Genomic DNA, 144,179 nt, shown 5'->3' with positions numbered 1-144,179 from the left:
ACTAGCCATTGCAATAAAACTAAAAGAAGAAATAAAAGGGATCCAAATTGGAAAAGAAGTAAAACTGTCCTTATTTGCAGACAACATGATATTGTACATAGAAAACCCTAAAAATTTCATCAAAAAATTATTAGACTTAATAAATGAATATGGCAATGTAGCAGGATACAAATTTAATGCCAAGAAATCTATGGCATTTCTTTACACCAATAGTAAACTTACAGAAAGAGAGACTTAAAAAAGCAATCCCATTTACCATCACACCAAAAAAATTAAGTTTCTTAGGAATAAACTTAACTGAGGAGGTAAAAGACCTAAATGTGGAAAACTACAGGACACTGAAAAAACAGATAGAGGAAGACATAAACATATGGAAGAACATAGCGTGTTCATGTATTGGTAGAATCAACATCATTAAAATGTCCATACTACCCAAAGCAATCTACAGATTCAATGCAATCCCCATTAAAATACCAATGGCATATTTCACAGACCTAGAACGAACCTTCAAAAAAATTCATCTGGAATTTAAAAAAGACCCTAAATAGCTGCAGGAATCCTGAGAAAGAAGAACAAAGTAGGTGGGAATCTCAATACCAGATTTCAAGCTGTATTACAAAGCCACTGTTCTCAAAACAGCCTGGTACTGGCACAAGAACAGACATATAGATCGGTGGAATAGAATAGAGAACCCAGAAATTGATCCAAACCACTATGCCCAACTAATATTTGACAAAGGAGGCATGAACATAAAATGAAGTTAAGACAGTCTCTTCAACAAATGGTGTTGGGAAAATTGGACAGATACATGCAAAAAAAAAACCAAAAAACAAAAAACAACTAAACCACCAACTTACACCATACACAAAAATAAACTCAAAATGGATACAGGACTTAAACATAAAACGATAAACCATAAAAGTATTAGAGAAATCCACAGGCAGCAAAATCTCAGACATATGCTGAAGGAACTTCTTCACCTATATTGCTCCTAGGGCAATGAAAACTAAAAAGAAAATTAACAGATGGGACTACATCAAAATAAAAAGCTTTTGCACAGCAAAAGAAACCACCAACAAAACAACATATTTGCCAATGTCATCACCGATAAGGGTTTAATCTCCAACATTATAGGGAAGTCATACAACTTAACAAAAGGAAGATAAACAATCAAATCAAAAAATGGGCAAAGGACCTAAATACACTTTTCGAAGGAGGGCAGAAGGAAGGCCAAGAGACATATGAAAACATGCTCAAAGTCACTAATTATCAGAGAGATGTAAATCAAAACGACAATGTGGTACCATCTCACACCTGTCAGAATGGCTATCATCAACAAATCAATAAGCAACAAGTGTTAAGGAGGATGCGGAGAAAAAGGAACCCTCGTGCACTGCTGGTGGGAATGCAGACTGGAGCAGCCACTGTGGAGAACAGCATGGAGTTTCCTCAAAAAACTAAAAATGGCACTGCCATTTGGCCCAGTGATCGCACTTCTAGGAATATATCCCAAGAAACTAGAAACACCAATCAGAAAGGATATATGCCCCCCTATGTTCACAGAAGCACAATTTACTATAGCTAAGATTTGGAAACAGCCTAAGTGCCCATAAGCAGATGAGTGGATTAAAAAATTATGGTATATCTACACAATGGAATACTACACTGCAGTAAAAAAAGGAGTTCTTACCATTTGCAACAGCCTAGATTAGGGGTGTCGAACTCAATCAGAGAAGGGGCCAAAATCTAAAATCCAGCCTAAATCGCGGGCCGAATGGTTTACTGAACAGTCATAAACTGTCATTGTGATGGAAACGCAGCGGAGTGCAGTGATGACAGCGCGGTGCGGGCCACATTGCAAGGCCTGGCGGGACGGATTTGGCCCGCGGGCCTTGTGTTTGACACATGTGGCCTAGATGGAACTGGAGAGCATTTTGCTAAGTGACATAAGCCAGTCAGAGAAAGATAAATAGAAGATGATCTCACTCATTTGTGGAATATAATGAACAACATAAAGTGACAAACAGGGATCAGACTGCCAAACCTCAGAGGGAAGACAGGGGAGGGAGGGGGAAAGTAGGACAGATCAACCAAAGGACTTGTATGCTTGCATATAAGCCTAACCAATGGACACGAATGCCAGGGGGTAAGGGCATGAGTGGGTGGGAGGGTTTGGGGGGTTAATGGATGGATGAGGACACATATGTAATACCTTAATCAATAAAGAAATTTTAAAAAATAGCAAAGAAATAAGTATAAGAAGAAGCATATTTTCTACGGTTTGTGAAAATGAGATTTTCCTTAAGCACTGAGAATATGCTTGTTGGACTGTCTGTTTTTACACTACCATCTAAAATAAAATTGGATTTTTCTTTTAAAAAATAAAAATAAAAATGTTTGTACACACACATGCGCTATCTATCGAAGAATGGGGTTTTTTAATGTCAGGAGAAAGATCTTAAGGAACTGGGGGCCTGGGAGATTACTTTTCATTTTATGTTCCTTTGCATTATTGTTTTTTACCATGAGAATATATTAGCAGATGAGGAAACTGAGACTCCAACAGGGTTTAGTCACTTGCCAGATATTACACTGGTAGTAAAGGAACAAATCACATAAAAGTATGAATGATTATTCAGCCACTCAGTAATAAATTGCTTTCCTAAGTATAGACTTTCCAATATATCCTTATTACATTCCATCATTTTAACCCATAGGGCTAGTTGGCCAGGCTCTTTTTGTATCTTGATTCTGAATCCATTGCCTTCCATCTTTATGACCCACTTAAATCTGGCAAGCAGGCTTTCATGTTTCCATCCAACCTACTAATAAAAATATGCTACCAATCTAACTGATTGTGCCATCTATTATTTCACTTGCACCCCCCAATTTACCCTTGCATATAGGATATCTGAAGATCCAAATGTCACAGAATTTTGTAATGCAGTGTCCACAGCATTCCCTTGCTCACTCACTAAGCTGCTCTGAAACCACCTTTATAATATATATTTAAAATTAACATACACTTGGTTTCTGTGCTATGTTCCACAGGCTTCTGAAGTTTACAACCTGGCCAATTCCACAGAACTCAAACATAAACTGTGTCAGAAAGACTATGACTTCCACTCTCCAATTTTTCATAACACATTTGAACAGGACATTTTAAAAAGCAGATATATACAGCTGTTTCCCCACAGGAATGAACTCACTGCCACCCAAAATAACCCAGCCAACTGAACACAACAGCTGGCCAAGGATAGCTGTCCCTAGCTTTTTGGGGAAGGGAGCCAAATGCATGCCACAGGGCATTGTGGAAGAAGCATCAATCTTTGTCAATCTCTGCTCTATTTCTAGCTACATCACACACACTACAGTCAAAGTGTTGGGGAAAAAACATATTTCCTGGTTTCCCTGTAATTACACACTATGTTATTGAATGTTTACATATGTAACCCTAACAACACAATTGCTAAGTTTCTGAAAAGTTTACTGTAGGGCAGAATTTAGTGAATAATTCTTTTTTTTTTTCATTGACTTTTCCTACCAAATTGGAGCCACATTACCCTGCAAAGAATTTTGTCTCTGGGTTATTAAAAAAATATACTTACAAATGCAGAAAAAAATTTAATTCCATATTTTAGAGGGGGAAATGTGATTAACAATAAAATAATAATAAATAACATGTTTTACTCAAAATGTCACAGAATAGAATGACTAAAAGCAAAAACAGCAGAAGTTACAGACTCAGGTAATTATAAGATTACTTAGGTCACATTGCCTCATATTATTCTACTATGAAAGCTCAGATTTATATCATTTCTAATATTTTTCCATTTTAGATTTATCATCCTCTTTTCAAACCTCTTCATCAGATGGAGTCTGTATGGTCTGTTAAAGGATTTGTTTTGATAGAAGATCATATAGGGGCCCAGGATGAGTCTCCCCAGCATGTGCCACCCTGGCATGCAGATTATTTTGAGCTGAAAACAAAATCCAACCAACTCAGTAAGAGTTTGCAGCTGTTTTTACCTGCCACCTACCTGCTTAAAGGAATTCAGATGGAAAAACCTGCTCCAAGAAGGTAACCTTTGCAAATTCACCTTAGCATATATGAACTAAGTGTGGCAGACAGAGAGAAGTCAAGCAATGTCCGTTAGACTCTCCTCTGTATTGCACTGTTCCATAATGGTCCAGCAAGAATTTGTTTAACACATCTTTGTTCTTTCTCATCTACCTGTGAATTGCCTACTTTTCCTTTGAAGTCCATCTGCCTCCATCTGCTTAAGTCCAGAATTATAGGAATCTCTTTCACGGCCCGCGTGGAAAGAGTTCCAATTCAGGGTTCGGGTTCTGGAGAAGGGCCGCACACAAACGAAAGGACTTGAGACTTGGAGAAATTCAATTTGGTGATATGGGGGGTCAGACGGTAGCCCAACTCCAGTGGGTGAACTTCTCCTGCTCTGGCCCTGCCATCCCCTTTTATTAAGGCTTTGAGGAAAACATCTTAGGCAACATAAACATAAATTTACATGTAGCCTGTAGGCAGGAAACTTACACTGGACAAATAAGGTGGAGGCTGCTTCAGCTAACAATGTCTCAACTAAAGGGTGAGTGGTTAGAGCAATTAAGGTTGTTGACCAGCCTTCCTGACTTCCTGTCAACATCTCTTTTTAGTGAAACTTTTTTTTTCCAGCACAGAATGGCATATAAGCCTCGACAGCCAAATGTATCCCCAGGTCTTATATTCTTATGGCACCCCAGTGTGTAGGCATATAATAAATCCCATAATTTTTCCTGCTAATCTGTCTCATGCAAATTTGATTATTAGTCCAACCAGAAGAATTTAGTAAGGTATGAGGCAAATAATTTTTCCACCCGACAATAACAATGCATAAAGTAAGTCTGTTTAGATATGCAGTTGGGACTGGCAGCTAATTAACATCCAAAAAATTATTAGTAAATTGTGACTATAATGGTTAAAATGATGGTGTTCCTCTAATTAAGGTATATTATTATATTAAGAGTGTCTCATGAAATTGAAAAAATGATTATCATAGTTAGATATTTAAGCCTTTGTTGTCATTTATAATTCAAGGACAGAGTAATAATAGCTAACTTTTACTGAGCATCCACTATATACCAGCTACTATAGGAAGTGTTTTATAGGTATTACCACACTTAAGGCTCACAACAACTCTATGAGGAATAAAGCCTTATTATTCCCATTTTATAGAAGAAACTGAGGCATAGAGGAGCTAATTAATTTAACAAAGATCACATAGCCAATAGTGGTAGAATCTAATATGAAGCTGGACTAATCCCAGAGCCTGAACTCGATCACTAGATTGGGAAAAGAATTTGGCATTTCTGTTGATGACAGACAGAGGAAGTAGATATAACAGTGGCAACTTCACTTTTTTTAAGTGGGGTTTCTGTTTGTCTCTTACCAAATGAATTTCTTGTTTAGGGAGTTTCTCTAAATCAATCAGTAATGAATGAGAGACACCTAATGTTACCTAATGTAATAATCTGGTTATTATTTAGCAGAAAAGGAATAAAGGGAAGACTAGATAATGCAGGCATGCCATTTATACAGCTTTGCAAAGTTAACACTCTCCAAGCTGATCAGTGGGGGTGGGGTGGGGACTGGACAAAAACAGTTTCCATGCATGCCCAGTAAAGTCTGATGCTTACCTGTCACTCAGACCTGGAAGCACGTCAGGGCCAGAATAGGCATGGCCACTGCAAGGGTGTGAAACCTGAATATTTAAACTCCTAGACCAGTGGTTGACAAACTGCTGCTCTCCAGCCACATGCGGCTCTTTGCCCCCTTGAGTGTGGCTCTTCCACAAAATACCACATGCGGGCATGCGTGTACAGTGCAATTGAAATTTCGTGGCCCATGCACAGAAGTTGGTTTTCGGCTCTCAAAAGAAATTTCGATTGTTGTACTGTTGATATTCAGCTCTATTGACTAATGAGTTTTCCAACCACTGTCCTAGACAAAGGAAGCTCCCTCTCTTGGCTCTTGGTTCCCTGGCTCACTTGTTTGTGCCTAAGTGCCATTGCAGGGGCTGCATTCCCCTATATTCATCCACTAGGCCCATGGCCATGTGGGTTCCACACAATGGACTACATATGCAGTTGCCAACCTTTCGGACCTCATGGAGCACACCAGTGGTCCAGGGACCACCAATTGCAAATGTTGGACTAATGGGCTTTAGCCTGATGCTAAACTGGGTCAGCTGCAACATGGAACAGAAGCTCTGGACAATAGCTCTCCTTTTGGCTCTGCTGGACCTCCAGCTGCACCTTCTTTAGGAATGGTTTAAGGGACATGGGACTCTACAACCTAAGGAATGTAACTCCAGGCAAATAAAGCCTTTTACCACATATCATACTCATATGCAAATATTAGAAAATTCATTTTCTAAAAATATCATTAAGAGCCCCAATCCCACGAGCAACAGAGAAGACTGTTTCTCCAGTAACACTACTACCCACTTAGGCTAGACTCTTGTCAGTATTCTATGTAACTGTAAATGGCTTTTAATTAGATTACAATTGAACTCCATTACCATCACCTCAGTACAGTAGCTTTAATGATTTCTTTAAAATAAGTGATGAGTACGTTCTTATAGACAAGGAGTAGGAAGAAAAATTGGGAATATTGTTTTCCTTAAACTGAAATGAGAGTTTTGCCAGGAAAGGCCTGGAGGTGCACTTACTTGGAGCACATTAGTCTGGTACAACTCTTTTTTTTGCATAAAAATTATTAAAAATTCTCACAGAGCTAAGAATAACAATCTTCATTCTATACTATATTCAATAAACACAGTTCTAACTAAATGTTAATACACCTAATACTGATATTTAAGATTATTGCTTTTTAGTTAAGTGATATTGGAAAATAGGGATTCTTTGTGTATATTATATATGTTTTTATTGATTTCAGAGAGGAAAGGGGAGGGAGAGAGATAGAAACATCAGTGATGACAGAGAATCATCTGTCAGCTGCCTCTAGCATACCCCCACTGGGGATCAAGCCTGCAACCTGGGAATGTGCCCTGACTTGGAATTGAACCCTGAATTCTTGGTTCATGAATCAATGCTCAACCACCAGCTGGGCAAAATAGGGATTTTAAAACAATTATCCTGACTCTTTTTTGAGTGACATGCTTCCCACCTCTGAATTACACACAGGTTCTTCCCTACTCCTTCCCTTTTTCAAAATCATCTCTAGAAGGTTCTCAAAATTCCTTTTGAATGACAATTGACTGATTATCACAAAGTCAATCCTACATATTTTCCCTTAAACTATATGCAAATTACCTACTTTTCACTCTCACTTCAAAAGAAATAAATTCCCACCCCACTTCACATCCCAAGTCAGTTACTGCTTTTACAATCTTTCTCTTGATTTAGGAGTGGTAAAAATTATTATTTCTAGTGTTGGTCATGGTCTTCCAGAGAATAGCAAGGCTATAATTCATGCTTTACTAAAATTGGTAAATCAGGCAAGTGAAAAACAGCAGAAGCCCATAATTTAAATTCTTTTTGGGTTCTTAATCTGAGTCTCTGACATTTAAATTTGGATCAGTAATATATGGTTACAATGAAACCAGGAAGCAAGTCTATATAAATTACTATAAAATCTAATGCCCAGAAACTCATAAATTAAGAAATGAAATGAAAACTCTACTCTTAACCCTTAAGTGTTTTACCCGAATACTACAGTACATACCATGCTAAATAACTGTGTATTTTGTTTTCATTTACATTGCTTGTTACATAAAGAAAGGCCTTTTGATAAAGTAAAAGGCAATATATGCAGATGATAAGTTATTCCTCTGAAAACACATTCAATTAATAAAATGCCAGGAAGTATTTTATGTTATCAAATATATATTCCATTTATTCTAAGTATAGTAGTAATAGGAATTTTATCCTATTTTCTCTTTGTTGTGATTGAAGTCTAGATTTTTTGGTTTCCCTTCCTCTCCTTTCCCCCTTTGATGCTTGTTTTCTAAAAAACATGGGTAAATTAAAATTGCATGATACTAAAATATTGCTTATAAACAAAAGAATTACCAGACTATTTCAGATGTTGCTGAGGTAAGTAGTCTTTGATTACATGTCTCCAAATTACATATGAAGGCTGTCCCGTTAGAGTTAAAATTAACATTTCTAAATCCTTTCATTCTAAATCCTTTCACTGGGGTCCTCCTCTTCTAGTTCCTACCTAGTATCTCTTTCACCCAGTTCAGTTCCATCTTCCTTAAATGCTGACTGGCAAATGGGGACAGGAAAAGGAAAGGGATGCTACTTAAGAGATATGGGAGGACTGACATTCCTTGAACACTTTTTTTATGCCAGGAACGGGGCCAAGTATTTTACATGTCATCTCACTTAATTCTATAATAGCCTTACAAAATTGAAGCTATTATCCCTCATTAGACAAATAATGAAATTAAAGCTAACATACCTTTTTAAAATGTGCCAAACACTTGGACAGCTAGCAAAGGTCAGAAAGGAAACAAGGGAATTTTTTTAAAAAACTGCTCAACCTACTCCCTACCACTTTTTTCCAACCCTCAACCCTAGGGCTCATCTTTATGGGACCAGTAGCGTTCAGCCTAATATTTTCAAAGTCATCAACTGTAACTCTTAATGTTACCTTAGATTTAACTATTCAATACTACCTACAATAAAATCATACATACAGTCTGAAACACAAATAAAGGGATGGAAATTTTTTTTGGACTTCCATTTTTTACAAATATGGAAGACTAGATCTCCTAAAAAAATCTCTTGCTACAAAATAAATAGAAGTCCTGTGAATTTGTTTTTACTTTTGTTGATGTATTAGATAACTCACCCAGCAAGAGAGAAGAGGAAATCTTCAGAGGAGAAAGAAAGAAAGAAGAAAGAAAGAAAGAAAGAAAGAAAGAAAGAAAGGAAGGAAGGAAGGAAGGAAGGAAGGAAGGAAGGAAGGAAGGAAGGAAGGAAGGAGGAAGGAAGGAAGGAAGGAAGGAAGGAAGGAATGAAGGAAAGAAAGAAAGAAAGAAAGAAAGAAAGAAAGAAAGAAAGAAAGAAAGAAAGAAAGAAAGAAACTAACAGAACAGTAAGCAGATGTTAATACTTCAATAGCCCTGGGAGGTTTTGCACTTGTAAGTAATCAATATTCAAAGAGAATATAGCAGAGAAATTTTCAGAATTTATCAAACTTATAAATCCTCAAATTCAGATAGTACAAAGCATAAATAGGACTAAAAAGAGAAATTCCAAATTAAAAAGAAAACACTCAGATTTTTCCTTCCTATGTAGGAAAAAACCTCAATTCAGTCTACTTTCTATGTTGGGAAAAATCCAGTTCTTCCCTTCTGTATTTCTACTTTACTTTTACATAAACACCATATTCATAAAACCCTTCACATCTGACACCTTTGTTCACCAAATATGTAGAGGTTTTGCATCATACTCATCAACTCTAGACATAAGCTAGGTATCCTATATTTTAATTCACTTCCAATGCTATCTACCAGGCAATAGTGTCAGATTCCACAGGTTAAGGCTCAGTCCCACAAGACTACAACCCCTACACTTCAGATGCCAATCATAAGTAGTAAATCCCTAAGTTACCCAAAACTTCTGTCTGATTAGTATAAAAATCAGAAGTTCCCATGACCCTCTCCTCAAATTAGATTAATTTGTAAGAGTGGCTCACACAACTAAGGAAGCACGTTTACCAGTTTTTTAAAGGATATGATAAAAAATACTGATGAGCCCTAGCTTATTCGGCTCAGTGGATAGAATGTCAGCCCATGGACTGAAGGGTCCTGGGTTTGATTCCAGTCAAGGGCACATGCCTTGGTTGCAGGTTCCTGGCCCTGGTCGGGGTGCATGAAGGAAGCAACCAATCAACGTGTCTCTCTCACATCAATGTTTTTCTCTGTCTTTACCTCTCACTTTCACTCTCTCTAAAAATCAATGATCAATGGAAAAATATCCTTGGGTGAGGATTAACCACACACACACACACACACACACACACACACACACACACAAAAAAAAAAAAAAAAAAAAAAAAAAAAAAAAAGACTGATGAACAGAAAAAACAATGGCTGAAAATTTCTCAAAGTTGGCACAAGACATATAATTTAAGAAGTGAGGGAACCAAAAAGAAGAAAAATTCAAAATTTTACACCAAGATACATCATAGCCAAATTTCTGAAAATAAAAGACAAAAAAATCTTGAAAGCAGCAAGAGAGAAATGACACCTTGCCAATAGGGGCAACACAATTTGACATTGGATTTCTCATCTGCAACTATGCAGGCCAGAGGGAAGTGGCATGATGTATTTCACATGCTGAAAGTAAAGAACTGTCAACCTGAATCCTATATGCAGTGAAAATATCCTTTGGGAATAATGGAGGAATCCAGACATTTTCAGATAAAAGCAAACTAAGAGAACTTGTCACCAGCTGCATTAAAATAATGGCTTTTAATAAAAACCTTCCCTAAAAGAATGGGTTAAAGAAGCTCTCTAAATAAAAAAAGGAATCATTTTGAAAAGGAATCTTGGAACATCAGAAAGGAAGAAAGAATATGGTAATCAGAAATACTGATAAATAGAATGTCTACTCTTTAATCTTCCAAATTATGTTGGACAACGGAAGCAAAAATAATAAGGCTATCTAATGTAGTTCTAAATGTATGTAGAGGAAATGTATAGGACAAATATAAATGGAGAAGTATAAAAGAATGTAAAGTTTCTATACTTCATGTAAACTGAGAAGACACTGATAGTCCGTGATAAGTTATGTATCCTATATAATAAAGAGATAATATGCAAATTGACCCTCACACCTTCGTATCACAAGATGGCCACCTCCACATTGTCACAAGATGGCTGCCCTATTTCATCACAAGATGGCCGCCATAAGATGGCCACCCCATGTCATCACAAGATGGCCACCCCCATGTCATCATAAGATGGCTACCACAAAATGGCTGACCCCACGTTGTCACAAGATAGCCACCCCCATGTCATTACGAGATGGCCAGCAGGGGAGGGCAGTTGGTGGCAATCAGGCCTGCAGGAAAGGGAAGTTAGGCATGATCAGGCCAGCAGGGGAGCAGTTGGATGTCAATTATGCCAGCAGGGGAGCAGTTAGATGTAAATCATGCCAGTAGGGAAACTGGCCCCCCCACCAGCGATCACCCCTCACTGCCTCTGCCTGCTAGCCTGATCACCCCTAATCACACCCCCCCCTTGCCAGCCTGGTTGCCCCTCACAGCCTGATTGCCCTTAACTGCCCCCCCAGCTGGCCAGGTTGTCCCCAACTGCCCACTCCCTGCCAGCCTGGTCACTATGTTTGTATCATATAACATTATCCATCTTCTACTTTCCACCTAACTATCCTATCTAATAAAGAGGGAATATGCTAATTAACTGTCATGCCCTCACAAATATGGTGGCACCCTCAGCCACATGCTGGCAGTACCCAGTTCCTTCAGCCCCGCCAGGTGGCAGCCACGCAGCATGGCCAGGCCCATTCCCAGCCAGGTCCGGCTGCTCCATGCACCTGCCTCCGGAGTACCCCAGTCCCCTCAGCTCCCCAGCCACCCACCAGGCCAAGATTCAGGGAATCCTTGGATGTCAGCTGCCCAGCAGCTCAGGGCTGGCCCAAGGGACAACCAAACGACTGAACAAGCAGGCTGCATGGGGTAACCAGGCTGGCAGGGGGGTTAGTGAAGGAGGACCAAATGACTGAATAAGCAGGCTGTGTGAGGTGACCAGGCTGGTATGGGGGTTAGTGAGGGATGACCAAATGACTGAACAAGCAGGCTATGTGGGGCAACTAGGCTGGTTGGGGGGGGGGGCACAAGGTGTGACCAGACTCCAGGGGGGGGGCAGTTAGAAGTGACCAGGCTGCTCTAAGAATCTCTCAAACTTATTTGGGACTACCCACTTCTTCTAGAAAGATAAAAAATTTTGAAAAACTTTCCCTGACCAGTGTGGGGCGGTTGCTTGGGCACCATCTTGTACACTGATACTGAAAGCTTACTGGTTTGATTCCTAGTCAGGGTACATGCTTGATCTCCTTAGGTAGCCCTTCTAGAAATGGACATCACCCAGAACCACAGGACACATGTCTGGGTTGAAGGCTTGATCCCCAGTGTGGGGTGTGCAGGAGGCAGATGATCAACGATTATCTTTCAACATTGATGTTTCTAACACCCTCCCATTCTTCCTTCCCCTCTGAAATCAATACAAATATATTTTTTAAAAAGAATAAAAATAGGCTAAGGAAGAATCGTTGATCAGCTGCCTCCTGCATGCCCCACACTGGGGATCAAGCCCTCAACCCAGACATGTGTCCTGATTGGGAATAAAACCCTGACCTTCTGGTTCATAGATCGACGCTCAACCACTTCGCCATGCCAGCTGGGCTATTTTTATTCTTTACAAAGAGCAACAGGACATTAATAAACTTGTTAATCATTTGGTAAATAAAGAACCTTACCTTACATGTTGTACCCAAATAAATTTCAAATATATTATACTTAAATTAAAACATAAAAACATGAAGTACAAAATAAAATGTAGATACAGATTCATGTAATCAGTGTGTAGAGGGTTCTTATAAGCATGAAGACAAAAACAAAACATAAAAGGAAAAAATAAGAGATTTTATTTTGTAAGAATTTTTTAAAAATTCTGAAATGCAAAAGTGAATAAATGAAATTAAAAGGCAATGGCAAACTTGGGTTAACCTTATTATGTAACAAACATGTAAATCAAAAAAAAGATGAGCAGAATAATGGATCATGAACAGAAAATTCACCAAAGAACATGTAAACATATATTTAAAAAAAACTGTCAACCTAATTAGTACTCAAAGAAATGCATGCCAAACAATTGAGATAACAAGATTTTGCACAACAGGTTGGCCAATTTTAGTGGCCATCGTTGAAAGACTATGGGAAAGAATATCTCATAAACTGCAACTTGGAGTTTAAATTGAAACTGTATATATTTTGTAGGGTAATTCCATAATAGTATTAAAGCTTTAAAATGTATGTGACATAGATATTTTTTGAAATACCTCTCAATGTGTTTCCTTTTTGGTAATCTGATAGCTTCTCATTATTAAGTCCTCGGGGAATAGAGAGAGAGAGAGTGAAGGCCACCTTAAGAAGGAATATTTTATCTTGTCCAGAAAGGAAGAAGAGATAAAATATAGCCATTTCTAGTTCTTAGAAGGGCTACCTAAGGAGACCAAGCATATACCCTGAGTGGGAATCGAACCAGTAAGCTTTCAGTATCAGTGTACAGGATGGTGCCCAAGCAACCAACCTACGTTGGCCAGGGCAATGTTTGCCAAATTTTGTATCTTTCTAGAAGTGGGTAGTCCCAAATAAGTTTGGGAGATTCTTAGAGCAGCCTAGTCACTCCTAACTGCACCCCTTCTCCCCCCGAGCCTGGTCACACCTCGTGACCCCTCTTCCTTCTTCTCTGAAATCAATACAAATATATTTTTTTAAAAAGAATAAAATAGGCTAAGGTGGTGTTGCTCAGTGACTAGAGTGCCAAACTATACACCGAAGAGTTTAGGATTCGATTCCTTGTCAATGACATGACCCTGGGTTGCAGGTTGATCCCCAGCTCTGGTCAAGGCACATGGGAGAGGCAACCAATTGATATCTCTCTCTCTCTCTCTCTCTCTCTCTTACTCTCTCTCTCCCCCTCTCTACTCCTCAGGTGGGGATTTTTAAAAAAAGAATAAAAATATAGTGCTCTTGATTTTCCAGAATATTGTAGCTTCAATGAAGTAATTATTATAAGTATCCACCATAATATTCCTTTTTTTTTTTACATACCACCTCTGAGGAACCTAGATCTAATCAAAGTTCAGTCTCCTAAACACACATTCATCTGGACTTGGGTGAGTGGTAAATAGAAAGACACCTTCCAAATGTTATCTTGGAGAGATATAATATCTCTGCCCTGTATCACACACACTGACCATTTTCCAAAGAACAATCACTGGGATTTCTCATTCTTTCCTGACCAGACTTTCACTAGTCTTGAAGAAATCCCTGCATTTCAGCTGTCACAGTATCATTCTTGAGCCAATCCAGAAATGTTTAATTAGAAAGCTTAGAAGTACAAAGGACAAGTTCTCTTGGCTAAGATATCTTCAGGATGCTGGACGAAGTATGAATTATCTTGGAGTGAAAAACCCCCTAAACTGTTAGGGACATCAAGCAATTACTGGATTTCCCCCAGTTTTCCACCTCCACCCTAGTAACCTTACTAACAGAGCTTCTCAAGAAGCTGGAATGTTTTTACTTAGTCCCTGGTTGGAGCTACAACATGTCAGTAACTAAAATACATGTTTACCTCTCTCTTTATCTTTGTCTACATTACCCCAACAAATTCAAAAGTTATTAAAAATAAACTCCAGTTCTATGGAGAGAGCCAATTTTTATTTTTAGATCACCAATTATTCCTCTATGCCCTCAACCACCCCCAAAATCAGGACTTTTTAACATGGCATGCAAGGCCATCCATGATCCAATCATCTCTATAATCAAATTCCTCCCCACTCTCTGGCTAAGTATGTCTCAGCCACCCCCACTACCTTCATCTACCTAAATCCCATGTAATTCTTATTTTTTGTTTTCTCTAATTTTTTTCCTTTTTGTTCGATTTCTCCATACCCCCCATCCAGCACCACCACCCTCCCAGACAGCTGTCAGCCTACTCTCTATGACTCTGTCTCTATTTGCATGTTAGTTTCTTTTGTCCATTATATTCCACATATGAGTGAAATCAAATGGTATTGTCTTTCTCTGATACCATCTCCCCAAAGACTGGGTTAAGAATCTTTATAGCCGAAACCGGTTTGGCTCAGTGGTAGAGCGTCAGTCTGCGGACTGAAGGGTCCCAGGTTCGATTCCGGTCAAGGGCACATACCTTGGTTGCGGGCACATCCTCGGTAGGGAGTGCGCAAGAGGCAGCTGGTCGATGTTTCTCTCTCATCGATCTTTCTAGCTCTCTATCTCTCTTCCTTCCTCTCTGTAAAAAATCAATTAAAAAAAAAAGAATATTTTATAGGGGAGAAACCAAGATGGTGACATAGATAAACACCTAAACTGCTGCATCTCACAATTTCAAACTGCAACTAAAAGGCAGAATGGACATCACCCAGAACCACAGGAAAGCTGCCTGAGTGGAAATTCTAAAACTAGAAGGAAAGGGGAAAGCACACAGAGAATCAGAACTGCAAAAGACTGAGGATCAGGCCACCCTTCCTCTCCACGTGTGCATCAGCACACGAAAGGTGGCTGAGTGGAAATTCTACAACTATAATAGAAGGAAAGAGGAAAGCACGTGGAAAATCAGAGGAGTTGCAAAGTACTGAGGTATGGAGATACGCGCACAGAGAGGAAGGGCAGCTGAATGCCTGGCTGGTGTTCTCTGGCGGGAGAGGGAAGGAAGCACTGAACTGAACCCCAGTTCCAACTGCACTGAACCCCAGTTCCAGGCGAAGCCCAGTGGACCCAGGCTCATATGGGCAGACTTGTCAGGTAGAGAGAAAGGCATACGGAGACTTGGAGAGGAAGCTGCAATGGGAAGGGACCTGGAGGCGGGCACACAAGTGTGCACATGACTGACTGCTGAGGTTGCTGCTCTCTCTCCCTAGTGGAAAGGAGTCAGAAGCTGCTGACTTCACTGAACCCCAGCTCCAACTGCACTGAACCCAAGTTCTGGGTGAGCCTGGAGGAATTAGGACTGTCAGGTGGAAACTTAGGGGAGTGCAGAAGGCAGGGGTCTGGAAGTGCACGCGCACAAGTACACGCATGACTGACTGCTGAGGTTGCTGCTAGCTCTCCCTAGAGCACATGTGTCAAACACAAGGCCCTCGGGCCAAATCCGTCCCTCCAGGCCTTGCAATGTGGCCCGCACCGCGCTGTCATCACTGCACTCCGCTGCGTTTCCATCACAATGACAGTTTATGACTGTTCAGTAAACCATTCGGCCCGCGATTTAGGCTGGATTTTAGATTTTGGCCCCTTCTCTGATTGAGTTCGACACCCCTACCCTAGAGGAAGGGAGTTGTAAGCTTCTGACTGCACTGAACTCCAGTTCCGACTGCACTGAAACCCAGTTCCAGGCGAGCCTGGAAAAATCTGGATCGTCAGGCAGAATCTCAGGGTAACGCAGAAGGCAGAGGTGTGGAGGAACGCGTGCAAGGGCTGGGCTAAAGGGAAGCCAAGACTGTCTGCTCAGCTCTGAGACTCTCACCATCCAAGCTGAGCACAGAGGCTTTTGCAATTTTGCAAGTCTGATCCTATAAGGCTATATCCAGTACAGGTCTCCCAGTGTAGACACAGCTGATACACATAGCCAATTGGTCTGGAGGTCAATTCCCCCCAGGGATACCAACAACAATTGAGACTTAACTACAACAAGGCTGTACACACAGACCACAAAGGGGTGTACCAAGAGTGTCCACCTCAGGTGACTGGGGAGGCTGACCCACTGCACCATATAGGAAACCTATCAATTCAGGAAAGCAGCAAAATGCGGAGACAAAGTAACATCACAAATGAAAAAAATGGAGGAAAATAAAGGACTGGATATATAATTCAAAACCACATTTATAAGGTTTTTCAAGAATTTCCTAGAAAAGGCTGATAAATTTAGCCATACCCTCGAGGATATGAAAAAGGACCAACTAGAAATTAAACATACACTGACTGAAATGAAAAATATTATACAGAGACCCAATAGCAAACTAGAGGAATGCAAGAATCAAGTCAAAGATTTGAAGTACAAAGAAGCAAAAAAAAAACACTCAACCAGAAAAGAAAAAAATAATCCAAAAAGTTTAAGATAGTGTAAGAAGCCTCTGGGACAACTTCAAGAGTACCAACATCAGAATTATTGGGGTTCCAGAAGAATAGACAGAACAAGATACTGAAAACCTATTTGAAGAAATAATGACTGAAAACTTTCCCCACCTGATGAAAGAAATAGACTTACAAGTCCAGCAAGCACACAGAACCCCAAATAAAAGGAATACAAAGAGGACCACACCAAGACACATCATAATTAAAATGCCAAGAGCAAAAGACAAAGAGAGAATATTAAAAGCAGCAAGAGAAAAACAGTTAATTACCTACAAGGGAGCACCCATACGATTGTCAGCTGATTTCTCAACAGAAAATATGCAGGCCAGAAGGGAATGGCAAGAAACATTCAAAGTGATGAATAGCAAGAACCTACAACCAAGATTACCCTACCCAGCAAAGTTATTCAGAATGGAAGGTCAGATAAAAAGCTTCACAGATAAGAAAAAGCTAAAGGAATTCATCACCACCAAACCAGTATTATATGAAATGCTGAAAGGTATTCTTTAAGAAAAGGAAGAAGAAGAAAAAAGATTAAAAATTATGAACAACAAATACATATCTATCAACAAGTGAACCCAAAAATCAAGTGAATTAAAAATCTGAGGAACAGAATAAACTGGTAACTATAATAGAATCAGGGACATAGAAAGGGAGTGAACTGATAATTTTCAGGGGGAAAGTGGTATGGGGAGTGCAGGAAGAGAATGAGCAAAAATTGTACACCTATGGATGAGGACAGTGCGGGGGAGGGTGAGCTGGGAACCTGATGAAGGGGAGCTATGGAGGGGGGTGGGGTCAGGAGGAACTATTCTAATAATCTGAACAATAAAGATTTATAAATTTTAAAAAAGACTTTTTTATACATCCTCCTACACTATATAATGCAAAGTTCTACCAGTTTTTAATTCACTGCATTTTAATTGTACTAGAGGCCCGGTGCACAAAATTATGCATGGCGGTGGGGGTGTCCCTCAGCCCAGCCTGCACACTCTCCAATTTGGGACCCCTTGAGGGATGTCCGTCTGCCTGGATGGGCCTAAATGGGCAGTTGGACATCCCTCTCACAATCCAGAACTGTTGGCTCCCAACTGCTCACCTGCCTGCCTTCCTAATTGCATCTAAACAGTTCTGCCTGCCAGCCTGATCACCCCCTAACCATTCCCCTGCCAGCCTGATAGATGCCTAACTGCTCCCTGCCAGCCTAATTGCCCTTAACTGCCCTCCCCTGCAGGCCTGGTCACCCCTAACTGCCCTTCCTTGCAGGCCTGGTCCCCCCAACTGCTCTCCTCTGCCATCCTGGATCCCCAACTTTCCTTTTCTGCAGGCCTGGTCCATCCCAACTACCCTCCCCTGTTGGCCATCTTGTGGTGGCCATCTTGTGTCCACATGGGGGCAGGATCTTTGACCACATGGGGGCAGCCAGCTTGTGTGTTAGAGTAATGCTCAATCTGCATATTACTCTTTTATTAGATAGGATAGAGGCCTGGTGTATGGGTGGGGGCCAGCTGGTTTGCCCTGAAGGGTGTCCCAGATCAGGGTGGGGGTTTCCTTGGGGTGTGGGGTGGCCTGGGTGGGGGGCCTGTAGTGGTTTGCAGGCCGGCCATGCCCCCGGACAACCCAAGCAGAGGACTTAGTATCTGGGATTTATGTATCTTCTACAATTGAAGCTTTATAGCCTGAAGTGGAGCAAAGCCTTCTGCTCGCTCTATGGCCACAGCCATTTCTGTTGGGATTTATTTACCTTCTATAATTGAAACTTTGTAGCCTTAAGTGGAAGCCTGGGCCGGCAAAGGCAGGTGGAAAGCTTGGCTTCTTTCATCGCCAGGGGAATCCAAGCCTCTCTTCTGGTCTCCGTGGCCTCAGCCCTCTTGGTTGCATTTATTTGCATATTTGCTCATGATTGGCTGCTGGGTGTGGTGGAGGTGAGGTCAATTTGCATATTACTCTTTTATTATTGTAGATAGGATTTTTGTGTGCTGGTGAACTCACTTGATCACAACTCCCTCTAAAAGGGGGAGGTTCTGTCTTATCTCACTCCATATCAGCAAAGTCTAACCATATGTGGCACACAATAATAAATACTTGCTGAATAAATTAGCAAATAAATAAACTCTGTCTTATCATTTGATTGCTAAATCAATCCCCCCACCCCAGTCCAATAATGAAGATGCACCTTGGAATACAAAGAAAATCTGCTACAAACCAAGTCATAAGCACATTTTGAAAATTTTCTTAAATTTGACTAAGACTGTTTAGCATTGTGCATTTATGTATGACTTCTATACAAAAATATTTGCCAAATAGACATCATCATTGAGTGAACTGACTGTTCTAATAAATAATAACTTGCCACTGATGTGGCTCAGTGGTTCAGTGTCAACCTATCATCCAAGAGGTCATAGTTCGATTCCTGGTTGCACAAGCCTGACTTGTGGGCTGGTTCCCCAGTAAGGTGTGTGCAGGAAGCAACCAATCAATGATTCTCATCAATGATGTCTCTATGTATCTCTCCCTTTCTCTCTCTGAAATAAATTTAAAACTTTTTTTAAAGAACAACTTATATTTTGTATAATTTCTTGGGATTATCTGCTTATGTATCTGTGTATCCCATGAGACTAAGAGCTTCATAAAGCTCCACACCCATTACAATGCCTGACACATAGTAAGCACTCAACAAAAGCTTCTTGAATGAATATACAGGGTGGGGCAAAAGTAGGTTTACAATTGTTCACATGGAAAATAATACAATAATTAATAAATAATAGAAGAATAAACTGTTTCACATACTCATGACTAAAAAACCTACTTTTGCCCTGTGTAAGACAAACATTCATGCTGTTTCCTCTATCAGAAAGTCCTCTTCTCCCTCTCCTTTTCCATCTAAAAAAATTATACTTGTCCTTCAGAGTTCAGCTCAAATGTCAGCCCTTTCTGACTCAGCATAAAGCAGAAATAGTCACTTCCTCCTTTGAACTACAGTAGTTCATTATACGTATTATCCTTGTAGTCTCTATTATGTATAGTGTTACTGAATGTAGTTAGTTAAATTTAAACACCATCACCCACTACTTGTGAAATCCTCAAGAGCAGGAATTTTATCTTATTTTCATTTATATCTTCATGTACTCTACCTAAAAATTTCAGGCCCTAAACAATCATTTGTTAAATTAGATAGAAGGAGGGGTATAATTACTAATAGAAATGAGACAGATATGTATTATGACAAGTATTTTTCTAAAAACTAATAAATACAACTGCGGTAAGATATATCAATAAATTAAAGGATTCATATACTTAAAGAATAGAGTTCCTTCAAATTAATAAGAAAAGAGAATCCAAAGAGAAAATGGGCAAACAGGCAATTCAAAGATAAGGACACATTTCCAATAAGACATTTTAAATGTTCAGCCTACTAATAATCAAAACATGCAAATATAAACAATGAAATCTTTTCTTTTTACTATCAGGTTGGCAAAAATGAAAAAGATCAAGTACTTGTTAATACCCAACTCTACTGATGAGGGTATGGAAAAATAAACTCTCTTAAATGCTCTTGGTAAGAATGTTTGTAGCTGAAACCGGTTTGGCTCAGTGGATAGAGCATCAGCCTGCGGACTAAAAGGTCCCAGGTTCAATTCCGGTCAAGGGCATGTACCTTGGTTGCTGGCACATCCCCAGTAGGGGGTGTGTAAGAGGCAGCTGATCGATGATTCTCTCTCATTGATGTTTCTAACTCTCTATCCCTCTCTCTTCCTCTCTGTAAAAAAAAAAAAAAATTTTTTTAAAGAAGTTTGTAAATTGCTTCAAATTTTTCAGAAGGCAAATTACTATTAAATTTCTATAATAAATTTTATAAAAATATTAATTATATATTATGTTACAACTAGAGGTCGCTTAGGCTTTTATATATCTAGACTACAGGCCTGGTGCATGAAATTCATGCAAGGGGTTGGAGGGTGTCCCTCAGCCCAGCCTGCATCCTCTCCAATCTGAGACATCTCTCTCACAATCCAGGACTGCTGGCTCCCAACCACTTGCCTACCTGCCTGCCTGATCGCCCCTAACCGCTTCTACCTGTTAGCCTGATCATCCCCTAACCACTCCCCTGCCAGCCTGAACAATGCCTGACTGCTCCCCTGCCAGCCCAATTGTCCCCAACTGCCCTAACCTGCTGGCCCTGTCACCCCTAACTGCCCTCCTTTGCCAGCCTGGTTGCCCCTAACTGCCCTCCCCTGCCAGCCTGGTCACCCCCAACTTCCCTCCCCTGCTGACCTGGTCACCCCTAATTTCCCTCCTCTGCCAGCCTGGTTGCCCTCCCCTACTGGCCTGACTGCCCTCCCCTACTGGCCTGACTGCCCACAACTGGCCTCCCCTGTTGGCCAATTTTGTGGCAGCCATTTTGTGTCCAAATGGGGGCAGCTATCTTGTGTGTTGGAGTGATGATCAATTTGCATATTACCTCTGTATTAGATAGGATTTTACAAGTGTATACCCAATCATCTAGCAACTGCATAGTGTACCTTACATATCATACTTATTTCATTCACACCAACCATACAAACCTCTCATTTATTATATCTCTTACTCTTCTAAAATAATCAAATCTCTCTCTCACATTGCCCTCCTAAAGTCTTCTACTGTGTCCTCTGGAACTCCATTTTTATCAGTATTAAACTTTGCTATATCCTTAGCCTCTTCCCTAAATGTTCCTTCACCTTCTTGTTCTCATCAAAACCTCACACTTCCCTAATTACACTGTTTTCCCTGAAGCCCTCACAAATGAAGGCTGTGTCTCTTCCACATAAGGTACACCATTAGACTTGGAAGTAAAAGGCCGTCCTTATTGCCCACTGTCCTATCAGCCAATTTCTAACTCATTCCTCCTAATAACTCACCAGCTCCATACCTTGCAGCTGTCATCTAGCCTTCAGTAAGTTAACACTTTGTCATCAGTCTTACATTCCGCTCTCCAAATTATTGCTGTCATTCTTGATGACTTTGATATTCACATGGATGATCATTGAACTCCTCTAGTCAATCATCCAAGGATGTTTTTCTCCAGGCTACTTTACAACATAACTTAAACTTTTTAGTTAGCATACGTGAGCCACATATCAATGTCACACTGAAAACTCAACAATATTATAGCAATGCCTTTACAATTCTGAAGAAAAATTATTTCCAAACTAAATTCTATATTCCAGCAAACTATTATTCAAGTGAACGAATAGATTAAAGACATTTTAAACAGGCAAGATTTCAAATAACCCCTGAAGCCTGGATCAGCTGAGGATTTTTATCCCCCTCTCCCTCCAACACAAAGACACACAAGTGTTGTGACCATTCATGAGAGCTGAAGATTGACCATGGTGAGCTTAAAAAAATAGAGGGCAACCCATTTCCTCTGATCATATTTCTACAGAATGTTCAAAATCAAGTCCACACTTCTACAAATACCCTGACAATTGTGAGCACTGTTTCTCAGGACAAGTGACTTGCTGGTTAGCTTGCTCTCCAAAATATTTTTTATCAAAAGAAAAAGCCCTGATTTTAGAGTTTGCCAATTTTCATGATGTAAATATTCCTATTATGATGAATTTCAAGCTGGCAGGAAAGCATCAATTTCCTAAAAATGTAATCATTAGCCAATACAAGCCTGGTCCAGCACACAGCTGTGTGACACAAAAACACTCACTTTTGACTTTATACATACACTTTCTCAGAAGGCATTCTTATAAACTTAAGGCACAGGCTCTACCCCTGAGACTCTTCCTCTGAGAGCCTTTATTTAATAATGGTAATATTATTCTTTCCTAATACAGCAAGAATAGTGCTTGCTACTCAATTTTCCTTAAACAAATATATTATACATAGGTGCTTAATATATAAAGAAAGAAAACAAAGGGAAAAAGCATGATAGTGATTACCCCTGGTGGTGAGGGAAAGAGACACAAATAAAAAGAAACACAGAGAAGCTTTCTACAGTATTGATAATATTATGTTTCTTAAGCTGGATAGTGGGTAGACATGTGTTTATTTTATTATTATTGCTATGCTATTTTAATGTAATATATTAAATAGTTAAAATTCTGTAAGTAATAATAAAATACAAAAATGAAACATTTAAAAGAAAAATTATGTATTAAAGTAAAAAAAAATAGAATATTTTATGTGAGCTTCAATTTAGCAAGACTACCAAATCCAGAAAATTGACAGATTTTATTACATCAAAATGTAAAACTTCTGTATAAGAAAGGATAACATAAACAAAGTCAAAAGACAAGTAGCATACAGGTGATGTATTATAGAAGTATGCCCTTGAAACATATATAATTTTATTAACAATGTCACTCCCATAAATTTAGTGAAAATTTTTAAAAAGATAAGTAATATGGTAGGAAGAAATTTTTTATTATGTGAGAAAAGAATTAATACTTAAAATACATGAAGACTACCTACAATTCAACGAGAAAAAGACAGCTCATCAGAAAAATGAGTAAAGAATACCAACATACAACTCATACAAAATGCAAATAGGAAACATATGAAAAATAATCAATCCCACTAACATTTTTGAAAAACCAAATTAAACAATAATAAAATGACAACTTTAACCCATCTTGTTAGTAAAGATAAAAATTGTTGGTGAGGGTGTACAGAAACGAAGTCTCTCAGACACTACTGGTGAGAATGTAATTGAACACATTTTTCTTAGAGGAAAATCTGGTTGTATTTCTAACAAAATATTAAATAAATTTTTCAACCCTGCAATTCCTCTTCTGGAGTGCTAGCCTTCAGACACATTTGCAGAAGTGTTCAAATTATAGCTATAAGAATTTTTAAAATGCCCATCAACAGTGTACTGATTAAATATATTACAAGATATTCATAAAATGGAATGTATGCATCTGCTAAAAAGAAACACTAAGCCGAAACCGGTTTGGCTCAGTGGATAGAGCATTGGTCTGCGGACTGAAGGGTCTCGGGTTCAATTCCAGTCAAGGGCATGTACATTGGTTGCGGGCACATCCCCAGTGGGGGATGTGCAGGAGGCAGCTGGTGGATGTTTCTCTCTCATCGACGTTTCTAACTCTCTATCCCTCTCAATTCCTCTCTGTGTAAAATCAATAAAATATATTTTTTTTAAAAAGTAGTAATATAGTTTTTTTTTATGGAAAATGAGGGATATATATACTTTCCCCCCTATATATACTTACATACATATGTATATACATACACATAGTTTTTCACAAATAAAATTATGCCATAAATATTGATGTACATACTGCTTTTAAAAATATTGTTTTTATTGGTTTTAGAGAGTGAGAGCAAGGGAGAGGGAGAGAGAAATATTGATGTGAGACACATCAATAGGTTGCCTCCCTTATAGACCCTATCAAGGGACTGAACCCACAGCCTGGGCATGTGCCCTGATTAATAATCAAACCAGTGATCTTTTGGTGCATGGGATGATGCTCAACCAACTGAGCCACACTGGCCAGAGTCATATTACTTTTTCAATGTTACAAGTCAGAAGCATTTCCCATGTTAGTGTTTCTTTTTCTTTCTTTCTTTTTAGGTTCGTTCTAGGTCTGTGAAATATGCCATTGGTATTTTAATGGGGATTGCATTGAATCTGTAGATTGCTTTGGGTAGTATGGACATTTTAATGATGTTGATTCTACCAATACATGAACACGCTATGTTCTTCCATATGTTTATGTCTTCCTCTATCTGTTTTTTCAGTGTCCTGTAGTTTTCCACATTTAGGTCTTTTACCTCCTTCAGTCCCCAGGCCGACGCTCTTACACTGAGCCAAATTGGCTTCGGCTACTACTTGTTTTTACTAACCAAAAGAAATCCAAATAGGATTTTCACTTTTATGAAAAAAGCTATTACCAGCCCTCGCCAGTGTGATTCAGTTGGTTGGAGCTTTATTCTGTACACCAAAATGTCTCGGGTTCGATTCAGGGTCAGGGCATATACCCAGGTTTCAGGGTCAATCCCTGGTCAGGGCTCGTACAGGAGGCAACTAATGGATGGTTCTCTCTCTCTCTCTCTCTCTCTCTCTCTTTTTCTCTCTCTCTCTAATTAAAAAAAAAAATTTTAAGCTATCACCATACTAATGTAGTAGGTAGTCACTTTATACCATTTTGGCTTAGAAAAGATTTCACAAGAACACTCTACTTTCAGATAGCAAGGAAAGTCTGTATATATAAAAGCATTCAAAAGTACTTTGGCCCTAGCCAGTTTGGCTCAGTGGACAGTACATTACCCTGAGGAATGAAGGATCCCAGGTTTGATTCCAGTCAAGGGCACATGCTCGGGTTGCAGGCTCGATCCCCAGAAGGGAGTGTGCAGGAGGGAGCCAATCAATGATTGGCCTCTCCCTTCCTCTCTGATATCAATAAAAACATATTTTTAGAAATGATATTTTGATGGAAACTCACTGGACTGTTCATTATATTTACCTCTTGTGGGAGAATAAGAGCTGAAGGAAGACTAACAATTATAAAATTTAACTTCTATATTGTTTGAATGCTTATAAGCATGTTTTCTTATATATTTCTAATATAAAAATATTAATGTTTGCATAGCTATTAAGGAAATTTTTAAAAATATATATTTGATAATATTTAATTTAACATAGCTTTAATTGGGACCTCTTTTAAGAGTAATTCACATTACTTTTGTCAAAGCAGCTTATGGATAATATGGGATCACAAGCACAATCACAAAATGGTATAGCTCTGACTCCACTCCCATCTGTTCTGCAGGAGTTATAAATAATCCTTCCTAAGTTTTTCCCAAATATTTCTGGCAATAAATCTCCAGAGCTTTCTCACATATGCTCTGTAAATGATTCTGCTTTAATGCCATGTGGTGCCTGCCAATTTTCCTCCAGTAATAAAGTCTCCCCTTCCTGTTATCACCAAGAGTGGCTAGCATGCCAACAATGCCCATTAAGGCAACATGAGCTGATATCTGAGCTAAAGGCACCAATGCTGGTTGTCAAAGATACTGAAGGTGCCATTGCCAACAGAGCTACTGCTCTCAACAATGCCACTGCCAATGTTGCTGCCACTATCACCATCATCTTGGTACCACTCATCATCTGCCCAATTTATCTATAAGTCTTATGGATTCAACCTCCAAAATATATCTCAAATATGCCAACTTCTTTGCAAGCCCATTATTATCACCACTAGAGGCCCTGTGCATGAATTTCATGCACCGGGAAGCATGGGTGTCCCTCAGCCCAGCCTGCACACTCTCAAATCTAGGACACCTGAAGTATGTCCAACTGCCCATTAGGATTGGCCTAAATGGGCAGTCGAACAGCCTTCTCACAATCCAGGACTGCTGGCTCACAACTGCTTGCCTGCCTGCCTGATTACCCTTAACCACTCCCCTACCAGTCTGATTGATGCCGAACTTCTCCCCTGCCAGCCTGTTTGGCCCTAACTGCCCTCCCCTAAAGGCATGGTCCACCCCAACTGCTCTCCCCTGCAGGCCTGGCTCCCCCCAAACTGCCCTTACCTGCAGGCTTGATAGCCCCCAACTGCCCTCCCTTGCAGGCCTGGTCCATCCAACAGCCCTCCCCTGCTGGCCTGATTGCCCCCAACTGCCCTCTTTTACAGGCCTGGTCCCTCCCAACTTCCCTCTGCTGCTAGCCAACTTGTGGCGGCCATTTTGTGTCCACATGGGGTCATTCATCATTGTCCACATGGGGCAGCCATCTTGTGTGTTGGAGTGATGGTCAATTTGCATATTGTTCTTTTATTAGTGGCCCAGTGCACAAAATTCGTGCATAGGGGGAGGGTGTCCCTCAGCCCAGCCTGCACCCTCTCCAGACTGGGACCCCTCGCGGGATGTCCGACTGCCCATTTAGACCCAATCCTGGTGGGATCAGGCCTAAACAGGCAGTCGGACATCCCTCTCACAATCCAGGACTGCTGGCTCCCAACTGCTCACCTGCCTGCCTTCCTGATTGTCTCTAACCACTTCTGCCTGCCAGCCTGATCACCCCCTAACCACTCCCATGCCAGCCTGATTAATGTTTAACTGCTCCCCTGCTAGCCTGTTTGCCTCCAACTTCCCTCTTCTGCTTGCCTGGTCACCCCTAACTGTCCTCCCCTGCAGGGCTGATTGCCTCCAACTGCCCTCCCTTGCAGGCTTAGGGCTTCCCAACTGCCCTCCCCTGCTGGCCATCTTATGGTGGCCATTTTGTGTCCACATGGGGGCAGGATCTTTGACCACATGGAGGCAGCTATTGTGTGTTGGAGTGATGGTCAATCTGCATATTACTCTTTTATTAGATAGGCTAGAGGTCTGATGCACAGGTGGGGGCCAGCTGGTTTGCCCTGAAGGGTATCCTGGATCAGGGTGGGGGTTCCCTTGGGGTATGGGGCGACCTGCGCGAGGGGCTTGTGGTGGTTTGCAGGCCAGCCAGGCCCCCAGAGGACCCAAGCAGAGGCCCTGGTATCTGGAATTTATTTACCTTCTATAATTGAAACTTTGTAGCCTGGAGTGGAGGCCTAGACCATCCAGAGCAGGTGGAAAGCTTTGCTTCCTCCATTGCTGGGAGCGACCCTAGCCTGTTCTCTCCAGCTCAGTGGCTGTGTCATTTTTCTTGGGATTTATCTTCCATAATTGAAACTTCGTATCCTTGAGTGGAGGCCTAGGCAGGCCAGGGTGTGTGGAAAGCTTGGCTACTGTTGCCGGGGAAACCCGAGCCTTTCAACTGCTATCTGTGGCTGCAGCCATCTTGGTTGGGGTTAATTTGCATACTTGCTTTGATTGGCTGGTGGGTGCAGCTGGTGGGTGTGGCTTGGGAGGAGTGATAGTTAATTTGCATATTATTTTTATTAGATAGGACCTATATATAAAAGCCTAAGCAATCATTACAACCAAAACAACCAAACAGACCACCGAAAAGGCTGTGTGGGGTGACCAAGCCAGCAGGGGACTTAGTGAGGGATGACCAAACAACTGAGCAACGGGCTGCATGAGGTGACCAGGCTGGCAAAGGGGTTAGTGAGAGGTGACCAAATGACTGAACAGCAGGCTGCATGGGGTGACCATACCAGCAGGGGGGGCAGTGAGTGGTAACCAGGCTGACGGGAGGGAAGTTGGGGGCAACCAGGCTGGCATGGGGGGCAATAAGGGGCGACCAGGCCGGCAGGGGTGTGGGGCAGTTGGGAGCAACCTGGCTGGCAGGAGGAGAAGTTCAGGGTGACCAGGCAGACAGGCAGGTGAGCAGTTAGGAACCAAAGGTCCCAGATTGTGAGAGGAATGTCTGAATGCCACAGGGACTGGACCTAAACTGGCAGTCAAGGGATCCCAGTTTGGAGACGGTACAGATTGGGATGAGAAGAGCCCCCCCCCCCATGCACTAATTTCGTGCACCAGGCCTCTAGTAATGAATATAAATTTCTTTATTCAACTCAGTAGCTATCTTACTGAGTTTTAGAAAACAGCATTATTTTAATTTTTACTATCTTGTAACACCTTAAGCTTAAGTATCAGGTAGGGCAATTCAGGTTTGGCCTCAAGTATGATTCCCTGGGGGCTAAACCCAAGGAGTGATTTGATTGATAGATACATAATGCACCCAAAATCACTTGTCCCCTGACACATAGGTCATGACTCAACCCTGTGTATCTCTAGGCTCTCATCTACTATATAAAACTTTAATATGCAAATCAACTGAATAACAGAACGACCAGTGGAACGACCAGTTGCTATGATGCACACTAACCACCAAGGGGCAGACACTCAATGCAAGAGCTTCCCTGGTCGGGGGTGGGGTGGATGAGTGGGTGGCGCCAGGCCAGCCAAGGCAGTGTGAGAGGGGGCCTCACAGATCAGCCCTGATCACTAGCTAGGCTTAGGGACTCTATCCATGCATGAATTTCGTGCACCAGGCCTTTAGTTCTTTATAGTAGCAGTTCTCAAACTCAGCTGTACAAAGATATACCTGAAGAAACTTAATAAATATTAATGTCTGGCCAGGTTCCACCCTCAGAGGTTCTGATTACTTGGTCTGGGATACATTGTGGGTATGGGATTTTAAAAAAACCTCTCTAATTCTGATGTGTAGCCAAGGTTGACAACCACTGTTTTTAGAATAAAATAGGTCAATTTCAAGTCCTCTTGAGTCTTCCTGAATACAATGAATAAAAAATTTAGGCTCAAGTTGGGACCCCTGCTGCATAGCTGTGCTATTACACAGTAATGCTGAAATATTAATATAATAATATTTTGACCAAACCAGGATTCTGAAGATACATTTCATGATCCTATGAACTGTGTTGAGGTACTTTTAAGAATTGTAGTATGTGCTTCTTGTCACTAGAGGGCTGTCAGGTAAGTAAAAAGGAAAGAAACAAAATTTCAAACTTCAGAAATTCCACTTACTCCCATACTCCCTATCATTGTGATGAGTACAAATCTAAACTTTTGATCACTTCCAAATGTCTACTTCTGTATATTAAAGTGCATTGTAGTGATTTCTTCCTGATTTTCCCCCCCCTCACATTTAACCATACACTAAAATCAAACACATGCCTCCCAAAACTGACTTCCCTTTCTGACTTCTGTTTCTGTCAATGATTTTATGCTCCTCGTCACTCAAACAAAAAACTCCACAGTCCTTTTCCCATGTGTCCCCTCCCTCCATGCTCCAAGCTAATTTTACCTCCTGAATATTTCTTACATCCATTTCTATTCCTTTATCCCCATTGCCATGGCCTTGGTTTAGACAAAGGACGACTCACCTTGATTTCTGTAATAACCTCCTAAAGGATCTCTCTAACTCAGCTTGGAGTCTTCTACTCTTTCCTTAACACTGCCACAAGAATGACCTTTTAAAACCAAAAAGCTGATCATGATCATTCCAATTCCCTGCTTAAAAACCTTCTGTGGCTCCATACACAATAAAGTACAAATATCTCTTTAGGACCTTTAAGTTTTGGCTCTTGCCTACTTCCCCAAACACATCTTTCACAGCCCCCTTCTTTTGCATGCTAAGATATAATGTCTCCAAACTTTCAGTTCCCCCATCTGTGCCTTTCTAAATGCTATTTCTTCTGTCTATAATTCCCTTCCTCCTCTTTTTATCCTGTTGAGCAGCTCATTCTTCAAAATTCAATTATTGGGTTTTCCTTCTCTTTCCAAGCCAAAGTAGTCACTCAGGTGCCACGTGAGCATCCGGAGTTTTTCAAAGCTCTCCAGGTAATTCTGATGTATAGCCAAGGTTGAGAACCACTGCTACCATATACCTCTAACACTATACTGTATTTCTACCAGTTTGTAGCATATTTGTCCTCCTTTGTAAACTGTAATGTCATTGAGGAAGTAAGCCACGTTTTATTCAATTTTGTAATCCTAGTATCTGTGGAGAAAACATGAATGAATGAGTCAATAAACCCTATCTGTAATATAAAAATACAAGTTTCCATTAACATTTTCATCATAGCACAATCATATATAGTTCTCTTTTATAAAAATATGATGTAGCATTACCTTTTAAGATATAAGACTTGTCTTACTGATTTAGACTGATATTGTCACCAATCATATAAAAAATTATGTACTCATTGAAAATTACCTCACTCTGCTCAAAGATATACTTCCTGTAGTAATTTTTATAAAACCATTATAGGTGAATCAATAAGTCTCTTCAGAAGTTATTTAAAATTTCAACTAGTCCTATTTTGTGGGGATAAATTTACTATTGTCATGCATCAACATTTCAGAGCCTGGTAGTAGACACAAAGTTCGATGAACCATGTAAAATTTTCTTTTTTAGATAGAATTTTATCCTGGGACCAAGGACAATTTATCCCCAGAGTAGCTTTCCTAGATGCCTCCATTACACCATCACATTCTTATCAACAGCTGCTTAGCTAAAACATTCTGAAGACAGCTCAGCCAGCCCAGACCAAAAAAAAAAAAACTTGAAGATATTCCTAGGATTAGAAAAGAGATAGTTGAGTGAGCTGAAAATAGAGGACATATGTTGTTGTCATTCTACAACAAAGAAGATATTTGTTGGCCTGAAAACTTGGGCCTTTTAGGAATGCCTAACCACAGTTTGGAAGCCTCTGGCCATAGAGAAATGTGAAGGCCTAACTGGGTGGAGTCTGGGACATGCATTCTTCTAACTTGAACCCTGCTTTGTCAAGAGAGTGCTAAAAAAAATTTATATATATATATATATATATATATATATATATATATATATATATATTATATAATTTTTTTTTTTCCTACTGGGGATCGAGCCTGCAAATCGACAAATCGAGCATATGCACTGTCTGGGAATCAAACCATGACCTCCAGGTACATTTGTCAGTGCTTAACCACTGAGCAATGCTGGCCAGGCAAGTGTGTGCTACTAAAAAACCCTCTCAACTCCTTTCACCTCATTTACCTAGATGCATGTAGGGTATTTATGGGCCAGAACCATTACTCCCTTCTAAAGGAGCAGGGACCTGAATATTTGATAAACCATGGACTGGCAGTTAGAAAGTGCCTTGGTGCAAATGTAATCAGATCAAGAAAGTCAGAGTTCAAAAGAAGTTCAAATACATATCAACAAATTCTTACCTAGGAGCATAGTCTAAAGCTATGACAGCCAGGAGGCTAGTTGTTGCCTCAGCCCTAGTCTAAGGAGGGCTGTTGGAGTTAAGAGTTCTCACTGACAACTAGAACTGGAAGGAAGTTCTTTCTAACATTCTTTCTATTTTCAAGACTTAAAGGGTGAGCATCTTGTTCTTTAATTTAAAGCTCTATTGGGATTATAGAGGGGATGAACAGGCCCTTAATACCCCATAGCTGGGCTTCTCATTTTTTCTCTACTGACCAGCTTCTCTAGTCTATTCCAGACACAAGTAAACTTACAACACTGAGAGGAAAATGTGGGAAACAACTATTTATATTTGTAATGATGGCAAAGTATTGTTCAATTTTGTACAGATTAAACTACTAACTAGATTCTTCCGGTATTCACTGCTAACACTCCGCATAATACTAAGAAGCAACAATAGTCACTAGGCCCTGACCTTGCAGTCTAGTTTTTCTAATTAATTTCCCTACTTCCAACTTTTAGCCCGAGATTACAATATAAGCTTTAACTTCTTTTTGGTCTTTCAAGGGGCAAAGTCCTTTGTTTATCTGGCCTTCAACAAACATGGTGTTTGGCTGAAGATTGAAACAGCACTAACTTCCTGAACACCTCTCATCACCCATTTGGCTGGCTTCCTCTGGCTGCTCCCAGGATGTCCTGTTTCTATCTCCCCCTGGCTTGTGACAAAGGCCCTGCTTTTACATTGTTCCTGGTCCTTGCCTCCAGGATTATAGCATCCTGAATGGTCTGCAGTTTGTCTCTATTGCCTCTTTCCAGACTTTCCCTGGCTGTAGTACTTTCCAGCTTTTATCATCTGCAGGAGGTTATCAAATAATGCCATGTAGTTCAAACTAATTTTGTTATAACACCGATGAGATTCCTTAACAACTTATATCAATTAGCCTATGGGAAAACTGTTTTCATTAAAAGCTATTTTGCTTAATCAACAAATGACAAGTGATGACGACGATGTGGAGAAAAGGGAACCCTAGTACACTGCTGGTAGGAATGCAGACTGGTGCAACCATTAAGAAAACAGTGTGGCCCTAATTGGTTTGGCTCAGTGGATAGTGTTGGCCTGTGGACTGAAGGGTCCCAGGTTTGATTCCGGTCAAGGGCACGTACCTTGGTTGTGGGCACATCCCCAGTAGGGAGTGTGCAGGTGGCTGATTGATGTTTCTATCTCATTGATGTTTCTAACTCTCTATCCCTCTCCCATCCTCTCTGTAAAAAATCAATAAAATATATTTTTTTAAAAAGAAAACAGTATGGAGTTTCCTCAAAAAATTAAATATGCAAGTGCCATTTGACCCAGTGATCCCACTTCTAGGAATATATCCTAAGAAATTAGAAGTACCAATCAAAAAGAATGTATGCACCACTATGTTCATAGCAGCACAATTTAGTAATAGCTAAGATCTGGAAACAGCCCAAGTGCCCATTGGTAGATGAGTGGATAAAAAAGCTGTGGTACTTGCCGAAACTGATTTGGCTCAATGGATAGAGCGTCAGCCTGAAGACTGAAAGGTCCCAGGTTTGATTCCAGTCAAGGGCATGTATCATGGTTACAGGCACATCCCCAGTATGGGGTGTGCAGAAGGCAGCTGATTGATGTTTCTCTCTCATCGATGTTTCTAGCTCTCTATCCCTCTCCCTTCCTCTCTGTAAAAAAATCAATAAAATATATATTTTTAAAAAGCTGTGGTACATATATACCATGGAATACAATGCAGCATTAAAAAGGAATATCTTACTCTTTGAGACAGCATGGAGGGACCTGGAGAGTATCATGCTAAGTGAAATAAGTCAGTCAGAGAAAGACAAGGAATTATATTTTGTTACTTATATATAGAATATAAGTAACAAAATAAACTGATGAACCGAGTAAATCCAGAGACATGGAAGCATGGAACACAGTGCAGAATCTCAGAGGGAAGAGTGGGTAGGTGGGATGTAATCAACCAAAGACCTTATATGCATACTAATGGCCAGGTGTATGAAATTTGTGCTTGAGGGGGTATCCCTCAGCCTGGCCTGCACCCTCTCAAAACTGTAACTCCTCAGACATCCCTCTCACAATCCGGGACCGCTGGCTCCTAACTGCCCACCTGCCTGCCTGCCTGCCTGTCTGCCTGATTGCCCTTAACCACTCTGCCTGCCAGTCTGCTTGCCCCCAACTGCCCCATCCCTTGCCAGCTTGATCACCCCAATCGCCCCCCACTGCTGGCCTGCTCACACCCAACTGCCCCCCCCCCCTGCTAGTCTGATCATCCCCAATTGCCATCCCCTCCTGACCTGATAGCCCCTAACTGCCTCTGCCTAAGCCCCGCCACTATGGCTTTGTCTGAAAGAAGGTCTGGAAGGCCTCCCAGAAGGTCTCTAGTCTAATTAGCATATTACCCTTTTATTAGTATAGACTAGAGTCCCGGTGCATGAAATTTGTGCACTGGGGGGGGGGGGGGGAATGTGTCACTCAGCCCAGCCTGAACCCTCTCCAATCTGGGATGTCTTGAGGGATGTCCAACTGCCCATTTAGGCCCAATCCTGATGTGATCAGGCCTAAATGGGCAGTCGGACATCCCTCTCACAATCCAGGACTGCTGGCTCCCAATTGCTTGCCTGCCTGCTTACTTGCCTAATTGCCCCTAACTGCTTCTGCCTGCCACCCTGATCACCCCCTAACCACCCCCCTGCCAGCCTGATTGATGCCTAATTGCTCCCCTGCCAGCCTGATTGCCCCTAACTGCCCTTCCCTGCAGGCCTGGTGCACCCCAACTGCCCTCCCATGCAGGCCAGGTTGCCCCTAACTGCCTTCCCCTACAGGCCTGGTCCCCACAACTGCCATACCCTGAAGGCCTGGATCCCCCCCAACTGTCCTCCCCTCCAGGCCCCATCATCCCAACTGCCCTCCTCTGCCAGTGCAGTCACCCCTAACTGCCCTCCCCTGCAGGCCTGATCACTCACAACTGACCTCCCCCACAGGTCATCTTGTGGTGGCCATGTTGTGTCCACATGGGGACGGCCATTTTGACCACATGGGGGCAGCCATCTTAAGTGTTGGAGTAATGGTCAATTTACATATTACCTTTTTATTAGATAGGATTTGCATAACCCATGGACACAAACAATAGGATGCTGAAGGCCTGGGGGGAAGGAGGGGGGCTGGAGGAAGTCAATGGGAGTAAAAAGGGGACATATATAATACCTTTAACAAAAAAATATTTTTAAGGTTGTTTTGTATAAAGTCACAGAAGTTATTAATGACCTTAAATAAGGTATTCCTGCACCAGCTCTATTAAGCTTCTTTCTATCCCTGACTCTGGTCATCTCATATGCTTTCTGTCTCTTCTCTCTTTTTTTAAAAAATACTCTGAGTGGCCAAATTATTATGATCTCTGAATGCATAATAATCTGGCCACTCAGTGTATATCCTATATAATAAAAGGCTAATATGCAAATTGTCCCCTTGACCAGGAGTTCGACCAGCAGGCAGGCCAGCCAACTGCCCATGTCCCCTCCCCCTAGCCAGGCTGGCTGGATCCCACCCATGCATGAATTCATATACCAGGCCTCTAATATATCTATCTATCTATCTATCTATCTATCTAGAGATAGAGATAGATAGAGATAGAGATAGAAATAGAGATATATACACAACACACACACATATACACATACACATACATACATACATACCAAGTGGCCAGATCATTATGCGTTCAGAGATCGTAATAATCTGGCAGCTCAGTGTATATTTTATTGATTTTAGAGAGAGAGGAAGGGAAAGGGAGAGAGAGAAGGAGAGAGAACCATCAATGTGAGAGAGAAATATCTATAGGTTGCCTCCCATATGCACCCCACACCCAGACCAGGGACCAAAGCCAGCAACTTTTCAGTGCAAGAGATGATGCTTAACCAACTGAACCACACTGGCCAGGGCGCTTGCACACGAGCTCGCGCTCTCGCGCGCGCTCTCTCTCTCTCTCTCTCTCTCTCTCTCTCTCTCTCTCTCTCTCTCCTGCATTTCTTACCTCCTTCTAGTTTAATACACATCTTCAAAAGTGCCCAGCACATACTACCGGTAATTTCCATCAGGCACTTACAAATACTTATGATTATATTTATATTTAAATAGTCCTGCTTTTAGATCTCCCCTCCCTAATTTCACAGTCACTTTGACAGAGGAAGGCATTTTTCTATGGATGTCTCTGAGTATTTATGGCTGAAATCCTCAGTCTAATAGACAAATGGCAATTCTTATGGTATGAAACTAGAATCTAAAGCTCCCTCAAATAAACCTTGTTTGAAGTGTTATCTAAGGATCACTTGCACCAGATACTTGAGGAAGCTTGTTAAAATGTGGATTTCAGAGCCTCTCCAGAGATCAAAATTCAATAGGTCTAGGGTGAAGTCTCAGAATCTATATTTTAGCAGGCTCCCTAGGTAAGTATATAGTTTGAAAAACCATTGTAGTAAGACATGCTGTTTACATAGCTTTTTTTTACTTTAGATGTGAGTGTCAGGATCTGGACTATGCTCAGCAGGTAATGTACCCATAGCACTATGTGAAGTTCTTTAACTTGGGACTTTATGAAGACAGCAACAATATCTGTTGTGAATAACTGAATCTGAACTCTAATAACAAGAATTATATTTCTATACACACACCCTGTTTATTTACTTACTGCATATATTTAAATTATAAGCATCTACAGTGAATTTTAATGTCAATATTCATATCCTCCTTTCTACGGAACTAGCCCTGCGTACATTTTCCTTCCAGGTTCTGGGTATCATTCTCGGTCTCCCAAATTGTTATTACCTTAAGCTGGGAGATCCAATTCTTGTTTCAGAGTGCTTATTAGGAACCCGATACACTTGCTCTAAATGTCAAGAGTTAATTGATTTCTATGGTAAGCTGTATTTCCCTCCAATATGTTCTGCAAAGAGTTGACTGCCTACTGTACTGGTTAATTGGAATTGGCAATACTGTCAGTAAATGTCTAATCTGGTGGTTTCAAAGGGGAGCCAGTAGGGAGGGAAGCAGATATATGAAGATTAACTGGGGAGTTTTTTTCAACTGATATGGGCCCAGAATACTTGAGATTTTGGCAAGACCCAAGTTTGTGGATAGGATGGAGAATTTAAGATGAGAAATACTGGCCTAACCAGCATGCTGCACCTGTGTTCTCTGGAACAGTTGGATTCTCTTATTTTTTAAATCAGCATTCTTTAAGGTGAGAATATGGGATGTGCATTTTAAAATACATTTTGTTGGGAAAAGCCACTCATGGTTTTGAGGTTTTAAGTCTAAGCTGAAAACAAATTATCCTGTTTCTCTCAGTACACAGGTCCATAACGCAGCTCTTCCTCTCTAGCATCATAAACATCCTCCACTACCATCCCATTCCTCACCACTGGGGAAGCATCAACTCAGAGTGTTACTACTTAATCACTTCTTGTCTTATAACCTTTGATCTACAGAATGACTTTGGGATTTACAATGGGCATTCTCAGAGATTGATAGTGTTCAGAGTCTTTCCTATGGCTGGTATGAAATGTGGCTTGAATTTTGAATTTCCTACATATTGTATATGACCAGGAAAAATGGGTTTCTGTCACTAGCCTCATTGATTTTCATTACTCAACCAAAATGATGGATGTTGAATAGCTGTCTACTACACCCAAAGGAGGAAGACTCAGGTTCTACTCAAAGAAATCAATGGCTCCTCCTTAGACAAAGGTTATGGCTCCTCAGTAATCAAGTATTTCTGTTCCAAACAGATTGAATCTCCATACTTCTTAGGTGTACTAGGCACCCTTGTACACTTCTGTTAACGTAAAAAGAAACACTAAAACCTGAAAAGAATTTTTGTGAGTTTATTTGAGCCAAACTGTCGACATATGCTGGGAAGAAGAACCTCAATGAACTGAGATAAAGCTCCAGAGAATGTTGGGTTACATTTGTATTTATATAATACATTGCAATCATAAGAGGGACATAAGTGGATTACATGAAATTCATTGGTGATAAATCAAGGAGGTGGGATAAAGCAAAGCAGTGGGAAATCCCTGGGATTGGATAAAAAGTAAAATGATTGACACATACTTAGGTGGGTGCAGGAACAATTAACATGCTAATGAAGGATTTTGTGGTATCTGTCCTGGTGCCAACTACATTTGGTTGTGCCCCAGGGGCTCTAGAAAGAAAGGAAATTACAAGTTACCCAGACATTTCGTAGGGTATGTTATCATAGAGGCAAAAAGACAGATAGGTTCAGTTAAGGTAAAGGCTGACCTTGTCACCAGCCTGGGATGTAACTGCCCACCATAACTGCGTTTATTAAAGTTTAATTTTGGACCATCCTTTGGTTACTTTAGGTCTCTGCATTTGCAAGTCTACTATGCAGTCCTCCTCAAGCTTGTCAGGTCAGCATGTGGCCCCTATTGTCTACACTTCTGAAAAGAAAAGATTCTTACCTTCCACTCAAACAATGCTTGATCCACTTTCTTCAAATCTCTAGTCCAGAAAATATACTCTTCAGGACATAGATATAGCACACTACCTAATCCAGGACCCCAAACATCCTTATTTTTTCAAAGATAGTATAAATCTGGTAACAACATATCTACCGCTACAACTATGTAATGTTTTAATCAATATAATCCTAAAGGCAGAGCTTCTGTACAGTTTTACATTTTGCCTGAAAGACTGCTTGCTTCTGTAACAATTCTATCATAACTTAATCCACCTACGTATTTTCCGGCGTATAAGACGACCCCCTAATTTTACAGTTAAAACATAGGTTTAGGCCTATATTCGCTGTATAAGACTACTCCCCACTTCAAAGAAAAGACTTACTTTGCCGTCAAGATCTGCAGGTAATTTTTGTGCAATTTTGGTCTTTTGCCCCCAATTTTCGGTTGACTTTTTTTTGTTTCAAAAGTCGTCTTATACGCCGGAAAATACGGTATCCAAATCCCTATATTTCTGTAGAATAGAATTTAATTGAGGTAATATGGCAGAAGAGATAGCTAAAGAAGTAACTTCAGTATAGCACATCTTAAAATGATAGTTAAATATGATGGATAGAATATATCATTTTAAATGTAAGGCTGATGATGAGATTATGGCAAAATATCAGCACTAATCCAGAAAAAAAGGAAGCTATGAAAATGGTATTTATCATGGGATAGCTGCTGTTTTATGGTAAGCGTATAAAGTAGTTTTAATTAGCCGAAACCAGTTTGGCTCAGCGGTAGAGCATCAGCCTGTGGACTGAAAGGTTCCAGGTTCGATTCCGGCCAAGGGCATGTACATTGGTTGCGGGCACATCCCCGGTAGGGGGTGTGCAAGAGGCAGCTGGTAGATGTTTCTCTCTCATTGACGTTTCTAGCTCTCTATCTCTTTCCCTTCCTCTCTGTAAGAAATCAAAATAAATAAATAAATAAATAAATAAAGTAGTTTTAATTAATCAATCAAATAAAAGGGACAAAAGAGACAAATTCTGGGGCAAGGTGAGAAGTTGTATCACATACACACCATCCCTCTCCTCAGCTGACAGTCCCTCAAAGGCTGATGCTCTTAATGGATAAACAAGGGGGGAGGGAGGGAAATCCACCATCCAGAGGCAGATGGGCTTGCTGTGTTTGCCTCTGGGTAGAATAGGGAAAAAAAAGATGGGGGGAATTTCCTTTTAAATGTCATAATGCTAAATCTCTACTCAATCAGGTCTGGGATCACAATTCATGTTATCTGTATAAGTAAAACAACTCACACCATAAATGTAGCTTAAAATAGTTTTGGCTTGACAATAGCCCTGATGATTAGTAGAAGTAAGTGCAACTTCCTCTGGAAGAATTCACTTTAAAGCCAGGTCTCAAAGAATCTCCAGAAAGTTCCTATGAATGTGTGCTCACAAATAAATCTCCTAACACACACAAGAGAAAATATGAAAGACAGGTTAAGACATTTGGAGGATATAATGAGAAGAACCAATGTATATCTAATGGGAATAAGAGAAAAATAATATCTAATAGATAATTTGGTGAATCTTCCAAAATTAGTGATATACATATATCCTCAGATTCAGGCCACATTTAGTTAGCATCTACTAAACTTAGTAGGCTAATGCAACCCTTCATTTCCCCTCATCATAATCCTGGATTGACCACAATTGGGGTACTAAATCATGTAATCCTCAAGAGGAACAAAAAAAATGATAGGTGCAGTTGCTTTTATACACCTCAGGGTTTGTTTTCAGAATACCGGATCTGAAATTATGTAGAGTCAACCTAGACCGTTCCTTCACTCTGGTAGGTGAGTTTTGTTAATTCTGACTCTTGGCTTGGACATTCTGCAAATTCCAAAAGCAAAACCAGAGATAAAAATATGCATTTTGGTGCAGTATACTGGTAAAAGCATGCATTTAAGGGCCAGGTTCACCTAAGTTCAAATTCTGACCCTGCTACTCTGTTTCATTCAGCACATACCTATAAAATAGTGGGGGGAGGTCTGAGAAGTGAATTATTGAGATAACATAAAATGCCAGCCAGATTATCGTACAGAATAAAATAATTATTCCCGTTTCATTCCCCATCCCTTTTTTTAAGTCATGACTTTAGACTTTTGCCCAAGGCTGAGGCCAGATACAACTTGTTTTTATTTTTATTTATTTATTTATTTATTTATTTATTTATTTTTGGTGTGGTGTGGTGGTGGTGGTGGTGGTGGTGGTGGTGACAACTTGTTTTTAAATAAGTTGTCTACTCTTGACAAAATGGTCATTTTAGCTGTCAAACTTCATTAGAAATTTTGAAAAATTAAAATTATGTCTACTATGACTCAACTTCAGGATGTATATGATCAAACCAGATTTAAGATTTGGATATTGACAAACCAGAACAGCCAGCCAAGGTGGATAGAGCAACTGAAGTAGGTAAGAAGATCTAAGATGGCTACCTAGATTTCAAGTCTGTAATTCAGCACTAGCCAGGGAATATAGAAAGACTGTGGTTAAGGCAGGCTGAAGAAAGCTAGTGTTTAGAAGTTTAGGTTTCAAAGATGAGATACATAGGCAAAAGTCATAAACAAGAAACGAGTGATTTTGTTATTGAGAAGCTGAGCAATGACTATTGGGGGCCCGATCCCCAACTGATCTGGTCACTCATGTCAAGTGTAGAATACTAGAGTTACAAGTCAGAGCTCAAATCAAGAGTCTTAGATGACAGGGATGAAAAGCTCAACCTAGAAGGAATAAGCCATATCACTGTTAACCCATTACATAGCACAATGCCTGGAACATAGTAAGTCCTTAATAAACATCTATTGAATGAATGAATGAATGATTGATAGATAGATAGATAGATAAATAGATAGATAGATAGATAGAGCAAACACAGTGAAGCCAGATAACAATACTGGAAGGTCAATAGCAAGATTAACATTGAAACTAATTCCTAATTCTAAAAGCAAGCAGGTTCACTCAAAGGTAAAAGACCACAGAAGCAGAGGATCATTAACTCCCTAACATCACATGATTCTGGAGGATTATTTTTCCAATGGGGTTGAATTTTGAGTGTAGTGTATGTATAGAGTATGTGAAGCGAGATACTTCTTTCATATTTTAAATGCATGTTAGGTTATTTTTTCTGACTTCACTGTTGTTTTTTGTTGTTTTTTTTGTTTTTGTTTTTGTGTGTGTTTTGTTTTGTTTTTTACATTATACCTTAATGTTCACTCAAGTGCTACATTTATTCCCAAGTGTATTCAAGGACTTCAGAAAACATCAGCTGTTTATATATGTACATTTGTTTGACCATGACCTACCTAGATCCATGGTTCTTAACTGGCAGAGGGAGGATAGGGATATTTACCCCTTAGTAGTTTTTATTGCTTTATAACATAGTGCCACAAAGTTAGTGACTTTAAAAAATACTGATTTCTTAGCTGACAGTTCTGTACATTAGAAGTCTGAATACAGAGCTGAGCTCTGCTCAGGGTTTCAAAAGGCTGAAATAAAGGTGCCGGACAGGCTGCATTCTTATGTGGAGCTAAGGGTCCTTTTTCCAATTCATTCGTGTTTTTTGGCAGAATTCAGTTCCCTGCAGGGATAAGACAGAGGCTTCTATTTCCTTATTATCAGCAAGGAGCCATTCTCAGTTCCTAGAGGCTACATTCCATACCTCATAGATGTTAGTTTTCTTTTAGGCAAGTCAGAGTGCATTCCTCTTCCCCAGCACCCACAGAAAACCTTGCTTTTAAAGGGCCCAGATGATTAGGTCAGATCCACCTGATAATCTCCCTATCTTAAAGTCATCTGAGTTGGGACTTCAATTACAACTGCAAAATCCCTTCACAGCAGCACCTAGATTAACTGTTGAATAAGTAGGAGAAAGTGAGCTACAATATATTGGGGTCTATCTGAAAATTCTGCCTCTTACAACCCCCAATGTTGAGATATACCCATTTAAAAAATACTATAAAACGTGAAGAAGAAAAAAGAGAAATAACAAACTGCCTTAGCTTTTTTGCTGCAATATTCAGACGCCTCACCCATTCACATGGCTCGTTTGCTGCAAGCTAGTAAAACTAGAGCAAACGCTAGGGAGATAACAGAAAAATAAAATAAAATCAACTGTGACCTTAGGCTTGAAGGGAACCAAAGTTTGCTACCCTGAAGCTGCCTTTGGGATATTGATTTTAAGCCTGTTACTGAGAAACGAAAGACTCAAAATGAAACTTTGGCCCTCCCTCCTTCCCTGCCCAAGAGGTTCAGATAGCAAAATCTGCTTCAGGAAGGGAATTTTAGGATGCTGCCTTAGCCTAATTTGAATTAAGTATGGTATCATAGGAAGGCTCCAGGCAGGCCCCTGTTAGCTAGATACCCCCTGTGTCCCTTTGTTTCAGAGTTGCCAAGCAAGAATTTGCCTGCTTTGTTTGTTTAGTTCTTCCTCAACTACCTGTAAATCACCCATTCTCACTTTTGAAATCTCAAAACACATCCTCTCCCCTTCTCTTCTTTGTCCAAAATGTCATATATACCCAGTGTTACCTCACTGCCTTTGGAATTTTCATGCATATATGAATTCCCATGCTCATGTATTAAAGTTTTATATTCTCCTGTTAATCTGTCTCTGTTAATTTGATTTTTAGCCCAGATAGAAGAATTTAAAAGATGAGAGGAAGAGTATTCTTGTTTGTTTGTTTTTTGCCCCCACAGGCTCAAATACTGACTAATAAATGCCACCTGTGAAACTTTGGGCAAGTAACCTAACTCTTCTAAACCTCAGTTTTTCTACCTATAAAATGGAGATAATAGTATTATTTTCCTCATATAGTGTATGGAGTAAGTGAAATAATAAATGAAAAGTACTTAATACAGTGCCTAGCTCTAATTTAATGATAGCACTCATTTCATTATCATTAAGTAACATAAGAAATGTGAAACTATCTCAGAAAGTATAGTTATTGTAATGTAACATGTCACTAAGTACATATAGAGAACATACCATTAGACAGATTCCCTATACATAGGTGCACATTTAGTATGTACACATGTCATATACATACTGACAATTCTCGGGGGAAAGGGGTGCTGGGGGTGCGGGAAGAGACTGGACAAAAATCGTACACCTAAGGATGAGGACAGTGGAGGGGTAAGGGCAGAGGGTGGGTGGGAACTGGGTGGAGAGGAGCTATGGGGGGAAAAATAGGAACAACTGTAATAATCTGAACAATAAAGATTAAAAAAATTAAAAAATTACTGTAAAAAATACTGTATCACCTAACCCCATACATTAAAAGCCCACATGCCTTACAGTGTTGTCAGAGATGTTCTGAGTGATTACCCATGCGCTGGAGCAAAACTGGCCGCAAGGATACTGCCAGTTTGTATTCTTTCCAATAGGAGAAAGCAAACACACCACAAAGTTGTTTCATGCTCCAACTTTTGGAATTCTTAAGGAGAGTTTATGCTATGCAGATAAGGAAATATAAAAAGTTTCCTTAAACCCACCTTAGTCTTAGACCTCTGTAGTTTTTAAAATCATTGTTAACAAGCCAGGTAGAAAAAGGCTTTACTCTCATTTTTATCTGTAAGTATGATTCTGTTTCAAAATTGATTCAAATAATGAGTACCTTTAGTTCTGGGGTACCCTAGAAAATACTATCCTATGGATCAAGGGTTGTCAAATTTTTTCTGTAAAGAGCTAGAGAGAAATTATAAACATATAGGCCCTGCTGTGTTCCAATAAAACTTTATTTACAAAAACAGACAGCATGGAAGATTTGTCAAGTGTACCATAATTTGCCAATCTCTGCTTTGGACCAATAGTTTTCACTTTCGTTTTTATTAATGAAGCCTTGAGAGTAGTCTATGGAGGCTTAGAGATGGCCAAGCAGGCAGTGATCTGAACTGTTGCTGCTTTGAAGTTTTTATTCTTATGACATATGGACTTTTGCATGAAATAAGTTTGATTAAAGGTTTTCATTTCTAAAACGGAGAAAAGCTTCAAAATCACTGCCTTGGACTAAACCTAAAACCTGCTGCTTTAAAACTCAAGAACAGATTTCACAGGCAAAACACATCTTTTCACATCTTTAAAAAAAATGATTATCATATGTTATTAACCACTGTTACCCTAATAAATTTAATTTTTTTTAAAAAAAGGATGACATGTGGTACGTATAGGTTTTAACGTTCCCAGAAAAATTCACTGTCTCATACCACTGGGGGAAAAAAACATTTAATAAACAATTTAATAGATCTAAAAATATTATAGGTTATTATTTCTAATCTATTTTGACTTTTTTCTAAGTATAATGCTTAAGGTACCTTAAGAGGTCCAAGAGAGGTGTTATGGTAGAATGAAAAAGCACTAAATTAGGACTTCATATTTGTCTTCTTTCCTAGATTGTGAGCTCCTGGAGACAAGAATTAAGTTGTCTTCTTCATTGTTGAATTGTCCTCAGCACCTAGAACAGTACATGATAACAAACTTTAATTTTAAAGCAAATATAAATTTACTTAATTAGATAGCTAGGAAGATAATAAATTCAGGTAGGTTATTTACTTATATCTCTCCATAATGCATAAGAAAAAAATTATCTTTTTTAGTGAGCAACAAATAAGTTAGTACTTTGAGATACATTCTTTTACCTGGGAAATTAACATATTTAAAACGCATAAAAACTAACAATTACTGGATTGTGACCAAAGTCGTATCCTTACAATGGTTTACAACTCCTTTTCCTACAATTCTAAAATACAAAAAGCTCTGGAAACCAAAAATTTTTTATTTTGTAATTTTTAATAATATGATAGTCAAATTCATCTAACCTACACTTATTTGGCAGTATCTGACCTAAACTGAATGAGGCTATTTACTGGTATTTATTTATCCAGTATGAATAGTTGTATGGTTTGATGGAAGAAATATTATCATATTTAAATATGCAGTATTTTCCCTGAACTCCCTGGGGTGCTACAGTATACAGTACCTGGCATTTGGTTTTACACAAGTCTGCCAGACAATGCCAGATCTTTTCCTGGTTGCTTTATAAGGAGGAATCCACAGTCCTATTTCAGCCTTTCTGTGGCCATGCCCCCATCCCAAGCCAATCTTTTCTGCAGCCATCTTTAGCAATACTTGAGGCTGCCCAAACAGCTCAGAGAGCTCTCCTGCAGTGTCAGTGGGGAAAAAATAAATAAATGTACTTCACAATCATATAGAAAGTTAATGTAATCACTTTGATCGTCAATGACCTGATGTTTAAGAAAGAACACATTAATCTTTTATAAAGTACTTATTTTCATCACTGGACATTGGGCAGTCGAGAATCAGAATGTAGTTACTTGATCTTAGCCTTGCAAGGGTATCTGCTCAGTATATAGCATTTACCATTTGACTGATGCACATTTTGGAGAGTACATAAGAATTTCCATTACATTAGGTGTGGGCAGCAACGGATATTTATAGAGAAAAATAACTGGCTCAGTTCCAACAACAATCCATGGAACAGGTACACTCCCCACATTTCTCATGTACCCCACCCTGTGGCCCACAGGACCATATCTAGGGATCTCAATTAGAGATCTTGAAGTAAATAGGGCACGCTATTCTAGTACCGCTAGAGGTGGTGGATCTGCCTATGCCTTAGGGTGGGCTATTCGGGGTTTGGACAAATTAAGACGATGTAAATGCAAACCACAATGCCAACGTTTCCTAGACCATTTCCTCGTAAGAAAAAAAAAAAGCGGACTCGAAATCACCTCTCTAAAAATGCCTCATTCAGGAACTGTACAGTCAGTGGTTAAAAGGTTCGCCAAACCACCACCTACGTCGGGGTGCGCTCCCTCAGAGCCGGGGTACCACGCCGCTCCTGCGCAGGTTCTAGGCTCCTCCCTTTGGAGCTCTGCCCCACCCTTCTAGGCTACTTCCGGCCCTCACCGAACGCCCTCAACGCGCTTGCGCCGTTTTGATAGGCTTCTGGAGCTGGAGAAATCCGAGCGCTGCCCCTCTGGAACCGCCCCCGCCCCCTCGTCGCCCCGCCCACGCTTTACCGGCCTCCGCCCGAAATCTCGCGAGGGTAGGTGCCCGTCCGTATTTTGCGGACAACTAGCTCTCACAGCTGCTGTAATTGCTGCTTCGGGAGAAACCGGAGCCGCTGTAGTCCGCGCGCCCGCCCTCCCCCTTTGACGAGAGCCACCGCCTCTTCTCTCGCTCTAGACATATACCCATTGCGGGGAGCGGCGGCTGCCACAGTCCCTGGACCCTACGCCGTCTCATCTCTTAAGACGGCCGCTTTGCTGGTCATTCCCGCAGCCCCGCAGCTGACGGCGCCCCCCTGCTCCGAACCGGCTCTTCACTTCAGAACGTCCGTTCACCCCTCATCGCGCGGGACCCACCTCCCACGGTCTTGCCGGGTGGAGGACGACCGGGAGGAGACGAGAGTCACCCTCCTAGGCGGCGTCGGCCCCCTCACCCGCGGGTGTGTCCTATAAATGGCGTCGGAAAGCGACACCGAAGAATTCTTTGATGCCCCAGAAGATGTGCACCAAGGGGGTGGCTACCCTGTAGGGTAAGTAGCTATGGCCCCGAAGCCGGGCGTCACGGTCACCCGGCTTCCCCTGTGCCGTTCCCCTTCACCCCTCGCTGGTCCCGCTGTGTCCAGCGCTGCTCCTGTCTCCGGCACTTCAGTGAGTCTGGGATGGGGGATCGCCCACCTCGGGCAAACCCCTTCCTTGCCCTGGTGAGAGACCTCTGGAGCTCCAAGGGAACCCCTTTCTCGTCTCGCCCGGCTTTCTGCGAGGTGGGACAGCTGACGTGCCTGAAAGCCGGAGAGCCGGCGATTTGTGTTTGTGGGGTTCAGAGCTTACCTTTGAAACATCCGTTTGGCCTTGGATTTCCATAGATTAAAGGAGCGGTAACGGGAGAAATTACATTTCCCTTTTCCCTTTTTTTTTTTTTTTTTTTTTTTTTTTTTTTTTTTTTTGCCGCTAACACCTATTTCAGAGGTAGCTGTAAACCTCCTGATTTACCATGCTCTTTTCCTTGCACAGAAAAAAAAGGAGTGGCGAAAAGGGTTGGGTGTTTACTTAGGAAAGTCCTCTAGCTGATGTACTCTAGATCAACAGTGTTTTATTAGAATGCCACCTTACGGTGAGGCGAAAGAAATTGAATGCCCTTTACCATTAGGGAGAATGCAGTCTTAAAAGGTAGCTGCACATAAATGTATACAACAGACTACAGAGATACAAACAAGTGCTGAGTAATCTGGTGGTTGGAAGGAGAGCCACAGCTTTGTGCTTTTTATCTAATTCTGCAAGATGTTTTAGTGGTGATTAATATGGGAGATTCTGAGTAGGAAGTACAGTAGTTGGAATGCTTCCCTTGACTAGGACTCTTATTTACCCACCCCTCCGCTATTCAGAGTTGGAATAATATTTATAGAGATTTTGTCAAACTCTTCTACGGACTTGTGTGGGACTAGAGGCAGTAAAATATATATGTTCATGGTGTAATAACTTGAGAATTGGTAAAATTTGTATATAATTGTAAGACACTAATATGGCCAACTGCCATCCATTTTCAAGCTTACTCCTTGGAAAAAAGACCTTGTTTGATGCAAGCAGAGTTATCCTTACATTCTAGAAGTCATTTTAAAACCTAATATATAATGTATTACCAAGAAAATTACAGCAATAAAGTCAAAGAATGTACATAGGTAAATCTTGATGTGTGTTTCACCAACCTTCTTCATACCCTCTTCATATCACTATGAGGGGATTTGGGGGTGGGAATGGCCAATCTTGAGGTTTCACTGAATCTCCTTCAAATTCAGTATCTGAAACAAGTTAATAGCTAAATGGTAGAGGATAGAAAATACATTTGGATTTCCAAATACATTGGATCCCCTTGAAATTAAATTTTATTTTTGTGGTTTCCTTCTCAAAGTAATGAACTTTCAGTTCAGTTTAAATTCTTTAGTACTTATGTGTGTGTGTGGAATGGGGAGGAAAATAACAATTGATGTGTAGGATTGTAATCAATTTAGAACTGTGTGAATAGTGGTTCTTTTCTAATGAACAAAACATTTAATTTCGAAGGACAGTCATATCGGCACCTGTGTAAACTGCCAAGTGCAGCACCTGGCACAGAAAGAACTCAAATGTTTATTCCCTTCTCCTTCCTTCCTTGGAAATAGCAAAATTAACTTCATACAGTGCTTACTTTGGGAGGAAGTATGCAGAACTTGGAGCTATTTAACTTGTCTAAACCGATGAGTCATTTTGATAGAATTGATAGAGTCATTTCTTCCCTCATGGGACAATATAGCTTCTCAAGCTCTCTGATCCTTTGATACTAGGTGAAAAGTAAAAATCTCTCTCTTGGGACCCAATGTTCTAATTTTAACTCTAACCTGCCCAAATGTTTAGCCTGTTGAGCCCTATGGATAAAACTATTTCAGTCTCAATTTCATGACTTCATCCTGTAATAGTCGGGGGATTTGGAAGAGAATTAGTGAACTCACCTGGAGAACTGCATCTGAAAAGAACTAGCAGTACTGCCAGAATAGGAAAAGGTTGGCATAATTAACATATCCTTTATCCTTTGTGACAAGTTTTGTCATTTGCATAAGGTACTGTGAGGAGACCTAGAAATGCAGTGAGAAATCTTATCTGTGAAAACAGATGGGGTCACTAGATACCTGGTCATCAGAATATCTTCTGTCCTTTAATGTGAACCAAAGTAGCGCACCATACATACTGTAAGAGGTTAACAGACTGAGTTTGGGCACTTAAAAGATGTTTCTTGCACTATGGCCAGCGTGGCTTGTTGTTTGAGCATTGCCCTGTACACCGAAAGGTCAGGGGTTTGATTCCTGGTCAGGGCACATACGCAGGTTGGGGGTTCAATCCTCTGACCTGGTGCATATGTGAGGCAACCGATCAATATTTCTCTCTCACGTTGGTGTTTGTTCCTCTCCTTCCTCTCTCTCTAAATAAGAAAAACATATCCTCAGGTGAGGATTTTTAAAAAGTAAATGCTTCTTGCTATTGTATGTTCTAGAGCAGTGGTCGGCAAACTCATCAGTCAACAGAGCCAAATAACAGTACAGCCATTGAAATTTCTTTTGAGAGCCAAATTTTTAAAAAAATATATATTTTATTGATTTTTCACAGAGAGGAAGGGAGAGAGCTAGAGAGTTAGAAACGTCGATGAGAAACAACGACCAGCTGCCTCTTGCACACCTCCTACTGGGGATGTGCCCGCAACCCAGGTACATGCCCTTGACCGGAATCGAACCTGGGACCTTTCAGTCCGCAGACCGATGCTCTACCACTGAGCCAAACCGGTTTCGGCTCTGAGAGCCCAATTTTTTAAACTTAAATTTCTTCTAATGCCATTTCTTCAAAATAGACTCACCCAGGCGTGGTATTTTGTGGAAGAGCCACTCTCAAGGGGCCAAAGCAGACCACAGTTCTAGAGGACACAGACCATTTCACCAAATTTGTAGTAAACTGAGTGGGCAGTTCAAAGTTGTTTCATTTTTGTTAATTAGTGGAATCCAAATACATAATCCATTTCCTAATATTGTTTTTTTTTTCTATTCCCCTCCAATGGTATTTTCTGCTTTATTCTACTCTTGAAAGCAAATTTAATAAGTTAAAAATAGGCCCCCCCCTTTTTTAATAGGGAGACTTTATTCCAATGCAGCCTACTTTTCCACAGTGGCAGATCATCTCCACTTGATCAGCTTTGCAATATATACCACATTTATAATGCTTTATTTTGGTTGATACTTTAGGTCATGTTTTCTTACTCTTATTTCCATTTTTATATATGAGGAACCTTAGGCGCAAAGAGGCTAATGAATTGGCCTAAGAGGAACACTTGTGACAGAGCTGGAATTTGAAACCAATTCTCTAGACTCCTACTTTAGTATTTTTTTTCTAATGCATCGTAGCAGCCTCACACTGTGTGTGTGTGTTCTGAAGTAAAACACTTTAGGACTAACTTGATGAATTGAACTGATGCATCTATTTAAAACCAGCAACCCAACTTTTCTGTTCTCTTGGCTAGAAGTTTCCACTTTCTCTTTCAGGAATGTGTATTTTGTTTTGTCAGATAGGAATTTTATAAAATCATGGTATGCTACAGCTAGAAGGGACATCTAGTTAAACCCCATATAAAATGTTATGAGAACCAAAGCCCACTGCGGTTTAATGGTCTGATGATGTTTCTCTGTCTCTGGATCTGTTTTTGTTAAGGGAAAGTGACTTGTCCAAGGTGCCATGGCAAATCAGTAACAGAGTTAGGACTATAATCAGATTAGTTTCAGTCTAGTGTTGTTTTTTTCTGCTACCATGCTGTCTTTTGATAAAGCAGGAAGGAGAGGAGGAAGTGTGGTATAGTAGAAGAAAGCCCTGGACTGTGAGTCATTTCATTTCCTCATCTTTAAATTGAGGAGATTCTGAGCACCCTTCCAACTGTAAAAGTCTGTCATATTGAGGTTTAATAATGTGCTTTTATTGATAAACTTTGGTTCTTAGGAAATCTTTCTATGATTTTATTTTAGTTTTTAATTGAACAAAGTTGATGGTATTGGGACATGATGCAAAACCAGTAGATTTCAAATTAAAGATTTACTGGGTAAATTCTATAGGAGATGAATGTTCCTGCTAATTTGTGGATTATATAGTATATGCATACTAAAGGTTAGCACTGAGAACATCATGTTATAAAAATAAATGGGACATTTGAGCATTCTTTTTCCAATTTTATTTTATTGTTTTAAGTATTACCTATAGTAGTACATATATCTCCTTTTTTCCCCCATCGACCTTCCCCCTGCCTCCCTTACCCCCGTCACATGCCCTCATCCCCCCTTCCCCCGCCCCAGTGTCTTGTGTCCATTGGTTGTGCTTATATGCATGCATACAAGTCCTTTGGTTGATCTCTTTCTCCCTCTCCCCAACACTCCCCAGCTTTCTCACTGTAATTTGACAGTCTCTTCGTTGCTTTACTGCCTCTGTGTCTATCTTTTTGTTCATCAGGTTCTAATGTTCTTTATTTTCCATAAATGAGTGAGATCATTTATTTAAAATTAATTTTTCATGGCAACCAAAATATTTTGAGGTGTTGGGAAGAAGGATAGAATGATAACAATTTTAGAGTAATGAGACTGATAGATCATTTAATTCAGGCCTCCCATCTAACTGGAAGAAATCTAGGCTCAGAGAAGGGAAGTGACATATTGCTGTAGTGGCAGACTGGGAACTAGAACTCCAGTCACCTGTTTGCTCATTTATTCCATGTTGCCTTGTCTGTGGAAGGAGGTAAAGTATTGCTTGCTGGATATTCCTGCTGTAGGTTTTTGGCATTTACCCTATTAGTTGGGCTCTTTTTTTTTTTCTTTCTTTTTTCTTTTTTTAAATATATTTTATTGATTTTTTACAGAAAGGAAGGGAGAGAGATAGAGAGCTAGAAACGTCGATGAGAGAGAAACACCGACCAGCCGCCTCTTGCACACCCCCTACCGGGGATGTGCCCGCAACCAACATACATGCCCCTGACCGGAATCGAACCTGTGACCTTTCAGTCCGCAGACCAACGCTCTACCACTGAGCCAAACCGGTTTCGGCTAGTTGGGCTCTTAAGATGGTTTTTTCTCATCTACTGAGATTCTGTTTTTTCATACCTTTTGTCAGAAGACATTGTTCTAGGATCTTGAATTTTGCCCACTAATTTTCTCCAGGTCAGGATGAACAAAGATTACACAGTAGCTGATCTAGGAACAGTGGTGGTTACTTATTTCATTTTATTTTTAGCAATCTAGTCAGTGTCAACTGACTTATCTTTGTAGATTAGAGTAATAGTGAAATCTTGATTTTCAAACTGTAAGAACTGAGATCAAACTGTCCTGAAGAATTTATCCTAAAAAAAAAAACCACACCAAAAAGTTGCAGAGCTTCCTTTGCAGCTTCTCACTTTACTTGGGCATCATAAACATTTTTCTCTCTGAATTGAAAATTGATACAAGTTTTAATAAAAATTATTTGTGGATAAGGGTTATTTATGGAAAGATTCCTTAAAAAAAAAAATAAAAAATGGCTGTTCAGCCCTAGCCTGCTTGGCTCAGTGTCTGCCTGCAGACTGAAGGGGTCGCAGGTTCCATTCCAGTCAAGGACATATGTCTGGTTTGTGGGCTCGATCCCCAGTAGGGGGCATGCAGGAGGCAGCCCATCAATGATTCTCATCACTGGTGTTTCTCTCTCTCCCTCTCTGCAATCAATAAAAAAATTATTTTTAAATGGCTGTTCATGAGTTGATATTTAATCATAGATTAAATATTTTATTGCTGTTGGCTATGTGGATTGATAGGAATATATTTGTAAATGCTGTTTTATTACACCCAGGTAACATACTGAAATGAGAGAAACTTATATATTAATTAGTAAATTCAAGTTATAAATTTAGTGGCCTCCAGTTGTCAAATGATCACTGATAGAGATAGGACAATGGTAGTATCTCTGTAGTTTGGGGGCTCACTTTGAATCTGTACAAACTTCTATAAACTAAAAACTTTATTCTGTTGTGATAATCTACTGCATAAAGTAGGGTAGATAAAATTTGATTTTTTAAAATGTTAAGAACCTAGCTAGATTTAGGATATCAACAGTACACTGGTGATTCTACAGAACAGAAAATAATTTCCAGTTGTTGGTATTTAAGACTTATTTTGTAACAAATACATTACACAGAACTCTTTTTCTTTTCAGTTCATTGTTTTAACTTGGACAAAGTCAGGTGAATTCGTCCCGGAAGCCCCTTGATGAGGCTTTTTTTCTTCTTCTTATTCTCCGCCTGCAATTCTAGTAATTACTTCCTGGGGTAATATGGGTGGAGGAAGTATGTGATCATGAGGGTGGTGGTGATGGATGGAAGTGAAAGTGGTGAAGGTAGCCCTACAAACTTTAGAGAGCATGTTATAAGGCTGCTCCCTGGGGCATGGGTAACTGAGAATGGCAAATCACACCATTTAGTGCTATTTTAGATATGTAGCTACACAGTGAATTAAATACCTTTCTGTAAGAGATTAATAATTAATAGCCCAAAGAAATACTTCAAACAAGATTTAAAGTAATAAAAACTGCAGGTGCTTTATGATGTCTTTCTGATGTTTAACTGGAATTGATAATTAACTTGCATTTCTATTTTCTACCCAGAGTTAAGCTAATTTCTACCAACTTTCATAAGGTCTGTTCCCTTCTAGATGTTGGATATTATTCTGCTAACCAGCTAAACCTTTAATTGAATGCTTTCCTTACTCTTCAGAGCAGAGCCCTATTCATTTTCTCAAATTGAACAGTCTTTGTGTTAGTCTGTCATTTCATGATTCAAAATTGAGGAAAAAGCACGTAAGACACAATGTGGGCCTCATACCTGATGGCAACCCTAATGTTTTTCCCCAGTCAGTATACAAATTTATCTTGGTTACTATAGCTACCAGCCTATCAGTTATTCTTCTAGCTCTTTTGCCTTCTCTCAGATTACCATATAATCAGGTCCTGCTACCGCTCTTCAGATCTTAGAATTTTATTACCAGCTGCAGCTGTCTGGCAATTTATAGTTTGGCATTCCATCAGGGTCAGTTGGTTTTAGGTCCACAAACTCTTTTTGTCTACAAACATTTTAAGTATACAGAATTTAACAAGGACACATGTAGGCAACAATTTCCTCATACTAATTTGCTCAGTTCCATTCTTTTTTTTTTTTAATTTATTGATTTTTTTACAGAGAGGAAGAGAGAGGGATAGAGAGCTAGAAACATCGATCAGCTGCCTCCTGCACACCCCCCACTGGGGATGTGCCCGCAACCAATGTACATGCCTTTGACCTGAATCGAACCCAGGACCCTTCGGGGGGCAGGCAGATGCTCTATCCACTGAGCCAAACCGGTTTCGGCTGCTCAGTTCCATTCTTAGTCATTGTCTCAGATTCAGTGGCTGCCCCTTTGTAATATCAAGGATAATAAATTTAAAGATTTATTGGAGAGACCATTTAAGAAATATATGTGCAGATGTGATTTAGACTCCAGATCATCACTAACTACCTGAAGTGACTTAAAGCACCTTGATTCATCAGCAACCACCTAATAAATAATATGGCTTCTAACAAAAATTATTTCTGTAGGTTATAGAAAGAATGTTTGGCCTTCAGATTTATTCATTTGAATTTGGGAAAACTATTTAGAAATTTAATAGAAATTTAATTTTATCTTTCTTTTGCAACCTTTGAATAAGCAGGAAAAGAAAAATAAAGACTGAATAGATATGTAGGTCTTTATTATAAGTCTTTCTATTTAATTAACAAATACATATTTTTATCAAAACTTCAGAATTCATATAATTAAATTAGTTTTAAATTACGTGTTTAGTTGTCTAAGGCTATTGAAGAAATAAGATATATTAGTTTATATATCAGTGTTTGTGTTAGTGTTTGTTTTGGGTGCTCATGCTTGTTAATATTATATACTGTAGTAATAACTTGTAAATATGCCCGATTAATCTCTTGTTTTAACTGAATTGGAGGTGGTTAATCTGTTAATGGTTTAGTAGATGTCATTACCCATATTCTTACATAACAATAAGTAATGTTTTTTTAATCAGAAATTTAGTCTTAGGACATTGTGTGTACTTTTCAAAAAGTGTTTATATTTCTGAATTAGAAGATTATGTGGTAAGCTTGTAACTTCATAAATGATTAAATTAAATTCTTGCCTTGAATTTGTATTGAAATTGTGATTTGAATGGTTTCATTGTAAGACTAGTGTATCCTATTCAAGACAGTGGTTAAATTCTGATAATGCCCCAATGAGAACTTTATTTTAATTGTGCAAATAGTCTTAAAAGCAAAAAACCAAAAAAACCCAAAAAAATTATTTTTTCCACAGGGCCCTAATCCTTAAAATTTTTAAGAGAAGGCGAGGGTTTGGGGTGGGAGCAATAAAATGTTTTAAGAAAGGCCAAGAGTGAAGCATAAAATTTTTGGTAACTTAACAAAAATCTTTAACAATATTTTCAAGTAGACAGCCTGTAAACAGTGCAAGCCATACCTGTATAAGACCTACTTGACCACTACTAATCATAATAGATTATTCTAGTACCAACACATGGAACCAGGGACATTCTTATAAACCACAGGTCAAGCTTTCTAGAGAACCAATAAATAGAATGTAGAGCTTTATTCAAACTCACTTTCTTAGAAGCAGACATCCTGGTTACTAAGTAGGCAAAGAGAAGGGGTGAGAGTGCTCTTTCTGTCTTTGCTTTTGAATTGGAAACACTAGGGATGGATGACTTAATATCCATAGACCTCTTTTAAATTTGTTCCTGAAAGTTTTTATTTAAATTGAAAGACTGAGGAAATTATCTTTCTGGTTATTAGCAGTAGAATTAACAATTTGGATGTGTTTTTATTTTTTAAAATATAGTTTTATTGATTTTTTTTTTTTTTACAGAGAGGAAGGTAGAGGGATAGAGAGTTAGAAATATCGATGAGAGAGAGGGATAGAGAGTTAGTAACATCGATGAGAGAGAGACATTGATCAGCTGCTTCCTGCACATCCTCGCTGGGGATGTGCCCACAACCAATGTACATGCCCTTGACCAGAATCGAACCTGGAACCTTTCAGTTTGCAGACCGACATTCTATCCACTGAGCCAAACCAGTTTCGGCTGGATGTGCTTTTAAAAGCTCTATTTTAAAATATGCTTATCTACCTACGTTAAATTGATATAGCAGATGGTTTGAACGTTTTCCCCAGCCCCATTTCCACCCCATTCACCTCCAGCTTTCTCCTTTCTATCTAATCAATGTCATTAGTACAGAAAGTTTCTAACATAACTTATTGTCCCTTACATCCGAGAAGTAACAGCGATGGTTTAAATCAGGAGCAGGGAGCCTTTTTTCTGCCAAGGGCCATTTGGATATTAATAACATCGTTCATAGGCCATACAAAATTATCAACTTAAAAATTATTGATCAAATATTTAATTAACTCCTAATGCCTTGGGAGGGCGAGACTAAATGATTATACAGGCCTTATTCTGCCTGTGGTCTGGATATTCCCCACCCCTAGATTGAATATAATGGATAGGCCCGGCCAGTGTTGCCCAATAGTTGAGCATCAACCTATGAACCCAGAGGTCATGGTTTGATTCCTGGTCAGGACACATGCCAGGTTGCAAGCTCTATCTCCAGTAGGGGGCATGTAGTTGGCAATTGATTGATGATTCTCTCTCATCATTAATGTTTCTATCTCTCGCCCTTCCTCTCTGAAATCAATAAAAACACATTTTCTTAAATCAACCAATCTATCAATAAATAAATATAATGTGTGGGTCTTTGGGAGAGCAAGGAAAAGATCCATTAAATTGGATATAGTGCATGCATTAGTAAGTGAGATTGGTTAGCATCACAGGTAAGGGTAGGTTATTGGGTTAGAGGAAGATAGATAAGCAGAATGAATAGGTAGCTTGATAAAACTATTAGGTCTAGTAATAATTAATGTCGTTTTCTAATACCTTTTTTAAATCGAATTTATTTAAACAATACAACAAAATTTAATCAACAATATAGTTGCCTTTGTTTTCTACTACTTGTGCCCAACGCTCAGGAAGCATTTTAATCCCTCTGTTGTAAAATTCTTGTGATTTTGATGCAAAAAATTCGGTCAATGCATTTTTGAGGCATTCTTCATTATTAATTTTTTTTCCAAGAAGAAAGTTTTGCAAAGAACGAAACAAATGGTAATCGGAAGGGGCAATATCAGGAGAATATGCAGGTTGAGGGAGAACTTCCCATTCCAACTGGCGCAGTTTTTCAGCGGTGATTCTTGCAGTATGCGGTCGTGCGTTATCGTGGTGAAGAATTACGCCCTTCCGATTAATCAGCGCGGGTTCTTTTTCTCTTAAAGCTTGGGCTAACCTTTCCAATTGGGCACTATACACTGCACTTGTAATGGTTTGGTTAGATGGTAAAAGTTCATAATGAAGAATTCCTTTAAAATTCCACCAAACACACATCACTTTTTTCGCATGCAAGTCAGGTTTTGGCATGGGCTGCGGAGCCTCATTTTTGTCCAACCATTGAGGCCGCCTTTTCAAATTAACATACAGCACCCATTCTTCATCTCCGGTAACAATTTGCTCTAAAAACGGCAAACGGTTTTGAGGAGAGAGGAGCAAACTGCAAATTGTGACTCTTTGATTATGGTTGTTGTCGGTCAACTCATGAGGAACCCATTTTCCAAACTTTTGGACTTTGCCAAGTGCACGCAATTGATTGGAAATTGTTTTTTGTGAACAATTTAAAGTTGTCGCAAGCTCTTGTTGGGTAATTTGAGGAGGATTTTGCACCAAAAGAGCTTGAAGAGCTTCTTGATCAAAATTGGACACACGGCCTCGACCACTCTTGTCATCTAACGAAAAATTTCCCTCGCGAAATTTCTCAAACCAACGCTGGCATTTTCTGGTGCTAACTGCATCTTGACCAAGAGCACTACAGATGTTTTTTGCAGCCTCACTTGCTTTTCTTCCTAATTGGAACTCGTAAAGCATGCAGTGCCGAATATGCTCTTCATCCGCCATCTTCTTAGCCCTAGTTTTGCAACAAAAACCAAACCAAACACAAACTTTTTCAAGCAAAACTTGTTAATTGCACTTCACACGTTCTGTAGATACCACGTGTTTGAAGGTTATGTCAATACAAGTCAACGCCAAGCAAGATTTTAAACGAATGTTTAAAAACGACATTAATTATTACTAGACCCAATAGAACCTTTGTGAGTGAAAGTAGGTTTGTCAATATTTGGATTTGGTGTTTTATTTTTATTGGATTGGCTTTAGAGATTAAGGCTAATGACTGAGATCAGTCTTTTTTCCTATAAGTGAACTTTACTATCCCTGTTTGTCCTAGGACATAGCTCTTGACTGTTGACTTTTAACCTTTGCCTTATTTCCCAGCATAGAGATGTCCACAGTTGATGTATAATAGTGACAAAGGGTTTCAGTGGCAGAAAAAAGGTTTAATTTGGCGATAGAAATGGTGCATAGGCAAGCAGGCTCTATGGTAGGAGTGGGGAACCCTTGTTCTGACAAGAGCCATTTGAATATTTATAACATCATTCTCAGGCCATACAAAATTATCAACTTAAACTTAGCCTATTATATTTGGTCAAACATTTAATTAACTCTCCCCTAATAGCTTGGCAGGGGCAAATGATTTCATGGACCTTATACAGCCCACAGGCCAAACATTCCCCTTCCCTGTCATATGGCACCATCAGTTCCTATTGAAGTGAAGAGGAAGGAAATAGGGACTGAGGCAAGGACAGTAGTTTGGATTTATATTTATGGGACCTTTGTAACTTTGGGATATCCTGTACTTCCAGGATAATACTAAATGTTAACAGTTAAGCCTGGTATTAATCAATTTCACCCCAATAAATTTAATTTTAAAAAACAACAACAGTGAAACCTGTTGCCAGTTATCCTGCTGTCATATCAATTTCTTGTTACCAACTTTTCCCCCCAGTGATAAATGTGTTTGCAGTAAGATATTATAGTCCTACATGTTGTTACATGTAAAGAATGATAATGCCATAAAATAAAGTTGGGCTTTAGTTTCCAAAGTACTTTTACTCACATTACCTCTTCTGGTCATCCTGTAGTTCTGTTCTGAAGGACAATTTTTGTGACATAGGTAGAACAATTTTATAAATTTTATAAATAAGAAAAGTTAGCTCAAGATGGATAAGGAACAGCCAGCAAAAGTAGGACTTAACTAATTATGGTTTTAAATGGACATGTAAATTATTGGAATGATGAGGCTAACTCTTCCACCATTTAGGAATATATAATTTACTGTTTAAAATAATGAAGCAAGATTTTTATGTTCTTTCTAAGCTTTGACAGAATTCATTATGTTATGGTAGCTAGGTCAGAAAATAACCTTGCTACTGAAATCCCAGACACTGCTAACTGATTTTCCCCAAGGGAAAATCCCTCAAGAGGTAAGCCACTGCTGATTTGGGCTTCTGTGCCTCATCAAAAAGTCTTGATCACAGATATTTTTCTGTACTTGTTTTATAGATTGTTGTCAGTTGTTTACTTAGGCCACAGTATTTGGTGTTTCAGTTTTTTGGGATTTTTGGTATAACTCTGAATCATATTCTGGCTACAAGCCACTAATTGGAAACACAATGTTTCTCTTTTTTCTTCCCCTCAATAGTATTTTCTAGCAGCCACAGTGAATGCATGTGGTAGTTATTAATATTTTCCATCTAATCAAACCTCTATTGGCTGTCCGATTAATAGGGAAAATGCATTTTTACTAGCTAGGCAATAGAAAAATTACATCAGTAATTACTCTTTAATATGTAAATAAGATTGAATAATTTTTTTATAATAAACAATAAATTTGGCCTACAGAATGTTTTTTTTTTTTAAATATATTTATTGACTTTTTTACAGAGAGGAGGGGAGAGGGATAGAAACATCGGTGAGGGAGAACCATCAGTCAGCTGCCTCCTGCACACCTCCCATTGGGGATGTGCCTGCAACCAAGGTACATGCCCTTGACCGGAATCGAACCCGGGACCTTTCAGTCCGCAGGCTGACGCTCTATCCACTGAGCCAAACCGGTCTTGGCAAGAATGTTTTATGTATGTAGGCATTCTAGGTAATTTGAGATTTTTCTAAACTATTTATCAAATATGCCTGGCCAGTGTGGCTCAGTTGAGTGTCTTTCCATATACCAGGAGGTCTGTGGTTCGATTCCCCATTAAGTTCCATGCCCAAGTTGCAGCCTCAATCCTTTGGGCGGGGCATGGGAAGAAGAGGGAAGGAAGGGATAGGGGCGTGTAGGACGATTGATACTTCTCTCTCATCAATGTTTCTCTCTTTGAAATAAAAACATTTAAAAATATATCATCAAATCTTTAATACATATTTTATTAAAGAATGCAGTAAAAATTCAAATACATAAATAGAATTTATACAGTAAAGTGATTAATTTTGAATCTTATGAAATATTCCAATTTTCTATTCAATTCAGTCATTAGTTTAAAGCTATCTTTCCCATCAAACCTTACACCAGATAACAGTAAAAAAATTTTAATTTAAAAAACAAAATAAATGATTTGGTTTGATTTTTATTTCTCTGTCCATCTTTCTGCTGAGCAGTAAACTCAGAAAAAGAAAATAATAGAATTGGTTTATTTAAATGTTTTAAGAAATGGGTGTGACAGGTTCTTTAGAGCTCTAATTGTTACATAGGGTGGCCTATATAATATTATTAGCATTTACTTTTAAAAATAAGTATAGCATTGGATGTTTTATATGACTTAAAAAGTCATAGTAGCACATTAGCTTTTGTAATATTGGTTTTTAACTCAACTTGATTGTTTACTTTTGAAAGTAAATTACAATGTGATTTAGTATGATTGCACTAATACTAACTTCTAAAGACAGTCATATATTGAGTTGTCTGTTTCTGTTGCAATTTTTATAAGAATTGTTTTATTTATTGTTGTTTTTTTAAAACTAGTGGCCCAGTGCACGAAATTTGTGCACATTAAAAAGGTATTAATTAGAGGAAATATTTTAATATTGCTATTTGCCCTTTCTCTAAAATAGAAGGGTCAGCAATGAAAGAAAATAAGTAAAATGTATATGAAAATCTTCTTTCAGTCAGAGTCTGGGGCACACTACGGGATCCAGAGTCAAGTCCCCGCCCACCCATGTGTGCCTCAAAATTGCATGAGATTCAGATCTGGCCACGCCCCTCACCCCATTTGGCTAGATCCAGACCCGGCCAGTCATACTACCTTTGTCAAGCCCCGCCAGGCGGGAGGCACAGCCTAAGGCCCCCTGGCCTGGTGCTGGGGTGGTGGGCATGGCCTTTAGGTCCCCCAGCCTGGGCCAGGGCAGGGGGCATGCCTTCAGGTCCCCCAGCCTGGCACCAGGAGGGTGAAGCAGGCTCAGGTATCCCATCAAGCCCCGCCCAGAAGGGGGCATGGCCTGAGGTCCCCCAGCCTGGCACTGCAGCAAGGGGATAGCCTAAGGTCCCTCGGCCCAGCACTGGGGCAAGGGTGCACCTTGAGGTCCCCCATCAAGCCCTACAGAGCGGAGGGCACGGTTTCAGGTCCCCTGGCCTAGTGCTGGGGCAAGGATGCAGCCTGAGGTCCCCCAGCCTGGTGCCAGGGTGGGGGGCATGGCCTGAGGTCCCCTGTCAAGCCCCACAGGGTGGGGGAGAGGGAGCACACAGCCACAGGTCCTTGCTGATTGCTTGTTAAGGCTCTTTAGGGGAATTTGACCTCCCCTGTGGGTGCAGCCATCTCGTGTAACAGAAATCCCGCCTCCGCTGTGGGCATAACCATTTTGTGTTACAGACACTTCCCCCTCGCCTCTGCTGTGGGCGCCACCATCTTTGTGGAGTGATGGTCAATTTGCATATGCCCTCTTTATTATATAGGACTAGAGGCCCGTTGCACAAAATTCGTGCCCAGGGAAAGGGGGTTGTTTCTCAGCCCAGCCTGCACCCTTTCCAGACTGGGACCCTTCGAGGGATGTCCGACTGCCCGTTTAAGCCCGATCCCGGTAGGATCAGGCCTAAACGGGCAGTCGGACATCCCTCTCACAATCCAGGACTGCTGGCTTCCAACTGCTCGCCTGCCTGCCTTCCTGATTGCCCGTTACCATTTCTGCCTGCCAGCCTGATTGATGCTTAACAGCTCCCCTGCCAGCCTGTTTGCCCCCAACTTCCCTCCTCTGCAGGCCTGGTCACCCTCTACTTCTCTCCTCTGCCAGTCTAGTTACTCCTAACTGCCCTCCCCTGCAGGCCTGATCCCTCCCAACTGCCCTCCCCTGCAGGCCAAAGATGGGAGTAGCCATCTTTGACCACATGGGGGCAGCCATCTTGTGTGTTGGAGTGATAGTCAAACTGCATATTACTCTTTTATTAAATAGGATTATTATTCAATAGATACAATAGAGGCCTGATGCATGGGTGGGGGCCAGCTGGTTTGCCCTGAAGGGTGTCCTGGATCAGGGTGGGGGTTCCCTTGGGGTGTGGGATTCCCTGGGCTAGGAGCCTATGGTGGTTTGCAGGTCTGCCACACACACCTGCCCCCCATGACTCAAGTGGAGGCTCTGGTATCTGGGATTTTATTTATCTTCTACAAATGAAACTTTGTAGCCTGGAGCGAAGTGAAGCCTCCTGCTTGCTCCGTGATGGCGGCCATTTCTGTTGGAATTTATTTATCTTCTATAATTGAAACTTTATAGCCCAGAATGGAGGCCTGGGCCAGCCAGGGTGTGCGAAAAGCTTGGCTTCCTCCATTACCGGGGAAACCCAACCTTCCTCCTGCTCTCGGTGGCTGCAGCCATCTTGGTTAGGTTGATTTGCATACTTGCTCCTGATTGGATGGTGGGCGTGGCTTGTGGTGTGGCAGGGTGATGGTTAATTTGCATATTACTCTTTTGTTAGATAGGATATATTTTTACTGGCCCCAGAGAGGAAGGGAGAGGGGGAGAGAGAGAAAAACATCAATGATGAGAGAGAATCATTGATTGGTTGCCTCCTGTACACCCACTGGGGACCGAGACCAAAACCTGGGCATGTGCTCTGGTTCATAGGTAAATTCTCCACTACTGAGCTCACCAGCCAGGCAGATTCCTTTTTTTTTTTTTTTTTTTTTTTTTTTAAATGAATTTTTTGAGGGAAAGAGAGAAACATCAGTTTTTTCTAATTTAAATTCTTTATTGTAAAGTATTACATGAGTCTCCTGTTTCCCCCATTGACCTTTCGCCGCCAACCGAGAAACATCAATTTATTGTTTCACCTATCTGTACATTCATTGGTTGATTCCTGTATGTGCCCTGACCCAGAATCAAACCCACAATCCTGACACATTGGGAAGACACTTCAACCAACTGAGCTATCTTGCCAGGGCAGGTTTCCTTTTTTTTTTTTTTTTTTTTGATTGCCCTGTTAAAACATGCCATTTTAGGTTGTTCTAGGAAAATAAGATTGCCTAGCACTGTGGTTGGCAAACTGCAGCTCGCGAGCCACATGCTGCTCTTTTCCCCCTCTAGTGTGGCTCTTCCACAAAATACCACAGCCTGGGCGAGTCTATTTTGAAGAAGTGACATTAGAAGAAGTTTATGTTTAAAAAATTTGGCTCTCAAAAGAAATTTCAATCATTGTACTATTGATATTTGGCTCTGTTGACTGATGAATTTGCTGACCACTGGCCTAGCACTTAATTTTTCCTGTTCTTCCTAGAGTTTTCAGGTTTAGTTGGGATTGTCACTGTTGGTAGAACCCCAGCTTAAATAGGGCTATGAGAATGGGTGATGTACTGTCACAAATTATTTGAGTTTTAAAGGCCAGCAGATGATTTTCTCTCAGATCTAATTTCTTTGAGTACTGTAGGTGCTGCTTGACCCCCCACCTTCTATGGGTGGTTTCTTCCCTTAGCATATAGTCTAGAAAACTTACAATTCTAACTAATAAAATTAGTATATGCATTTCCATTCCAATGAATAATACTGCATACCAAATTTTAAGAACGATGTACTTAGAGCAAGATTTTAAAAATAAAATAGTATCACCCTAGGCAGTTTGGATAGTGTTGGCCCGCAGACTGAAGGGTCCCAGGTTCGATTCTGGTCAAGGGCACGTACCTTAGTTGAAGGTTCCGAGCATCGTACAGGAGGCAACCAATCGATGTGTCTCTCACATCGATATCTCTCTGTCTTTCCCTCTCCATTCTACTTTCTCTAAAAAATGAATGGGAAAAAATAAAATAAAATAGTATTTGTTCTCCAAATTTGAACTGTTTTTATTTATTTTTTTTGTAGGGTTTGGTTGGTTTTGTTTTTTTTGCTTATCTGCCTGGTCTAAGTAGGGAGAAAATCTTCATGTCAGTATTTTCTGAGCATGAGAACCCTTCTGATTCCTAATTAAGATTTAGCATTTTTGTGTTAGTCTTAGTTTGACACTAGATCTTCTTATTTCAGCTTGCTGGCCTTTAGAAAGCAAAACCATTTAATTACCTGCTTGCTTTAATGACTGGCTAAGGCTAAGTTATCTGCTCATATCCTGTTCACCTCAAGGGCCTTAGAATCTCAGCACCTTCTTTGTACAGGCAAGCTGTTCTTTGCTGTGTTTAATTCAGTTCCTTGAGGTGCTGCTTAAGCTTATGTTATTTTTATATTTTCCTGATGGCAAAGGTAAAAAGAAGGGGTTATAAACAAAATCGGGCCACGGGGTAATTCTCTGTTAAGCTCTTTGTAGTCACCTTCCTAAAAGAAAAATGTTTCCCGAGTCACCAGATTTATTCTAGCTGACTCACTCTGTATTCCCTCCTTTCATATTCCCTCCTCTTTACATCTTTTGGAGTCTTTCAAAAATTTTGCAACCTGACAAGAAGCTTCTTCAGAGCCAGCCACCTTTCTTCCTCAGAGCCTTAAAAAAATTACTCTTCTTACTAACAGAAAAATAAAGAAGACCTTGTTAATTCATTTTTCTGTGTGTTGTCCAATTGTTTTGGTATATTCTTTTTAACCAGTATAATGAGAAGTCAGGAGATGGAACTGTTAGTGTGAGATCACTCGATTTTATTTGTATAGTTCAGGAGGTAGGACTTTGAGTTCCTAGTTGTTGACTTTGAACTAGATGTCAAATGTTAGGTTTAGTCTCCCACTCCTTCCTCCCTATTCTCAGAAGGCTTAGAGTGTGTTTGTTTGTTTTTTGTTTGTTTTTTTGTTTGTTCTTTCAGATAACTTCAGGTAAGAGATTAAAACACACACACACACACACACACACACACACACACACACACACACACACACACCAAGCCCAAAAGGGCTGAGTATCTGTTTATAGCTTACAGGTGACAAACTAGAGATAGGATCTGGCTCTTTAAAACCACAGAAATTCAGTCGCCTTTATAAAAATAGACTTAAGCACTTGCACCATAATTTTTAGTCCTGATTACCCTAAAGCTATAGCATTTGAGTGATGAAACTGAGTTTAACATGGGCGCAGTGGTTGAGTGTCAACTTATGAACCAGTTGGGGTGCATACAGGAGGTAGCTGATCATTGTTTCTCTCATCCATGTTTCTCTCTGTCTTCCTCTCTCTCTAAGAAAATCAATAAAAACGTGTTTTTTAAAAAATAATAATTTTGCTTAGAATTGACATCAAGCAAATCTGTTTATAGTTTGTAGCATCTACCTGCTTTCCAGTGTTGATTATTAGAGTGTTTTATTGTACTTATTGTCCTCTTCTATTCTCTATGATTCTTCAAAGGTTTTACATAGGGATTGAGCTCTGTAAATTCCCAGAGTATGCTGGGATATAATTTATCTGGCACAGGAGAACTGAACTCATGTAGATTAGCAAGGAACTTTTATCTCCTGAATGCTTTGGGATTCAGTTTCTTCATTCTTACACTTTGGTTTTCCCTGTATGGTTTGAGTATCAGTAATCTTGAATTGGAAGAAAAAGAAGTGAAGCAACATTTTACATTATACTATTTATTCACATATAAGCAGATCTACACTTTCTTTTTCTTGTTTCTGTTGTGAATATAAATTAAAGAAAATAATTTCTCTAGTAATTTTTAAAAATCCTAGCACATTCTGAGACCAGTCTTCCTGATGCTGTTCTGATAGGTTTTTGCTATTTTCCTTGGATATGTATCCATTTCATCCCTCTAATTCCTTTTGTGTTTTCATTTAAAATATTTCTTATGGCATGTCACCATGGAGATGCAGTCAACAAAATTCAGACCATGAGAAATTCTACAGGATGAACAACCTAATGTGTTTGTCTGTTTGTTTGTTTGTTTAAGAATATTTTTAGAGCCGTTTTAGGTTCACAAAAAAAATTGAAAGGAATGTACAGAGACTTCTTGTACACCCTCTTCCCCTCAACACATGCCTAGCCTCCCCCATTATTGACATTCCCCACCAGAATGGTACATTTGTTACACTTGATGAACCTAACTGATATATTAGAGTCACCCAAAGTCCATAGTTTACCTTAGGATTCACTCTTGGTGGTGTAATTCCATGGGTTCAGACAAATATATAATGACATGTATCCATCATTATAGTATCATACAGAATAATTTCACTACCCTAAAAATCTTCTTCAAAATAAACATCCCAGTTCCTCAACACATGAACTGTAAGAAATAAAAGATCAAGGGCAACCTGTGAAAGAGACATATCAACTGGTGTGGACCTTATTTGAATATTGATTGAGATGAACCAACTGTAAACAAAAAAGTTAAACAATTGGGAAAATGTTGACTGTGTATAATAAGGAATTGTTAAATTTGATTATAGTACTGTGATTAAATCTTAAAGGAAAATATTTTCAGATATATACTGAAATTTTATGGGTAAAAATCAAATAATTTCTGGGATTTGCTTCAAAATAAAATGGCAGAGAAGTGGAGAGGTATTGATATTGACCATTATTGAGCATGGTCAGTATGTTGTACATGTGGGTTCATAATATTATTCTACTAATTTTGTATATGTTTGGACTAGCCATAATTAAAAGTCGGAAAACAACCCCAAAATATTTTTATGGTCATATATATTGTTATGGGCAGATTCAAGACTAAAAATCCAATCTCCTGATTCTAGTTCATGTTCTTTTATTATGTAGCCAAATTTACAACCCTTCTGCTTCCAGATGATGTCAACTTGCCCTTTCAGTCTTTGGAACCCCAAAGCCTTCCCTGGGAAATTTGTGGTGGTACTCTTAGATACTCAAGGCTTTAATAAATGGCCAGTTTCACTTGACTGGTTACTACCCATGTGAAACCATAAAGAGATATTAGAATTACTAGGGTAAGTCAACAGGCTACATGGGTTGTTATTAGAATCAGCAAAGTGACTTGGGTCCTAGTCCTAACTCTGCCTTTGATTTTAACATAAATCTAGGAGGTCAGGGATCACGTCTGCTTTGTTCACTACTTTACACCCAGTACCTACCCTACCACTGTGCTGGTACATGGTAAGCAGTAGGTAGATGTTAAATGAATGGATTCATTTAACCTTTCTTGGCCTCATTTCTTCACATGTGAAATGAGATAGTTGGTCTAAATGATTCTTATGTTTCCTTCAACACTAAAAAATATTCTTTCCTGCTGACTGATTTTTTAAATCCTTTTAGGATTTTGAAAATAATTAGTGGATATCTTTAACGCTAGATAACATCAATACCCTGTTTCCCCAAAAATAAGACAGTGTCTTATATTAATTTTTTTCTCCCAAAGTTGCACTAGGTCTTATTTTCAGGGGATGTCTCTTATCTTTCCATGCGCTAGGTCTTATTTTCAGAGGATGTCTTATTTTCGGGGAAACACGGGAGGTACCATGCTCACGTCTAACACCTGTGACAAAAACCCCACAGTTATACTGCATCCAAATCTCTTTTTTTTTTTTGCATCCAAATCTCTTAAAAATAGCCTACTGCTTGGCAATCTCTGTTGGATTGGTTTTGTTTTCAAAAAGTAAAGGAATACTATTCTCAATATTATCTTATTAGAGTGTCAAGTTTAGGAAATTCCAAAGTCAAACTAAGAGGGTTAATAAAATGTTGTGTACCTGGTATATTGACTGCAGTATTATGTCAGTTTATAAAAGATTTGACATTTTGTGTCTTAATCAATAAAGAAATTTAAAAAATATAAAATAACTCCAAAAAATAAATAATAAAATCCTCTGGGGGAATATTTTTAAATGTCAGGATCCCCAGAAAAATACAATGAATCAGAATATGTGAAGATGAAATCTGGCATTAAGGTTTGTGAACTACTTAAGTGGATTTATGAGGACTTAAAGGAGCAAAAAATTTAGAATTAACTAGTGCACTGAATTTCAAACTATTTCTAAATATTTGGAAACTTTTTACAAACCCAATTAAAGCAAACAAATTAAGTATATATAAAAAAGATTTGATATTTGCTTCCTATGGAACCTTGGTGGGCAACTTTTGGGTAAATTGCATTTATTGTCATCAGATCCAAATCCCAGTGACTAAGCACCTGCCTTTGTGAGTAATGCTCTTATTATTCTGATATCATTTTGCCTCAGGTATCTAAAGTTCACCACTGGATCAGGTCAGAGTTTATAGAAAAAAAATAATTCCTATATCATCCTTCAAAATCACCAAAGCAATGTTTTGAAGCTATGTAGATTTTAAAATAATGAATGTTATGCAAATATTAAAATGCCTTGGTAATGAACACAAATTCCCTAGCCGCAGAAGGAAAACTATAATTTAAAATGCTAAATAAATACTGACTGGAGAAAGCATATTTCACATTATTTTATATTCAAATATGAGTTTTCTTAAACTCATATAGTGACTGTGTGAAAATAATTATTTTTATAAAAATAGGATATAATGAATTGAAATATTCAATCTGTATTGAAAGCTACTGAAGTACTAATCCAAAAATAGCTTTTATTTTCAAAACCTGTGTGGAAACCACACTAAAAATTATTTTAGTATATATAAGCATGTAGTGGTTTTTTGTTTTTTAAAAATCAATATTTGTTTAAAACAGACTTTATAAATTTTTATTATTGATGAGAGAGAGAGAGAGAGAGAGAGAGAAGCATTGGTTTGCTATTACACTTACTTATGCATTCGTTGATTGATTTTTATATGTGCCCTGACCAGAGATGGAATCCACAATCTTGGCATATCAGGACTACACTCTAACCAGCAGAACTAGGCCAGGGCTTAACGCAGACTTTTGAAACTGTTTCAGAAATCGCTTATTTTTCATGTTTAAATTCAATAGTACCATTGATAGACATCATTTTCTTCAATTTCCTAAACTGTGCTGGAAAATAAAAGATTTACCGTACTGTGGTACTGTGTTTTTAATTATATTAATATGTAGAAAAATTTTATATATTAGGGAATCAAGGAAGCCTTGCCATTTTTAAAATCCTCACCTGAGGACATACTTTCATTGATTTGAGAGAGAGAAAAGGGGAACGAGAGGAACCAAGATGACGGCATAGGTAAACACCTATACTTGCTGCCTCCCACAACCACATCAAAGTTACAACTAAAATACAGAACAACTATCATCCAGAACCATGGGAAAGCTGGCTAAGTGGAATTGCTACAACTAAAGATGTAAAGAAGACAGCACACTGAGACTGGAAGGAGGTGTGGAGGCGCTGGTCCGGCACCTGGGTGTGCTGCTTTTTTAATCGGGAGGGAGATAGCCTCTGCAGAGGCCACCTTTAGGAGCAAGGAGTCCCAGCCCACACCAGACCCCCAGCCCAGGATTTCAGAGCTGGAGAAAGAAGACCCTACGGGCAGTAAGAACTACAGACTGTAAAACCAAGTGTGGATTGGGGCTGAGTGGACACACAGGCTGCTAGAGACCCAGCTGCTGTTCTTAAAATGCTGGCACCCAGAACTGAATTTACAACCTCCTGCTTGCTCTGAGCTCCAGTGCCCAGCGAGGCTCTGGGGGACCCAGATAGATACAGGGAGAAACTGGACTATCTGGCATCTGGGCAAAAATGTAGGGGAGGCTTTCTTCCAGACGAGGTGCTCACAGTGGTCATTGTTCCCATGCTGGGACCTCTCCAGTGCAGGGATGACTAGCAGACATTTCTGTTCATTCTGCCCTGGAGATTCCCTGAGACCCCACCCACCCAATTTACAACCCTATCCTAGCTGTGCACAGTGGCTTTTGCATATGAATGGCCTATTCTTTTTCAGCCTAAAACTGGTCAATCAAGCTGTAGCCTGGGTCAGGGAACCCCAAAACTATCAATAAAAGGCCCAAGGCTGGCACCAGTCTGCCTTTCTTCACAGGTGGGCCTTGTCTGGGCAATTCCAAACCCGATACAAAGAGGAGGAATCTACAGATCTCTCTGTAGCTCCTGCTGGGTGGTCCCAGGCAGTGGCTGACTTTGCACCTCCTTGGAAACACAAGAGCCAGTGTACCCAGTGGTCATTGTGAGATCATACCAGATTACAACTCTTCACATTCATAAGTAACACACTTAAAGGGCAGACTCAGTGAGCACCAAAGCCCCACTGAAGCAAGTCCTGCCCCATAAGGGTGACTCCTGTACAGCAACTCTCCCACTGTAGTTGCAGCTGGTCCCTACAGTCAATTGGCCTGGAGGTTAATTCCTCCCAATGATACCAACAGCAATCAAGGCTCAATTACAACAAGACTGTGCACACAGCCCACAAAGAGGTGCACCGAGAGTGTCCACCTCAGGTGATTGGGGAAGCTAAGCCACTGGGCCCTATTGGACACCTACTATACAAGGCCACTCTATTAACTCAAGGATACTTAGCAGCTCCCCAATACATAGAAACAAACACAGGGAAGCAGTCAAAATGCAGAGACAATGAAACATGTCACAAATGAAAGAAGTGAAAGAAAGCAAACTACTGGATATAGAGTCAAAACCACAGTTATAAAGTTACTCAAGAATCTTCTAGAAACCTCTGAGGAACTTAGTGAGACCTTCAAGGATCTTAGAATGCCAAAAAAAAGAAAAAAAAAAAGGACCAGTCATAAATTAAGCATACACTGACTGAAATAAAGAATAATATACAGGGATTCAAAAGTAGACTAGAGGATCCCAAGAATCAAGTCAATGATTTGAAATATGAGGAAGCAAAAAATACCTAACCAGAAGAGCAAATAGAATCCAAAAATATGAAAATAGTGTAAGGAGCGTCTGGAACAACTTCAAGTACCAACATCTGAATTATGAGGGTGCCAGAAGAAGAGAGAAAGCAAGATATTGAAAACCTATTTGAAGAAATAATGACAAAACTTCCCCAACCAACTGAGCCACACCTGCCAGGGCAGAGGATTAGCTAACCCTTTAAAGAGCTCTTACCTTTTGCAACAGCATGGATGGACCTGGAAAGTATTATGCTGAGCAAAATAAGCCAGTCAGAGAAATATAATTATCACATGATCTCACTCATATGTGGGATCTAGTGAACCAAATAAACTGATGATAAAAAATAGACCCAGAATCACAGAAGCATGAACAGACTGTTGAACCTCAGGGGTAAGGCAGGGGAAAGTGGGTAGGAAGAGACCAACCAGTGAACTTGTATGCATATATGCATAACCCATGGACACAAACAATGGGGTGGTGAGGGCCTGGGGGAGAACCTATGTAATACTTTCAACAATAAAGATTTAAATAAATAAATAAATAAATAAATAAATAAATAAATAAATATTAAACTGTAAGAAGCACATTTATTGTTTAAACTTTTTGTGTATCAGATATTTAGATGTCTCAGAATATTCTTAAAATATTCTATATGATAAAATGTTTGAAATGGAAAAATGAACGTTTGAACTTCTTATTTAGGTTTGTTAGGTTTTATTTAAAGCACGATGAAGTAAGTCTGGCCCATGGACCATATAAGACCCATGAAATCATTTGGTCTGACCCTGCCAAGCCATTAGGGGAGAGTTAGTTAAATGTTTGACCAAATATATAGCAGGCTAATTTTTAAGTTGACAACTTTGTATGGCCTGCAAATGAGGTTCTAAATACCCAAATGGCCCTTGGCAGATAAAAAGGCTCCCCACCCCTGATTTATAGTAAGGAATACCACCAGTACTTAAAGCTAATTTCTCACTTGTGTGGTATGTACTAAAAGTTGTTTTAAGTAGGCATTTGGACTTTTTCATGGGAAAATTACTCACTTTAACATGTGAAAAGGAAGAACTTAATTGCTCAATTTAGTATCTACAAAATATTTTGAAGGAATATTCTTCTAGTTAACTAGATGTATCAAATCATTACTGAACATTTATGAGAGAGAGAGAGAGATATATATAATATTATGTCCATATTTTTAGGGGAAATCAGAGGGCATAAAATTTAGGTAATTAATTATGGTATAAATTACATATTCATTCCAAACTAATCAAGGGTCTTAAAATTAAATTTTCTAAAATTACAGGAACTGTAAAAAGCCTTGCCTATGGGTTTTGCAGTTGGTTGGAAAGCCAAGAATAGAACTTAATTTTCTGGACCTCTGATCTTCTGTCCCCAAACTTGAACATGAATAGAGTCATATACCACTTACCTACAGGATATGTTCTGAGAAATTCATTGTCAGGCAACTGTATCATTGTGGGAACATCATAGAATACACTTAAACAATTCTAGATGGTATAGCCTATTACAGATCTAGGCTATATGGTATAGCCTATTGCTACTAGGCTACAAGCCAATATGACATGCCATTGTACAAAACAACATAACATTAAATCAAATAGAAGAGAAAATGATGCAATCAAGAGATGCGGTAATAAACACAACATGTAATAGGTTGATGCCAGCATAATAAGGCATACTGTTTTGCAGCAAACTTTTTTTTTTTACAAGTAGAAAGAGTATACTCTTAAAACAATGATAAAATTATAGTATAACTACCATATACCAGTAATATAGTCATTTATTCTCATTACCAAGGAATATGTACTATACATAGTTGTATGTGCTCTGCTTTTATATGACTGGCAGTGTAGTAGGTTTGTTTACACCAGCATCATCACAAATGTGAGTAATGCAATGTGCTAGGTAGGACTTTATGATAGGAAATTTTCAGCTCTGTTAATCTTACTAGAGGCCCAGTGCACGAAATTTGTGCACAGGGGTTGGGTCCCCTCAGCTCAGCCTTCACCATCTCCAATCTGGAACTCTTGGGGGATGTCCAACTGCCAGTTTAGGCACAATCCTGGACTGCTGGCTCCTAATCGCTCACCTGCCTGCCTGACTACCTGGTCATTCCTAACTGCCCCCCCCTCCCACCAGCCTGATTGCCCCTCACTGCCCTTATATGCTGGCCTGATCACCGCCAACTGTCCCCTGCCTGCTGGCATGGTCGCCCCTAACTGGCCCCTCCTGGCCTGTTTGTCCCCAACTGCCCCCCTGCTGGCCTGGTTGCCCCCAACTGCCCCCTCCCCCCACCAACCTGGTCGCCCCACGCAGCCTGCTTCTTCAGTCATTTGGTCGTTCCTCACTAACCCCCCTGCCAGCCTGGTCGTAGGCAGCCATCTTGTGAAGGCATGAGAGTTGCTTTGCCTATTACCTCATTATATATTAGGAACATTGGTGGAAACATAGTTATGAAGTGCATATATGTAGTTTTCTTTAGGCAACACTATGAATAATATAATGTTATCTCTACTTTGAAGTTAGATACTATTACAGACTATAACAGATTTACAAAGAGGAGTTGAGGGATTGTGTAGGGATACCTAGAATTTTTGACAGCTCTACTTATTTGGCTGCAACTTCTTTGGTGGTAATGATCCTCTGATACAATTGGAAATAAGTAATCACTTAAGCTGCTTTTCAGCTGGAACCATGGAGGGTGCAGAAGAGAAGAAGGTTCCTCCTGTGCCAGAAACCCTCAAGAAAAAGTGAATGAATTTCACAGAGCTGAAGATCAAGCACATGAGAAAGAAGTTTTCCCAAAAGATGCATCAAAAGGCAAAAAGGGCCGAAACTGGTTTGGCTCAGTGGATAGAGCATCGGCCTGCGGACTGGAAGGTCCCGGGTTCGATTCCAGTTAAGGGCATCTACCTTGGTTGCGGGCACATCCCCAGTAGGGGGTGTGCAGGAGGCAGCTGATCGATGATTCTCTCATTGATGTTTCTAACTCTCTATCCCTCTCTCTTCCTCTCTGAAAAATCAATAAAGTATATATTTTTTAAAGGCAAGAAGGAAGCTCATGTATGAAAAAGCTAAGCACTATCACAAGGAATACAGGCAGATATAAAGAAAGGAGATTTAAATGGCTAGGATGGCAAGAGAAGCTGGCAACTTCTATGTACCTGCTGAACCCAAATTAGAATTTGTCACCAGGATTAGAAGTATCAGTGGTGTGAGCTCAAAGGTCCGTCAAGTGCTGCAGCTTCTTTGCTTTTGCCAGATCTTCAGCGACACCTTTGTTAAGCTCAACAAGGCTTCAGTTAACAAGCTGAGGATTTTGGAGCCATATATTGCATGGGGTTACACAAACCTGAAGTCAGTAAATGAATTGATCTACAAGGCAAAGTCAACAAAAAACAAATTGCCTTGACAGGTAACTGATTGCTCGATCTCTTGGTAAATATGGCATCATCTGCATGGAAGATCTAATTCATGAGATCTACACTGTTGGAAAGCACTTCAAAGAAGTAAACAACTTCCTGTGGTCCTTCAAGATGTCTTCTCCATGAGGTAGGATGGAGAAAAAGACCACACGCATTTCGTAGAAGGTGGATATGCTGGTAACAGAGAAGACCAGAACAATAGACTTATTAGAAGAATGAACTAAGGTATCTACCATGGTTATTTTTGTAATTTGGTCAGTTAATAAACTGAGTCCTTTAAAATGGGAGAGAAAAAAAAGTAATCACAAACTATCCTCTGGGGAAAAATAAATAAGTGCCATAATGTCCACAATAAAATAATGTACAAAATTTCTCATGGGGAAATCCTCACTCAGAATCTGTGGATTCTTTACCATGCAATTCAATTTTTATTGTATTTTTGTTTTTGTTTTCTTAGAAAGGAAATATATTTTAAAATATTTTATTGAATTTATTGGGGTTACATTGGTTAATTAAATACGTTTCAAGTATATAATTCTATAATACATTATCTATATGTTGTATTGTGTGTTCACCACCCACAGTCTAGTCTCCTTTGCAATTCCGTTTTTAAAAACCTGGTTTCCTAACTCAGTGCAGATCAGAAGCAAAAATTAGAAATGGAGGAGGCTGCAAAGCTTAAAAGTGGGTGCTTGGCCAGTTGTAAGAAGTGACCACAAATAGAGGAAGAAGATGCAAAACACAGACACTCCAAGTTTAGTAGCCTAGGGTCCTGTAGTGTGAAGACAAGTCCCCTGCACCTTAGGGCCCCTGGAGGTCATTAGAATATTAAAATATAGTGTAGTATTTGAGCATGATAATTATTCTGGGTCAATAATAAAGGGGCCATTTTGTATCCTCTTTTTAAGAAGAAAGTATTTTCAAGAGGGGAAAAATACTGAATAGCAAGGGTTATCCTATAATGTACTTATTTACAACCTGTCTTTGAAATTTGGAATTTAAAATATGTTAAGAAGTTTGGCATTCAAAGAGAAGTTTCATTTCTGGACATTTTATTTATGGAATATTTTATTTTATTCCATAGTAGTGCCAAATCAATTAGGCATTAATTGTAGTTGTTAAAGAAGATCAGGATTCAGAGCCTTTGACTTAATTAGTTTAGTCCAACCCAAGCAGCACTAATTGCCTTTATTTTGGTGCTCATTCATAGCAGCACTTAAAATCTTAATATAAAAAAACCCTCGGTTTGTCACATCCGCAATGACCAGGACACTCGATTGTTCACCAGGCTGCGCACATAGCAGGTGAATGGGCTGAACTGATGATGTTTTGAGAGAGAGATGGGGCAGATCAGCAGTGGCGTGGCAATGGCTGCTGATGAGGCCAGGAGGGAGCAGCAGGGTAATCAGCCAAGCCTCTCCAGCAGCCTGGGAGCCTGCTGATCAGCCCTGCCTCTATGATCAAGTCCAGAGATGCTGACTGGCATAGAAACTGACCAATCAGAACCAAATCTGGCTCAATCATGAGGAGCCAATGGCTGCCTAGGAGGCGGAGCTTTTGACTCTGACTGGCATAGAAACCGATCAATCAGAACAAATTGTCTGGCAGAGGAAGGCAGTTGGAGCAATCAGACCTGCAGAGGAGGGCAGTCAGGGTGCAAGATCAGACCAGCAGGCGAGGACCATTGGAGGCAAGATCAAGCTGGCAGGGAGGGCAGTTAGGGGCAATCAGGCCTGCAGGGAAGGGCATTTGGTGGCGAGATCCGACTGGCAGGGGAGGGCAGTTGGGGGCAACCAGGCCCACAAGGGAGGGCAGTTGGTGGGGACCAAGCCTGCAGGGGAGGGCAGTTGGGGGTGACCAGGCCTGGGGGGGGGGGGCAGTTGGGGGCGAGGTTAGTCCGGCAGGGGAGGGAACTTGGCCGGGAGGTCAGGTCAGCAGGGGAGGGCAGTTGGGGGCGAACAGGCCAATAGGGGAGCAGTTAGGTGTTAATCAGGCCGGCAGGGGAGCAGGCAGAAGCAGTTAGGGGCAATTAGGCAGGCAGGCAAGCGGTTAGGAGCCAGCAGTCCCGGATTGTGAGAGGGATCTCTGACTACTGGTTTAGGCCCAATCCCACAGGGGTCCCAGATTGGAGAGTTTGCAGGCTGGGCTGAGGGACACACACACACACACACACACACACACACACACACACCGTGCACAAATTTCATGCACTAGGCCTCTAGTATTTTAATAACCATCTTTTAATACCTCGAAAGGAAGCAATATTGCAAGGTTTTTGGAAGAGTGAGTGCTAGAGTCAGACTGCTTAGGGTCAAATTCTGGCCCTAATATTTACTGGCAGTACAATTTAAATTACTTAATCTGGCCCATGCCTCGGTTTTTTGTTGTGTAAAATAGCAAAGGTAATATAACTATCTCAGGAAAGTTGTAAGGACTAAAGCTAAAGCAAGTCAAGTCTTAGCACAGTTTTTGAAACCTTGCTTTATACAAGGACCCTATTAGGAATGTTCCTGTGGGAATACTAAATAATGATTTACTGTTTCTTTCTGTGAAGTGAATTGTTCTTTTCTCATCTTTGCACATGATACAAATCATTTTTGCCAAATTTTAATGTTATGAACATGCTTTTACTTTTTACTTGATGCTAATGCTCTATAAATGGATCAAAAATATCTCACAACAGAATTCTGCTCTTACAGACTACCCTGTTAGAGACAATTTTAGGCTTATTTAGACTAGAAGAAGTATAGAGGTCTGAAGTGTTTTACCTACCTAACAAGTGCTTAACCATTCAGTAACATTTAAAATATATTTTGAACATGAGTGTCTTTGTAATTAGTTTTTTGTTAATGACCTCAACAATGCAAGCAGGATCCCATACATCAGCTCAATATAATCTGTTTTGTTTGTTCGTTGTTGTTGTTGTTGTTTTTCATTTTCTCTGTTAACTGGGCTGGAGCTTGACAGGTTTTCGGGTATCTTTTCTGTGTTCCAGAAATTGACCTCAGACTCCCCACTACTGACAGACTGCCAAAGTGACTTGGAGAAACTTAGTGAAGTTCATCATTTGAGTTTCAATGGAGCAATTCAAAGCTGCTGAAGAAACTACTATTATGTGTGCCCCATGTATTCTCTCAATCCTTGTAGTATTCCTGTGAAGCAGGTGGTTTTACTCCCTTTTACAGAGGAGAAGACTGAGGCCTGGAGAAATTAATTTGGTCAAGATCTCACATAGGGTAAATGGTAGAAACAATATTCAATAAGTTAATCTGTTCAAAAACCCATGCTCTTTTCACTGTGTCCTCTTGTCTCTCAAAAGGAAGTATAGTGGGCCCTGACCAGTTTGACTCAGTGGATAGAGTGTCGGCCTGCGGACTGAAGGATCCCAGTTTTGATTCCGGTCAAGGGCATGTACCTTGGTTGCGGACACATCCCCAGTAGGGGGTATGCAAGAGGCAACTGATCGATGTTTCTAAACTCTCTATCCCTTCCCCTTCCTCTCTGTAAAAATCAATATTATATATGTATATGGAAGTACAGTAGAACCTCGGTTGTCAAACTTATTTCATTCTGGAAGTCTGTTCAAGAACCAAATCATTGTTTCCCATTAGAAGTAATGTGAATTGAATTAATCTGTTCTAGATGCCCAAATGATTCCTTGTTTTAGCCTTTTAAAAAAATATTTATTTCAGAGAGGTGAGAGGGAGAAAGAGATAGAAACATCAATGATGAGAGAGAATCATTGATCATCTGCCTCCTGCACATCCCCTTCTGGGGCTCAAGCCCACAACCCAAGCATGTGCCCTTGACTAGAATTGAACCTGGGACCCTTCAGTCCACAGGTCAACACTCTATCCACTGAGCCAATCTAGCTAGGGTTAGCCTTTCTTATATACAGTACATGTCTAATGTATTATTTAATCTATAAATAAATACTTTAAAAACAAAAAGGACATGAAATGTAAATGAAAATTTAGTAAGAAAAAAATACATTAAATTTTTTTTTAAAAATTAAAATTTAATAATAATCAGCAGCAGAAGCATAAAAACACAAAAATATTCACAGCACACTTTCCTGGGATGTTAACAGCACAATATTTAGTGGTAAACTGACTCAGACTCTCCTTTGTTGCCCAAGAGACACGGGACTGTGCATACAAGTATCAGCATAAAAGGGTTGTCAGGTTGAGAGGCGAATTGTTCAAGATGGGAGATTTTTGAGAACTGAGGTTTGACTGTAATTGCTCTTTGTAGTTTGTACACAGCCATATGTAAAGCCCCACCAGAAGCAATCTAGAATATTTCTATGTGTGTCAACAATTGGCTGATAACTTAGATCTATGAATCAACAGCCAAAAAGTGCTCTTTATGGAACCAGTTACATACAGACGATAAATGTGGCTCCCTATTCTGTTTATTTGTTTTTGTTTCTTTAGAGAGGCATCTAAAAATTTGGTCAGATTTTTCAAAATACGGGATATGGAGAAGGCAGATTTTTTTTCTTCCCGTTTCTACTTTACATGGCGCTTATGTTTTTTAAAATTTTATTTCCTCTTACCTCTGTGCCTCTATAGCAGGTGAATTTTTCCCCATATTGGCATTTAGAATATGTGCCACATGGATATTTGAGCCCTCTTTAAGATTTTTGTTTTTCCTATTTTTGTTGTTTTTTTTTTTTTCAATGTACTTGTATTATTGTAGCTATCCTTTGTGTGGAATTTCTTTTTTAAAAATCTGAGTACTTGGTCCTAATCATCTGGATAAACATGATTTTGTTACATAGTAGTATAGGTTTTCCAGAGAAGCCAAAATTAGGAATATAAAAATTATCATTTCTGGAAATTGTCCTTTGTTAATATGAAATTATTTTGTCCAGGCAACAATTAAATGGGCATGCATCATTTTATACAGCTATCTTTGTAAAAATGCACCTCAATCCCCCCTAAACTAGAATTATGTTTTATTCATTTTCATATCTCTAGTCCCTGGTACATAGTAGGTATTCCATAAATATTTGTTGAATATAGGAGTTTATTTTCTGTTAAATCGCAAAAGTAATTTTTATCACACTCATGTTTTGATTAAAGGTGAAGGATTCCTCTGCTAAACATGGATTACTCAGTGTGGCATGTGAAGAGCATGGTAGTAGGACTCAATGCTTTTCTTTGTTTTGCCCCTAAATATATGACTTTGGGGATAGTCACTTAATCTCTTGCCACCTGAATTTTTAACTATAAACAGAATCTGTATGGTAAGATTATCTTGAAGATGCCTTTCAACACAAAGTTGTATCATCTGTGATCATTGCATTTTAACAAAAAAATTAAGAATGGCATAGTGATATTACTCATTTAAAAGTGTTTCTTACTGCATAACCCTAAAATATACTAAGCAGCTATAATGGAATGTTTTGTGGTGAATATCAAACTATTTCTATTTGAAGAAAATGTGGCAGGGATGTATGAAAATAATTGGTGAAAATTTACTTTTAAAAATTATTATTCCTGGAATAGTCTGTTTAAGAATAGAATATTGCTATAGTAGAAAAATTAGCTGGGAACAAAACTGGTTTGCTCTCTTCAAAAGCACTGTACAGCCGAAACAGGTTTGGCTCAGTGGATAGAGCGGCAGCCTGTGGACTAAAAGGTCCCAGGTTTGATTCCGGTCAAGGGCATGTACCTTGGTTGCGGGCACATCCTCCGTAAGGGGTTGTAGGAGGCAGCTGATCGATGTCTCTCTCTCATTGATGTTTCTAATTCTCTATCTCTCTCCCTTTCTCTCTGTAAAAAAATCAATAAAAAATATATTTTTTTAAACGCACTGTACAGGTCTAATACGTAAAAAACTGTATACATACTGCAAATCAAATTAAGACAACAATGAGATATACTTTTGTCTATCAAATTTGTGAAATTTTAAAAAACTCATTATTAGCAGGGATACTAAGAAACATGCACTCAGAAAAGTAGGAGTGTAAATTGATACAACTGTTATGGAGGGCAATCTGAAAGTCTCTCAAAATGCTGAACATTTGGCCTGCAGTTCTACTTCAAGTGAAATTTATCTTAAAGAAATTTATCATGGGAGAGTACAAAATTTTGTTTACAGAAATGCTTATTATTGTCATACTAGAGGCCGGATGCATGAAAATCGTGCAAGAGTAGGTCTTCCTTCTCCTGGCTGCTGGCATAGGCTTCCCTCTGCCATCTGGGACCTGGGCTTTTCTCCAGTCCTGGCTTAGTCCAGAAGGACTTCTGGAATGATGTCCAGTCTAATTAGCATAGTACCCTTTTATTATTATAGTTATATGGTGGAGCAAAAGTAGGTTTACAATTGTGAGTACATGAAACAGTTTATTCTTACATTAGTATTTTATTAATTACTAGAGGCTTGGTGCATGAAAATTCATGCACTGGAGGGGGTGGTCCCTCAGCCTGGCCTGCCCCCTCTCACAGTCTGGGAGCCCTCAGGGGCAGGAAGCCACCTGGTGATCAGGGGAAGGTAACACCCCCATCACATCTCTGCTGCTGCCACTGCTGGAGCTTAAGCCTCACATCAAAGGCTTGTCTGCGCCTTGGGCTGGCCCTGGGAAGCTGGAGGGCTGAGGGGACTGGGGGACTCCAGAGGCTGTGTCGCGCACTTGCCACCCCAGTGGGGCTGAGGTGACTGGGAGCTGCAATCTTGTGGCTGTGGGCACCGACATCTTTGAGGGCATGGCAGTCAATTAACATATTCTCTCCTTATTGGCTGTGGGCACCACCATCTTTGTGAGAGTGTGATGGACAATTAGCATATTCCCTCTTTATTAGATAGGATTGTATTATTTTTCATATGAACAACTGTAAACCTATATTTGCCCCCACCCTGTATATATCTGGGAAGACAAAAAGTACTCAAATCTTTATGTGGTAAGATTATGGGTCAGTTTAATTTTCTTCTCTTTTTTTGTGAATTTACATTTTTCTATATGCACAGGGACTTGTTTCAACCACAAAATACATACATGTTTTTAAAAATGTGAACTTGTCTTTAATAAGTATATAGAAGTATTTTCTTTCTCACCTGCACTATTCAATGCCACCTTGCTTTTATTTCTGAACAGGTCTTCAGAAAAGATTGGAATTTCAACATTAAAGGTAAGTTATACTTTCTGAAAGTTATGTTTCTACAAATAATGTGCACTTTACATTCATTTTTCTCTTTTATGTTATTCTTCATTTTCTTGCTTTTGCTTTCTGTTTATTATTTTTTGCTAAGTAATATTGTCTTTGTGATTAGATAGTAAAATAACTAATTATATATTGTGTTATATGGAAGGACTATAAGTATTTTTTAGATTTCTAATTTTATTTGGTTTATACTTTTTAGAATAAAACACTATAAAATACTTGTATTTGTGTGTGTGTGTGTGTGTGTGTGTGTGTGTGTGTGTGTGTGTTTTAATTGCAAAAGTAATACTTGCATGGCAAAAATGTGTAGTAACCAAAACACTTGTATACTGCTTATGGGCATCTATATTATCATCATTACCATACATAAAAAAATCAATCCCAGCGTTATATCTAAGCGAAAAGTTTGGTATAATGTCATTATATCACTGAGAGCTATTTTAAGTACAGGAATATCACCAAATACATCTTCCTTGATTTTGATATTTTATATCAAATGGGATATGTATGTGTGTGTTGTGTTTGTCTAGACATATGTATCTATAATCTCAAACATGCTTTATTTTTTCCACTTCCAGTGCCCCTACCTTCTTTTCTTCTTTTTATACACATCAGTCTCTTTGATAAATAGTGGTATATTTATATAGAATATTCCACAGCAATGGATATGAATGAATTAGTTTTATACAATAACATGGATGAATTTTAGCACCATAGTGTTAAATGGGGGGTGGGGGTGGAAACAATTCACAGAAAAATAAATGCAATCAGAGTCCATTTATATTCGGTTCAAAAACATGCAAAATTAAATAATATATTGTTTAGAATTACAAGCATAGTCAAACTATAAAGAATAGCAGGAGAATGATAAACACAAAGTTTAGGATATCAGACATCTCTAAGAGGCAACAAATGTAATGGAAATGGAAAAGTATATACAAGAGACTTGAAAACTAATAGTAACAATGTTCTTTTTCTTAAATTGAGTGCTTAAGAAAGGTTACATTGTAATTCTTTATTCCTTATATTTTATAAAAATTCTTTTTTTAAGTAGTATACATACATGTTTAAAATTTTCTCAGTGCAAAAGTAGATAAACAAAAATGTAACTCCCTTCCCATTCCTCATCTTCTCAATCCCCATATCCAGAGATCATTGCTCTTTATTATGCTTCCTAGAGGTCTGATGCAAAAAATTCATGCAAAGGGCTCAGCCCTTGCAACCCCAGCTTTGTCCAGAAGGATGTCTGGAAGATCGTTTGGCTGTCCAGTCTAATTAGCACATTACACTTTTATTATTATAGACTAGTGGCTCGGTTTGTCCCTCAGCCCAGCCTGCATCCTCTTTAATCTGGGACCCCTCGAAGGATGTCCGACTGCCTGTTTACAGGGTTCGGGCCTCAACCGGTAGTAGAACATTCCTCTCACAATCTGGGTCTGCTGGCTCCTAACTGTTCACCTGCCTGCCTGATTGCCCCTAACCACTCTGCCACTGGCCTCCTCACCCCCAACTGCCCCATGCCACCAGCCTGCTTGCCCCCAACTGCCCCTTGTGCCAGTGTGCTTGCCTGCAATTGCCCCCTGCCAGACTGTTTATCCCCAGTTGTTCCCCTGCTGGCCTGCTCACTCTAAACTGCCTCCCCTGCTATCCTGATCACCTCCAGCTGACCCCACTGATGTCCTGCTTGCCTCCAACTGGCCCCCCTGCTGGTCTGCTTACCCCCAATGGCCCCACCCCCACCAGCCTGATCACTCACAACTGCTATCCCATCCTGGCCTGATCACCACAATTGCCCTTCCCTCTTGGCTTCTAACTGCCTCTATCTTAGCCCCGCCACCATGGCTTTGTCCAGAAGAACTTCTGAAAGGTCTCCCAGTCTAATTAGCATATTATCCTTTTATTAGTATAGATAGAGGCCTGGTGCACGGGTGGGTGCTAGCTGGTTTGCCCTGAAGGGTGTCCTGGATCAGGGTGGGGGTTCCTTTGAGGTGTGGGGCGGCCTGGGTGAGGGGCTGAGGACTGTTTTCAAGCTAGTCACTCTCCCCAGTGGGAACCTTCACCCCATGGGGCTATGGCCAGCCTAGGTGAGGGGCTGAGGGCTGTTTGCAGGCTGGCCAAGTCCCCTTCAGGGTGGGGGACACCCTGGGGTGCCTGGCCAGCTGAGGTGAGGGCTGAGGGCTGTTTGCTGGCTGGCCAAGGCCCCCAGCGGGGACCCTCACCCTATGGGAGTGTGACTAGCTGCGTGAGGAGCTGAGGTTTGTTTTCAGGCTGGCCACGCCCCCTGATAATCCAGGCCCCAGCCCCTCCATTTTTTCTTTTTTAGTGCCAGGATCAGCTGAGAGCAAGTATCTGGAATTTATTTATCTTCTATAATTGTAACTTTGTAGCCTTGAGTGGAGGCCAGGGCCAGCCAGGGCAAGTGGGAAGCTTGGCTTCCACCATCGCCAGGGTAACCCAAGCTTCCTGCTCGCTCCAGATCCTTGGCTGCCACCATCTTTGCTGGGTTAATTTGCATACTCACTCCTGATTGGATGATGGGTGTAGCAGAGGTATGGTCAGTTTGCATGTTTCTCTTTTATTAGTGTAGATAGGTTTTTTTGTTGTTGTTTTATTAAAATATATTTTATTGAGTTTTTATAGAGAGGAAGAGAGAGGGATAGAAAGCTAGAAACATCGATGAGAGAGAAACATCGATCAGCTGCCTCTTGCACACCCCCTACTGGGGATGTACCAGCAACCAATGTACATGTCCTTGACCTGAATGGAACCTGGGACCTTTTAGTCCGCAGGCCGACGCTCTATCTACTGAGACAAACCAGTTTTGGCTAGATAGGTTTTAAAAGCCACTTTAGCTCTGAGATATTTTTAGGTGAAATAGGTTTTGGGAATTTACTTTATCTCTGTAATTATAGATTTTCCTTAACTTAAATAAAATTAGATAAACAACATATTTAGTAGCTAAATATGAATTTGGATTTTGTTATTTTTTACTTTTCATTTTGAAATAATTGTAGTAACAGGAAGCCAGAAATTTGACAATGTGAGTATATAGTTCTACGTCAGTTTATTACATGTGTGTATTTGTGTAACTGCCACCATACTTCAGATGTAGACCTGCTTCATCACCACAAAGATCTCCCTGTGCTATCCCTTTATAAAGTCACACCTGTCACCTTCCCCACATCATCCATGATCCTAGGCAGCCACTAATCTGTTTTCCATCTCTAATTTTGTCATTTGAGAATGTCCTGTTTATGGAATGATGTAGTGTGTGACCTTTTTAAGTATATATCTATGTTTTCATTTATTTATTTATTTTTGAGAAAGAGGAAGGAATAGGGGATAGAGAGAGAGAAACATTGATGAGAGAGAAACATCACCTGCCTCCTGCATGCCCCACACAGGATTAAGCCTGCAACCCAGACATGTACCTTGACTGGGAATCAAACCAGTGACCTCCTGGTTCCTGGATTGATGCTTAACCACTGACTGATCCACACTGGCAGGGCATGTGTGACCTTTTGAGATTGGCTGAAAGGATTGAGATTCATCCAAGGTGTTGCATGTATCAATGGTTTGTTCTTTTTCACTGTAAACTAGTATTCTATGGCATGATGTACTTAAGACTATTGAGTACATATTATGTACACATAGCATATTGATTGATAGCTTAAGCAAACCAAGAAAAATTTGATGTAGTATCGATATTTTATTGTTTTATAATCTTACAGAAGAATATGTATGTGAAGAGATGACATATAAGGTGTTGATGTTTCTAAAATGGAATAGACCAAAGTGCTATATGGAGTTTGGAGGAGGAAGGGAGAGACAGGGTGATTGTGACAGCATTGTTACCTGGAATAGCAGAGAAAAGTTTTAGGAAGGAGGTAGAACTTGTGCTGGGCTTTGAAAATTGAGAGAGATTTGCATAGGTGATAGAGAAAAATTGTTTGTTAGGCAATAGTATGAACTAATTAATATGCAAAGACAGAATTTGCTGGGAGCATTAAAAGACTGGTGTGACCATGTAAATATTTCGGTTATAGAATGCTGGAAAAGAAAATTGGGACCAGACTTTTAAATGTCAGCTTAAAACTCTTGGCTTTAAAATTAAAAAAAAAAAAAGACATTTAAAACATCAATGTTTACATGTCTTACAGTTGTGCTCTCCAAGGTTTTTTTGTTTATCGTTTGTTTTGTTGTTGTTAATCCTCACTGGAGGATATTCTTCTATTGATTTTTAGAGTTTAAAAGCAAAGGAGGGAGGAGAGAGAGATCCATCAATTGGTTGCCTCTTGCACCCACCCTGACCAGGGCTGGGGGTTGAACCCACAACTCAGGTAGGTGCCTTTGACTTGGAATTGAACCCACAAACCTTCGGTGCATGGGCAGATGTTTTAACCACTGAACATACCAGCCAGGGATCTCCAAGATTTTTTGCTGAGGAATTAACAAAAGATACATGGTAGAAGGGTAGAAGAATATTTGGAGAAAAGAGACTAAGTGCCGAGGGAGAGTTGTTTAAGAGGCAGTTAGAATGTCAAGACATAAGAGCAACAAAGAGACATTATTGATAGGATTGGATGGATGACTATGACAGCTATTTAAGAATTGTTTCCTGTTGTGTGTGTTTTTTTTTTTGTAGTGTAGATCACTTTTGTACAAATGATTTGTGAAACTGATTTAGTCTTTTATTGAATATGCTTGTTAAAATTTAAAAGCTCAAATGTTATAACTCAGTAATGTAAGGAGCATACAAACAGCACTCTGATATCCAACACAAATAGATGTGGTGTGAATTGCTAGCAATTGAATGATCTGCCACACTTTTTAAAGGAATTGTGTTTCTGAAGTTGTGATAGATAGAGGTTAAAGAAATGGTCTGATGGTGGGAAGCTGGGATTTAGTAGGTACTGTGCTTTACTAATGGGGCAGTCCAAATCCAGAAGAGGTAATAAATGAATACTATCTCAAGTGTAGCTAAGTTGGTATTAGTTGTCTGCAGACACATACTTGGCTTCCATTGCTTTATCCCCAAAGCCTGATTGAGGTGCTAGGGAAAGGACCTGGATATTAGCACTGGGAGAGAATTATATATGATGTGTGTGTGTGTGTGTGTGTGTGTGTAGATATATATATGTATCTATGCATATCTATATAGATACTAGAGGCCTGGTGCATGACATTCATGCATTGGGGGATGTTGTCCCTTAGCCTGGTCTGTACCCTCTCTCAGTCCAGGGGAACCCCTTGGAGGATATCCGACTGCTGGCTTAGGCCTGCTCCCCTAAGCTAGCAGTTGGAGATCCCCCAAGGGGTCCTTAGCACTGCTGCAGAGGCAGGAGAGGCTCCTGCTACTGTCACTGAGCTCACCAGCCAGAAGCCAGGCTCCCGGCTCCTTAGCACTGCCTTGGAGGCGGGAGAGGTTCCCGCCACCTCCGCTGTGCTCACCAGCCATGAGCCCTGCTTCTGGCTGAGCTGTGCTCCCCCCTGTGGGAGCACACTGACCACCAGGGAGCAGCTCCTGCCTTGAGCGTCTGTCCCCTGGTGGTCAGTGCACATAGCAACCAGTCATTCTGCTGTTTGGTTTATTTGCATGTTAGCCTTTTATTATATAGGATAGCGATACCAAATGTAGATATACTAAATGAGATTTTAGTAAGAAAGCTTTCAATTTTGCTTCTCTAGAGATTGTTATCTCCTGGTAGGTGCCATATCACTCTTTTAAACTTATGACTTAATAGCTTTCAAAAGTTCAAAGTCCAAGAGAGTTTTATTAAAGCCAAATAAAATAGAAGTCTAATCACTGCTTGGCAGTTTTGGTCAGTGTAACAATAGTAATCTGTAATCTTTATAATTAATTCAAACAAATTAAAATGAAGTACAAGAATATTTAGTGTGTAATTTTGCTTAGGTTAATTTAGGGAAATATCCATGGAAATAGATTGTTCAAATGCCTCTGATTTTCCTACTAATGAACAGTTATTGGAGGATAATTGGATACTTATACTTAATTTGTAATACAGTTGAAGGTGTTTCTCTAACATAAATTAACTGTTCTTTTGTTTCTTTTTTCTCAGTTCTATTGTGATATAATTGACATACATCATTGTATAAGTTTAAATAATACAGCATGATGGTTTAATTTACATATATTAGGAAATGACTATCACAGTAGGTTTAGCTAACATTTACCTTCTCTCATAGATACAATAAAAAGAAAGAAAAAATTGAAATTTTTTTTCTTGTAACGAGAACTCTTTTTACTCTCAACAACTTTTCTGTATATTAAACTGTAGTGTTAAGTATAGCCATTATGTTGTACATTACATCCCTAGTACCTATGTATTTTCTAACTAAAAGTTTGTACCTTTAGACCACCTTTTTCCAGTTAACTCTTTCCCCACCTTTAATTGCTTTTGATTATAGGTGTTTATAATAAGTTTAATGCCAGTATCCAATTAAAGGATATATAAACTTAAGATATGTGTATTAATTGAAGAAAAGTCAGAACATGCATTATTTAACATTTATTCAATAAATGATTACTTCTGCCAGACATTGTTTTAGGTTAATGGTCGGCAAACTCATTAGTCAACAGAGCCAAATATCAAGAGTACAACGATTGAAATTTCTTTTGAGAGCCAAATTTTTTAAACTTTAACTTCTTCTAACGCCATTTCTTCAAAATAGACTCGCCCAGGCCATGGTATTTTGTGGAAGAGCCACACTCAAGGGGCCAAAGAGCCACATGTGGCTCGCGAGCCATAGTTTGCCAACCATGGTTTTAGGTGATGGGTAAGTAGTGGTAGACAGAACAAACAAGGAGCTAACATTCTAGTAGGGTAGGGAAGATAAAAAAAATAAGTAAACAAGGTAGTTTCAGATGATGATAGTACAAAGAAGAAAAAGAAAATATAACGTGATTGAAAGTTGAGGGGCTGAGGCTATTTTAGGGTAGTAAGGGAAGGCTTTTCTGATGTAGTAACACTGGACCTATAACCCTAAGGATGGTAGAGAGCCGTCAAGTGTAATTGTGGGGTATTGGTTGGAGAGGGAGAGTGAAAATGTAGAAGATGTCAAAGATGGAGGCAGAGGCAATATCATGTTAGGCGCTCTTGGGCTGTGGTAGACTTTGAATTTTATCTAACACTTAAAATTCCATGAAACAATTTTTATCTAGTAGAATCTATATAAGATTGGTAGTGTTCCCCAACTACTAGAAGGAATTCAATGAAACAACTTTTCAGTTTTAACATATTAGAAGTCCTACAGAAATTTCTCTAGCACATTGTATCTTTAGCATTATAATCAGCTTAACAATAACCCACAACCTTCGGACCAACTGTATCTTTAGCATTATAATAATCTCTGGAGTAACTATATCATGGAGCCTATTGTGATAACATCTGGATACTTTGTAGAAGTGCTACCTTAATACTTACTTACATCCTTATGTGTCTTAGGTCACTTATATGACAAAAAAAATGCTTAGAGTAAAATAAAATTTTAAAAAATGCTATAGTGTCCTTCTTTATCAAATCTGTGGTATACATCAAGAATTATGAAGAGATATTAGGAGTAGTGTTCAAATTGCTGTACTCTATAAATGTAAAGACAACTTAAGATGGAGAAAAAATACATTATGATTTACAAATGTATGATTATCATATTTCACTCAAAAATCTTCCTAGCAAAAATGCAGTATCCACTTTTACCTTCTCTAACCTTCCAAATATATATGTTTGTGTGTGTGTGTGTGTGTGTGTGTGTGTGTGTGTGTGTGTATGAATGTATACGTAGATATATATGTATTTTCAGTGGGTTTAATTTTGTTCATCTATTGTTTTGGGGACTTCATTTAATTTCTGGTTAAGTCTTGTTTCTTTTATCTAAAGAATATAGAGTTTTTAAGAAAACAATAGTCTGATTGTGGTTTTCTGCATTATATCCTTTTATATTTATGCAGCAATACTCTGTTATTCTTGCTTAAATCCTTAATCTTTTTAGGCTATGAAGGTACTTAGTAGTTCTTATCTTCCTGAATAGCAGGGATGGGGAACCTATTTTCTGCCAAGGGCCATTTGGATATTTATAACATCATTTGCAGGCCACACAAAATTATCACCTTAAAAGTTAGCCTACTATATTTGATCAGACATTTAATTAACTCACCCCTAATGGCTATCCAGGGCCAGACCAAATGATTTTGCTGGCCTTATATGGCCTGCGGGCCGGACATTTCCCATCCCTGCTGCACAGTTTATTAAGGTTAAAAAATCACTTTTAAAGGAAAATATTCTGTTGCAGTCAAAAAATTAAAAATTCCTGATTGATAACCTTCTTATATAAACCATATTGTCCCAGTTGGCATAATACCTCTGGTCATCTATCAGGATACAGACATTTGAGCCCTTTCTGGGCCTTTGATTTATTTTTTTTAAATATGCCTTTATTGATTTTAGAGAAGAAGGGAGAGGGAGGAGGAAAGAGATAGAAACATCAATGATTGGCTGCCTCCTGCATGCCTCCTACTGGGGAATCCAGTCCATAACCCAGGCATGTGCCCTGACCAGGAATCCAACCCTGATCTCCTGATTCATAGGTCATCCCCCTGAGCCACACCAGCTGGGCTAGGTGTTTGAGTTATTAATGCTGTATATTCTAATTTGTCCCCATTTTAAACAGTTGTAAAGAAAGGATGTTATCATTTGGTCTCTGTTTCTCTTGTTTTAAAATAGGAAACAGAGAACACTGCACAAAAAGTTGGAAATGAGTCCCCTGTACAAGAATTGAAACAAGATGTGGTAAGATATCATGTCAATATAAGTTTAGTAGTTGTTTACATGCTGTATTTATTGATTTTATATATTTTTTAAATATTATTTTTATTTCAGAGATAAAGGGAGAGGGAAAGAGATAGAAACATCAATGATGAAACTAATTGATCTGCTGCCTCCTGTACACCCCCTCCTGGGGATGGAGCCCACAACTCAAGCATTGCACTGACCATGAATCCAACCATAACCTCCTGATTCATAGGTCAATGCTCAACCACTAGGCCACACCAGCCATACTTTTATTTTATTTTTATTTTTTACATAGTATATTTAAAGTAGAAAATTTTCTATATGAAGTATAGTATAATGGTCAATACATGGTGGATGTTCAGAAATGTTCCTTGAATCTGTTGAATTTGTGATTGAAGATCATCAGGCTTTTTGGAAGTTATTTTATAATTGGTAATATATTCTTGAAATCATATTTGTGTTATTAAATTTATTGGAATGACACTGGTTAATAAGATAGATTAATTTCAGATGTATAATTCTATAATACATCATCTGTATATTGCTTTGTGTATTCATCACCCTAAGTTTAGTCTCTTTCCATAGCCATATATTTGACTCCCTTTACCTTCTTCAACCTCCCCCCAGCCTCCTTCCCCTCTGTTTTGAAACAGTACTTAGAAAAAAATTTATGTGTCTTTATTTTTATGCTTGTATTTGTATTAAAATAAGTTATAACTACTCTTCAGGTTACTACCAAGTGTTAAAGGTAGTAGAATCTCCATATAGTAAATTTTGATGTCTTTAAAAGTTGGAAGTTATAAGAAGTCATTACTCATAGTCCCTTTGATACATTATAAAGAATTGATCCTATGAAGCTTTAGATTCAGTTTATTAGATGAGACTGAGCACAAGATAAAAAGTTTGACAATGGGGTAGTTCACAGTATCAGGATAAACCCCAAGGAGAAAGGATGGTGTGTGTTCATTCATTTATGTTGAGTGTTTTCTGCGCCCTAGGCACTGTTCTAGCCATTAGGTTTCCAAAACTCAACAAGATGACACATTCCTTACCTTAGAGTTTTTCAGAAATGTCATTATTGACATCTGGGGCTGGTTAATTCTTTTGTGGAAGGAAGGGAAGACTGTTCTGTGCATTATAGGATATTTAGCAGCCTCCCTGGCTCCCACCACTAGATACCAATAGATTCCCCCACCCCATCATGACAGCCAAAAATATCTCCAGACATCACCAAATGTCTAGGGAGGGTATCGAACAAACTCACCTTCAATGGAGATCCATTGTTCTACTTTTATGGAATTAAAAAATCTAATGGACTGCATATTTCAATATTGATCATATTTTTTCTTTTAAAAGGACATTTTTTCTATTGGGGAGAAATTGTGGTGCTATGTATCAACATAAAAAAATGAATGGTGCCACCCTGGCCAGGTGGCTCAGTTAGTTAGAGCATCGACCCGTACACCAAAAGTTTGCAGGTTCAATTTGAATACGTACCTAGATTGTGGGTTCGCTTCCCAGTTGGGGCACACACAGGAGGCAACCGATTGATGTTTCTCTCTCGTTGTTTCTCTCTCCATTCCTCTCTCTCACTCAAATCAATAATAACATATCCTCAAGTGGTACCTTTTTTTTTTTTTTAAATCAGAAATTGCCTGCAATTATGCAGTATAACAAACAGCAATCTTGATTTTTTAGCATTTCCTCTGGTTCTCACCTATTTGCATATTCTTTTTCCTCATTGTAGTGTAGATAGAATTTTGTGTTCTACCTTTGTCTTTTATCATTTTCATTTTTTAAAATATATTTTATTGATTTTTTTATAGAGAGGAAGAGAGAGAGAGAGTTAGAAACATCGACGAGAGAGAATCATCGATCAGCTGCCTCTTGCACACCCCCTACTGGGGATGTGCCCGCAACCAAGGTACATGCCCTTGATCGGAATCGAACCCGGGACCTTTCAGTCCACAGGCCGACGCTCTAACCACTGAGCCAAACCAATTTCGGCTGTCTTTTACCATTTTTAGATTTTCATCATATTTCAATACTGTTTTCATTTGACATATCAGTTTCCATCAAGCAAATGTCTATCATATGTGTCTAGCTGTTTTTATTGTTGAAAGCTTAAAATGTTTCTACTTCTTCCACTAGAGCTTTTTTCCCCCTTTAAATAATTTTTTTCTTCCCTGGCCAGTGTTGCATAGTGGTTGAGTGTCGATGCACAAGCCAGGAGATCACCTTTAAAAGAGACTTTTTTCTTAGGGTAAATAACAGATTGGTAACCATAGTTAGTAGGAGAAAAATAGTGATTTTTAAAGTAGATTTTAGCAGCTGAAAAAAGTGAGTAAACACCATGGGACAGAGAATGAGGCTTAACACTCTAGATATCACTTTTTAAGTTCCAGTGTTTTCAATTTAATTAAGTATTGTACATTAATAATAAAGGCTGTGGGATATACCCTAGACCAGAACACAATGCTCTCAGTAGTATACATTTTAGTAGAGGAGGGAATTGGGTGTAATATAATAAGTAAGTGTTCAAGTAAACTTAGAAACTATTATAAGAACACAAAAGGAGACTGCTTAGGGATAGGAATGAGGAAGACTTCAGGGAGGAAGTAGAATCTGAGCAGGGTTTCTTATTTTCTTGATTAAGGTATTACATATGTGTTTTTACACCCCCCCCCCCGTCCCCCACCCCCACCCCATTCATACCCTCACCGCCCTGGTGTCTGTCCATGGGTTATGCTTATATGCATGCATACAAGTCCTTTGTTTGATCTCTCCCCCTTACCCCACCCTCCCCTACTTTCCCTCTGAGGTTTGACAGCCTAATTGATGCTTCTGTGTCTCTGGATCTGTTTTTTTAATCAGTTTATGTTGTTCATTATATTCCACAAATGAGTGAGATCATGTGATATTTATCTTTTTCTGGCTGGCTTATTTCATTTAGCATAATGCTCCTTCAGCTCCATTCATGCTGTTGTATATGGTAGGAGTTCCTTTCTTTTTACAGCAGCATAGTATCCCATTGTGCAGATGTACCACAGTTTTTGAATCCACTCATCTGCTGATGGTCACTTAGGCTGTTTTCAAATCTTAGCTATGGTAAATTGTGCTGCTATGAACATAGGAGTGCATATATCCTTTCTAATTGGTGTTTCTAGTTTCTTGGGATATATTCCTAGAAGTGGGATCACTGGGTCAAATGGGAGTTCTATTTTCAGTTTTTTGAGGAAACTCCATGCTGTTCTCACAGTGGCTGTACCAGTCTGCATTCCCACCAGCAGTGCAAGAGGGTTCCTTCTTCTCAGCATCCTCCCCAGTACTTGTCATTTGTTGATTTATTGATGATAGCCATTCTGACAGGTGTGAGGTGGTACCTCATTGTCATTTTGATTTGCATCTCTTAGATGATTAGTGACTTTGAGCATGTTTTTCGTATGTCCCTTGGCTTTCTGAATGCCCTCTTTCGAAAAGTATTTAGGTAAGTTGTCCATTTTTTATTGGATTGTTTATCTTCCTTTTGTTAAGTTGTATGAGTTCCCTGTAAATGTTGGAAATTAAACCTTTATTGGAGATAACACTGGCAAATATGATGATGAATGGGTAAGATTTGGGTAGGCAGAGATAGGAGAGGAAAGGAACAACCAAAGAAAGGCATGGAGATGATTAATGTGCAAAATGTTTGAGGGCAAGTCTAGAGACCACAGTTAAGGCCAGATTATGGGAATGCCTTATGTCATACTGAAACATTTGGGTTTTATTTTATAATTACTGGAAAGCAATGAGTTCTTTGAAGCAGAACGGTAATGTGAAGTAAACAGTTGCTTTAGCATGATCATCTCCATCTTGATTTTTATTCTCACTGTTCTCTTGTTCTTTTCCTGTTTTCTATCTCCTAAAACAGAGGAAAAATACAAGAGTTAACACTGTAAGTAGGTATTATGGTAGCATATGAAGAGTTAGAAAGCATGGGCCTTGCTTCCCAAAAATTAATTATCCTGTGTGGAGTAAGTATTTGTAAAGAGCTTGCCCATATACTACCTTGTATTTATATTATAGGTCATACTCTAATAAACAGTAAGAATGATGTGAGTTCAGAGAAGGGAGGAATTGTTCTCAAATAACGGATTAGGAATGTCTTATGATTTTCAACCTCATTTTGACCCCTCTAATGGCATGGATCTTTTCATTATGCATAGTGATTATTTCAAACATTTACATTCACCTCATTTTTACTGTGCCCACTAGTATCCCACTTACTTTCAGCAGGTGACCTTGTTTCTTACTGCATCTAGACTTTAGAGACTAAAAAACCTGAATTCACTCCTTTTCATCATCTTGTACTTCCCTTACCTGTCAGCTTGTTTTCATCTTTAATCTCTTTTTCATGTCACTGTTGAGAATTTAGTTTATTTTCCTGTTCATAGTAGTGTGGATTTTGGAGGAAAACCTGGATTTCAGTTTTGACTTTGTAGATTATAGCTGTAGAACTTTGGGAAAAATTCTTAATTCCTTTACCTCAGATACCTGTTTTGTAGAAAGGAGATACTCTAACTACTTCACAAAGCTTATTTGATGATCTAATAGAGATAGAGAATGTGTGTGCTAGATCTAATGCCCAGTAGTCCTTCTTTCTTTTTTTCTCCAGAACTTGGTTTCCATCCTTTGCCTTGGATCCTTCCCCTCAGTTTATAAAAATGCTGGGTCACTTTCTTGCATCCTCTCCCATTTATAGACAAATTTTTGAAACGGTAGACTATGCTGGCCTATCTCTATGTCTTTACTTCTTATTCATTCTTAAACTGACATGAATCCAGCTTCTGTTAATACTGAGTCACTCAGGGCTCAGTAACCAATTAGGTGGACTCTAATTACTATTCCTCTGATAAAAATGATTTCTGTCTAGTATTAAATATTTGAAGGTTGAGAAAAAGTAATATATGGGAGATGCTGAGAAATCAGGAATATTGTTCAATAGCAATAACATGCAGTTCATATTAGCATGTGCCATGTTCTGTTAGCTTTCTGGAGCACATGAATTGAGAAAGCAGAAGTCATCCATGATTGGACATGGTGGAAAGATAAGTGAGTTGGGACATTTAATGTCAATAATGACAGGACTGGGTAGAAATATATTTTCTTCTAAATGTTGATAGAATACATAGAAAGACTCCCTGTACTTTTTAGCTATAGAGAAGAAATAAAGGGGGATGCCCAGCTGGTGTTGCTCAGTGGTTGAAAATCGACCTATGAACCAGGAGGTCATGGTTCAATTTCTGATCAGGGCACATGCCAGGGCTCAATCCCCAGTAAAGTGTATGCAGTAGGCAGCCGATCAATGATTTTCTCTCGTCATTGATGTTTCCATCTCTCCCTTCCTCTTTGAAATCAATGAAAATATATATTTTTTAAAAGAAATAAAGTGGGGGAAACGCATAGTGAGTTAGGTGGCTGTTTGAACTCTTTTAAAAATATTTTCATTGATTTTAGAGAAAAGGTGGGAGTAAGGGAGGGAGGGAGGGAGACAGACATTAATGTGAGGGGAAAATATCAATTGGTTGCCGTCTGTATGTACCCTTACCGGGTATGTGACTTGACTGGGAATCGAACCAGTTACCTCTCAATGCATGGGATAACGCTAACCCAACTGAACCATATCAGCCAATGCTGTTTGAACGTATTTCATGGTCCTTGCATCCCTCTGAATATTGGGTATTATGTATATTCTGTTTAAGAACATTAATATCCTTGTATCTGCTGGCTTTTCCTGTCATAGGCTTGAGCTAAACAATTTGAATTCTTGTATTAGGTGGTTTTGCTTCTCATGATTTTGTTAACTAGGCTCAAATCAGGCTGTTACTACAGCTATTTGGAATAAATATATAAATGAACTATGACATGAAGAGTCTAAATGTAAATTTATGTTTGAACTTTATTATACAGTGTTGACTAAGCTTTTGTGGTTGCATGTACTAGACCAGATTCCCTATTATAATGTTTAAGAATGCAGATTCTTGAATCAAACTCCCTAGTTTTGTGCCAGCTTCGTCACTTACAAGCTTTGTGACCTAGGACAAAACATTTTGTTCCTTTCTACCTTAGCTCCCTCATTTGTATATGATGATAGCATTGTCTGAAACATAGTAAGTATTATATAAATGACTAGCTGTTACTATGTTCTTATAAATGGCTTCATTTTTTAAAAATTGCTTTTTAACTTTTGATCAGATTATTGAAAGCATTATTGAGGAGACTCAGAAAGTACTTCAGCTTGACGATGACTCTTTGGATTCCAAAGGAAAAGGACAGTCTGATCAGGCTACTGCCAGTCCTCTTATTGCTGAAACAGATCTTAACAATGTACCTGGACTGTTAGCCACAGGTCTAGTCCTACAGGAACATTCCAAAAGGGCAGAGAGTCAGAATACATCTGAAGAAACTGAATTAGAACAAAAAAAATGTTTTCCTTCCAATGACACCTGTGAGAAGCCAGTAGATGAAACCACTAAGTTAACTGAAATAAGTTCAACTGAGCAGCTTAATGTGCCTGTAACTGAAACAGAAGTATTGACCAAGGAAGCAGTGGAAATCAAAGGAAGTGATGTTCTAGAATCTGCATCCTCAAGCTCCTCATCTGCTAAAGATTTTGCTACTGTGGAAGAATTGGCTCCTGCCAAACCCCCAAGACAGCTTACTCCAGAACCTGATATAGTGGCTAGTACAAAAAAGCCTGTTCCAGCACGCCCACCCCCTCCAACTAATTTCCCACCTCCTAGACCACCACCTCCATCTCGACCTGCTCCACCACCAAGAAAAAAGAAAAGTGAATTGGAGTTTGAGGCTCTTAAAACACCCGATCTGGATGGCAAGTATTAATTGAGAAATAAGTACTTTTGTGAGGATATTTTTGAGTTGAACTTGTTTAAATTTGTTACTTTGTTTTAGTTTATGTTATGTAAACTACATTGATGACCAAGTTGTAAAAATTATTTTAGTAATAAAAAGTGAAAATATTTATATTGGTGATTAGTTACATTATTATAATTAAACATTTCAGAAGATTTTAAACTTTCAAATCTGTTATCTTTGGAGAGCCAGTGTGGTGTGGTGAAAAGAATATGGTATTTGAGAGTTAAGATTTAAGTTCAAGTCCTATATCACTTTTTATTTTTTTATCTTTTACTTTATAAATTAAAATTTTTGAGCACTGGATCTCTTAATGTATAAGTTGTATAGCCTTAAGGAATTCAAATAACTTGTTTGAATCCTAGTCTCCCCATATATTTAAATTGAGAGTAATAAAACCGCTTTTGTCACAGGGTTGTTATAGGAATCAGACAAATAGAAGTTAAAGCACTTTTCAAGTAATGTATAAAATCCTATATAAATATTTTTATTATTATTATTATTATTATTATTATTATTACAGTTCCCAAAGACAATATTACATCTGATACTCTGACTACAAGCATGGCTTCAGAGAGTACAGTCAAGGATTCTCAGCCTTCTCTTGATTTGGCAAGTGCTACCAGTGGAGATAAAATAGTTACTGCCCAGGTTGGTAAATTCATGTTACATTTTATATAGGCTTTGAAATTTCCTCAACTTGCTGGTTTGTTGATTATCAAACTTACTTTCTTCTCCAGGCCAGATATTTTCTTATCCCCAAAACCTGGACTCCTTACATCCCTTGACCAGCTATGCTACTAAGTAGTTGGGTAACTCTAGGAAGCTATTTAACACCTGAGTCTCAGATGCCCCATTGATAAAATGAAGGGAAACCTTCCTTGAAGGTTTCTTGCAAGGATGAAATAAATAAAGTATACCAAGTACCTGGCCATGTAGCAGGCATTCAAAAAATGACAGATGCTGCTATGTGTAATATTATTGATATTAATAAACACAAACTACAATCTTCATTTACCTGAACTGTAGTGGATAAAATTGAGGACTTTTATTTTTTATAATTTTTTCCTAATCATGAAAACAAACTTCATACACTATGCTATGTATATCTACATAGGAAACAATGGAAAGGACTTGATAACATGAATTTTACCACAGCCAAATTCTTGGGCTCAAGGCTTACTTGTGTAGTAGCTGTGATTGGGGCAGGTTAGCAAACTGGGAAATAAGACAATATATAGCCTTTCATAGCTGTAGTCCAATGGCCAGTTTTGTAGGGTCCCCAGATTAAAATCGGTCTTTACTTTTTCAAGGATGTTTATAAAAAATAATATGTGACAGCTACTATGTGTGAAGCAAAAAACCTAAAACATTTATTAACTAGCTCTTTACAGAAAGAGTTATCTATAAATCTATTCCTGAACAATGGCAATCTTTGTACCAGTACTCTACTATAGAGAGCTGCTTTGGGATCAGGTTCAAATAGAATATTTCTTTGCTTCAAGACTAAGACATTATTACAAGGACGGCAATAGTTTGGGTACCTAATGTTTTATAGATTCTGAGAGTAATAAAGGGCTGAAATGGAGTATTCCATTTACATTTTCAGTAGGCTCCATTATCTGAATTACAGAATTTTTTTTTAGAAATGTGTGTGGTAATGAGTAATTGAATATTGATAAAAATTGACTCAGTCTACTTTCTGTTTATGAAATTATAATTTCAGGAAAATGGAAAAGCACCTGATGGGCAGACAATAGCAGGTGAAGTGATGGGCCCTCAGAGACCTAGATCCAACTCTGGGAGAGAGCTTACTGATGAGGTATAATTATATATATTTTTTTGTTCTTAAAAACATAAAATACAAAAACGATAATGGGAAGGTGAAAAAGTTCTGGAGATGAATAGTGATGAAAGTTGCATAGCAATGTGAACATACTGCTGCTGAACTATACAATTAAAATTGTTAAAATGATAAATTGTATATCATGTATATTTTACTATGATTAAAATTTTTTATTTATTGTTTTAGGCCAAAAAATCATAGTGTAGAAGAAAACATGAAAGTGAAGATTATCTTAGGTTTTGTTTTCTTAATATGTTGAAAACTCTGACTTAAACTTGCCCTTTGATAATTATATGATGGAATAAATATATTGAAAGCAAGGCCTATATTTTATAGAAAGTGGGCTTAAAAAGAAGTTGACATTATAGATATGTATATTGTTTTCATGCTTGTTAGATGATGTAGTGTAGTCAATACTTCTTACCACTAAAATTCAGTATATATCTATTGGCCAATTTATTCAGAATGAAGTTTTAAAGCAAAATCTTAGTTTTTTGTTTCTTGTAAACAACATTTAAAAAACTTAGTGTACTTTGGAAAATAGTTTGACAGTTTTTCAAAAAATAAAACAACAAGTTACCATAATGTAGAAATTCTCCAACATATATTCCAAAGAGAAATGAAAACAAATGTCTGCATAAATACACAAGTGTTCATAATAGCCAAAGTGTGGAAACAACACAAACGCCCATCACTGATGGATGGGTAAATAAAATGTGATATATCCATTCACATGGACTATTTTTCAGCAATGAAAAGGAATTATGTTCTGATATGTGGTTACAACATGGATGAACCTTGAAACCATAGAGCTAAGTAAAAGAATCCAGTCACAAAAGACCACATACTATATGATTAAATTTATTTGAAATGCCCAGCATAAACAAATTCATAGACACAAAAAGTAGATTAGTGATGGCCAGAGACTGGAAAGAGAGGGGGAATAAGATAGGAAAGCAAATGGGTATGGGATTTCTTTTGGGGGTAGTAGAAATGTTCTGAACTTAGATAATGGTGATGGTTGCACAACTCTGTGAATATACTCAAAATCACTTAACTATGTATGCTTTACCTGTGTGCATTTTGCAGTATATGAATTGTATCTCACTAAAAATGTTAAAAATTATTGTACACAGTACTAAATGTATCGAGAAAGTCCTTAGCTTAAAATTTTGAGGATTTTATAGACTCAAAAAGATACATAAATTATAAGTTCTCTTGGTGTTATATTATACTTCAGGAAATTTTAGCCAGTGTAATGATTAAGAACCTGGATACTGGAGAAGAAATACCTTTGAGTCTTGCAGAAGAGAAACTACCAACAGGTATTAATCCTCTCACTCTACACATCATGAGAAGGACTAAGGAATATGTAAGGTATGATCTAATATTATTTATTATGTGTAGTATTTCATTTAGAGTGGTGAAGATTTCTCTGTTTATGAGCTATGATAATCCCTAATTTGTTTTCATTCAGCCTTTTTTAAATTTGAAATTAAATAGTTAATGTATATATTCTTAAATTTTGTTCTCCCTTAGGACTGCACAGTTATTAGGAGAAAAGAGTATATATCTTCAATCTCATAATATTTGGTTTCTCTTTTAAAATTATATTATACTAAAGATAGTATTAAGACATATTTAGGCTAAACAGTCATGCTGTTCTTCTGAAACCTTGCTTAAGAATTAGAGATTTTATATATAATTTAGAGGGCAGAAAATGGCTTTAGAGTACGGTAATTGACTTTACTGCGGGTTATATGTAGATCTAAGGTGGGAGTTGGGAACTTATGGCCCACTGACCATATAAGGCCTGCAAAATCATTTGATCTGGCCTGTGAAGGGTGAGTTAATTAAATGTTTGATCAAATATAGCAGGCTAATTTTTAAATACATTATTTTATATGGCCCGCTAGTGATGTTATAAATATATAATGGCCCCTGGCAGAACAAAAGGTTCCCCATTCCTGATCTGAAGAATCATTTTTGTGAAAGCAAAGCCTTTTAAAGTACAATACATGATGTGCCTGGTGAGTGAGGAGGAAGATATTTACAAGTTAATTTATCATTTCTGGGTACCATGTTTTGCCCAGCAGAAAGCCTTATTTGCTGTGGGTTTTTATTAAGTTCCTAAACGGCATTCATTTGCATTTTGTACATTGCACCTTGCTTAAAGATTGTCTTCTTTGATCTTTCAAGTCTTTAAATTGTCATAGTCATCATTTAAATTAAGTTTATATAAAGCATTTTAACAAAGTTTTAGTTTACTCTGATTAGCTAATTATACAGTAAGTATATATTGAGAAATTTTTGAGACATGTTAGGAAAATGGCTTCTTTTAAAATTACTTCTTCCCCTTGCAGTAATGATGCCGCACAGTCAGATGATGAAGATAAATTACAATCTCATCCAACAGATACTGATGGTGGAAGGTTAAAGCAGAAAACGTGAGTTATAGTACATCCCTTTTCTTCATTTTAAGCTTTTGTTTTACAAAAAATATGACAACTATTATACTATTTTAAATGTGTGTTCTGTCCAATTTATAAGTCCATCTACCACCACCACTCCCTGCTGCCAGCCAATAGATTATAAGGTATTTTGAGGCTGTGCTGGTCATAGAGTATCCAATATGTAGTAAATGATCAATAAATTTTGCATCATGCCTATATTAATTTTTCAGACAGTAGATACCAGAAGTGTTAATAGAACTCGATTGTCCTTGAAGTTTTCTTTTCTCTTTATCTATGCAAATTTTTTTGTGTTTCTAAACCCAACTACCTGAGATTCTTCCCAACTTCCTTCAGTTTGTAGAAAATTCCTTTCTTTTCTCAATTTCAGTGATACTATAATCTCTATAACTTATGTTGCCCTTTATTTTAATGTTAACTTAAACTGTTTTGTGATTTAAAAAACAATGAGGTAAATAGATATTAAAAACTAAACCATATGTTACAAAAGGATTGTGATCATGCCATTCTTATGTTTCCCCTATAGAAACCTAACACAATGATGAGCATATAGATTGTGCTAGAATACCCAAAACACATAATTGGTAGTAATTCAGTCTAAAATATAAAATAAATGTAAATATAAAATAATTCAGTCCCAAAGCAAATTCTCCATTCGAATTTCATCTTTTCCTAATGTGGAAAGTGTAGCAAAATAAAGCTTTGAGAATTTTTGGAAAATGCAGGTCTATGATAACACCTTCAGATATCTGGATCTTGACTATCTAGCAATGACAACTATCAGGAACTGGAGAATTAGGAATTATTCAGTTGATAAATATCTAGGAAAGCTATTTTTTATTCCATGCATTAAAGCTCATCATTTTTCTAAAAGAAAAAACCTCTTATTTTTAAAAGCCATTATACTTCTTATATAATTTCTAAAAATCTGGTCATCTGACATCTGAGTTTACAACAGAATAAAAGCACCAAATTATGACAACCTATAATTCAATACATAAGGATGTCTGATAATATTCTGATTATAAGAGAAAAATCAGAAAAATAATAAAAGGACTCTTACATAACACAAACATTTTGTATAACAGTGTTTCAACTTTTTCTCATGTTATGATACTCATACAACATGGAAATATTTGCACTGAATGCTAGAGTAAACTGATATTCAGAAGAGATAGGTCCAGATTCTGTCTTCCCTGTGCTCTGTGCTGTTGTCTTCAAGGTTTGAAACTAATATTATGGCCCACTTGCAAACCATTTAAAAGGCCCTAAATATATCAAAGAACAGTAATGATGGTAACTGATTCTATTTATTAAGGAAAGAAACTTATGGAACATTAAACTCCATTGAAGAAGGTTGAAAAACATATATTTTAGAGATGTTCTCACCAGTGTTTAAATGATCTGTTTTCTTGTTTAAAGTAGTAATAAACCTATAGTTATAATTATGCAGAAAATATGACTTCAGAATTATAGGACCATCTTTTCTAATAAAAGAGTAATATGCAAATTAGCCATCACTCCACTACACCCACGAGCCATGCCCATTAGTCAATCAGGACTGAGTATACAAATTAACCCAACCAAGATGGCTGTGGCCACAGAGAGAGCAGGAGGGAGGCTTAGGTTTCCCCGGCAATGGAGGAAGCGAAGCTTTCCACACACCCTGGCCAGCCCAAGCCTCTGTTTAAGGCTACAAAGTTTCAATTATAGAAGACAAATAAGTCCCAACAGAAATGGCTGCCACCATGGAGTGAGCAGAAGGCTTGGTTGACTCCACTTCATGCTACAAAGTTTCAATTGTAGAAGATACATAGATTCCAGATACCAGGACCTCCGCTTGGGTTGCTGGGGGGCTTGGCATAGGCCCCTCACCCAGGCCAACCCATGTCCCCAGGGAACCCCCTGTCCTGATCCAGGACACCTTTCAGGGCAAACCAGCTGGCCCCCACCCATGCACTAGGCTTCTATCCTATCTAATAAAAGAATAATATGCAGATTGACCATCATTCCAACACACAAGATGGCTGCCTCCATGTGGTCAAAGATCTTGCCCCCATGTGGACACAAGATGGTCAGCAGGGGAGGGCAGTCGGGTGACCAGGCCAGCAGAGGAAGGAAGTTGGGGGCAAACAGACTGGCAGGGGAGCAGTTAGACGTCAATCAGGCTGGCAGGGGAGTGGTTAGGGGGTGAACAGGATGGTACGCAGAAGCAGTTAGGGACAATCAGAAAGGCAGACAGGCAAGCAGTTGGGAGCCAGCAGTCCTGGATTGTGAGAGGGGTCCCAGATTGGAGAGGGTGCAGGCTGGGCTGAGGGACACCACCCCATGCACAAATTTCATGCACCAGGCCTCTAGTAGACCTTATAATGATTTTTTTAAAAATATATTTTTATTGATTTTTTACAGAGAGGAAGGGAGAGAGAGAGAGAACTAGAAACGTTGATGAGAGAAACACCGACCAGCTGCCTCTTGCACACCCCCCACCGGAGATGTGCCCGTAACCAATGTACATGCCCCTGACCGGAATCGAACCTGGGACCTTTCAGTCCGCAGACCGACGCTCTACCACTGAGCCAAACCGGTTTCGGCAATTTTTAAAATGATTTATTGCTCAGTGGTTAGAGCATCATTCCAGGCACCAAAAGGTCTTGGATTCAATTCCCTGTCAGGGTGCATACGTGGGTTGCAGGTTTGATCCCTGCCCCAGTTGAGGCATGTACAGGAGGCAACCAGTGTGTGTGTGTGTGTGTGTGTGTGTGTGTGTGTGTGTGTGTGTGTATGTGTGTGTCTTTCTATCTCCCTTCCTTTCCTTCTATCCTCCCTCCTTTCTTCCCTCCCATCCTTCTACTTTCTCTAAAAAAGTCAAAGGAATACTCTGGTTTCTCTTCAGATCGCATAAATCTTTCGCCTTTTACTAAAAAAGTCAAAGGAAATATATCCTTGGATGAGATAAAAAAACAACAAAAATATTCATTATGTGTGTTTTCTGATTATCAAAGGTAATAAAAAAAATCTGTATTATAGAAAATTAGTGTCCCATGCTCACCCCAGAAATTCTCAATATTATTAATTAGGTGTATTCTCCATGGAATTATTTTTCTCACAAAAGTGGGATTATATTGTCCCTATAGTTTGTCAACATGCTTTTTTTTCCATTTTGTTCATTAAATTCTACATATTAATGAGATCATATATATTTGTCTTTTTCTGACTGGTTTATTTCACTTAGCATAATACTCTCCAGATCCATTCATGCTGTTGTAAAGGGTATAAGTTCTTGTTTTTGTTTTTTACAGCTGGGTAGTATTCCATTGTGTAAATGTACCACAGCTTTTTTAATCCACTCATCTACTGCTGGGCACTTGGGCTGTTTCCACATCTTGGCTATTATAAATAATGCTGCTGTGAACATAGGGGCACATATACTCTTTTTTATTTGTGTTTCAGGATTCTTAGGATATATTTCCAGAAGTGGGCTTGCTGGGTCAAAATAACTTGCTTTAAAAAAAAAATCTAGTATATAATGGACATCTTTTCATATCAATACCAATAGTACATATATTATAATCTTTCAGCCAGATATGAGGGTTTGGTGCTACTGATACCATAGTAAGAAGACAATCTTAATCTCTGCCCTCATAGGGCTTCCAGTTCAATAGGAGAAAGACAGTGAACATGTAATTACACAGATAAATCTATAGTAATTGCTTTAAAAGAAATGTAAGGAGTACTGGGGGACTATAGGAAAGCCTGTTCTAAAGCGTCAAGGATAGTTTTTTGAGAGAGGGCTGTTTGATCTGAGACTTAACGAAGAGTAGAAATTAGTTAAGGTAGGGGTGTTCTGGGCAGAAATAACCACACATGCAAAGGCTCTGAGGTGACTAAGAGCTCAGTGCATTTAAAAAACAGAGGATTGCCTTATTTATCTTATTGCATTCCATTGTAAGGATATACAGTCACTTATTTAATAATTCCTCTATTGAGAATTCAGTTTAACTCTATTTTTTAACCTATTCTAAGCAGTGCTGCAGTGGACATCTTTATATATATATAGCTTAGCAAGTTTTTAAATTCTGTCCTTAATATCATGCGCTCCCATGAATTGGTAAAAATTAACTCAAATTTATTAATTGTGTTTTGTTTGTAAATATATGCTTTACTTTGTTGTTTTTGTATAATCTTAACTAGAGGCCCGGGGCATTAAATTCATGCATGGGGGAGGGGTGTCCCTCAGCATAGCCTGCACCCTCTCCTAAACTGGCAGTCAGACATCCCTCACAATCTGGGACTGCTGGCTCCTAACCACTCACCTGCCTGCCAGCCTGATAGCCCCCTAACTGCTCCCCTGGCAGCCTGATTATCCCCAATTACCCTCCCCTGCTGGCCGATCTTCTCCCAACTGCCTTCCCCTGCAGGGCTAAGGGGACTAGGAGACTGAGGCTGGATTAGGCTGGATGCTGCGGGGACTGGGTGAGATGGGGCTGAGGGGACTGAGAGACTCCAGCTGGATGAGGCAGAGATGAGGTTACTGGATGCCGCCATCTTATGGCTGTGTGTGCCGCCATTTTGTGAGGGCATGACAGTCAATTAACATATTCCCTCTTTATTGGCTGTGGATGCCGCCATCTTGTGAGGGCATCATGGTCAATTAGCATATTTCCTCTTTATAATATAGGATATATGAAATTTGAGATGTAGATAATTTAAAAATAAGTAAGTCCTATTTATGGAAGCTTGAAATGCATATTTACATTACACTGTTTGGGAATAACTTACTGGGAAATCTCTGTCTAACTGGATTGTATGCAAATACCCAAACTGAAAGAGAAGAGACAAGTGGTCATCTTAAGCTACCAAAGCATTCTATTAATATTTTGTAATTAAATACATCTTTAGTTTCTTTTTCTGGTAAAGTGTGTTTTTCAGGATGGCTATCAAAGGCAGTCTTCTCAGAGCAATTCTCACTGCATATTTATGGTATCATCCTGTACCCTCCAAATAAGATTATCTGGAGATGGGGAACAGGTGTCTGTGCTTTGAACACCCCCATATTCACCAACTTATTATAATTCACCATTGAAGACCTATGCTTTAGAGCAGGAGTGGGGAACCCCAGTGCAAGGTCCATACAAGGCCCACAAATGCTGAGGCATTAAGGGTGAGTTAATTAAATGTTTGATCAAATATAGCAGGCCAATTTTTAAGTTGATAATTTTGTATGGCCCTTGAATGATTTTATAAATATCTAAATGGTCCTTGCCAGAAAATAAGTCCCCCCACCCTGCTCTAGAGTATACAATCCTATCTAATAAAATGGTAATATGCAAATTAACCATCACTCCATCACAAAATTGGTGGCGCCCATAGCAGCCTGGGTGCTGGATGCTGGTGGTCTCACCCTGGTGACAAGCCCCAGCATCCTGTGCACCCCAGCCCACAGAGGGAGGGACAGAGGGCGGGCAGGGCACAGGACACTGGGACAGTGTCGCCCTTTCCACGAGCCACAGTGTCCCTTGCACCCCAGCCTGCAGAGGGAGGGAGGGCAGGCGGGAGGGTGGGCTTCTGGCCAGAGGCTGGCTGGGGTGCAGGATGCTGGCGTCATTGCAGGCCAGGCTGAGAACCCACCCCCCCCGCCCCCCCGTGTATGAATTTCGTGCTCATGCCTCTAGTATTGTATATTGGGGGGGAGTGCCCATATTGACTTGAATAAACAGGGTGGGCCAAAAGTAGTTTTGCACTTGTGAGTACAGGAAACACAAAGTTTATGCTTGTATTATTAATTATTATTATATTATTTTCCATAAGCACAAGTTTAAACCTACTTTTGCCCCACCCTGTATTCTGTGCTGCGCCAGCACAGCGAGGGGTGAACCTGAGTGGGGGCAGTGAAGGATTGAGACAAGACAGACAAGAGAACAAAAGCTGGGTCTCGGTGGGACACTGTCCTCTCTGGTGGAGAGCCTCTCTGATGGAGAGCTAATGACAGCATCACAGACTACAAGCCGTGTTTTTATTTTATAGCCAGATGCCACAAGGCAAAGTAAGGGCATGGTCAATATGTTTACAACATTCTCATGAGTTTTGATCCTACTCGATTACATGCATCTGAACTCTATCAAGCCCACATCACTCAGGCACATTGAGCCACATGTTTGAACCATAGGTTCAAGTTTACAACTATAGCTCTTGGCTATAATTGTGCTGTGAGGGTTCTACCCTCCAAGCTGGGACTTGCATGTGCCCTCTCATTAGTCCAAGGCTTGAACCTGTCCTCCACAGTATTGTAACAAGGGATTTAGGAACTCAAAGACCTATTTATGTAAAAAAAAAAAAAAATAGAGCTTCTTCAAAATAATATGCTTTACTTGTCACAGCTATTGAACTTTTATAATTGGCTGAATTAATAAATAATTTTGTTTGTTTGTTTGTTTATTTGTTAAGGACTCAACTAAAGAAGTTCCTAGGAAAATCAGTGAAGAGAGCAAAGCACCTTGCTGAAGAATATGGTGAACGTGCTGTAAATAAAGTTAAAAGTGTTAGAGATGAAGGTAAGTGAAGTAGAACATTTTAAGAATCAGATGTAAATTTGCTATGTAAAGATATTTAGTTTTTATAAACATTTCAAATTTATGTAAATTTTCTAATTTTGTGCAGATCTTAACTTCCTATGCCCTTCTCATAATTGTACTAATTTTTTTTTATATAATAAACACTTATTTTGTGCCAGACACTGTTCTAAGCACTTTCACCTGTATTAGCACATTTAACCCTCATCAAAACCCTTTGAAGTACGTACCACTAGTATCACCATTTTATATATGAGAATACTGAAGCACAGAAAAGTTGTGTACCTTGCCTAAGGTCACACAGATAATAAGTTACAGAGTTGGATTTAGACCCAGGCAATCTGGCACTAGACTCCGTGTATACCATTAGGCAATATGCTATTTAGTAATAGACAGATTTTGCTTCTCCATTTAATGAATTTTATTGGTAAGCAATGATATGAAATATAATAATAGTTATATCTACATAGCTAGTGATGGTTTCTGTTGCTTTTCTATTTAGTGTTTCATACTGATCAAGATGATCCTTCATCAAGTGATGATGAAGGAATGCCATACACAAGACCAGTCAAATTCAAAGCAGCACATGGTTTCAAAGGACCTTATGATTTTGATCAAATAAAAGTAGTACAAGATCTTAGTGGTGAACATATGGTAAGCAACTTTTTTATTTTTCATTGATTCTGTTTTCATGGAAATACTTTAGCTTTTAAATAGCAGATCTATTCTTATGTATGCAATTTTGCTATTTTTACTCAAGAAGACTGAATTGATATTAATACAATTTAATACAGTCTATCTCTCAATTATTTTTCAAGAAGTACATTATCCTACCTAATAAAAGAGTGATATGCAAATTAACCATCACGCCACACCACATGCCATGCCCATAAGCCACGCCCACCAGCCAATCAAAGCAAGTATGCAAATAAACCCAACCAAGATGGCTACAGCCACAGAGAGCAGGAGGGAGGCGTTTCCCCATCACTGGAGGAAGCCAAGCTTTCCACCTGTCCTTGCTGGCCTAACTCTCCACTCAAGGCTACCAAGTTTCAAATATAGAAGGTAAACAAATCCAAAAAGAAAAGGCTGCCACCACAGAGCAAGCAGGAGGCTTGGCTCCATTCCAGGCTACAAAGTTTCAATTGTAGAAAGTAAATATATCCCATATCCTAGATACCAGGGCCTCCGCTTGGATAGCTGGGGGGCGTGGCCAGCCTGCAAATGACCCCAAGCCCCTCGCTCAGGCCACCCTATGCCCCAAGGGAACCCCAACCCTGATCCAGGACACCCTTCAGGGCAAACCAGCTGGCCCCCACCTGTGCACCAGGCCTCTATCCTATCTAATAAAAGAGTAATATGCAAATTGACCATTATTCCAACAGACAAGATGGCTCCCCCTATATGGCCAAAAATCCTTCCCCCATGTGGACACAAGATGGCCACCACAAGTTGTGGGTGATCAGGCAAGTAGGGGAGGGCAGTTATGAGGGACCAGGCCTGCCTGGGAGGGCAGTTGTGAGGGACCAGGCCTGCAAGGGAGGGCAGTTGAAAGCCATCAAGCCTGCAGGGGAGGGCAGTTAGGAGTGACCAGGCTGGCAGAGGAGGGAAGTTGGGGGCAAATGGGCTGGCAGGGGAGCAGTTAGACATCAATCAGGCTGGCATGGGAGTGGTTAGGGGGTAATCAGGCTGGCAGGCAGAAACAGTTAGGGGCAATCAGAAAGGCAGGCAAGCAGTTGGGAGCCAGCAGTCCTTCATTTTGAGAGGGATGTCCCAGATTGGAGAGAGTACAGGCTGGGCTGAGGGACAATCCCCCCCTCCGGCCCCCATGCACAAATTTTGTGCACCAGGCTTCTAGTTGAATTAAATAAACACTAGTCCTATATTATTAAGAAAGCTATATATAAAAGTACCAAACCTTAAGACAGTTAAATTAGAAGATAGTCTATCACTTTGAAAAATATTTAAAATGTTCCCCATTAAATTTTATACTAAAGGCCTGGTGCACAGGGAGAGGGGGGGGTGGCCTTAGCCCAGCCTACATCCTCCCCAATCCTGGATCCCTTGGGGGATTCCTGTGCATTGAACCTAAACTAGCAGTCGGACATCTCTTTCACAATCCATGACCATTGGCTCCTAACTGCTCAGTTGACCTGCTTGCCTGATCGCCCCTAACTGCCCCTCCCCCTGCTGGCCTGGTCACCCCCAAATACCCTTCTTCTGGCATAGTCTCCCACAACTGCCCCCGCTGCCAACCTGGTCGCCCTTAGTGCTCGCCCCCCCCTGCCGGCCTGGTCACCCCCAACTTCCCCCCAGGTCTGGTTGCCCCTCACTGCCTTCTTCCCGCCAATCTAGTTGTCCCCAGCTAACCCCCCATGGGCCTGGTAGCCCCATACAGCCTGCTGCTCAGTCATTTAGTCGCCCCTCACTAACCCCCTGTTGGCCTGGACACCCCACACAGCCTGCTGCTCAGTCATTTGGTCACCCCTCACTGCCCCACCTGCTGGCTTGGTCATCCCCAACTGCCCTCCCCCTCTCCCCCCTCCCCGTGGGCCTGGTCGCCCCACACAGCCTACTGTTTGATCATTTGGTCGCTCCTCACTAACTCCCCTATTGGCTTGGTTGCCCCATGCAGCCTGCTGCTCAGTCATTTGGACATCCCTCACTAATCCCCCTGCTGGCCTGGTCACCCAACACAGCCTGTTTGGTTGCCTCTTTGGTTGTTTCAGATGCGATGGTCACTTAGCTTTTTAGATAGATAGATAGATAGATAGATAGATAGATAGATAGATAGATAGATGATAGATAATTTACGCAACTTTTTCTAAATCTCAATATATTTTGTAGTGTGACAGCTAAAACCCAGAGAGAGTTGGCAGTACAAGTTCTCTATCATAGTTAAAATGTACCAAAGTAGATATAAAGTACACAAATTATATTGCCTCTGAAAATGCTAGGAATATGGAGAAGGAAGTAAGGACCTTAAAACTAGGTAAATGATACTGTGTGGGTCCTTGATCAGGGAATGCATTTATCTATTTAGATTTTTTACTTCATTACCATTCCCCGCCCCCCACTTTGCCCCCTTCCCTCTGACTATCACCACAGTGTTGTCTGCATCAATGGGTTATACATGTTCTTTGACTAATCCCTTCACCTTCTTTAATCAAGGACCCCTCCCTTTCCCCTCCCCTCTGACAACTATCAATTTATTCCATGTATCCATGCATCTGTTTCTGTTTTGTTGATCAGTTTATTTGGTTCATTAGATTCCATGTATAAGTGAGATCATATATTTGTCTTTCACCAATTGGCTCATTTTACTTAGCATAATAATCTCCAGATCTATTTAGGTCTGGAGATTATTATATAATATAATAATACAAAGTTTGGCCTAACTGGAAGGAAGCAACCACAAACATATATCAGAAGGCAGTCAGATTGGAATTTAAACTTTGGTGTTTATAATCTAGATATAAAATATTTGAGTTGATTATAGAAACTTCCTTAAGGCATTTAATGAATTTCCTTCTGTATTGACTCATTATTTATAGTTTTAATTAAAAACTCATAGGCATAAGCTCCAAGTAACAAATTTCTTAACATACTTGAATTTTGTGGAAATTAATTCTATTCTAGTAAATGAGCTGTTGGCTCTAACTTGGATAATCTTTTATTCTGCATAGATGTTTGTTGTAATAGTAGATATAACAGTATTTGTTGTAGTAGGTTTTAGCCTTTCCAATTTAAGGGCTTACATTCTTTAACCCTCCCCCAACACACACACACACACACACGCACACACACACACACACACACACACTTCCCCACTGTTTTCACTATCTATTGGGGAATTCTAGCCATATACTGTAAAACCTTATTTCTTGGGAGAAAAGCAGGAGGAAACCATACAATTCCAACATTTCTTCAAATGCCCAATAAAATGATGGCCATTGCTAAGGTGGGCATATTCTTCCCTTAGCCCTAGTTAGTTGTTAGTGCTATGCTGAAGGCCCTGCCCCCTCCTAACCTATTCTTCCTTATGGTCAGCTAGAAACATATACAAAACTAAGATTCATGGTTTACATTGAAGATTTCCAGCAACCTCAGAACTCCCATTTCCATTAATATATGGACATGGTTTGGGATTTTGAAATTGTTAGTTTACTTTATGGCAAACTACAACTATATTATCTTTCCTTTCTTAGAAAAGTCGCTCTTTGTGGTATTGTAGCACCATTGTACTCTTGGCTTTAAGTGGTACTAGTAATGTGCCTATTATATATAATTTGGCATGATTTTTTAATGTTTCAATTTTTAAAATAACTTTGAACCTTCCATTGTTTTCATAGGGAGCTGTTTGGACCATGAAATTCTCTCACTGTGGCCGATTACTTGCCTCAGCTGGACAAGATAATGTAGTGAGAATATGGGCTTTGAAAAATGCTTTTGACTATTTCAACAATATGCGAATGAAATACAATACTGAAGGTATTTTTCACTTTTTGTGGGCTTTAAAAAATCCAAAGACACCTGGCATTTTCACATTTTAGGCATAATAATGCCTTTTTTTCTGGCAATCATTTGCAGCGACCACTACTCTCAGCCACAAACCTAAAAGTAAAACAGAAGTCTATAGGAAAAACAAACTTCTAAATTCAGTGAAAAAAGCTACCATGAAGCTTTTGACTTTCTAAGGGAAATCAAATGAGAACAAAGTCATTTGGTATCCCTTGGCAATTTTCATTTTTATCCAAGGTTAAAGTGAAATTCTGATTTATCTAGAAAAATTAGAATAATATATTCAACCAGTAAATAATGATTAAAGAAACATATAGAAAGTAAATGTGATTTTTCATTTCATCAAAGGGTATGTGAAAAAAGTAAAATGGATTACAATATTTATGTATCATCGTAAGTTATCAGGAAAAGTATGTGAAGTTGATATAAATAGGAACTTTGAGTTTTGGGGATTCTTTTCTTATAATTATTTAACTGCAATAAATTTTCCCCGCAAACCTCTCCCTCCCTATACCACTTTCCCAACCCAAAGCTGGAGAACAGAGAAAGGAGAATATAGTGGAAACAGCAATTTGAAGAACATAGAAATCTAGGAATATCCACTAAACTGGGAAGCAAGGCCCTGTATATTTTAGCAGCCCTGTATATATGCTCTCCTTTCTATTATCTCAATTATGCATTTATGTTATATTACATAATTGAAGATGATAAAGAGTTGACAATATAGTAAATAATGTTTAGTATTTATTTCTTTTATTGCCCTGACTGGAACAAAATGACTCTATTCAGTGGCCCTTCAAATGTACCCCAACCTAGACCCTTTCTGCCCCTTAATTGTTCATCTTATTGCTTGTTATGATTGACAAGAATGTATTCACTATGAATAATGAGAATTTAACAGTACATTAAATTGGAGAACTATTTAATAAAGATTTTATGTAAAGATAATCAAAACAAATATTTTGGTGCCCAAAGAGTTAATGCTTCGCATGTAGTTTTCTAGAATGTTACATTCTATGACTTTTAATTAGGTGTTCCTGTGTCATTATTTCTGATTGTGTGTGTGTATGTGTACTCATGCATGTGTATATGTACATGCCATTTTACAATTATGTTGTTTTTCAGGACGTGTATCCCCATCACCTTCTCAGGAAAGTCTAAATTCATCAAAATCTGATACAGATACAGGGGTATGCTTGTTATTTTATAGTTACTATTGTTAAATACTATTATTTGATTTGTTTTCCATAAAGTACCTTATTGTTTTCTTTCAACTTTTTTGTTTTTTAAGTACCTTATTTATCAGAAATTATAATTTCATGATATCACCTACTTAAAATTAAGATATGTTAGAAGAGTTTCTTCTATTAGAATTGGTAAATGATTAAGTGTAATGTTCAAAGATTGTCAAACAGTGAATATTAACCAAGCTACCAAACCACTAATGTAAACTTGAATAAAACAAAATCCCATCCCCTCTAAAACATGTTAGATGTTTTAAGAAATAATAATGGATACTTGAATAAGAGGTAATTAATTTTTCCATCTTCTTGGTTTAACAAATGCTTTATCATAGTTTTAGTTAGTTTCAAATATCTAAAAGATTTTTATTTGGTCTCAGTTGGAAGATTAAATATAACCAATTTTAAACCTAAAACATAAAGTATTATTCTAAGCTGTCCCCTGTGCTTCTTGTGTATTGATCTAGGCAAGTGTAATATAAACAAAGAGAACTTAAATGTTCACCTGCTCAACAATATTGTCCTGGGGTTTCACTGGTTCTGTATTTTTAACGTGAATTTTTTTCCTACTTTAAACATACAGTTCTCAGCTTTCAGTGGTTCTGTTTTTTCCTTTCTATGCTCTCCTTTCTGTTTTTCCTTTCTGTTCTTTTCCTATATCCCTTCTGACTCTTTATCTTCAAGCCCTTAAATGTTGCTGTTTCTCAGGAATCTGTCCTCGGCTATTCTCAATTGATTTATTCACTGTCTACAATCCTGAACTGGCTTTAGCTCCATAATTCTAATTTTCTTTCAATAGCTTTATGTTTTTAAAACAAGAATTAGATCTTGCCCTAGCATTTTGGCTCACTGGATAGAGTGTCAACCTACAGACTTAAGGGTCCTGGGTTCGATACCAATCAAGGGCACATACCTTGGTTGCATGCTTAGTCCCCAGCCCTGATTGGAGTGCATGGGGGAGGCAATGTATCTCTTTCACATCAATGTTTGTCTCTGTCTTTCCCCCTCCCTTCTGCTCTCTCTAAAAATCAATAGAAAAGTATTTTCAGGTGAGGATTAACAACAATAGAAAAAAGAATTAGATCTTATTGTGCATGCCACACTTTTCACATAACAACACACACACACACACACACACTCTCTCTCTCTCTCTCTCTCTCTCTCTCTCTCTCTCTCTCTCTCTATATATATATATATATATATATATATATATATATATATATATACACATTCTTCAAGCACATCAATTAATAGGTCTAAAACAACTCCCTCGACAAATGTTTTCTGGGTGCTTGGTCCCTGTGCCAGACACCACTAATACACTGAGTGGCCAGATTATTATGATCTCTGAAAACGTAATAATCTGGCCACTCAGTGTGTGTGTGTGTGTTTGTGTGTGTATTATATATATATATATATATATATATATATATATATATATTAGAGGCCCAGTGCATAAATTCGTGCATGGGTGGGTCCAGCCAACTTGACCAGGGGGAGGGGATGTGAGCAGTTGGCTGGCCTGCCTGCTGGTCGAACTCCTGGTCAAGGGGACAGTTTGCATATTAGCCTTTTATTATATAGGATATACACTGAGTGGCCAGATTATTATGTGTTCAGAGATCATCATAATCTGGCCATTCAGTGTAGATTCTGAAAAATCACCCCAGTGGGTTTGGCTCAGTGGATAGAACGTCAGCCTGTGGACTGAAGAGTCCCAGGTTTGATTCCAGTCAAGGGCACATAACTGTGTTGCAGGCTCAATCGCCAGCCCTGGTCAGGCACATGCTGGGAGGCAACCAATCAATGTGTCTCTCCCATCAGTGTTTCTCTATCTCTGTCTCTCCCCCTCCCTCACACTCTTTTTAGAAGTCAATGAAAAAATATCCTTGGGTGAGAATTAACAAACGGGGGCGGGGGTAGAAGATTATGCAAAATCAAATGAAACTTATTCAGTGGCTTCAGGGACCTTGCTGATCAGTGAAATAGATATATCTACAGTTACAGTATTGGATGGTAACATGCTATAGGAGGTACCACACAAGTATAAGAGTTCAGCCCGTGAATCAGGGTGTCAGGACAAACTTTCTGGAGGCTTTGATGTTTGAACTAGGTGTTAACTATATGAGTGAAGGAAGGAAGGAAGGAAGGAAGGAAAGAAGGAAGGAAGGAAGGAAGGAAAACATTTCAGAGCAGATAGCAAGCGCAAAGTCATGGAGGCTGAAACAGCATCGCATGTTAAAAGTACTTCAATAAATTCCATGTGGCAGAAGCAAAGGGTACATGTTAAGAGTTGTAGGAGAAATAGGCATGATTGGAATTTTAAATGGCCTTTTATGTTAAACCAAGACATATTAATTGTATCCTGCAAGCTACTGGGGGAGAAAGACATTTCGAGGGGTTTCAATTAGGAATTTAATTAAAATGTTCAGATTTTTGTTTTAGAAAGAAAATTGTGGTAGCACTATAAAGGATAGATTAGATGGGGGCTGCAATATAAAGACAGGGATACCACTTAAGAGCCTATTAACCCAGGAGAGAAATGGGTACTTCAGTTATGATAGATTGTGATAGCAGTGGACCTAGAAACCATAAAAATGAGCTGAATTCAAGAGATGTGAAAGAAGTGGGATCTCTAGGATGTGGTGACTACTACCTAGTGAGTAGCCTGGGATGATTCCTAGGTGTCAGGCTTATGTAACTGGATAGATGTTAATGGTCATTCGCCAATGTATTTTAACTAGAGGCCTGGTGCACAAAATTCACACATGGGTAGGGTTCCTAGGCCTGGCCGACAACCAGGGCCAATCGGGATCTTCCAGCTGCCAGCCAGGGCCTTCCTTCCCCGGCTGCCAGCTGCCAGCTGGAGCCTTCCTTCATTCCATGCCACCCCCTGGTGATCAGCACATGTCATAGTGAGGGGGTCAAATTGATGAGGGGGCACTTTGCATATTAGCCTTTTATATAGAGAGATTATCTACAGACAACTATGCTTCTCTCTTTTGAACTTTCTTTAATGGCATCAACATTCATAACTAATCTTTTTAAATCGGTCAGAAATACTCTATATACCTACATATCAAAGTAGCTACAAATTCCCATCCACTCTTCCTCCATCTACATATGCCCATGGAATCTGTCCTCTCATCTCCCATTGCCATCCACATCATTTAGGCCCTTGACACTAATGATACTCATTTAAATGTTTGCTATAGCCTCTGGTCTCTACCCAATTCATTTTCTACACTGCCACGAGTATTTTGTTTTTTTCAAAATACAGATCTAACTATGCTTTGTGTGTTGTAAAATCTTCTGATGGCTCCTTGTAACCTACAGAGTAAGGTCCTTCCTGATTTTGCCTCATCTTACCTTTTTAACTCAGTTCTAATTCCCTAGTGCCTATGTATCCTATTTGCCTTGCTGGATCTAAGTCTGTACCTTAACCACTCACTTTTACATCTTTGTCCATGCTGTTTGATTTGCCAGGAATGCCCTTTCTGTTCCCTTTAGTCATAGGGCAAACCCCTACTCATCCTTCAATATTCAGCTAAAATATATTACCTCTTTTTGTTTTCCCTGAATCAAACAGGCAGAATCGTTTCTCATTTGTGTTCTAATAGTACATCATAAGTACTTTGACATTGATATCATCATGTCTTTCTTAGAAATTTGTGTCACTGGCTAGGCTCTGGGCTGAGTTAAGGCCAAGGAATATACTTCACAGATCTTAGTGTCCTTGGACCCTAACTCCATGCCTACCTGTGGTAGGCCTGTATCAGTACTGAATTCCTGCTTCTGTGCCTTTATTCCTATTCCCCTTATTTGAATGCCTGCAATCTTTTTTCTTTCTATTCCAAATTTTACTTCCTCTAGAAAACCTTCACTGACTAATGTAATAGAGAAATTTTTAACTGTCTTGCTTTAGGGAAAAGGGTTTGCTTTTATTATAGTTTAATTCACAATAAAGGTTCCAGTCATTAGTTACTATTAAAAAACAGGGACTATTTGTACCATCTTGTGTTATGCTTATTTCAAAAATCCTACTTACAGCTTTTTAACTTCTTCCATCCAGGCCCCCCCCCCCCCAATTTTATGTAATTCACAACTTTGTTTAAACATAAGGCCTTTTAAATGAGGAGCATAGTAGTTCTTTAACACAAAATATAATGACCCTCTGGAGTACTAAGGTATTTTTTCCTGGCATAGTTGAGTATCATTTCTGTCTGTTGTTTTCAGGAAAAGATTGTTTGGGGCTTCTTCACTTCTGTCATTCTACTGGGACAGTTTTACAAAGCCCTTATACTAGTTCATATACCTTTGGAGTTTGGTATTACTTGTTATCTTTGACCTAGTGCTAGCTGCAGTGAGGCACAGTAAGCACAATTGAGTTTATTTTCCTGATGTGTGTGTTCTTTTTCCTCTTTTCTTGTGATAGTGATATGTTATATCTCTTTTGAACTACATTCTCACTCTTGTCTTCTTAGAATCCCTGTAAAATAGAATACCTGAAAATACCTATTGTACAATTAAGCCAATAGTGACAGTGACACACGCAAAAGCACTCACCTCCTCATTGGTTATGTCAAGGCTAAGATTCTGGCTGTTATGCTCTCTGTTTTGTTTTGTTGTTGTTATTGTTTTATGTTACTCCTCACCCAAGGATTTTTTAAATTGGTTTTTAAGGAGAGTAGAAGAGATAGGAAAGACAGAGAGAAACATCAATGTGAGAGAAACACATCGATTGGTTGCCTCCTGCACAAGCCATGACCAGGGCCCAGGCTGGGAAGGATCCTGCAACCAAGGTATGTGTCCTTGACCAGAATCAAACCCAGGACCCTTTGGTCCTCAGGCCGCTGCTCTATCCACTGAGCCAAACTGGCTAGGGCACTCTATTTTAGTTGATCTCCAAAAGTAAATCAGTAAGGCAGAAGAGTAACATGCAAAATTTACTCCATTATGCTAGTGACTTAAAATTTCTTCTTGACAATAGTAGTGTTAAGTATGCTGTTTATCTATAATAATGCTTTTCTTGGGTAAATCTATGTTTGATCGGTTTGATTAGTGGAACATCAGTGTGGGTGTTACAGCATTTAACTTCTGCTTAGAATTTTTTAAAGTAGGTAGTAGGGAAGGGAAAAAAAATCCTCTACCCTTTTAGGTTCTGCAGCTGAGATCTACAAAATATCCTCACAAAGGACAGATTAACAGGGTAAATAGTATGCATATATTAGCTTTCATAGAAAAATAGGACAGATCCCCCCCAAAACAGTTAAACCCAATGGCTTACATATCATTCATTTTTAAAAGGGCAAAAATTTTTATTTTTAAAAGGAATAGACAAAGAAAAGGGGGGGGGGTTAGGCTTTTAGGGGTGGTAAATTATGGAAGGTTAATATATTAGAGGAAACTAATGGAAGATAAGAGTTATTTACTAAAGTCCTGTTTATGAAGACTCAAGGCTATTTCCAGAGATAAGATTCATTCCACCCTTCCTGGTAAATGAGAGGTGAGAACAAGACACCTTCATAAAGGAAATTTTATGCTCTGCTTTCAGGTAGAGGGTTATTTTGAGGGGTGACATATTCTGATCCCCTTCAAGATCAATAGAATAAAATACTTGAAGAATGGAGTTAGCTTTAAAGGGAAGAGAGATAATTTTTGTGAAATTCTACATATGCAGCATTTTATTTAACACATGCATTGGTTTAGTCGACAATGTATTAGGCACTTAAAATATAAAGATGCAGTGGACAGTCCATGCCAAGGACCTACACTGAGTGGCCAGATTATTATGATCTCTGAACACATAATAATCTGGCCCCTCTGTGTGTGTGTGTGTGTGTGTGTGTGTGTGTGTGTGTGTGTGTGGCCTGGTGCATAAATTCGTGCATGGGTGGGGTCGGGTCAGCCTGGCCTGGGGGAGGGAACTTGGAGTGAGGGGAAGAGTCATAGAAAATGAAGTCACAGAGATGTGGATGGGGCAATCATAGCATGCAGGCCATTGCAAGGACTTTGCTATTGTGTTGAGAACTCCTGGTTGAGGGGACAATTTGCATATTAGCCTTTTATTATATAGGATATACACTGAGTGGTCAGATTATTATGCATTCATTGATCATAATAATCTGGTCACTCAGTATATATACACAGGGGAAGACAGACATTAACAGTATGTTCAAATCAGAATTCAGTACATATCATTTTCCCAAGGAAACCACTCCTTTAACAGTGTACTTGATGCCAGTTCATTGTTTAATACCCAGATCATCTCCTGAGTTATACTCTGTGATCACTTTTTAGTTTCTCCTTCCCCCTTCAATGTATGCTCATTTACAACATCCTACCCACTTGATCTCAGAAATGTCTTTGGAATCTGGCCATTCCTTTCATTTCCTCAGCTATAATCCAGGCTTTATCTCTTACCTGGACCATTAGAGCTTTTTCCCAAATTCCAGTCTTTCATCCACAGTGCCAGCAAAATTACTTTCCTATAAAACAAATCTGACCATGTTACTGTCCTGTTTGAGCACTCTTTTTGGCTCTTTTCTTCCTATCTAGAATCAAGGCCAAATTACTTAGCTTGACTGAGCCTTTCAGAAATCAGCCTGACCTCAGCTCTCATTGTTATTTTCCATCCTTCCCTCTCACAAACCTTATGTTCTAAGCTACTCAGTTCATTGTTGCCCCAACAAAAATGTCAGACCCTTTGTGGATTCCATGTATTTACACATACTAATACCCGTTGCCTGGTAAATTCATTTTATACTCAGGTCTCCTTGCTGAAGTGTTCCTTTTTTCACTTAATGCATAATTACTCATATGCTCCCTCATTGTTCCCATTATATTTTGCCCATATTTCTTGTAAAGGTACTTATAATACTATATCAATTTACATAACAACAGCTAATGTTTTATGTGTCCTTACTATGTGCCATGTACTTCGCTAAGTGCATTTTATGTCTTATCTTTTGTAACCTCACAACAGTCCTGATACTGTTGTGAGATAATATTAAGAACTCTGTTTTGTAGATGAAGAAAAGAAGGGTGAGGAGATTTTAAGTAACTCGCCAATTTCACACAGTTGATAGATATAGCTTCGGAATTATAACCCACCTCTGATCAGTCTGTAGAGCTTACTAGTATGCTTTTAACCTGGTGCACTAATTGACATTTTAAGGTCTGACACTGTGTCTTCATTTAGTCCACAAATATTTATTGAATGTATACTATCTATTAATCACTACTCTCAGAATTAGGGATATAGTAGTGAACAAAAGTGACACAAATAGCTGTTTATATGAAGTTTAAATTCTAGTGGTGGCAGATAGAGAAGTAAGCAAATTTTATAACATATTGGAAGATGATAAATTTCATGGAGAAACTAAAGCAGATAAAGTAGAGAAGACGGGAGTAAAGAAGGTGGACAAACAAAGTTTCACCAAGAGGTTGTCATTTGAGCAAAATCTGAAGGAGGTGAAGGAGTGATTATATGGCTTTCTATTGGAGAAGAGCATTCCAGGTAGAGTGAACAGCAAATGAAACTCCTATAAGGCAGGAGTTCTGGTATATTCAAGAAACAGTATTGGGTCTATGAGTGAGGGGAAGAGTCATAGAAAATGAAGTCTCAGAGATGTGGATGGGGCAGTCATAGCATCAGGCCATTGCAAGGACTTTGCTATTGTGTTGAGAATGATGGAAGCTAATGGAGAGATTTTCATCAGAAAATGACATAATCTGATATGTTAAAAGGTTCATTCTATAAATACTGAGAATAAGTTATAAGATAAATGTCATTTATTTTGGTATCTCAACAACTAACATAGTATCTAGTAGGCGCTAATGAATATCAAAAGGCTTGCAAGTTTTCATAGGACACCAACTTTAAAATGATATTTTTAGATAATCAGTATATTTGAATATAGATAATATATTAGATGATACAAATTGTATTTTTAGGTGCAATAATAGCATTGTAGTTATGTATAAACTAGAGGCCTGGTGCACAAAATCCCTCAGCCCAGCCTGCACACTTTCCAATCTGGAGCCCCTCGAGGGATGTTAAACTGTCTGTTTAGACCCGATCCTGGTGAGACATGCCTCTCACAATCCAGGACTACTGGCTCTCAACTGCCCGCCTGCCTGCCTTCCTGATTGCCTCTAACCACTTCTGCCTGCTAGCCTGATCACCCCCTAAACACTCCCATGCCAACCTGATTGATGTCTAACTGCTCCCCTGCCAGCCCGTTTTCGCCCAACTTCCCTCCTCTGCCAGCCTGGCCACCCCTAACTGCCCTCCCCTGCAGGGTTGATCACCTCCAACTGCCCTCCCTTGCAGACCTGGTCCCTCCCAACTGCCCTCCCAACTGCTCTCCCCTGCTGGCCATCTGTGGTGGCCATCTTGTGTCCACATGGGGGCAGCCATATTTTGTGTTGGAGTGATGGTTAATCTGCATATTACTCTTTTATTAGATAGGATAGAGGCATGGGTGGGGGCCAGCTGGTTTGCCCTAAAGTGTGTCCCAGATTAGGGTGGGGGTTCCCTTGAGGTGTGGGATGGCCTGAGCGAGGGCACTGTGGTGATTTGCAGGCCAGCCACGCCCCCCAGTGACCCAAGAGGAGGCCCTGGTATCTGGGGCTTATTTACCTTCTACAATTGAAACTTTGTGGCTTGGAGCAGAGCAAAGCCCCCTGCTTGCTCCATGGCTGCCGCCATTTCTGTTTGGTTTTATGTATCTTCTATAATTGAAACTTTATAGCCTGGATTGGAGGCCTAAGCCAGCCAGGGTGTGTGGAAAGCTTAGCTTCCTCTATTGCCTGGGAAACCCAAGCCTCTCAACTGCTCTCTGTGGCCCGTAGCCATCTTGGTTGGGTTTATTTGCATACTCGCTCTGATTGGCTGGTGGGCGTGGCTTGGGCGTGGCGTGAGCAGAGTGATAGTTAATTTGCATATTGCTCTTTTATTAGGTAGGAAGAGAGCTTATTAGTTAGAGATACTTATATAGTATTTATTGTATTCAGGTAAATGGTATTCAGCTCTTGCTTTAGATGTTCTAGCAAAAGTAAACAAATACATAAAGTTGGGAAGATTGATAAAAACAAAATGTTGATGATTGTTAAAGTAAGTCATAGATGTTTGGGGTTCATTATACTTTTTACTATATTCTCTCTCTACTCTATGTAAGTTTGAAATGTCTATTACAAACATTTACATACATAAATATATACTTATGTAGAGATATAAATATCTTCCTCGATATAGATATCTATTAGATAAAATATATTTCATTTAGTAATTCTATCTTTAATAATTCTACCTTTAAAAATCTATTATAAAGAAATAATCAGCCCATCTGGCTTGGCTCAGTAGTTGAGCATCAACCTATGAACCAGGAGGTAACGGTTTGATTCGCAGTCAGGGCACATGCCTGAGATGCAGGCTTGATCTCCAGTGTGGGGCATGCAGGAGGCAGCTGATTGATGATTCTCTCTCATCATTGATGTTTCTATCTCTCTCCCTCCCCCTTCCTCTCTGAAATCAATAAAAATATATTTTTTAAAGAATCAAAGATGTAAGTAAAAAGATTTTCATCTTAGTGTTCTCATAATAGCTAAAATATGAACAAGCTAAATTTTTAACAGTTGGAAAATAAAATCTATGTGATAGCCCACAAGTAGAATATTATTCTATCCTTAAATTGTTTTCAAAGACTATGTAGTGACATTAAAAATATTCTAATTAAAATGTAAAATGGAAAAAAAAAAAACAGAATGAAAAATTGGGTACAATATTATCCCAATTTTGGCCAAAACATCTATGAATATATATTAAAAAGCTTAAAGGAAACTCACTAAAATATTACTTGCAGTTATCTCTAGGTGGTAGGGTTTTCAGTCATTTTTATTTGATACTTCATTCTTCTGTATTTCTAAAAAATATTTAAGCTTACCTGCTTTTATTAAAACAGATAACAGAATATGCTATAAATAAAAGTCTCCAGTTTAAACCTTTTGACTATGTATATTAGGGTGGTTTTTTTAAATCAAAGAGGAATAAAGATTCATGTTCCAGATTGTTCAATGAATTGCTTTTTATATTAGTAAAAAAAAAAAAAAAAAAAAAAAAAGGAAATGTCTGAATGACCAACATATTGGAAAACGATTAAGTTATGGTGCATTCATATGTAGCTAATACATGTTTTCTAAGAGTGGAATATAGAAAACACTCATCCTATATAATAAAGGCATAATATGCAAATTGATCAAACAGTCAAACAGTGGAATGACCATCCGGGAACATGCTATGACACCCACTGGCACCAGGCCAGCTAAGGCAGGTGCAGTGCAGTTGGTTGGGAGCCCAACCATCACCCCATAATCACCCCGCAGAGGGAGGCCCAGACCACTGGCTGGTGGGGTGATCAATCAGGGGGCTCCATGATTGCCCCAAAGAGGGAGGGCCCAGGCCCCTGAACTGCAGGCTGTGGTGGGTGGGCGGGGCCTCCCTCTACAAGGGAATCCCAGGTCCTGGGGGCCAGCAACTGGGAAGAAGGTTGGGTCCCAGGTGTCAGAGGGAAGCCTGGGCCGGCAGCCAGGGGAAGGAAGGCCTATTCTTGCATAAATTTCATGCATCTAGCCTCCAGTGGTATAATAAAAGGAAGAATGAAAATTATCAAAATGTTAGATCATAAGGTGGTTTTAGTTTTAATTTTCCTACTTTCTAGCTTTTTTCTGAATTTTCTACACTGAGCATATATTACTTTATAATCTGAAAAACATTAAGTATTTGGGGAAAAAATGTAGAGTATAGGGAGAAGAAAATGGATATTTATGGAGGGGGAAAAAGGTATCTGGAATCACTGCTAAAGGAAATATGTTAAGGAGTTAATGAAATGTAAATTATTATTAAAGCAAAGGATGAATTTGATGTCAGTTAGGCAAGCCTGTTTAATTTTATGTCTTCCAGCAGTTTTTCCCTGGGCTAGCAGCAAAGGGGAAGTAGCTATAGGCATTTATTAACTGTAAAGTTTTAGACAAATAATATTGGTAGTTTTTAATATATCCCATGCCCACTATCCTAGTTCAAGCTCTCATTATTCTTTTTTGTTGTTGTTGTTCTAAATTTAGGAGACTTTACTCAGAGCTGCCATTTGTAATCAGGAGTTTGTGGTGGTGGTGGTGGTGATGGTCCGGCTAACAGTCCTTTCACACCACGGTCAAGCCCTCATTATTCTTACTTAAACTTACTGACTGCTCTTCTTGCCTCCGTTTTCTTTCTTCAAATGATCTGTTATACAATAGCATTCTATTTCTAAGGCACCAGTCAGATCATGCTAGTTTTTATTTCCAGAACCTTGTGTTTTTTCTCCACTGCATTAGAATATCTGAATTTTTACCCTAGCCAGGTAGCTCAGTTGGTTAGAGTATCGTCTTGATATGCCAAGGTTGTAGGTTCAATCCCCAGTCAAAGCACATGCAAGAATCAATCAATGAATGTATGAATGGGTGGAATAACAAATAGATGTCTCTCTCTCTCTCTCTCTCTCTCTCCCTCCCTCCCTCCCTCCCTCCCTCCCTCCCTCCCCTCTCTTCTCTCTCTTCTCTCTCTTCTCTCTCTTCTCTCTCTTCTCTCTCTTCTCTCTTCTCCCCCTCTTCTCTCCTCCCCTCCATCCTCCCCCCCCTCAAATTAATTTTTTTAAATTAAAAAAAAGAATGCCTAACTTTGTAAGCCACAAATTTAAGGCTCTTTATGATCTGGTCTCAAAGTACCTTTCTACCCTAATCCCCTACTATATCTCCACATTTTTTCCTCCATCCTCATCATCCTACCTATCCTTTCCTAAATATTCAAGGCTTAGCTAACACTCCATATTTTTGCTCATGCTAACATCCTCTTAAACAGTGGTCGCCAATCTTTCGGATCTCACGGATCACCAGTGGTCCACAGACCACCAGTTGGCGAACCCTACTTTAAAACATTTAAAGAACAACCTCTGAACTTGATGTTAAATCACTATATTTCTGCTTTGGTTCTGCTGTTTGCAGGTGGCCATGTTACCTTTAATATATTATTTTAACCTCTTTGAGCCTTGATTTTTATCTCAATCTCTCTATCTTCATAATGTTAATACCCAACTCTTAGAGTTGTTAGGATTCATTCAGATAATGAATATAAAAGCATGTTGTAAACTAAATTCACTGCACAAAAGAATGGCATCATTATTCACCTACCTCTGTCAGGATGCTTTTGACTTCAAATAACAGAAATCCAACTGAAAATGACTTAAACAATGAGGAAGCAAGTCTGGAGGTAAGACGGTACCAGGGGTGGCTAATTCAGCAGCCCAGTAGTATCATCAGGGTCACAGGGTCCTACCAGCTTCCAGCTTTGCTATTCTTTACCTGTCCTCTCGGGTTGGTTTCCTTCATAGACCTCCCAGTGGTTACTACACTCTCGGGTGTCCTATGCAAATAACAATGTTTGGAGGCAGAGAAAAGGAAGGTGTCTTTTAATATGTCCTTTTTAAGAACGAGAAAATCATTTTAGAGCCCCCTCCTACTCTTTCCACAATAAATTTTCCCTTATGTCTAAGGATAAAAATTGTAGTATGTGCCCATTCCTAAACCTGTCATCACTGGGAAGGGAAGAGTTTGTCTTGATTACCTTAAACTGATCATGATCACCCTTTGGTGCTGGCTCCTGCCTCTCATGAAGTAACAGCTGCTCAGAAAAGGACAAAGTACAGACTCTGTTAGGGAGGGAAAGATTATGATAGCACGACTTAATTGTTCTTAAGTTAATGATCCTGGTTTGTTATTTGTTAGGTCAAGGAGGTAAAGAAATGATAACAGATTCAGCATAAATGGTGGTTTGCTTTTGGTGAATCAAGATTTCAATCAAGCATCATATAAAATGATGAGAGAACAGATAGAGTGGGAAGCTTTTATTTTGCTGGTTTTAACATTTGTCTTTGTCTAAACAGGTATGCAGTGGAACTGATGAAGACCCTGATGATAAAAATGCACCTTTTCGACAACGGCCATTTTGCAAATATAAAGGACATACTGCTGATCTCCTTGATCTTTCATGGTCGAAAGTAGGAAATTTTTATTCTGTGTAACTATGACTATAGGATAAAACAAATGCTTTATTTCTATGATTGTCTCACTGTCAAGTATTTAAATGTTTATATATACTGTATGGGCTCTATGTACAAATTAATTTAATTTAAAAATAATCTCACATTAGGCTCATAAGAAAGTGTTTCTATTACTTGACACTTGTATTTGGATCTGTTTATATACTGTGTCTTTTTCCTCTTATAATTTTGCAAAGTATCCTTAGCAAAATGGATATGACTTCAACTATAAAGGTGAAGTCTGATCTATCTAATCAAGCCTTCTTTGGGCTAATCTACCACATTTGTGAAATTATTAATTTAGTTTTAAGTTATATTCCATGAATCCATGATAAATATTAATTATGTGATTTTTTCCCTCTTAGAACAAAATTATTCCAGAAGTAGAGGTTCTGTTTTGCCATTTACCAATATTTTTGCAGTTTTGTGAACATTTAAAGAGAGATTTTAAATTTGATTTAAGTTCTTTGAAGCAGGAAACAGTCTTTGAATTTTGCATGATAACTTTGATTTTATCTGTATTGAAATTTGTCAGTAATCAGAATCAAAAATATTAAAAATTCAGAAGGGTATAATATTTAAAAACCTTAAATTAAGAAAAGTCAACTGAGTTAACAAAATGCTTTCAAGGATACAAGTGATGTCCATATATTTTAAATATGTCAAAAGAACCTCATGTCCCACAAAGATAATGCTTATATATATTGACTAGTCGGGCTTGCTCTGAGCTCCAGCTTCAAAGCACACCATTTATGAATTGCTGCCCCTGCCATACTTTAAATATCTGGATACTTTTCATAACCCATCAGTTGTAATATCTTTCTCTAACCTCCTGGAACAAGAGGCCTCACCTTGTCGTCTGGTTTTAAACTGGACTCTAATTGTGACTTTGTACCCCTTCCCTACCCTGTGTGAAATCTGGCTGAGTTGTCAGCAGATGGAAATCTAAAATGTCCTTAATCTGGTAATCATATTCATCTGGAGCAAAAATTACAAAGCACATAATCAGGAACCTTGCACTCATTTTACTTCGTTAAAGCAAACAAATATTTTTTCCTGGAATGTCACATTAACTGGGAAATACTAGTTCTGCATTGACCACTGTATCAGTCAGGGTTCTCCAGAGTAATACAACCAAGAGCATGTCCATACATAAGGAGATTTATTTTAAGGAATTGACTCACACAATTGTGGGGGAAGGCGAGTAAACTTTCTTTTTTACTTAACTAGATTCTAAGCCCCTCAAGAATAGGAACCAGATCTTATTTTACTATTGTTTTTCTTCAGTATCTAGTATAATTGGTGTTTACAGTGGGTTTTCTTCTTATTGAAGACTTATTTTGTACCAGGTAACAATAATTACCTTATTAGTCCTTATAATGATAACTCTGTGAGGTACACAATAGTTCATTTTGTAGATTAGAAGACTTGACCTCTGACCTATCCAAGATCACAAAATTAGTTGTGGTAACAACTTAGATGTAAATCTAATTTCTTTTACTCCCAAGATTATACTTAGTTTAAGAAAATTTCTTAACTTTACTTATTTAATAAGTACTTATTGAACAGAAATCTCTTGGCATATTAGAGCTAATCTTAACATGTCTTTAGCATAGGGGTGTCGAACTCAATCAGAGAAGGGGCCAAAATCTAAAATCCAGCCTAAATCGCGGGCCGAATGGTTTACTGAACAGTCATAAACTGTCATTGTGATGAAAACGCAGCGGAGTGCAGTGATGACAGCGAGGTGTGGGCCACATTGCAAGGCCTGGCGGGACGGATTTGGCCCGCGGGCCTTGTGTTTGACACATGTGCTTTAGCATCTTCACTTCTAGGGTTGTCTTTATATTTTCATATACCTCAAGCAATAGACTATTGCAAGCATTGAATAAAGTTAGTTTTAGTGAACAAAGGTCCATAGTTTTTTGTTATTGTTTTTTTTTTTTTTGCTTTTATTGTTTTGTTGTTGTTGTTGTTTCTCTGTCTCTTTCCTCCTTTCCATTGACTTTTAGAGAGAGTAGAAAGGAGGGAAAAGACAGAGAAATATCGATGTGAGAGAGACATCAATTGGGTTGCCTCCTGAGCATGCCCCAAACAGAGCCGGGGATCAAGTCTACAATCTAGATATGTGCCCTTGACCGGAATCAAACCCAAGACCCTTCAGTCCTCCGGCTGACACTAACCACTGAGGAACCAGCTAGGGCATATAAGTTCAGTTTTTATATAGTTGTTATTAATAGGAAATAACATAAACTGCACATACTCTTCAAAACTTTCCTGGAACTAAGTAGATCTTGAAATTAAAAATAATTGTTGTTAGATTTTCTAAGACTTTTAAAGTCGATTTTTGAGAGAGAGTGAGAGGATAGAAACAGATGTGAGAGCGAAACATCAATCCATTGCCTCTTGCATGCCCCCTCTACCAGGGATGGAGCCCACAACCCAGACATGTGCCATGACCAGGAATGGTACCAGCATCCTTTCAGTACATGGGACAATGCCCAGCCAACTGAACCACACCAGCTGGGGCTGTTATTATATTTTTAAAGTTATTATAAATCTTTCAAAATTCTGCAGTTTTTTTTCTATTGTTTGTTTTCTGGTGTGTTTTTTTAATGTTTTAAAAGGTGTGGTTTGTTTGTTTTTCAATATACACCATCAATATGAAAGTAGGTAAACCACATAGAATGTATACCTTATAAACTAGCCCAAAGAGCATATATGTATCAATACATTTACATATCCAAATCAATATTTATGCTTAGTCTTTCTACATTTAAAGATGTAAGATTATTTCATTGCTTTAAATAAGTGACAAAGCACCTGGTAGTTTTCCATAACATGTGTTCTACTCAAGCACTCTACAGAATAGTGGTTAGAGCCAGACTACCCACTCTGCCACTGACAAGTTGTGTATACAAATTATTTAACCTCTTTGCCTCAGTGTTCTCCTTTGTAAAAGAGGATAATCATATAACTAATTTGTAGGGTTGCATTATAGTGCTAAGAACAATATTCAGCACACTGTAAGTACTAATTAACTGTCATCATTACTTCAATTTCTTTAGCACTTTTATGTAAACCAAAGAATATTGGGATCTCAGTGTGGTTTTCACATTCAGTATAACTTGTTGTTCTCCTCTTAAATAGCTTGTGTTTAGAAATTAAAGAGCTCTGATAGTTGGAAGTCTTTGACAGATAGATGTTTGGTTCCTGGATGATGGGTCTTCACAATGCCTAAATCAATTATGTTAACCTCTTCTAGCTTTAAAAATTCTGTGACCTATTCTGAAAGATTTGACAATTTCTATTCTCTAATTTTCTTGCCTACAGTGTGACAGATACACAGTAACTTTTCATTTCCATCCTGCATTATAGGGTAATATTTTTTAAGGCATTTTAAATGACAGGGAATCTATGTAAGTTAAAATTCATCTGTGTTGTCAATGTGAAAGTAACTGAACTGAAGTGATAATTAAATGAGTAGATGCCTTATAGTTCTAGCTAAGTTTCAATATAATTCCAGAATAGGTAATGTGAAAAAAAATCTTAGACTCTAAGAAATATGATATTTAACTATTTCAAAAAAATGGGATCTTCCAAATGAATTAAATAATCTTTTGTTATATCTGCTGCTGTGTATAAGAATACTAATAACAAAACTATTGTGGCACATACAAACTAAAAGTTCATTTTTATTGTATATGTAGTTTTTCTCATATGGCGATAAAATAATCATTCGCAATTTTTCCGTAGAACTACTTTCTGCTCTCTTCTTCGATGGATAAAACAGTCAGGTTATGGCATATTTCCAGAAGAGAATGCCTTTGCTGTTTTCAGCATATAGATTTTGTTACTGCCATAGCTTTTCATCCAAGAGTAAGTAATTATTTATACATTTTTTGTTATACTTTAAGGAAGATGAGGGAAGTCATATGTTGATTCTACTTCATTAACTAGGTGAATTAAACGGAGGACTTAAGCTGACCCTAGTTGATGTATGATTACTTTCCCTCTCCTTTGTTGATGTATGATTAAATTTCCAATCACATCCTTATCTCTACACTAGAGGCCTGGTGCACGAATCCATGCACCAATGGGGTCCCTCGGCCTGGCCTGGGGGATCGGACCAAAACCTGCTCTCCGACATCCCTCCAAGGGTTCCAGATTGCGAGAGGGTACAGGTGAGGCCGAGGGACCCCACCAGTGCACGATTGGGGCCAGGGAAGGATGCAGGAGGGTGACCAGCCAGGGAGGGAACACGGGAGGGCTCCAGGGCATGTCCCGCCCATCTCGCTCAGGCCCAATCGGCAAGATCCCAGCAGCAAGCTAACCTACCAATTGGAGTGTCTGCCCCCTAGTGGTCAGTGCACGTCATAGCAACTAGTCAACCTGCTGACTGTCTTTATCCCTGGTGGTCAGTGCACTTCATAGCAAGTGGTTGAGCAGCCTTAGCATATCATTAGCATATTACACTTTGATTGGTTGAATGGACAACCAGGCACTTAGCATATTAGGCTTTTATTATATAGGATGTTAAGCATTTGTTGTTTTTTACTGTATTTTTATTGTTGACACTGTTACAGTTGTCCCTCATTCCCCCCCTTTTACCCAAGCAGTACTCTCTCCCTCTAGCCATCACCACTCTGTTGTCTTTTTTTTTTTTCTTAATCTTCTCCTAAGGATATGTTTTTCATTTATTCTAGAGAGAGAGGAAGGGAGAGGGAGAAAAGAAACGTCAATCTGTTGCATTTCATGCACACCCCCACCATGGATCAAACTCACAACCCGTTTATGTGCCCTGACCGAGAATTGAACCTACAACCCTTTGGTGCTGAGGATGATGCTAAGATGGTGCTTTAGCTAACTCAGTCACACCTTCCAAGATCATACTGTTGTCTTTTTAATGAAATGTTTCAATTATATTCACATTTCTTCCTCCTTTTCCCCAGATTAAGAGAGAAGAGTGACTATTTTGTTTCCCTCAATATAGTTTCCCTCCATGGGCAAGCTTATAACATAGGCTGTAATAATTCTGAACCCAAGCTTATAACATAGGCTGTAATAATTCTGAACCCTTTAATTTCCAAAGTTTGGAAATTAAAAATGTTAAGTCTAAGTAAATATCTTATCAGTTATAACCATCAAGCATGTTGAGGCTTCTTTCAAATAACACCCCCACCTGTCGTCCAATATTGCAATAAAAGGATGGATTTACCCCTCTCAGCAACTGTGAGCAAAATCCTTTCCTGTACCTCTACTTTAATTATAATGTAGCAGTGGAAAGAGAGAGGTTATCTATGTAGTCCATTATTACTAAAGTTTCTATTTAGTTGGTAATTTTTCTATACTTTTATTTTTTTATTTTAAAAACTGAAAAGCCCTATTTCTAAAGAGTTTACTGACCTAGAGAGTTTCTAGGAGGCTCTAGAGAAGAATGAGGTGATATTGACATTTTCTTAGGAAGTATAACTCTATTAAATGTTATCTGGAAGGAAGATAGTGAAGTTGTAAAAGAAATAGCAAAATGGAGGTACATATACACATATACACATATGTATGAATGTAAATAAAAATCTGAAAATAAGGCCAAGCTTTTCTACTGGTAGACATTGAGTCAAGCCTACTATACCATAGCCATAAAATAACCAACCTGTATAGATTATCCTTAACAGGCTTCAGAGGTGAGTAAGAAGAAATAATCTTGAGGGAAGAAGAGAATCTGTTTCTTGTTTTGACATCCCAATTGTCATAGAGGGAGATAGGGAGAGAGAAGGACAGGGGAAGGGGAGAGAGGGAGCGAGGGAGCGAGGGGGGGAGGAGAGAGGGAGCGAGGGAGCGAGGGGGGGAGGAGAGAGATATTGAGAGAGAGAGAGGAAGACAGAGAAAGAGAGAGAGAGAGAGAGAGAGAGAGAGAGAGAGAGAGAGAGAGAGAGAGAGAGAGGAGAAAGATTGATTGGTTGCTTCCCACCTGGTGCCCTGACCAGGACCTGAACCCGCCACTTTTTGGTGTACAGGATGACCCTCCAACCAACTGAACCACACAGGCTAGGGCTATCTTTAATTCTTATGTTACCAAAAATTAGGTCATCTTAATGATATGACTGGTTTTATTTTAGAGCAGGATTTTTCAGCTTTGGCACTGTTGACATTTTGAGCTGGATAGTTCTTTGTTTTAGCTGGAGGGAAGGCTGTTTTTGCATTCTAGGATGTTTAGCAGCATTCCTGGCCTCTACCAACTAGATGTCAGTAGCACCCCACCCACCTACCCCCAGGTTGTGACCATCAAAAGTGGCTTCAGCCCTGGTCGGAATGGTTCAGTGGGTTGAGTGTTGTCCCATGCATTGAAGGGTCACTGGCTCAATTCCCAGTTAGCGCTCATGCCCAGTTTGTGGACTCAATCCTCTATCATGGTGTGTGAATTAGGTGCTGATTGATGTTTCTCTCTGTCCCTCCCCATCTTCCTCTCCCTTCCTCTCTCTCCCTCTCGTCAATAAAAACGTATCTTTAAAAAATGGTTGAAGATACTGCTATATGTTCCCTTTGGGGCCATAGTACCCCCAATTGAAAACCCCTGGTTTAAAACCAAGAATTTGATTGAAAATTTGATTAGTGAAGTGATTCTCTGGTGTTATGATATCAGAGTACCAAAAATTGGCTGGTTCTGTGGGGCATTACTCTTTTATCCAGTTGTTAACATGTGTCACAGAGAAGGCTATGGGCAAATGTATCATTATAGGATAGTTTTTCCCAAAGCATGTTTCTTGAAGGTTCTAGCCCTGCTAAATGTTCTTATCCTGACCCTATACCAACTCTCCACAAAAAACATCTTTGATTAAATAAGCTGGAAAATGCTACCTACTTTATCCCCCTTTTGGAACTGAGAATCTTGTTTAATTTTCTGTAACCCAGAATTTTCAAATTTGATCACAGAACCCTTCTACACAATATACATGTTAACATATTACCTATTAATATCCATACTTTCAGAAAAGCAGTTTAAGGATATGATGAAGTGATCACAATGTCATTTCTCTAAAATGAAATACTGTGTTTTCTTTTTTCTTTTTTTTCTTTAGAGAGAGAGAGAAACATCAATGTAAGAAACATTGATTGGTTGCCTCCCCTACACACCTCAACAAGGAATCAAACCTGCAACCTTTTGGGGTACAGAATGATACTCCAACCAACTGAGCCACTCTGTCCAGGGCAATACTGTGTTTTCTCATTGTTGTTACTTTCTAATATATTTTTATTGATTTCAGACAGGAAGGGAGAGGGAGAGAGAGAAACATCAATGATGAGAGAGATTAACTGCCTCCTGCATGTAATAGTTTTTAAATGAGATCTGCATATTTTAAACATTTCTAATAGAGTTAATGTATTGATTTAATGAGTTATCTTGATGTGGTAGAATGAAAGCTTTCTAAAATTTTGTCACACTTTTAGGATGACAGGTATTTTCTGAGTGGGTCATTGGATGGAAAGCTCCGCCTTTGGAACATACCTGACAAAAAAGTGGCTTTGTGGAATGAAGTAGATGGTCAAACAAAATTGATCACAGCTGCAAATTTCTGTCAGAATGGCAAATATGCAGTGATTGGGACATATGATGGCAGGTGCATTTTCTATGATACAGAGGTAAAAGGACTATCTTATGTAAATTATGTAATTGAACTCTTAGTAAAATACTTTTGTGGTTTTGAATAAGTTATTGTATCCCCTCTGCATTTTAACTGTCTTATCTGTAAACTAGAGGTCTGGTGCACAACATTTGTGACCTGGAGGCGGGGATTATCCCTCAGCCCGGACTGCACCCTCTCTCAGTCCGGGACCTCTCCCTGGGCCTAAGCCAGCAGGCGGACATACCCCAAGGGGTCCTTAGCACTGCTGTGGAGACAGGAAAGGCTCCCATCACTACCGCTGTGCTTGCCAGCCATGAGCCTGGCTTCTGGCTGTGGGAGCGCATTGACCACCAGGGGACATCTCCTGCATTGACCATCTGCCCCCTAGTGGTCAGTGTATGTCATAGTGACTGGTCGTTCTGCCATTCAGTCAATTTACATATTAGGGTTTTATTTATTATATAGGATTGGGGCAAATATTACCATGTCTGTGAGTTTTCAGATGACCTTTGAGGTTCCTTCTATTTCTGATCTCTTAAATATGTGATTTCTTTTTAGCATTTGAAATACCACACACAAATACATGTCCGATCTACCAGAGGACGCAACAAGGTTGGAAGAAAAATTACTGGCATTGAGCCTTTACCAGGAGAAAATAAGGTACTAAGTATTCAAAACCATATCTCTCCATACTATGTATAGGTTCCTGAAAGTTAGTTCTTAATATCTTGGCTAAGAATATATTCCCTTTCTTATGGGATACTGCTTTTTCTAGTTGTGTATGTATAGACACCCTTTTTATAAATTATAGCATACCTTAGATTAAAAGATTATACATTTAACTTTTCCCTTGATTTATTTTTAGATACTGGTAACCTCAAATGACTCAAGAATCAGACTATATGATCTTAGAGATTTGTCACTTTCCATGAAGTATAAGGGTTATGTCAACAGCAGCAGCCAGATCAAAGCAAGTTTCAGGTAAATTGGCAATGAGAAATTCCCAAAAGAGATCAGAACATTTCTCCCACATTCCTGTTTTCCATTGATCTACTAGGCCTTATGTCTATATTACATATTACGTTTTTAGTTTCTTTGCACTTTTACAACTGGTATCTCATGTCATCATCATACAATACTTACAATCCACCTGTATGGTGTTTAGAGTTAGAATTGCCCCCATTCTACAGATGAAGAAACCAAAACCCAGTAAATTAAGTAATTTGCCTAAAGTCAGCACTTGTCGGTGCAGAGCCAGGATTAAAAGACTCCTAGCTCTAGAATTTGTGCTTTTGTACTTTATGTGTTTGTTTGTGTTTTTTTTAGAGGTAGTTTACTACCCACCCCACTATGATCTTGATCCTTTTAGGTACAGAAGCTAATAAAACTTTTAACAGCCTGAAATACAGTGTCCTATATTTACAGCTTTACATAACACTATCATTTGAACTCTTAGGGCTCTGAAGACTCTCTGAATTACCTGCCTCTTTTTAACTCTTTCTTTTACTCCTTTTCTTAGAAGTTCTTCTTGCTTCTGTAATTACCAGGTATAGTAGCCCCCCCTTTAGCCACGGTTTTGCTTTCCACAGTTTTAGGTACCCATGGTGAGCCATAGTCCAAAAATATTAAAAGGAAAATTACAGAAATAAACAATTCATAAATTTTAAATTGTGAACCATTCAGGGTAACATCATAAAATCTTGTGCCTTCCCACTAAAAATATGAATCATTTCTTTGCTCAGCATATCCATGTGTGTATACACATAACATTTCAAGATCACATTCACATAACTTATTACAGTATGCTGTTACAATTGTTCTATTTTACTATTGTTGTTTATCTTTTACTATGCCTAGTTTATAAATTAAACTATATCATAGGTATCTGTAGTCATGCACTGCTTAACAATGGGGATATATTCTCAGATATGTGTTGTTAGGCAATTTTCTTGTTGTGGAACATTGTTGAGTTCACTTACACAAACCTAGATGATATAGCCAGTTCACAACTAGGCCATATGGTATAACCTATCGCCCCTGGGCCACAAACCTGTACAGCATGTTATTGTACTGGATACTGTAAGCAATTATAACACAGTGGTAAGTATTTGTGTATCTAAACATAGAAATGGTACAGTAAAAATATGGTGTAAAAGATTTAAAAATGCTGTACCTGTATAGGCACTTACCATGAATGGAGCTTGCAGGACTGAAACTTGCTCTGGGTAAGTCAATGAGTGAGTGGTAAGTGAATGTGAAGGCCTAGGACATTACTGTAGACTTTAGAAATGCTGCACTCTTAGGCTACACTAAATTTATAAAACGTAATATTAAATCAAGTCCACAAGAAAATGATGTAATCAAGAAACTCCATAAACTCAAAATATAAGAAGCTGCTACCAGTGTAACATGGCATACTGTTTCGCAGCAAACTTTTTTTATAAGTAGAAAGAGTACACTCTTAAAATTATGTTATAATGTATAGTATAGTAAATAATAACTCAGTAACGTTTATCATCACTATCAAGTATTAGGAACTGTATATAATTGTATGTACTATTATATGACTGGCAGGACAGTTGGTTTCTTTATACTAACATCACAAACACGTGAGTAATGTATTGAACTAAGACACTTCAATCGCTGTGATGTCATTAGGTGATGGGAAATCTTCCACTCCATTATAATCTATGAGACCACTGTGGTATATGAGGCCCATCATTGACCAAGACATTGTTATTTGGTGCATGACCATATGTATAGGAAAAATAAAGGATATATAGGGTTTGGTATTATGTGTGGTTTCAGGCAATCGCAGAAGGTCTTGGAATATATCCTCTGTGGAAAAGGGGAATATTGTAATTACCCAATAAGTTAATTGGTAAAATACTCTGGTTCTCTCTTTCATGTTTTGAGACTTTCCTCCTAGTGTGGGTTAGCCAGTAGCACAGTAACATAGAGCTTTGATGCATACTACTGCTTCTGGCCCCCATATCAAACCTATACTGTCATAACCTCTAGACTAGAGCAAGAATAGGAGTCTATAGTTCAACAAAATTCTTCTGGGTGTTTTCTTAGGTGTTTTAAAGTAGGAAGTTCTGATAGAGGGAAGCCTAAAAAACTTACTGAGGTGTTTGTTTCTCTTTCTTCTCCAAATGTAGCCATGATTTTAGTTACCTCGTTAGTGGCTCAGAAGATAAGTATGTTTATATCTGGAGTACTTACCACGACCTAAGCAAGTTTGCTTCAGTCAGGAGAGATCGTAATGACTTTTGGGAAGGTATTAAAGGTAAGTAAATGCCTACTTTTGTGTCTTTTATAAGTGAATAAAGTTCAAGTGAATAAATTTGAAGTGCAGATGTACTAGAAGCAACTTTGTATAGACATTATTTCAAAGAGGCTAATATATGTGCTTTTGCTTTGTATTTGCCTTTGTTGGATATTTCCATGCCAAAGAAGAATTTATACATGTGTAAAATTTGAGAAGTCATGGACTCTCAGAACTTATGTATGGTATTTTCTTTTAGAAAATATATTTGGGTTTAAAATAGTTCTTAGTTACTTATATGTTAGTTTTAAGAGATATTTTCATGAAACATACACTATTGTATTTTTGCATATTTTATTCTCTGTCTTGATGTTTAGAATTGGATTTATTAGTTATCCTGAAGTAATTTTTTTCCCCCCAGCACATAATGCAGTTGTTACATCGGCCATCTTTGCCCCTAACCCAACTTTAATGTTGTCTTGGGATGTGCAATCTGAAAAGTCAGAAAGTGAAGATGCTGAAGTTTTAGATACCGTAACTTCTGGTAGGTACTCATATTGTACTTGTCCTACTTTTTATCTAACCAACATTTTGTATCCTAATTGACCTAATATTGTGTATTGTGAAGTTTTCATAACTGTGAAGAACATTTTTTGTTTACAACATAATGATTGTAAGATACCTATTTCTGAACATTTCAGTAACAGTTATTGCAAGTTTTACTTCTTTTTAAAATCACCCGGGAATTAAAAATGAAAATTTGAAAGTTCTTAATTTCTTCTATGGGCAGCTATTCTCCTTGGAGAAACGTAAACAAAAACATATAAATATAAAATGTATTGTTTTCTTCTACTAGACTAACTTCTATGAGGACAGAGACTTTATATATCTTATTTGTTGTTGTGCCCGTGCCTAGCACAGTGCTTGCCTGTATATAGTAGCTGCTTAATAAACATTTGCTGAATAAATGAATTAAACCAAAATAAAAGCAGTGTTTTTTTTCTACTTGCCACAAATTTATAGTTTCTCTTAGGTAGCTATTTACAAGCCTGTAATTTCTTGCCCTTTTTAGCATATGCTTTCAGAACAAGTACTAATTCTAGCTAAATAAAACACTCAGATTAGGAAGTAAAAGGAAGCCATCATGTAATATTGAGTGCAAATTATGTAAAAAGTGGTCCTTAAGAGTATAAAACCATGTAAATTTGGACCAGTTGTTAATGAAAAGAAGTTTTTATTAAAATCACCAGAAGAGGTCAGTAAATGTGTTTTCTCACTTTAGAGACTACAACCAGGCCTTTTAGAAAGTTGTAAAGCCACAGCAATACAGTGTACAAAAGGTGCTTCTAAAAGTATTGGAATGCTTAAAAGTTATTTCTCCTATGGTGTTATTTGCCCTGTACACTATACTAAATATACTATTTTTTTCTGTCTGTTAAGAAAAAAATTGATAGTAAAGCTGAACTTCAGTCTAGAACTCTTTTAAATTATAGGATCTAAAAATAAAATGACTCAGAATTATTAAATCTTTACCTAAGTGCCTGTTTGGAAATATTTCTTTTCATTTTATTTTTTTAATCTAATGAGTCATTTGGGTGTTTTTTTTTTCCCTTTTCTTTTCCCCCAGTTATCTTTTGACAATCTATACATCTCCCCTACACATTTCCCAGAAAATTCTAGCTTTTAAAACAATTTGAGAAAAAATGAAAAGTACTATTCTTTGAACTTCTTTGTAAAGAGACACGTTTAATGGATCATGGTTAGATTTGTGTATGTTGTTTGTAACTGTCTAGGTATATTCTAAGAATAAATTCTTAAACCCAGGGTATGATATGATAAATTATATCTGATTACTCTCTCTTTATTCCCGATATATTTGGCAATGTAAGCTTCAGTTTTCCTCGTGTGTAAAATGGTGAAAATACTCAGTTTACAAAGTTATGATACGAGTTGAAAATAACGTATATAAAGTTCCTAGTAAAAGCCTGGCATGTCAACATTACCATTATAATCTTCATTATTATTGTATATAATGAATTATTTTTTTCTCTAGCCTTTCTCATATCCCTAAGTCCTTTGCTGCTGCTCCTGCTGCATAGCACTACTTTGAGATATGCCTCAAGGATAGGAAGGAATGTTCAAAGGCTTAGGATATGTTCTTAGCAAATCTGAGTGAAACCATTTTGTCTAACTCATCCTGTACACAGCTTTCCAGTTAAAGTTTGTATTATTTTCTTCCTTACTATCCAGTCCTTAAATCCACAAATATTGTATATGCATAATAGAATTAGTTTACACTGAATTTTGTTTGTTAAATATAGCAGGTAATATAAGAGGTACGCATTTTTCCCATTCATCATCACTAGTTACAAAGCTCTTCATTATGGACTGTAAAGGGAAAAGGTACTGTCAGCATTCACAAATGTACTTCATATCATGGCAGTGTGTTCTGCTGTGTAATAAACCTTGCCATCAACCTCACTAGAGAACCCTGTTAGCAATAGACTTCCCAGCCAGCACTCTAGTCTTCTGCCACAAAATGACGCATTAGACAAGTTAGAGGCCTGGGCTACCTGGGAGTAAATACAGGCCTCCAGGCCCCAAGGGACTGTAATCTACCTAAGTCAGGGAAACACCCAGTAAGTGGAAGTGAACCACAGAAAGGAGTGGAACAGGAGGGAAAGGATTACAGGATTGAGCCAGGAAAGAGAGATGGAAGAGGCAGAGAGAGGATCTTCTACCCCAAAGGTCATGGGCATGTGACAATTGTTAACAGCAGACTTAATAATCCCTTTAAGTCAATTAAAATATTTTTTTATGTTTTTAAGGTATTATGAAGACAGATAATACAGAAGTTCTTCTCTCTGCTGACTTCACTGGAGCAATCAAAGTATTTATTAACAAAAAGAAAAATGTATCTTAATTTGAAAATGCCATTTAAATAAACACATCAGTAACTTTCTATATGTATCAGAATTGAAAAAAAATTATAGTGTTTTAGGCTAACATCCTTTTTTTTAATTTTTGTTGGAAGATGTTCAAATATAATATATTTTTTGAGAGGCAGTGTTAATGATCTAGTAAATCCTGGACTGATAGACTAGAAAGGAATGTGGCTAGAATAACATTGCCAAATATTAGGCTTTACATTTGTTATATTTGTGTTTTTGTTATATAATTGTGAACATGCACAGGTTTTTGCATGAAAATATATTAATATATTAATCCCATGTGTGTGCCTTTTGGTTACATGCACTAAATCTTAACAAAGTTAAATTATTTCGATGGCTCTTTTGGCCTCTTACTGGGGAAGGAGTCTTATTTCTAGCTTAAACAATTTCTTTTGCACAAGATTTAATTTTTAAGAAAAGTGGTATCTTTTGACTGAGTTATTGTTTTAAAATGTTATATAGGTTTTCAGTAGGTCAACAACCATGTGTAAATGGTTTTTATAAATTTCTCAATTTGGAGACAAGATTTTATTTGTGGTCTAAATTGTGGACTTAACGATTTTTTTCTTTGTACGTATATATATAATTTTTTTGCCACACTGGAGCACAATGTTTCTATGTAAAGAATTTTTTTCATTCTTTATCCATGAGCACCAGGCTTTGCTCACTTAAAAAAAAAGTAAGCCGCATTAAGGAGTGAGTCTTCTTTTTTACAATAATGTAAAATCGAACTGTTTACATTTTTTTAAAACATTGTAGTTTTAAAAACTAAGCTGTTTTGTTTTGTGTTATTGAACTTGAAAGCCTTTGTAAATATTGATATAATGTACCAATGAAATAACATCTGGGGCAGTGGTACCCTGATCATGTCATTGATGGTTAGCATATGTTTCTGAAAATTAAATAGTTTATTAAAAGTTGGTTGCCAACACTTGCTAAAAATGTGACTTTATTTTCAGATGACATTGATAATTTGAGAAATGCAAGACAAAGTCTTGTTTTGTAATTTGATTTTTAGCAAGCAGAAGGCCATATTTTAAACCCCTAAATTATAGTGCATTAGCTACATACCTCTGAGAAAAAAAGAAAATTTAATTCTGGTTCTAAAATTAACATCGCTGAGTTTATCTATATGCTTAAATGTTTTTACTACATTTGTTTGCAGTATGTAAGCAAGAAGCTGGGGAGCCATGATCATATCCTTGTTAATCAGCATGGTCTTGGAGTGGTCTGGATTTTCTAGTTCTAATTGAATATTGTTTGTCTAGGTTTTACCCCTGTGCTGAGTTCTTCCTCTTGTCAGTTATATTCACTTTTTCCCCTCCTCTCCACTCTCCTCACTCCCTGTTCCCATCTGTCTGCTCACTCTTCTGTACTTTATCCAACAGATGGAGTAGTTATGTCATTGGCTTTCTAACCAGTCCTTTTTTTTTTTTTTCTTTTTGTCTCATGGTCTGGATTGGTCTAGTGTTTCAAAGAACTTGATGTCCATAGGTCTTTGAGGCAGCTCAGCTTTCCCTGACTTCTTCCCGAGGAGGACTTGTAGTCTGCTGTGGTGCTGGTCATTTCAACTGCAGATAACTGGGATGTTGCCAGATGACTATTTCCAGATGGATTTTATGTGGTTTCTTGAACAAAAAAGCAAAAAATAATTAGGATGCCAGCTTAAGAGAATAATACTACACTTTTAAGATGAGTCTTAAAGTGTTTGTCATCACTATATAAATACAGTTCAAAGTTACAAGTCAGAAAGTGAAGTTGAAAGGTAGCGTCAAGTTGTATACAAAGAAAAACTAAACAATATTCTTCCCAAAAATGAGTATTAGAGAGACTCACTATAATAAATGATGTGGTATTCTAGAAAAGAGCACAGATTCTAGAATCATATAAACTTGATTTGGTTCCCTCTATTAGCACATTCCTTGGGCAAGCTATTTATCCTACATTAATTTCCATTTACTTAACTGTAATTTAAAAATGCCTAACTGAAATTGTAAAGATTTACTGAGAAATTGTGTATGTATAAAGTTTAGTGCCTACACAATGGTTGAACTCAACAAACATACATTTTTAACTGCCTCTTCTGAATCCTTCAGTGCCCTACTAGATGGTGTATGTGTGTGTGTGTGTTTAAGCACTTTCTAGACATTAGGATTTCGTGAACAAATAGCATTTTAGGGATTGACACAGGGCACTGACAATTTTTTGCCAACTCAACACTTTTTAACCTGCCACCATCTGCTTTCACTTCTTCATAAAGGAGAGAACACTTGAGTACTAAAAAGAAAGTCAAGCGCAATTTTACCATCTTAGAACAAGAAATGGTTTATTAAAGTGAATAAACCTAGGTTTTGAAAAAAGTAACCATATTGCCTTGTTTTCCAATTTCTCCTTTGGTTAAAATTTCATCATTGACTTGGTGTGGAAGGCTGAGAACCACTGTGCTAAATGAAAAAGTTTAAAACCACATTTCATTAAAATTTCTTCAAAGAATCATAGTGTGTGTGTTTTTCTGTTTATTTACCTCAATTAGAAATGAAATATGAATGACTCAGCATAATTTAGCATACCATTTTCTTTGGTCCTCAAATTATACAGCTGGGCAGTAACTTTTTTATTCTTTGAAATATGTTAAACATAAATATGTCTATCCCAATAATTCCATATTTGAGAGTCAAAGGCCAGATCTCTATCACTGATGTGAAAAAATCAAATTATCAGAACATTTTTAAGTACCTTCGTTATTGTGGGGATTCAAGTTAAAGACATCTAGGGAATTTATTAATACTATTTCCCCATAAGTTTTCAAGAAAAAAACATTTCCAACTTCACTGGTTTCTAGCATCCTGCCTTATTTATTAAGCAGATGTTTATTGAAAACCTATGTACAGAGCACTGCTGGAACTAGAGAAAAATAAGGCCACTTCACTATCCCAGAAGCAGCTTATAGTCTGGTGGAGAAGATGGCCACAGAAATAAGAGGCTTGGAACTGTCTTTTGGCTGTGGCCTTAGAAATGCCCCTTCTTGCCCTAACCCCTATCTGCTCTACCCTTCCTAGTAACTCATGGCAGACACTTGATTCTAAAGCCAATCTTTGTTCATCTAATATTGCAAGTAGCAAGGGTAATATGGGTAAAAGTTTATAAGTAAGTCATAAGTAAGGCAGAGAAAATGGAGCACCCTCCCTGTCAACATTTCCTCATGACGCCTGCCCTCTTCCCAGCCTAAAACCATTGTCTTATTTCCTCCAAAATCTTAATTGTTTTCTGTTTTGAGCTCTTGTTTAACTGACTCTCCTCAACTGCACTCCTGTTGCCTTCATTTCTGAAGCTTGACAAATTTCATTTTGTTTTGTTCTCTAAATTTGAGT

General features: G+C 38.7%; 1 protein-coding gene and 1 pseudogene across 1 annotated transcript; both read left to right on the top strand.

The window, feature by feature from the left end:
- Positions 1–46,156: 46,156 nt before the first annotated feature.
- WDR44 (WD repeat domain 44) lies at positions 46,157–143,304 on the top strand. Its single transcript, XM_036443428.2, has 20 exons — positions 46,157–46,644; positions 81,392–81,425; positions 90,200–90,265; positions 96,503–97,139; positions 97,704–97,831; positions 98,907–99,002; positions 100,267–100,403; positions 101,390–101,473; positions 107,942–108,048; positions 108,569–108,720; positions 112,419–112,557; positions 113,713–113,777; positions 126,809–126,922; positions 130,721–130,843; positions 134,414–134,605; positions 135,148–135,249; positions 135,455–135,570; positions 137,751–137,878; positions 138,279–138,401; positions 140,686–143,304. Exons 1-20 carry the CDS (start codon positions 46,568–46,570, stop codon positions 140,778–140,780), a joined length of 2,715 nt encoding a protein of 904 aa, XP_036299321.1. The 5' UTR covers positions 46,157–46,567; the 3' UTR covers positions 140,781–143,304.
- LOC118722073 lies at positions 73,558–74,563 on the top strand (annotated as a pseudogene).
- Positions 143,305–144,179: the final 875 nt, after the last annotated feature.

This window comes from Pipistrellus kuhlii, unplaced genomic scaffold, assembly GCF_014108245.1.
Source record: "Pipistrellus kuhlii isolate mPipKuh1 unplaced genomic scaffold, mPipKuh1.p scaffold_m20_p_19, whole genome shotgun sequence".
NCBI lineage: Eukaryota > Metazoa > Chordata > Mammalia > Chiroptera > Vespertilionidae > Pipistrellus > Pipistrellus kuhlii.
This window is presented reverse-complemented; position numbering and strand designations above follow the sequence as displayed.

Excerpts from the sequence above, each read along its gene's own strand:
- WDR44 (XM_036443428.2), top strand. The coding sequence starts at position 46,568 with ATGGCGTCGGAAAGCGACACCGAAGAATTCTTTGATGCCCCAGAAGAT. Across the intron at positions 90,266-96,502 it reads AAGAATTGAAACAAGATGTG|ATTATTGAAAGCATTATTGA; the intron begins GTAAGATATCAT and ends ACTTTTGATCAG. Across the intron at positions 134,606-135,147 it reads GCATTTTCTATGATACAGAG|CATTTGAAATACCACACACA; the intron begins GTAAAAGGACTA and ends ATTTCTTTTTAG.